Raw genomic sequence first — 144,179 nt, forward strand, 5'->3', positions numbered from 1 at the left:
GACGGGTAGCGACAGCGCACCGCGTGACACGGCACCAGTCTATGATGCACCTGAAAAACTGTTTCATTCACTTGCATTTTTTTTACTTAAAACTCTCGTGACTGCAGGAATTAATATTCTTGGTTCTTTCGGTTAAGTCACGTAGATAGAAAATAAAATTATTAAATAGAATAAAATTATAAATCCATGACGTTTCGCTTCTATTTTTTACAATTTTATTTTATTATTATATATTTTCTATCTACGTGGCTTTACCAAAAGAACAAAGAATATGAATTCCTGCAGTCACGAAAGTTTTAAGTCAAAATTTTACCGCCTCTACGGGGAGGGTTTCCACATAACCATTGGCTCTTTTAACAAACTCCGAGACAAGAAAGCTCATCTGATCGAGTCACTCACATTTCTGAAGAGATGCCACGACTCTAAGCTAATACCGACCTCATGCACACTGAATTCTGCTGCTGTCACATCTTTCAATGCCAAATGTATTTTGTTCAGAGCTAGCTTGGCCCTGATCTCTGAGAGAATTAGACTACTCCGCACTAAACTGGATCATGTAGACAAGACACTCTTGAAATCACACTTAATATTGACAGAACAAAATGTCTACATCTGATTGGGAACATGTAGATAACATGACTGCACCATCAGCCGCTACAATGTCAGCTGAATGTAAAGATAATCTGATTTACTAATTCAACCTCCTTTCCAAGAAGAAACCAGGTCCACACGTTAAAAAGTTAGACGTTGACAAGGTTGTTATCAATCTGAGTAATTGCCCAATTTTCGATGGTCTAAAGTCGATGTTGGCTAAAGGATTGAACTTTGCAGTCACCCTCAAACACATACCAGTGGATGACGTTATTGCTCAGGTCTATGTAGCCCTTAAGGGTTTGGGACACATCACTGCAGACGTGACAAGATCTGAAATCGCTGCAACCTTCAAAAGTGCTAAGATACCAGTCAGCAACATCAGTAAGGATGAGCATTTTGAGTTATCTCAATTGAAAAAGAGGGATGATATCGTCATCATCTCAGTCGACAAGGGCAATGCTACGGTCATCATGGACAAAACCGTGTACAATAACAAAATTCAGGACCTACTTAATGATGGTAGCAACAAAAAATAAAAAAATATCCCATCAACTGCCTCGTTACAAAAACGAACAGTATGATCACTGATTCAGCTTCATTAATTGAACAGACCAAACGGTTTTCCTTAACACCTTCTGCTGCTAGACCACCCAGATTATGTGGCTTACAAAAAATCCATAAAGGAGGTACACCCCTTCGTCCCATCCTCTCCACCATTGGCTCACCCACCTGCAGACTGGCCCGATATCTGTCTGAGACCTTGCAGCCATTCACTGGTAAGACCACCTCTTTTGTTCTTAACTCAGCTCACCTGATATCGTCAATTAAAGACATCTCACTGTCCCCAGGAGATTAGCTCGTTAGCTTTAATGTCGTTTCTTTGTTCACCAAAGCTCCTGTGCCCGATAGCATTGCAATAATTGAAGATTTGGTCCAACAAGGACTGAATGCTGATGTGCCAGCCCTGGTGAGACACTGCCTCACCAATACATACTTCACTTGGAATGGAACATTCTACAAACAAACTGAAGGCACCCCAATGGGTTCTCCCTTATCTCCAGCTGTAGCCAATTGTTTTCATGGAAAAATCTGAGACGGACGCCATCCAGGCATCCACTCTACGCCCGTCCTTGTGGAAGAGGTACGTGGATGACATATTTGTCATCTGGCCACATGGCCGACCGGCACTGAAACAATTCCTCAGTCACATCAATTCCATTCACCAAGCAATCAAATTCACCATGGAGGTAGAAAAGGATAGCATGCTACCCTTGGATTTCTTAATCAAAAAGAGACCAGATGGCTCAATGAGCCACTCTGTGTACAGGAAAGTAACCCATACTGACGCCTACCTAAAACCAGAAGAATTCCCTCATCAAAACGCTACACCATAGAGCTCAATGTATCTCCGACCATGAACACATGACCAGTGAACTCAAACATGTACACCAGACTCGTAAGGTGAATGGATATTCTGACTACACAATCTGCAAAGTCATCACCCCATCCTTGAGGAAGGAGCCATCTGAAGATCCAAAGAAAAAAACATCACCTTGCCTTACATAGCAGGGATAACCAAAAATATTTCCAAAATCTTGAATAAACACAAGATCCAGGTCCGATTTAACACAGTGCATAAAATTCGTGACCTGATCCCATCTGTGAAGGACAAGATTGCTGACATGCAATATCCCAAACTAAGCTGTATCTGCGGCAGCAGATACATTCAGGAAACTAAATGGCATGTCTCAGACCTTTTTAGGTGAACATAAGGCAGATCCGAAACATGGCAGGACCAATACTTCTGCCGTGGCTGATCATTACATTAATGCGGCTGGCTCACATGAAATTGATTTTTCTAAGATGATGGTACTTTGCAAGCCGACTGGCTATCAACAAAGATTCTTCACGAAGCCATCCATATATACAGACACAGACACAATTTCAACCGAGACGACGGTTTTAAACTCAGTAATCATTGGAAGGATGTCACCACTTTGGGTCATGACTTGATTTGTGTTTTCTTGTCAACCTCTACCGTCAGCAGTGTGGATGTGTGTAGCGAGGTGCAATGCCCCCCCCCCCCATCTCTACCCCCCTCTCTATCTCTACCCCCCTCTCTCCCCCTATCTCTACCCCCTTTCTCCCCCCCCCCCATTGTCTCCCCGCCCATGCTGTGTATGCACAGTTCTCCTCCTAACTCCCCCATTGTCTATGCTACCCACCCCCCTCTCTCCCCCTATCTCTACCCCCCATCTCTCCCCCTATCTCTACCCCCTTCCTCCCCCCCATTGTCTCCCTGCCCATGTTGTGTATGCACAGTCCTCCTCCCAACTCCCCCATTGTCTACTCCTACATTAGATCTGGCTGACTGGCTGCCCCGCCCATGCTGTTTACACTGCACAAGCTCTCCTCCGCCCAACACTCGTCCCCCGCTCACGCACTTTGGAAACCCTTATAAGCAGTTGCATTTGGAGGCTGGCCCTCTTTTCTCTCCGCCTGATGAAGACCGCTTGTGTTGCGATCGAAACGCCGTGGGTTTTTTTGCTTTTATTTTATTTTTAATTTAACTTTATTATTTATATTTTCTATCTAAGTGACTTTACCGAAGGAACCAAGAATATGTAATTTTTTCCTTTTGCTTTTGCCAGGGTATTAAAGCGGTGAAAAACGGGGGGTTGGTTCCACCAAGCTGTTCGCCCAGGAGCAAAAAGCAAACGACAACGACATGGACAACGGCAGCTCCCTCTTCCTCCTATCCACATTTGAGCTCCCGTCTGCCATACAGGTGCTCATATTCCTGCCCACGTACATGGCGGCTGTCCTCACCAACCTGCTGCTCATCGCCACCGTGGCTCTATGCGCAGAGCTGCACAAGCCCATGTACGTCTTCCTGTGCAACCTCGCAGTTGGCGACATCATCGGCTGCACAAGCTTTGTGCCCATGCAGCTGCACATCCTCCTGACGGGCGACAGGCACATCCCGTTCACATCGTGCATCATGCAGATGTTCTGGATCAACGTTTTCGTGAGCAACGAGTTCCTCACATTGGCCGTGATGGCGTTGGACCGCTACGTGGCCATCTGCTACCCACTGCGCTACCACGCCATCGTCACGATGAAGCGGTCCTTTGCCGTGCTGCTGCTCACGTGGACGATGTGTGTCGCCATTCAACTGGTCATCCATCTCCTCATCATGCGTCTGACAGTGTGGGTGCCCATTTGCCAACTGCAGGGTATGTTCTGTGACCACGGAGGTCTGCTCAAGCTCTCCGTCTCCAATACCCGTGTAAACGAAGTGTGCGGTCTGGCGGGTGTGGTGTTAACGGTGGTGGCGCCACTCTGCATGATGGCCTTCACCTACTGGGGCATCCTGCGGCAGTGCGTCAAGATGAGCTCGAAGGATTTCAACAGGAAGGCACTCTACACCCTCATAACGCACTTCTCGGTGCTCACCATCTGCTCTTTGGTGGTGTTCACCTTGGTGCTGGTCCCGCGCTTGGTCGGAGACTCGCGGAGCGCCTTTGTGAGGACCGTGACCTTGTCCGTTCAGTTCCCCGTCATTGTCGTGCCAATTGCAAACGTACTCATTTATTTCTTTCGGACCAAAGAATTGAGAAAAGCGTCCGTCAAATACTGTCAAAAGTTATTTCCCGGATCGGTCGCATGTTTCACGTCTCACAAGGTCTGCATCATTGAGGACTAAACACTGCCAACTGACAGCACGCATATACAAAACCAAAACTAAACTTTTTTTTATTTTACCTGGCAAAGCCCATTGGGCTATTTAACTATTTTTCAGAAGCGACCTGGCCATTATAAATGATAGCTCAACCAAGTGGCTTATCGTGTGGAAATGTATAATACCAGCCAAATACTCGAAACGCATGATGTTCATTTGAAATGTGGAGGGGAAAACCGGAGAACTCGGAGAAAAATCTATAAGACCACGGATAGAACATGCAAACAACTCCAAATATACAGACAATAGGATCGGGATAGAACCCACGGCCTCCTCTATACCAGGCGAGATAGTTGACATAACGCCAAATATCAAACGTAACGATATCAATTGAGTCATATGTTCGTATTATTTTGCGAGGGATGTAACGGAAGTATCAAAGTCTCGTCATCCACACGTTGATGGTAGTTGTATGCATGCGCGCATGTGTTTGTGTGTGCGTCAATGATGGAGGAGCGGTAGTGTAGCAGTTAGTGCGCTGCACTACGAACCTGGTGTCCCGAGTTCGCTCACGGCCAACACCAGTGAGGATTATCTGAACCGGTCCTGGACGTCCCCTAGGTCGAGTCAGCCTCAAATGAGTACCTAGTGCGATGTATAAACATTGCTACTAGGGAGACAAAGGCGGCCAGGCGTGGTGTTTACCACCCACCCCCTCGTTTTCCGTTCACGCTTTCATAGGGGCTTGCTAACAGCACTTGCCCCTACAGTCTGTTAAGGCTATACGGAGGGTCTTTGTCTTGTCTGTCAGTGACGTAGCCTCGGAGTGTAAATGGCCTGGCACAAGCACCGTGGTGACGTCACCCCCCCCCCCCCCCCATTCATGATGAACGGCGGCTTTTGTTGTTGTTTTTGTTGTCAATGACCTCATTAAACCACGGGTTTCTCATTTCTCCCCGTCAATTCTCCAGCATGGCTGACGCAATTATCTGTCATTGTGACGCACACGCGACAAGGCCGCAGTTCAGTTTCAGTTCAGTTCAGTTTATTTTGGTATAGCCCTGTGAGCCATCCGGCTCTTGAATCGGGTGCAACCACAACAAACAAAAAAACAAAAACACAAACAAGAAAACATCGTAAAGTAACTTTGTGACTGTGCAAACAGAAAATCCATGAAAAAACAGCAAAATATTCCTGAAAAAAGCACAATACACCAACGCTATGTGCAAAACATCCCAGTGGGATGCAAGTCAAAAAACAACAAAAACCACAAGAAAACTCAGATTAAGGCCATCAGTCTAACTCCGTACAACAACAAAACAAACATGTCCAAGCCAAAAAAACTTTTCGAAATCATCAAAAAATTAAGCCATAATTGCAACGTAACAGTGATCATAGGGACTGTGACCCCGGATTTTTTACAATAAACTACATAAATAACATGTAACACCAAATCCTAGAGCCATAGCTGGCTCCATGAGTTACTCCACAACAGAAGCATCAGTCGGAGTATACAATTTTTCAATGCACCTTTAAGATCAGCACGCTAAATCAAAATACAGATAATACTTTGCTGCGTCATCTGGAGCGAAAACATTTTATTTTAATTTACGCCAATGAATAGCAGTGGCAGCTAGGGGTGTACAACTCCTCTAGAGCAGTTTTGAGAGAAGACCTCATTGGTAGCGATTCAAGTTGCAGTTTATTGGCAATAGCATTCCAGACCCTGGGGGCATCAATAGCAAAGGCCCTTCCTCCAGTTTTTGTACGGCAATAGGGAATGTGAAGCTGGTAAATGAGCGAAGACCTGAGGCCAAATTTGTTCTTTGAAACAGAGAGGAGATCCAGCAGGTAGTCTGTGGATTTTTTTGTAAGTACATCGTGAATAAATAAGATCTGGTGCACAAGCCGTCGAACATTAAGAGATGTTAAGTTTGACCCAATGTAGAGATCGCAGTGGTGAGTCCTATATGGGCAGTTCAATGTAAATCTTAAGGCCGAGTGATAGATGCAATCAAGCTTCTTCAGTACAGTACTTGGGGCTGATTTATACATGACGTCACAGTAGTCAAGTAGAGGCAGTATGGTAGCTTTTATCAATTCCAAACGGAACATTGGGGGGAAGCAGTGCTTGTGTCGATACATATTTTTTTTTTACTTTTGTCTTTTTACCAAAATAATCAATGTGATCTTCAAAATTCAGTTTTGAATCCAGGATGACCCCAAGATACTTATAGATCTTGACTTGCTCTATTTGACAATTATTTAAGGAATGTCATTGGGGAAAAATAACTTCCTGCTTTAGTCCTGGTGAGAAGCATAGCACCTTGGTTTCAGAGGTATTCAGGACTAGTTTAAGAGCAACTAGCTGATGTTGCAGTTTGTTGAAATCACCCTGTAGCTTAGCAATCATGTCATCCGGAGAGCGGCCAGCAGTAATCAGTGTCGTGTCATCTGCAAAAAGATTTATCCTGGAATGATCCAGGTCAGTGCCCAAGTCAATGACATAAAGAGAGAACAAAAGGGGGCCGAGGATGGAACCCTATGGAACCCCTTTTGTTATCTTAACACTGTTTGACCTCCAACCATCTGTTAATACAGTTTGGGTGCGAGAAAAGAGGTAATTTTGTAACCGTTTTACTACGTTTTCGGAAAAACCGAGGCAACTTAGTTTACTAAGCAGGGTGTTGTGGTCTACTGTATCAAAAGCTTTGGACAGGTCTAGAAAAAGACAGGCACAGTACTGCTTATTAGCAAGGCTACTGTAAATGTGATTCAGAGAGACTAACGCAGCACATGTGGTGCTGTATTTTTTTCGGAACCCAGATTTTTTAGATGTAGTAGATTGTTGGTGGACGGGAAACTGCTAATTTGGTAGGTCAATAATTTTTCAAAAATTTTCATCAACGGGGACAAAATTGAAATAGGTCGGTAGTTATTTGGATCATCTTTAGGGCCCCCTTTGTGAAGTGGACGGACATAGGAATGTTTCCATTCTAGAGGAACTGATGCTTCTTTGATGGACAGGTTGAAAATATGGGCTATAGGTTTGTATATTAGGTGACCAACAGTTAGTAGAGCAAAGAGAGGAATCCTATCTGCTCTGGTAGAGGAGGACCCTTTGAGGTTGGACAGTTGTTTCAGAACATTACTTTCGTGGATTGGCTGGAAACTAAATTCGTTTAATGTTTGGATAGGGGTGTAGGAATTTGCATGAGCAGGGGTGACTCCCAATACATTATCAAAAAGATTACCAGCTTCAGAAAAAGGAAGGTTAAAATTGTCAACTATTTTTTTGGGATCTGAAAAATATTCCCCATTTCGGTTAAGCTCAACGAGCAGATTGTCTGTTTTGGATGCCTTTTCGATACATTTGATTGTTTTCCAGAAAATCCTGTCATTTCCATGTGATTCCAGGAGAGTGGAGGGAAAATTGGCATTTTTTGCATGCCGTATTTTTTTGACGCATCTATTCCTTAAAATCCTGTATTCTAGCCAGTCATTGACCAAATTACTTTTCTGAGCACATGCCCAAGCCTTGTCCCTAGTTTTTATGAGCTTTATAATCAAAGGATCAAACCATAGTGGGCGGTTGCCTTTAGTTTTAAATCTAACCAACGGAGCATGTTTGTTAAGAATTTGGAGAAACGTGTACCTGAAGGTCTCCCAAACCTTAGTCAGGTTGGGGATATCACAGACCTTGTCAATATCCGAGTGAAGCACATCATTAGTAAATGCCTTAGTGCTGAAGTGTCTCATAGAGTGCTTCTCAACCAATTTAGGGGGGGCTTTGGGTCTGGCTGATGATCTCACACCAAAAATGAAGGAGTGATCACTAAAGTTATTACCCAGAACACCAGTCAGTGTGAAATTGTGAGGGGCATTTGTCAACAGGACGTCAAGCAGAGATGACTGTCCCGGATTTTTTAGGTTGGGTCTTGTGGGGACATTTATTAATTGAAACAGGTTAAATTAATCTGTAAAATTTGTGGCCATGGCCGGCGGGTTTTGCCAATTCCAATTTAGATTACCCACTAAAACTATTTCACCTTTAGGGTGGCCCCCAAAAAGCTCTCTCAGTGCAGATGCAGCTTCAACATCCTTCCCACTAGGCGGTCTATAGCAGCACACTATCAATATCTGTTGATTATTTGGAAGAGTTATTCTGAGAGCCAAACCTTCAAAGCAACATTTTTTAAACAAGGAGTGAGCTAGTGAACATGCAATAGTATTACGAACATAGATGGAAATTCCACCTCCTTGAGATCCTCGGTCAAGCCGAAAAAGGTTGTAGTTGTCAATCGTAATCTGCAAGTCATTGACGGCAGGAGTGAGAAATGTTTGTTAGGCAAAAAATGTCCGGGTCAAGATTTGCCACTGCTAGTTTTAGTTGACTTAATTTAATCACAAGCCCTCTGATGTTGACATGTAGAACACCAACACCTTTCCTGCCAGAAAAATCTACAGAATTATACGAGTTATTTATATTTGAGCCAAGATGAAGCTCAATACCACCCAGAAATAAGAAAAGAATTAATAGTTTGCACAGGTATTTTCTGTGAAAGGATGAAGAGCAGTGAACCTTGGACGAATAGCAGTAGCTCGCAGATGGTGTTACTTTTAAGAGCAGAATGAAGTTTGGAAGGTGTGCTGGTGAAGTAATGGGACAAAGATAGGGTTTAAAACAGTGGTTCTTAACCTTGTTGGAGGTACCGAACCCCACCAGTTTCATATGCGCATTCACCGAACCCCTCTTTAGTGAAAAATAAAATGTGATTTTTTTCAAATTCAAGACATAGATATGTTTTTTACTGGTACACAAAATGAGCCGTGCATGAACATTACCTTGTTCAAAGAATAAAACCAACACAATGCATAAACTCACAACAAATTACATACCTGGAAATCAATGTGACTTCTGCTGTTGCCTTTGAGAGATCAGTTCAGATATGCGTGGCTTCACCTTGGCAAGTGCCACTCTCATGTCATTTTCACAGCAAAGTCTGTTCCTTTTCTTCGTTTTTATGTCCAGCATCCTCGAAAAGGATTGCTCACAAAGATATGTTGTAACAAATGGTATAAAAAAATCCAGGGCTTTCTTAGCAATAACTGGATACTTGTTCATTTGTCGACACCAAAATGTTGAGAGCGTTGTTGTTCTGAAGAGTTGCTGTTGAACCTGGCTCTGCTGAATTTCAATGATTTCGTCGAGGAATTCATCATTGACATCTGCTGTTTCAACAGCAAACGTGAACGGCTGTCTCACCCATGCTGGATATGACTCTCTTGTAGGGAAATATCCGTCGAGAGACTTTGCAAGCTCATCTAAGTGCGTGGCAATTGTTTGCTTCAGTTCCGTGGATACAGACATATCTCCGATTCCAGACACATCTTCGATCTTACTTGCACAGTCGTCCAGAAGCGGGAAGTTTGCAAAGTTATTGTTCTCTGTTCGTCGTTTCCATAACGGTAGCTTTTTTTGAAAAGCCTTCAGGTGTTCTTCCGCTTCCATGATATTGACTCCACCACCCTGCATCTGCTGATTGAGATGATTGAGAGCTGCGAATATATCAGCCATGTACGCTAAAATGAGAATGAACTCAGGATTTTTGAAGCAATCTGCATGGCAGTGTTGGTGCTCTTGCAAAAACAGGGCTAATTCCACACGCATGGCAAAAACACGATTCAGCACCTGTCCCCGGGATAACCACCGAATATTAGAATGGAGCAGAAGTACCTCAAATTCAGAGCCCATTTCTTTACACAGCTCACTGAAGATGCGGTGCCTCAGAGCACTTTTTCGCACATAGTTCACACATTCCACCACAGTTTTTAATACTTCTGCCATTTTTGGAGGTAAGGTTTTTGTTGCCAACGCATGCCTGTGCAGAATACAATGCGTCACAATGATGTGTGGTGCATCGGCCTTTACTAGCGCACCAAAACCAGACTTTCTTCCCAGCATGACTGGAGCTCCGTCCGTACAAACTGCAGAAACCATATCCCATGAAAGATTGTTGTCTCTGAAGAAGTCATCCACAAGCTTCTTCACATCGGCTGCCTTCGTTGTTGTTGTAAGAGGCTTACAAAATAAAAACTCTTCTTTTATCATGTCGTCTTTCACATAGCGTACAAAAACAGCAAGCTGGCTTAGATCAGAAACGTCTGTGGTTTCGTCGGGTTGAAGGCTGAATTTTGCCGGGCTTGAAATCAGATCCGCGACTACTTGAGCCAAGATGTCTTTACTCATGTCTTCTATTCTGTCACTGACAATGTCATTTGAAAGGGGAATTTGGGATAATTTACCTTCGGCCGCTGTTCCGAGTATCAGATTCGCCATCTTTAATGCAGCTGGTTTCACAAGTGTTTCACCAATGGTGTGTGGCTTGCCCTGCTTTGCGATCAGGTAAGCAACTTCGTACGATGCTGTCAGGATCGGTTTGTTAACAGGTACAAATCCAAGAGCAGGCAGAGTGGCCCTTTCATCGAATCTGGCTCTCTTCACCCTGAATTCAGCAAGTGTTGTGTTCTTGTATTCCCCGTCTCCATGCAGCTTCAAGAAGTGTTCCTTTAGTTTTGCCGGTGCAAGACTAGAGTTGCTCAACTTGGCGTTGCAAATCATGCAGATAGGACGCTCACTCCCATCACGTTCCGTGATACATGAGAATCCATGTTGTACATATTCGTCCGACCACTTTCTTCTTTTGCCCGACATAGTTAGTATGGATAAAATATTAATGAAATCACACGACGTACGACAACAACAGTCACACGTTGACTACTGAGTACGCACTAAATTCCCCGCAGTGCTGATTGGCCAAGCAGTGTAGCATGATCATCTGCAGCCAGTGATGGCCAAGCGGGCCGTGTGTGTCATCACAAATTTACACAATAATTCAAGTGTGTCCGGACCTCCGTGGCGGGGGCTCTGCCGAACCCCTGAGATCGACTCACCGAACCCCTGGGGTTCGATCGAACCCAGGTTAAGAACCACTGGTTTAAAAGGATACAATGATGGAGTGTAGAAGTGTCTATGAGCTGTTTCATTCGCAGGTGTAGTGGCAAATCGAGCAACAAGTATGGACGCAAAGTAACGAGGGTAGCCGTTTGTAGATTTGAGTGTGGCACTAGATATGGCCGGGAACGACAGTAGTATGATACACAGCAGGAGAATTGCCATCTTTAAGATAACAAAGATCCACAACAGTTAAACACACAAGTGAAAAACGTACAGGTAGGCCGAGCGCGAGTAATGTCTTGCCACACTCGTCGCACATGTACGGATTCTCGCCCGTGTGCTTGAGTTTGTGGTGGCGGTCAGCTCCAGGTCACGAAGTTGACTAGCCGTTCAAGTTTCTTGCTGTTTGTCAGCACACCTTGGTGCGTTGCTATTTCTCTACGCTTGCGTGCATGTGACCTAACACTCTTTTTTTTCAAGGAGCATCTTCACGAACAGGGCAATAACCTGATCAAGCAGGTGAAGGGTAAAAACCTCAAGGAGCGGGTTAAGACGGTCGAGGGCTTCCTGCAGAAGCTTCGGCTCCTTGATAACGGAGAGCGTTTTTGAGCAAACCAGGCAGCAGCAGATTAAGGCAGACCCAAGGAGCAGCAGCTCAGGCAGGCCCAGGGAGTAGCAGCTCAGGCAGGCCCAGGGAGCAGCTCAGGCAGGCCCAGGAAGCAGCAGCTTAGGCAGGCCCAGGAAGCAGCAACTCAGGCAGACCCGGGGAGCAACAACTCAGGCAGACCCAGGGAGCAGCAGCTCAGGTAGACACAGGGAGCAGCAGCTCAGGCAGACCCTGGGAGCAGCAGCTCAGGTAGACCCCGGGACCAGCTCAGCAGACCCGAGGAGCAGCAGCTCAAACATATACTGCGTCATGGGATTTCTATTCGCATGAATGACGCTCTATAAAAAAATACTGCATGTGATTGCCTCAGATCTTATGAGCTGTTTATTGAAGTCATAATGTCTTGTTCCTTCATATCCAAGTTGAGTGTAATCATGTTACCTTGTTGGTTTACCCCATGAAGGCCGAGAGCATATTATGTGCTATACGCCAACACAGTAGTGATTTGAGGAAGATCTCATCAGGCTTTCGAGAGCTTCCTGTCGTGGCGGCATGAGCCGGCAGTTGCAGGACTGCACCTTTACCTCTGCAACATTTATGAACAGCTATAAGCACGATAACATGACAGATAATTTATCCCCAAATTACATTTAACATAATTACTTATAGATTAAAGGGTGACTTATAATCTGCAATATGGATCTCGGTAAAAATTGTTAAGTTATGAGTAAACAAATTTAAAGTTTATACATTTAGGCCTACTAATCTGGTACTAGGCGAAGCCTGCGGCAAGATATTTGATCCTGAATGTTTTTAACATACTTATAGATTAAGAGGTGACTGATAATTTCCCATCGAAGGACCTCTGTACTGTAAAATTAAGTTATTAAATACCTTAGATGGGGAACTAAATTAAAGTTTAAATCTTTAGGCCTGAGGCCTAATAACCTATTAGACGAAGCCTGCGGCGTGAGAATTAATCCTCAAATGAGTTAAAAATGCAAGTACAGATATAGGGGTGACTGAAGATCTGCCATCTAACGATCTCTGTAATTGTTAAGTTATTAAACACCTTAGTCGAGTAACCAAATGAAAGTTTAAACCGTTAGATCTAAGGCTTGAGGCTTACTAACCTGTTTCTAGGCAAAGCCTGAATCCTCAATTACGTTTAATTATAGATTAAGAATGTTCCATGAGAACATTCATTGATTATTACCTTACACTCCCTCAGACACCCTCACAATCTTAGACAATCACATTCTCAGACACGCTCTGAGACCCACACACACTCAGACACCCTCACAACTCACACCAGCTCACGTGCGGGTCGCCATCGCTCTCAGCCTGGGGGCGTCTGCATGTCGCCGTGGTGGAAGATCTCTGACGCGGTGGGGGGGGAGGGGCAGCGTTTGGACGAGGGGTCACGACCCCTTGGGTGTCGAACTCACCCCTCGTCACGAACTCACCTCTCGTGATATTCCAAACGGAGATATATTTCCTGCATGGAAGAATCCGCAGCGGACTAAGTTATTTCCTCCACTCTCGATGCTAATCGTCGCTGACACAGGACATATATTATGTGTATGTGTGTGTGTCCGGGTTTGGCCCACTACACTACCGCTAGACTCCCGGGGGGAGCGGTAGTTGTTGCAGTTAGCGCGCTGCGCTACGAAACCAGCGAAAAGAGTTCGATTTCCACTCACGGCCAACACCAGTATCGATTATCTGACCCGGTCCTGGGCCTCCCCTAGGTCGACTTTGTCTCAAATTAGTACCTGGTGCGGTGTGTAAACATCGCCACTGGGGAGACAAAGGCGGCCGGGTGTGGTGTTGGCCACCCATCCCACCGTGTACCATGCCAGACTTCATAGGTGCTCACTAACAGCACTTGCCCCAACAGTATGTTAAGGCTATACGGGGGATCTTTGTCTTTGGTCTGTGAAAAAAGGTGGGAAGTCTTAAGTGGAGATCAAGAGTCTGGGTGTGATAGCAGTGACCACCAAGGCGCTCACCGCGAGTTCACCACCCAGTGAGTGTCTACGCATGAACTGAACTTAGAAATAAAGGCGGACGAATGGAATTCTCTGGAGGAGAGGCGACGCGCTCTCCCTCTTTCTCTCTCTCTTAACTCTCTCTCTTAACTCTTCCCCTCTCTCTCTTAACTCTCTCCCTCTCTCTCTCACACACATAGCGAGCGAGGGCCTCCTTGAGCAATTAACGCAGTTGTTCCTCCGCAGTCGTAGCAGACCCACTGTCGGCGAGCGGGGAATAAAAGCGCTCTATTAAAAGCTCCTTCAAGACAGCCGCCTTGCCGCTGCAGCCTCGTCCCAGTTGCACGGCGTTATTTTTAAAGGACGAATCCGCGAGGGGGTGGGGGGGACATCTTTAACTACGGACACGGCTATTGCGCAACCGCTCCCTTTTTCTTTCTCCCTCTCTCTCTCTTGCTCCACTTGCTCGCTCGCCCACCCCTCGTGGGTTCACGAAGCAGCGCCAGAGACGCGCGATGCCCGCACTGCCGTTACGCCCGACGATTCAAGTTCGAGCTCAGGCGATGGTGAATCGTGGAGGCGAAGCACTGAGATTGCTCGATCACGCCACTGCTGACGCAAGGCGCCTTCACTCGGCAACCTGCGGCTCTTTGGCTTCCCCCTTGCGGGCAATTTAACGTAAAGATAATTGATTAAATATGGCAGGGAATGGGTCACTATGCAATTTATTGGTGACAGCAAAATGTACAACAGTCAAACTGTTCTTAGCTCTTTCGGTAAAGTCACGTTGAAGGGAAACAATAACATAATAAAATATATATAAAACGTGACTGCAGTGATTCATATTCTTGGTTCTTTCGGTAAATTCACGTTGAAGAGAAATGGGTCTTGATTAGGTGTGTCCGTGGTGCTGAAGTGGAAGGTCTGTGCCTTTCACCTGAAGACGGCCGCTTGCGTTGTGGCCGAAACGTCGTGAGAATTTTATTGTGTTATTTTATTATATTATTCTCATTCTACGTGACTTTACCGAAAGAACCAAAGAAGAAGGGAAATGGGTCGTGGATGGGTATTCCAGCATGACAATGACCCAAAACACACGGCCAATGCAACAAAGGAGTGGCTCAAGAAGAAGCACATTAAGGTCCTGGAGTGGCCTAGCGTGACTTTACCGAAAGAACCAAGAATATGAATCACATATTTTGTTTATTGAAGTGAGAATGTGTTGTTGTCGTCGTCTGCTGTATACTTGCTCTGGAGGATACTCGCCCAACTCTTCCACGCTGACAATAGTCGTCTTGGGGAGCGGTGGCGTCACCCAGACTTTACCCCACCACGCGCAACCTGCCGACCGACCGCGGTGCAACCATTCCGTACAACGGGAGACGCTACACTGAAAAATCTGCACCGTTTATTCTCAACTGCCGCGACGGGAGATTGGTTACTCCCCCCCCCCCCCCCCCACTCCTACCCCCTCCCCCAAACTCCTGTGCACCACGGCGGCAGAGAGAAGCGGCTCTTTCATCCACGTTCACAACGGAGTGCCGCGCGCGTGGCTTCATACTGCACATGGGACGCATGCAGGCAGCACTCACACGCTACCGTTCAAACCGACTCGCTACGAGCACAATTACAAAGTCAAAGATCCCCTCGTATAGCCTGAACAGACCTTTGAAAGCAAGTGCTGTCAGTGAGTAGCACCTTCGAAGGCCGGAACGGTACACGAGGGGTTGGGTGGTGGGTGGGTGGCCAGCACCATGCCCGGCCGCCTTTGTCTCCCCCAGTGACGATGTTTACACACCATAACCAGGTACTAATTTGAGGCTGAGTCGACCTAGGGGAGGCCCAGGACCGGTTAAAATAATCGTCACTGGTGTTTTGCCTTGAGCGGGAATCGAACTCGGGTGGCACAGCGCGCTAACCGCTACACTACCCCTCCCCAGACAGCACTTCGGGACACGAACAAATACATACACACACACTCACACGCGTGCAGTGAGGGAAAAAAGTATTTGATCCCCTGCTGATTTTGTACGTGTTCCCACTGACAAAGAAATGATCAGTCTATAATTTTAATGGTAGGTTTATTTGAACAGTGAAAGACAGAATAACAACAACAAAATCCAGAAAAACGCATGTCAAAAATGTTATAAATCGATTTGCATTTTAATGAGGGAAAGAGGTATTTGACCCCTCTACAAAACATGACTTAGTACTTGGTGGCAAAACCCTTGTTGGCAATCACAGAGGTCAGACGTTTCTTGTAGTTGGCCACCAGGTTTGCACATTTCTCAGGAGGGATTTTGTCCCACTCTTCTTTGCAGATCTTCTCCAAGTCATTAAGGTTTCGAGGCTGACGTTTGGCAACTCGAACCTTCAGCTCCCTCCACAGATTTTCAATGGGATTAAGGTCTGGAGACTGGCTAGGCCACTCCAGGACCTTAATGTGCTTCTTCTTGAGCCACTCCTTTGTTGCATTGGCCGTGTGTTTTGGGTCATTGTCATGCTGGAATACCCATCCACGACCCATTTTCAATGCCCTGGCTGAGGAAAGGAGGTTCTCACCCAAGATTTGACGGTACATGGCCCCGTCCATCGTCCCTTTGATGCGGTGAAGTTGCCCTGTCCCCTTAGCAGAAAAAAACACCCCCAAAGCATGTTTCCACCTCCATGTTTGAGGGTGGGGATGGTGTTCTTGGGATCATAGGCAGCATTCTTCCTCCTCCAAACACAGCGAGTTGAGTTGATGCCAAAGAGCTCCATTTTCGTCTCATCTGACCACTTTCACCCAGTTGTCCTCTGAATCATTCAAATGTTCATTGGCAAACTTTAGACGGGCATGTATATGTGCTTTCTTGAGCAAGGGGACCTTGCGGGCGCTGCAGGATTTCAGTCCTTCACGGCGTAGTGTATTACCAATTGTTTTCTTGGTGACTATGATCCCAGCTGCCTTGAGATCATTGACAAGATCCTCCCGTGTAGTTTTGGGCTGATTCCTCAACGTTCTCATGATCATTTCAACTCCACGAGGTGGGATCTTGCATGGAGCCCCAGGCCGAGGAAGATTGACAGTTCTTTTGTGTTTCTTACATTTGCGAATAATTGCACCAACTGTTGTCACCTTCTCACCAAGCTGCTTGGCAATGGTTTTGTAGCCCATTCCAGCCTTGTGTCTACAATCTTGTCCCTGACATCCTTGGAGAGCTCTTTGGTCTTGGCCATGGTGGAGAGTTTGGAATCTGATTTATTGATTGCTTCTGTGGACAGGTGTTTTTTATACAGGTAACAAGCACTTTCGTTAAGAGTGTGCTCCTAATGTCAGCTCGTTACCTGTATAAAAGACACCTGGGAGCCAGAAATCATTCTGATTTAGAGGGGGTGAAATACTTATTTCCCTCATTAAAATGCAAATCAATTTATAACATGTTTGACGTGCGTTTTTCTGGATTTTGTTGTTGTTATTCTGTCTCTCACTATTCAAATAAACCTACCATTAAAATTATAGACTGATCATTTTTTTTTGTCAGTGGGCAAACGTACAAAATCAGCAGGGGATCAAATACTTTTTTTCCCTCACTGTATATCTGTACACGCACACAAAGTTGTTGCTCGCCAATTTGCGAGCAAGTGAGCAACCACTTTGTAGGAGAGTCAACGGCCGTCGACATATGTACGGATTGACCCCTGTCATAGGAATGTGGAATTTCCACAAGCGGCTCAGGGCTGTGAATGTGAGATGGAGCGCCGCCTCAATGCTGAATATGACCAGGAACTCACTTTCGCTCTGACCTGCTCGCCCTGTCGTGTTAATTAAATCGTAAACAAAGTAAACAAAAATGACCAAGTGATCTAACCATTGCGAAGTTACCCATCGTGTCAATGGGCGAACCCGCTCGTTCTCTACGCCCGCGGGAACGGGGGTTTCACAATGTGCGCGGTGATCCACAAACCCTGGCTGCCTCCATCCGCAGCGCTGGATAACCGCCCTCTGCCATCAGTGCTTTCTGACCTTCGCCGATTTGTCTCGACTTCGACCCAAGCCCCAGATGCTTTAACAACGCCAATGAGATGAAGCCACGTGGGGGGATGGGAATTCATCGGGGGGATTGTAAGTCACCCCGTGCCAACCGTCTCCGCCCCCCGTGCTCCGTTCACGACCACGCGCGCGCACCACAGCGGACCACACTGGTGGGTCCACGAGAGGTGTGGACATGACTGTGTGTGCGGGTACGTACTTTGAACCCATCGGAGGTGCGGGTGGGGAAGGATGAAGGATGGCTTGGGAGAAGCGTGCCCCGTGCCAAGCAGAACCGGAGCGCGGCATTTTGCCACCCAGGGGCAAAAGATGTCATCCGTGCCCACCACCCCCCGGAGTTTCCTCTTCGCCCCCCCCCCCCCCAAGGCACCGCCCTCTTCCCCCTCCACCGTCGGGGGAGGTGCTCCTGGGGGCAGCCGCCCCGCCCTTGCTGGCACGGCAGCCAGGGCCGGCGTTCACCCACCACCCACCTGGCTCACGCGTGACGCGCTCAGCACTCACCGCCACCACCCTTCTTATAAACGCGGTGGTGCCACGCCATGCCCACGGCGTCACGAGGGTTACAACCTAACGCCCGCCCGGTAAGAGAGCGCGCGCGCGCGCACACACCGGCTGACTCAGCGATTCCGTAGCCTCTGCACATATCGACCAATATAAAATAGATTTCTGTTTATATGATTGTGGTTATGGTTGTACTTTATTAATCCCTAATCTCTGCCATTACATACAATGAAACAAGAAAAGGTAAAAAATAAAAAAAACATATCAATGCAATACAGTGCACTATTAGACATTATTGTAACAAATAAATAAAAAGTCCATCATATGAGTTTGTGAATTTTTTTTAATATTTTAAGCAGGAAATTCGTTTTCACATTGAGATTTTTATCTGGGGGAGACCTCCAGACACCCTGGAAGATTTGGTCGCCCCCAATGTTGACTCAATGGCTACGGTCTTGATACCGACTACCCATGCAGTTACCCCAGAAGTCATGAATGGCTCTTCGCCGACATAGGTGGTGTCATCTCTGTTCGCCCCGAAAACCTCATTGTTTCCGGGCCACCTGCTGCTCCACAATGAAATCAGTTGCTCGAGAGCGATATACGACAGTGCTGATGCAGTTTCGCTGTAATTTCTTCAGAGTGGTTGTCAACTATTTTGAAATCCGGTTACATTTTTTTTATTCTCACGGTGTCGAGATGTTATCCGCCTCGCCTGGTATGCAGGAGGTCAGGGAATCGATCCCGAGCCTGACGCCTGCTGTATATTTGGAGTTTGTCTCTCTCTCCGAGTCGTCCGGTTTTTTCCTTCACATTTAGAAACATGCTTTTAGTTAATTTAGATTATATTATATAATGAGCCACTTGGTTGATCTATCAATTGTGGGTATGTCGCTTCTGAAAACATAGCTCAGTGGCCTTTACCTGGTAAGATACAAATGTGTATACTTGCTTACCTTTCCTATACTTTGCACTCCTATCGCGTTTTGTGTATTGTTGTTGTAAATTTATGACCCGCCACGACTGGACATCTGTAAAAAAAAATACATTCACAGCTCATCGGATTTCTCGAGTATAAACAAAGGTTATGATTTGTTCAAACTAAGTGCACTACAAAATGTAACGTGACGGTGTTTTTTTATGTTGCAGTCATTGGTGAAAGGGCTGAGTCCATGAACTCACGGCACTTGAGAAACACCCGGGGTTCGAACCTAGGTCCTCGATGATGCAGGCGCAGCGCTCTAACTCACTCGGTCAACTGACAGATTATGTATTTTTTTAATTCAAGGTAAAGTTGTACACGTTTCGCTTTGTTCAGGTTAAATTTTTGTATTCATTCCTAAAAAAAACATGTACATTTTTTACATCTATTTTTATATCTGTATGTTCGAATGCTGTATTTGATGTTACAAATAAACACCAGCTGTTGCTTTATGCAACAACATAGACATCGATGTTGTCGTATGGAGGAATAGCAGTGAGTAGCAATGCTTAAATGATTGATGGGTGAGTATTGACAACAATACACACACTGGTCACACTGCACAGGAAAGAATACAGGCAATGTATTAAAAAGTAGGAATAGGTTTTACCCTTTCTGGTAAAAAAAAACTGTTGTAGGATGTTCCAACACCAAATATATGCCTTTTGCAAAGAATCAAGTGGCTGCATTAACCACACACAATACTTGTGAAAATGCAAACCAAACATGGTCTGATAATATGTGCTGCATTTTTTAAAAACTGATTGACCGACACCAGAGACAGCATTCTTGATGGCCCAGTCTCACCAGTGTCTGACCAGAGAGCAACGCCAAAAGGCGAACAGTACAAAGACAATGCCACCATCAGAGCATTTATAGCTCGGGGTGAGCAGCTACATCATGAGATACCTTTTTTGCCAGTTATCAAAGTATGAAAAATAAGAATAGGTTTTGATTTGAAGCTTTCGTGACTGCAGGAATCCATACTCTTTGGTTCTTTGAGTAAAGTCACGTAGGTATAAAATAAAATAAATCACGACATTTCGGGCGCAACACAAGCGTCTGTCATCAGGTGGGAAAGCGTGGTCTGCTGCTGATGCAGACTGTTTTAAAAGGTTTGAAATGGGTGTAGCTCACGGGTTATAAAGAAGTGGCCGGGTCGAGTGATGTTAATGTGAGAAATTAGCATGTAACTGTAAAATAGGAGAGCGGCCTCCTCGACGAGGGCACGGAAGTGGCTATGTTCATGTGAGAGATTAGCATGTCAATGTAAAATAGAAGAGTGGTGCAATCCAAAGGCATGAGTGCAACCCAACGGGTGCAATCCAAAGGGCATGTGAGTATGAGAGTGCAATCAAAAGGACATGTGAGCATGAGAGTGCAATCCAAAGGCATGAGAGTGCAATGTAAAGGACATGTGAGCATGAGAGATCTGAGAGAGAGGCATAGAGAGAGAGACACACAGAGAGTCAAGTTTCAAGTTTCATTTATTAGGTATAGTCCTGTGAGCCATGCGGCTGTTAAGTCGGGTGCAACCGCAACAAACAAAATATGAATCTACATTGCAGAAAACTATTACAACACACCCAGACCAAAATAACGCTACAATAACATTGTAACAACAGTAATCATAGGAACTGTGATTTTAAATTCAACAATAAACGATATACATAACACGTACGACAAAACCTGCAGCCATAGCGGGCAGCACGACACTCCCAGTGTATGATGTGTGAGTGAGTCAGCAGCAGCGTGAGTGAGTGTATGATGTGTGAGTCAGCATATGATGATTGAGTCAGTATTAGGTTGAGTGAGTGTATGATGTGTGAGTCAGCACACGATGTGTTAGTCAGTGCATGATGAGTGAGTGAGTGTATGATGTGTGAGCGAGTCAGCGGCAGTGTGAGTGTATGATGTGCGAGTGAGCCAGCACACGATGAGTGAACCTGTGTATGATGAGTGAATGGGTCAATGGTTGTGCGAGTGTATGATGTGAGTGAGTAAGCACATGATGAGGGAGTCAGTGCATGATGTGTGAGTGAATCAGTGCATGGTATGAGTGAGTCAGTGTATGATGTATGAGAAAGTCAGTGTCGGCTCCCTCTGCTCGCGCCGTCGCCCCCCCCCCCCCCCGGCTCCGTCGCCCCCCTCCCCCCCCCGGCTCCGTCGCCCCCCCCCCCCAGCTCTGTCAGCCCCCCTTGGCTCCGTCACCCCCCCCCACCCCCCGGCTCCGTCGGCCCCCCCCTCCAGCCCCGTCGGCCCCCCCGGCTCCCCCGGCCCCGTCGGCTTCCCCGGCTCCGTCGGCCTTCTCGGCTCCATCGGCTCCCTCCGTTGGCTCCCTTGGCCCCCTCACAAATGGACCCGCCAGCCGCTACTGGGAGCGCGGCCCGGGAGCGCCCCGGGAGCACGCACGCCTCAGGCGGCCGTCTTGCTAAGCGTGAACACAACAGTTAACTCTTACATTATGCATAGGGTGGTGACCACCGACCTACTCTACCTAACACACACTTCTCTAACTATCAGATACTCTAGCGTGACCCAGGCAGGTGGGCTACTGGGAGGTCCGCTGACTGGAGGCTTGACTCTTCTTGGCGTCTTCACGATGCATCTTCATTCTTGATACGGGCAGTCGGAAATAACAGCTGACATAGGCAGGTAGGATGGAAACATCACAGTCAGTTAAGACTTTACCTGGTTAATAACGTCCTTCCACTGTTGCTCAGTTTGTACCCATCCTCTCGGTTGAAGCTGTGTCTGTTTATATATCTGGATGGCTTCATGAACAAATCTCTGAAGGTAGCCGGTAGGTTTGCAGAGTACCTCCATCTTGGAAAAATCAATTTCGTGTGAGCCCACAGCGTTAAAACAATGATCGGCAATGGCAGAGGAATTGGTTCTACCATGTTTCAGATCTTCCTTGTGCTCACGAACGCGGTCCGAGACATGTCGTTTCGTTTCCCCAATGTTTTGCTGCCGCAACCACAACTCAGTTTGTAGACACCAGGGTATTGCATGTCAGGAATCACATCCTTTACAGATTGGATTAAATCACGGATTTTGTGTACTGTGTTGAAACGAACCTGAATCTTTTTGGAAATAGTTTTGATAACACCTGCTATTTACGGTAAAGTGATGGTTTTGGCTGGATCCTGAGAAGGTTTTTTTCCGCATGGCTGGGGAGAAATCTTTGCGGATTGTACGGTCCGATTATCCATTCATCCTGAGGGATTGGTGTACGTGCTCCAACTCACTGGCTAGGTGGTGCTGGTCGGAGATGCAACGGACGCTATGGTGTAGTGTTTTGATGAGGGAATTCTTCTGGGCTGGATGGTGTTGGGAGTCAGGCATTAGATAGGCATCCGTGTGGGTGGCTTTCCTGTAGACCGAATGTCCCAACGAGCCATCAGGCCTCTTCTCAGTCAAAACATCCAGGAATGGTAGCTTGCCATCCTTTTCCACTTCCATGGTGAATTTGATAGACGGGTGTATGGAATTGATGTGGTTGAGAAATTGGTTCAGTGTTGGCAGGCCATGTGGCCAGATAACGAACGTGTCATCCACATATATCTTCCACAGGGAAGGACGTAGGGTGGATGTCTGGATTGCATCTGTCTCAAATTTCTTTGAAAACATTCGCTCCCACTGGCGATAAGGGAGAACCCATTGGGGTACCCTCATTTTGTTTGTAGAATGTACCATTCCAGGTGAAGTATGTGTTGGTAAGGCAGTGCCTTACCAAAGTTGGTACATCTGGATTCAGTCCTTGTTGGATTAAGTCTTCAATGATTGCAATGGTGTCAGATACAGGTACATTGATGAACAGGGAGACTACATCGAAACTGACAAGCAAATCATCTGGATACAGTGAGAAGTCCTTGATTAGAGAAACCAAGTGAGCTGAGTCAAGTACAGCTGAGATGGACTTCCTGTGAAAAGAAGCAGGGTCTCAGAAAGAAATCGGGCCAGTTTGTAGGTGGGTGAGTTAATGATGGAGACGATAGGATGGAGCGGGGTACCTACTTTGTGGAATTTTGGAAGGCCATATAATCTGGGTGGTCTAGCAGCCGAAGGTTTTAGGGAGCTCTGCTTGGACTGATCGATTAGAGAAGTCAATTTTGTGATGATATTGTTGGTTTTGTAGCTAGGCGGTTTGTGGGATCTCTGTTGATTTTGGTATAGCTGCCATCATTAAGAAGGTCCTGAATTTTGTTGTTGGAAGTGATTTTATCTATGATGACAGTGGCATTGCCCTTGTCGGCTGCGAGGATGACAATGTCATCTCTGTTTTTTTTATTTAGAGAGTTCAAAAAGCTCATCCTTGCTGATGTTGCTAATGGGTTTCATATCTTATTTGAGGATAGTAGCGATTTCAGATCTAGCAACGTCTGCCGGGATGTGTCCCAAGCTTTTGAGGGCTACGTCGATCTGGGCAATTATATCATCCACTGGGATGTGTTTAGGGGTGACTGCGAAATTCAACCCTTTGGCTAGTACCGATTTTAGGCTGTCGGAAATTGGGATGTTACTATGATTGATGACAATCTTGTTAATATCTAACTTTTTAATGTGTGGCTCTGGCTTCTTTTTTGGCAGGAGGTTGAATTTAGCGATCAAGTTAACTTTTCACTTGGTTGACATCATGCTAATCTCTCACATTGACATAGCCACTTCCTTGCCCTCGTCGAGGAGGCCGCTCTCCTATCTTACAGTTGCATGCTAATTTCTCACATTAACATCACTAGCCCCGGCCACTTCTTTATGACCCTTGGGCTACACCCATTTCAAACCTTTTAAAACAGTCTGCCTCAGCAGCAGACCATGCATTTCCACCTGATGACAGATGCTTGTGTTGCGCCCGAAACGTCGTGATTTATTTTATTTTATACCTACGTGACTTTACTGAAAGAACCCAAGAGTAAGAATAGGTGTAACCCTAGATACTTTTTGCAAGGAATCAAGTACGCATTAACCACATGTGCTTGTGGTGAATATTGAAACACATTTTCTGATAAACATATGCAATTTCTGATGTAGGCCAATCAGTTTCAAAGACAATGCATATATTTTCATTATGAGACCTCCTTTGTCAGTAACAAGATATAGGAATAGGTTTTACCCTTTTAACTGGCACAAAAACTGACACCATTATTCAAGGCATCATGTTTGCAATAACCACAACACAAGCAGTGGTTTTCTACAACGGCCCCTCCATGTGCCTCATCGCCTTCACCTACCTTAGGATCCTCACGGAGTGCAGAAAGAAACGGTCGAGCGAGTTCCGGAGCAAAGCTCTGCACACCTTCGTCACGAACTTCCTCGCCCTCTTTATGTTCTTTATGTCCGTGTTTGTGATCTTCCTCATCGCGCGCTTCACGAAGGACGACCGCAGCGTGCAGAAGCGCAACACCCCCTCCATAGAGGAGCTCGCCATCCTGGTGATGTCCGTGGCGAACGTACTGCGTGCGCACGGGCGAGCTCAGGAAGGCGATAGTCAAGGTGTTCTTCCTGAAGTTCTTCGCGTCAAGAAATGCCAAGGTTTCAATTGCTGCTGCTGCTGCTACTAATGCTGTTGTTGTTGCTGCTGCTGCTGCCGAAAAGTTGACCCAGGCATAAGTAAACTACTTCACCGTACCGTTCGGCGGTCTTTGCAGTGACAATGGCCGCACACGTGCACAGAGATAACGGTACGACAGAAACGACACCCTCAAGGATAATATGGGCGACAGTTATCGTCCATAGCAGGCGCAGCCGTGCAATTGGTTGCCCCATGCCACTGATGCTGGCAGAAAGAACTCCACCAGCGCGCCCTCCTAGAGGCTATCATTGTCTACTCTTGCACGCTACCCAGATGTCTTGATGGAGATCGGAGTACCTGCATTTTACTCCACCGTACGCGACCTGCCGACTGACTGGCTTACTCCGGCGTACCCATTTAGAATTATGGGTGGACACAGAGATGGGGGGTAGGGGTGGGAGGGGTGGTGGGGGGGGATTTGAGAAAATTGACACCATTGCTTCAACCCCCGTGCCGGGAGATGGAATCGAATTGGCGACCTCCGGATCGCAGGTCCAGTGGGCTGCCCGAGATACCTTGCAAGACTCCAACGATTGACCCTCGTCCCTTTTGTGGAAAACGACACTAACTTTTGAAGGTAAAATCGAGGACAACGGTCGACCTGCCTGAGCTTTTTTATTTGATGGTACCCACCAGTCCGACGCAACTGACATCGTTAGTAGCTTCAAGTTGCACGTCGCACCTGCAGGCCATATCTTCAGCAACACCTGGAAAACTCACCACACCCTCTCCGGTCTCCCCTATCTCCCCAAAAGCCACCACCGATGTTTCCATATTTGATCTTAAACCAATCTTTGCCTCGGACGTCGCTGCCGTGCTCACTCGATTAATAACCTCACGTCATCTTCCCCACAAGGGATAGTAGAGTCACGAGCCCAGAGTTTTCAGCCGCCCCCCCCCCCCTTCCGCCCTGTGCCCTCCCGCAATATTACCCGTCGGACATGCACTAGGTTCAATAAAAAAAACCCTCATCCTCAGATGGTGGCGACAATCTCCCTGACCTTGTCCTTCAACCCTCATTGCTTGAACACATCTCTCTATGTTGATTCTCTCAATCCATGAATCGTCAGTGCCCCCCGGGGAGCGGAAAACTTATTTTGATGTGCCCGCTTTCATAAAGGAGGTGCCGCTACATGACCCAAGTAACTGCCAGCCGATTTCGATCTTATTCACCCACCCTCCTCCAGAAATACAAATAACTGACTTTATCCAAAACAATCACCTACTGCATCCCAAGCGATTGGGGCCTTAAGCGATACGTTTAGCACAATCTTGGCAGTGAATAATAAACATCTCAACGATCGGGCCAGGAAAGACTTCGAGAGGAAGAGAGCGGCCAGGAGGAGGCGAAAGTGACAAGGTAAATAACGGACGTCGACTGCGTTCTTTCATTAGAACTCATTGAAAATAAATGTTACAAAAATGTCCTGTGTGCAGAGACTGTGGTTACTCAGAACAGATCATGGAACATGAAGCGACTCAATGACTTACGTAACCACTCATCTCGTCACACTATTATTCCGTGAAAATGGCTCGTGCTTTTTTTCTTAAGCGCCTATACGAAGGCGCTGTGTGAGTTACAGCAAGATAAGATGAGGATGCCCAATTCACGAATACGAAGGAGGGGGTCATCGCAGCGACGACGCTCCACTGCCGCCAACTTCGAAAGCGATCGCGTGGCTCACCGACCACCTCGACCCGCAAATCCACATCGGAGAGCCGTGCAAGCATGGCCGTGAAATAAAGGCGGCGGAGTCAAATAGTGGCACATCAAGTGCTGCCTACAAATACGGCCATTCGTTTTTAGATGTTTGGGTTAGGCCATGTGACGAAACTATCTGACCAGATTTGTGTCGTGAAGGCCCACCCCTACCACCACCCGACGCAGATAAACACGTTACGTTGTTGCGTGGTGTACAGGCGTTTGACGCGCTAGATAGTACTGCTTGAACTCAACCGACGAGTTGATGAAAAAAAACATTTGTTTACCTAATTTATTTCTCAATGTGTTTGCTGTGTCAAAATAAAACCTAACACTGAATCCAGTAATACCACGGGCAGGATCCTATTTGAGATGTGCAAAAAGTTTACTGGCACCGCCTCATCTTCCTCCTCTTGGTGCAGTCTTTTCTTGATGTGCGAGAGCGCGTCCCGCTGTTGCCTGATGCAGTTTTCCAGCACCTCCATGGTTTTCAGGGACAGGCTGAATATGAGCACCTGTACCGTGTGAGAGGCTTATAACGCCGAGAGGGAGAGCATGGAGCTTCGGTTCTCCATCGTCTACCTCGTCTGCACGGCTCTCTTCAAGTCACGGAAGAGCACTCTATTAAGAAAACAACTGATCCTCATCTCTGGCAGAGGCAGATACCTGATGCACAAGTGGAAAATTAAAAACTCTCCAGTATGCGACTGTGGTCATCTGCAACATCATACAAAATATATATATCTAGCATTCATGGACACGTATGTATGTATGTGTAGAGACAGTGCGTGGGTGGAGACAGTATGTGTGTGGAGACAATGCGGGTGCAAAGACAGTGCGTGGACTAGCGGTCACGAATGGAAATTACAGGGTGGATATATAATAGAGGGCGAGTTGTCACAAGGGGGAATCGCCAAAGAAGTTTGGTAACAGGCGAGAGAGTTCCAGAAAAGGGGCGTGGCCAAGGGCAGAGTGAGGGCCACGCCGGGGAGGAAAGGAGATGAGAGGGGCTGCCGTGGGATCAGGGTCGCCGCTGTCTTCGCGCTGTCGCTGTCTTCGCGTCGTCGCTATTGCGTGTCATCCCTGGCCCAAGTTATCTGCGTGAAGTGCCCTAATCAAAATAAAGAAAACCCTGATAATTGTTTTTTTACCCTTTTATCTGGCAACAAAACGGACACCTTTTTTTTTACAAGGAGTCATGTTTACATTGACCACAATACCTGCGGTCGGAACGCAAACAAAAAACAACAACTCTGATAATGTATGCACTGTCCTTGAAATTGATTGGTCCACACCCGAAACAGCTTTCTTCTGGTCCAACACCATGTGAGACGAGTTGTTTTTTGTTTGTGTTCCGACCGCAGGTATTGTGGTCAATGTAAACATGACTCCTTGCAAAAAAAAGGTGTCAGTTTTGTTGCCAGATAAAAGGGTAAAAAAGCAATTATCATATTTTGTTACTGGCAAATGAGGTTTCCAATGGTGTAAAGAAAACCCTCTACAGTTCGTGTTGTCCGAGAGTCATTACATATATATGTTGAACTTCTTTCACACCGTACGTAGCTAAGCGTGCCAATCGGAGGTGCCGTGCGAAGGACAACGAACCAAACGCCGCGTACGTAGACGATGCTGTGCGAGTTCTTGGGCAACTCTCACTGCCGCAATGTGGCAGTGAGAGAGGTTTGTGAGAAATCTTTTCAACTCAGCCGCCGGTGAGTTGGGCTGAAGCGACGGTGACAATCGGCGCTTGGTTCGTCGCTCGTTTACGCGTCAATAACTTGAACTTGTTTCGCTGCGTCGGGAGGCGGAGAGCCTTGACGACACACACCTGGTCAGGTCGTCGTCACGTTCCCTCGCCGATAATGATAAAAAAATGGTGAATCATAATATTGCCTGTGAATCCTGACTACGTCTTACTGTTGTTACTAAGCGTTTCTGGACTATTACATATCGGCTGGCTAGTTTGTATGTATGTATGTTATTAAATATATTTGTCATGTTGGCATGAGGACTGTGCAAATGTGTCTATTGATGCCCACCCAGCACTTCAGTTACAAATGTGTTAAATGCGTTTCTTGTTACAGTCCATGATGTTAATTAAGATAAATGTAAGAGGTAGTTTGTGTCTTGCTTGAATGTCTCTCCTAAAAGTAGTATGCTGTATATACCACGTACAGTATAACGGGCTCGTAAGCCGTGAGTTGGTTTTGAATCATCTTGTATTTGTAACAGCAGAAATACAGACCCAAAGTTGAAAAATATAAACGTCACCATCTTACATGAGGACCATCCTTTCCAGACAGCCTATTAATGACAATGATAATTCCCCTGAGCATTAGACTAAGGTGGATGATCCCATGATGATGATTCATCTTAGCAATATACTAAAGTGGATCAACACATGATGATGATTCATATTAGCAATAGACTAAGGTGGATCATCACATGATGATGATGATGATGATTCATCTTAGCAATAGACTAAGGTGGATCGTCACGTGATTATGATGATGATGATTCATCGTAGCTATAGATTAAGGTGTATCGTGACATGATGATGATGATTCATCTTAGCAATAGACTAAGGTGTATCGTGACATGATGATATTGATGATGATTCATCTTAGCAATAGACTAAGGTGTATCGTGACATGATGATGATGATGATTCATCTTAGCAATAGACTAAGGTGTATCGTGACATAATGATGATGATTCATCTTAGCAATAGACTAAGGTGTATCGTGACATGATGATGATGATTCATATTAGCAATAGATAAGGTGGATCATCACATGATGATGATGATGATGATGATTCATCTTAGCAATAGACTAAGGTGGATCGTCACGTGATTATGATGATGATGATGATTCATCGTAGCTATAGATTAAGGTGTATCGTGACATGATGATGATGATTCATCTTAGCAATAGACTAAGGTGTATCGTGACATGATGATGTTGATGATGATTCATCTTAGCAATAGACTAAGGTGTATCGTGACATGATGATGATGATTCATCTTAGCAATAGACTAAGGTGTATCGCGACATAATGATGATGATTCATCTTAGCAATAGACTAAGGTGTATCGTGACATGATGATGATGATTCATCTTAGCAATAGACTAAGGTGTATCGTGACATGATGATGATGATGATGATGATTCATCTTAGCAATAGACTAAGGTGTATCGTGACATAATGATGATGATTCATCTTAGCAATAGACTAAGGTGTATCGTGACATGATGATGATGATGATTCATCTTAGCAATAGACTAAGGTGTATCGTGACATGATGATGATGATGATGATGATTCATCTTAGCAATAGACTAGGGTGTATCGTGACATGATGATGTTGATGATGATTCATCTTAGCAATAGACTAAGGTGTATCGTGACATGATGATGATGTTTCATTTTAGCAATAGACTAAGGTGTATCGTGACATGACGATGATGATTCATCTCAGCAATGGACTAGGGTGTATCGTGACATGATGTTGATGATGATTCATCTTAGCAATAGACTAAGGTGTATCGTGACATGATGATGATTCATCTTAGCAATAGACTAAGGTGTATCGTGACATGATGATGATTCATCGTAGCAATAGACTAAGGTGTATCGTGACATGATGATGTTGATGATGATTCATCTTAGCAATAGACTAAGGTGTATCGTGACATGATGATGATGTTTCATTTTAGCAATAGACTAAGGTGTATCGTGACATGACGATGATGATGATTCATCTTAGCAATAGACTAAGGTGTATCGTGACATGATGATGATTCATCTTAGCAATAAACTAAGGTGTCTCGTGACATGATGATGATAATGATGATTCATCTTAGCAACAGACCAAGGTGTATCGTGACATGATGATGATTAATCTTAGCAATAGACTAAGGTGTATCGTGACATTATGATGATGATTCATCTTAGCAATAGACTAAGGTGTATCGTGACATGATGATGATGATGATGATAATGATGATTCATCTTAGCAATAGACTAAGGTGTATCGTGACATGATGATTCATCTTAGCAATAGACTAAGGTGTATCGTGACATGATGATGATGATTCATCTTAGCAATAGACTAAGGTGTATCGTGACATGATGATGATGATGATGATTCATCTTAGCAATAGACTAAGGTGTATCGTGACATGATGATGATGATTCATCTTAGCAATAGATTAAGGTGTATCGTGACATGATGATGATGATTCATCTTAGCAATAGACTAAGGTGTATCGTTACATGATGATGATGATTCATCTTAGCAATAGAATAAGGTGTATCGTGACATGATGATGATGATTCATCTTAGCAATAGACTAAGGTGTATCGTGACATGATGATGATGATAGACGACAGTTGTCTCTACAATACATGACCATTGACTGAATGCAGTGAGTGAAAGTGAAGTCACGGCATGACCCTCACATACAATCACAGACATAAACACGTAGATATATTTTCAATTTAGACGTGCACAATAAACTTTACACAAGTAAACAGGTGTGTGTGTGTGTTTAAGTTCATATATGTGTGTGGAGAGAGATGGTGTTACGGTTCGCGCGTTGCGCTATGAATCCGGCGACCCGAGTTCGATTCCCGCTCACGGCCAACACCGGTGACGATGATCTGATTCGCTCCTGGGCCACCCCGAGGTCGACGCAGCCTCAAATGAGTACCTGGTACGCCACTCGGGAGACAAAGGCGGCCGGGCGTGGTGGTGGCCACCCATCTCTCTTGTGCCGTGCTCGCTAACAGCACTTGCCTCAAAAAGTATGTTAAGGCTATACGGGTGATCTTTGTATATATATATTTGTTTGTATATAATGTCAGTGGTCAAAATGATCTGGTACACCACAGTTTGCCATACTGGCACTTGTCAGAACACCCAACTGTGCTAATCACATGTCCGATTAGCACTGTTGGCTACGTACGGTGCAAATTAAGTTCAACTTCCATACAGCGTGTAGCATACGAGCACTTCTCACAACGTTTAAAACCTAAAGCAATGCGAGTATTTATTTCAAGGATGGCGAATATTGGGGCTGCAAGTCGGATAGGTTCAGACCGGGACTAATACAGTTCCATGTCGACCAGGGATTCATATATGTATTTATGTTGAACTTCTTTCGCATCGTACGTAGACCACCGTGCTAATCGGAGATGCGAGTCAGTAATAGTTGCGGTGTACATAAGCTTCTAATGACTTGTGGTTCCGAAACATCGACAATTATTCTTTCTTGCGAACGATGTCAGCAGCAACATTTTAGCTACCTCGTCTGGTATACGAGGTCGTGGGCTCGATTCCGACCCTGGCGCCTGCTGTATTTTGAGTTTGCGGCATCTCTCTCTCCGTGGTTGTGTGGGTTTTTCTCCGGATCCTCCGGGTTTTCCCTCCACATTTAGAATCAAGATCAGGCGTTTCGAGTATTTGGCTGCTATACATTTCTATGTGATGAGCCACTTCGTTGAGCTATCATTTGTGGCCAGATCGCTTCTGAAAAAGAGCCATACAGGTCAGTGGGCCTTACCTGGTAAAATAAATAAAATTGTTTAGTTTCTTCAGGAGCGAGATGCAAATGTCCATGTCTGCTAGCTACGACGAGAGTTTTTCATGAGAGAGAGTTCGCGTCGTTGAGTGGCATGGAGCGACGCTTGCTTCCAATTACACTGAAAGACAATAGGCGGTTGGCGAATACACTAAGAACTTTACTCTTTTTTATTTCACAAGGTAATGCCCACACAGCTCTATTTCAGAAGCGACCTGGCCTTCACAAATGACAGCTCAACGAAGTGGCTCATCACGTGGACATTTAAAGCAACAGCCAAACACTCGAACCGCGTGATGTTGATTCTAAATGTGGAGGGAAATCCGGATGACCTGGGGAAAAATCTACGCGACCACGGGAAGGGATAGAGACACCGCAAACTTCACATATACAGCAGGTGTAAGGTTCGGGATCGAGCCCACCGCTAGATTTAATCTGGCCGCTGCCTTAATCATTGACGCTTAACGCCAGCGATGGGGCTCTCTCTCCCTAGTGGCGGACAACTGCCCGACTCCGCCGGTTGGGCGTTGTGTGTGGTCTCTGCCTTCGCCGCTGCTGTTCAATCGCCGTCGTTACCGCCACCTGCAGCCCGCCCGCCAGAGGTGTGGCGGGGATTTGGGGGTCAAATTTCCCACCTGGCCACCCAGCAGGGGTCGGGCGTGCTCGCGGTGTCGCAGGCCGGCAATGGATGACCAAAAGCACCGTTGTTCATGATGGCACGTGTATGCAGCATTTGCGACCAATGTTATGATTGATAATTATTAATATTTTTGGGTGCGGGGTGGGAGGGGTGGGCGGTCAGATCGCTTGAGTAAAATGTATTGTGTCATTGACCCTCCTCCACCCGACAAAGCCAATGGATAGACTTGTCACGTGGACTAACGTACAATTCAACCACCTGGTGATGCACGTTGTAACGACCCGTCATACCCAATTGTTAAATGTGTGTGTGTATTGGTCTCCAACAGCATCACGGTAGTGCTGCTGAAGCAGAATTATCTTTGGCTCGTTTGTTCATCACTTGACAACCTTATTCATTGTCCGTATCGGGTGGTAGAGGGTGTACGACACACATTTTACTTACACGATCTGACCCAACATATTTTTTTAATTAATAATGGCTGTACATGAATGTTAAAGGCTATGCGATTTTTACGTCCGCTAAGCCTCTAAAGTTTTAAGTTAAGCCTTCTATCTCTACCATGCTATCGTTATGCTATCTCCCTCGCCTGATATGCAGGAGGTTGTGGGTTCGATCCCGAACCTCACGGCTTAAGTCTATTTGGAGTTGGCATGTTCTCCCCATGGTCGCGAGGATTTTTCTCCGAGACCTCCGGTTATTCCCTCCACATTTAGAATCAACATCACGCGTTTAGATTATTTGACTGCGATAGACTTCCACGTGATAAGCCACTTCGTTGAACTTTCATTTGTGGCCAGGTCGCTTCTGAAAAAGAACCATACAGCTCAGTGGGCCTTACCTGGTAAAATAAAATAAAAATAGCTAGATATAGTGCACTGTAATGCATGAAAGTCATCTGGTCAACTTGTTCGTTAATTCCCCATGGAGTGTCCCATTAGGGGGTCTCAGGGGCCGTGCAGACTAACTGCGTGGGGCGGCGGGAGGCGGGAGGAGGGCACAGGGGATAGGCGGCAGTCTGAGGATGTCACCTCGCGGGTTTCTCTCCGCGAAAGTTGTTCCAGACGACCTCCCCGTGCCCCCCCCACCACCCTGCCGTCCCCCCCTCCACCAGCCTAGAGCTCCATCCTTCCAGTGCCAAGGGAGAACAAAAAACACGCACACGCATGGGCTTCCCACGCACACGCATGGGAAGAGGTTTTAATTTGCGATGAGGATATCGGGACCCGGCCCCACCAGCGGCTCTGCCGGGGAGGAGGCGGGTAACCTACGTCATCTACTCTCTATGGTCAGTCCCAAATAGCAACACAACTTTAGACTGCGGGTGATAATGGTGTTGCTACATTGACAGTGGACGAGCACGGTCAACAAACAACAACCAACAACAAGCAACAAAAACTCGACACGCTCGTCAACAACACTGCCTGAAAGAAAGAAAAAAGTTATCGGCGACGTTTCGGACAATGGCCCTTCTTCATAGCATAGACTTGTGCGCTGATGTTCTAAAGTTCATATTTGATCACCTTTAAGAGAGTTACCGTGCCCCCTCGCCCGTTACAGACCGACCGGCAGACGAACAGAAAAAGCGAAAGCACGAATAACTTTAACCTTCCTTCAAACGCATTGACAACATAGCAACGTAGCATGTAATGCAACTTTTCACATGTGAGCATTTTAACACATAGGCTTTCGCAATCAATATTATCCATCATAGAGGTTTTTTTTGGGGTTAGGTCGCGTAAATATAAATGTGTTGTTAAACCCGCCACCACCCGACACAACCAATTAGTAAGGTTTATCACGTAAACAAAACATGCCAATTCGTTACTTGTATAATTACTGGCGAAACGTCGTACTCGAATTTTAAATGTTGTGGGTTTACTCTCCAACATACCGTTGCTTTGTGCTGGTAACGAATTTGTATGTTTTGTTTACGTGACAAACATTACTAATTGGCTGTGTCGGGTGGTGGCGGGTTTAACGACACATTTTTATATTTACGCGATCTAACCCAAAAAACACCCTCTATTATGGAGGTGTGAGCATGCTTGCCGTGTGGTTCGTTGTTCACCACTGCAGGCCCACGGTCTGAGTCACACGACTGCTCTGTGTTAGCACCAAGTCAACGGGACGTGATCGTGACTCAAAAAACGATCGTACGCTACAACTCCATCGGAGCACCCAGCCTGTCCATGTAATGCCCGGGTGATGACCCCAACGCTGGCACGAACAGGTTACTCATAGGATCACCATGATGCTTTTCCACCAACTAACATAGTATTACGATTGAGTTGTATCATACATTATCTCACTTTACAAAGCACGGCTTGCTTTGCAGTAAAGCTGGACTTTACGATTAATTTATTAATTGCTTAATATACTCCGTTCAATACAAATAAACTCTGGACTGGGTTTTGAACACATTAGCAGAGTCAAGCTTGTTTGAACCGATGTATTTCACTGCCAGATGTTTAGAGGCAAGGACTCTCAATGACCCTGTTAGATTTGGGGTCTTTGGGGGATGTGCAAAAATACTTTACTTCTTTACGTGGAGGGACAGAAATGAGAAAAATGGTCAAACAAATGTCTGCTTATTAATTTGGTCAATTATATTCTCCACATCGACGCAAGGTATTATTTTGTGTTTTGATTATACATAGTTATAGTTACGGATACGCTCAGTGACTTTGTAGTTGCCGATTGTGTCAGTAGGAGAACTAAGCGTTAGAGTGATCCATGATGTGAACATAGAAGAAGACAATTCACTATTTGGAGGAGAGCAGTTTCAGTAGAATGGCTTTTCATTGAAACCAGACCATACTAAATTGTGGAGTACCGCGGAGGAAGAGGAGCTTGGAGAGATGGAGAGGCGTTCACGTTTTTTTCGAACGTTTACAAGACGAGGGGAGGTTTGAGACGGGAGTGGAATTTTCAGGGGCCCATTTTAGTTTTTATTTTGCAGAACGACATTGACAGCGACGGTCTCGAGAGCTGACAGAGTGCTGCTGGACAAACACGGGAGCATTGGTGAAACTGGTAATATTCGGCGCAACAGTGGGAAGGCAATGAGCGGTGAACTTGACGGGTAGAGGATCATCGAGTGGTGGAAGATGGAAAGCCTTGATCATGCGCGCCCCCCACTCTGCTCAGTGAGAAATCACGACCAACGTCATCATCAACCCGGCGACCGAACATCGATCAAACATCTCCCGGTCTCCAAGAGCAACAACTCAAACGGATCGCGAGGCGATCAACACAGAAGGTTGATGAATAAGGACTACCATGTCAGTCGAAAGACCTTCTAAAGTAAACTATAAACCAAACTGATTTTCATTGTACCAGGTAAGGCCCACTGAGTTATACAGTATAGCTGTTTTGCAGAAGCGACCTGGCAAATATACAGGTGTCAGGGTCGGGATCGAACTCACAACCTCCTGCATATCAGGCGAGGAAGATTACATAACGATAGCATGGTTAGAGACAAAAGGCTTAACTCAAAACTTTAGAGGCTTCGTGGACATCAATATTGCATCGCCTTTAACGTTCACGTACAGCCATTATTCATACCTGGCGAAGTCGTTAACATCTCGTCACCTTCACCTCGCATAAGGGGACACGCGCTGCGGTCTCAAAGTTCACAGCGCCGGCTGATCGCAGCGGTAATTGCGTTTTTTTTTGGCGGCTTCGTGGAAAGAGAGAGAGAAAAAAAAGGCAGAAATCTCCGGGTTTGTCTCGAGGTTATTTCAAGTCATTGCTGCTGCGTTGGCGAGAGGAATTGTGGTGGGGGCCGAGGGGCAACTCAGCAGGCCAGGGGGTGGGTGGGGGGCTCGGAGCAAGTCCACTCGTGCCCGAGCCCGCCTCGAAACCGGCCTTCCCCATCCACCCCACGCGTGGCGCCTCATTAGCGGAGAGACTGTCAAGGTGTGGGGGGGGGGGGCACTTCACGTGGGGTGGGGGGGGCGCTGAAGTAACCCCCCTGTGCCCAGGCTGACGCACGCGGTGCGCGTTTCCCCGCACGAACGCCCGGCGGCCCCCGCACACCGGGAGGAGTGAAGCGACAGTCGCTCCGGGCGGCTTGCGGCAACGAGACGGAGACGTTAGCGGACGCCCCCCCCCCCCCTAAAAAAAATATATCATCATTGTCATCGTCATCGCCAGTCTGTGTTGAGTTTTTTTCGTCTTCCGTGTTGCGCGTTGATTGAATTGCTCTCCACGCCGTGACAGTCATTGGAGGGGGGGGTTATTTGACCACCACTTATCCACGTTGGCCAAGTCCCGCATGGGTGACAATATGGACGTACATGTGGTGAATAAAAACGAGTTTCGAACCCCGCCTCTGCTTCATTGTCACTGAAAAAATGTTGCAGAGTCCCGGAACACTCTAAAATACGTGTGTGTGTGTGGTATCGTGTTTTCTCTAGTGGGGAGCGGTAAGTGTAGTAGATAACGCGTTGCGCAATGAACACGGCAAGCCGAATTCGATTACCGCTCATGGCCAACACCAGTGACGGAATATCTTAACCGGTCATGGGACCTCCCCAAGGTCGACTTAGCCTCAAATTAACACCTGGTGTGGTGTGTAAACATCGCCCCTAGGGAGACAAAGGCGGTCGGGCGTGGTGCTGGCCACCCACCCCCCTCGAGTGCCGTGCCGGCCTTCATAGGTGCTCGCTAACAGCACTTTCCCCAACAGTCTGTTAAGGCTACACGGGGGATCTTTGTCTCGTCTTTGTCTCTCCACATACAGCGCGCTCGCTCAGCATTGCCTAGAGTATAACCTCTCAATTTGATATTTTTACGCGTCTTAATTCATAAAGCATTGCGATGTCATCTTTAGTGGCGGAGAGTTCTTACTCAAAAAATGCATTGAATGAATGAACATGATTCCTGTTCATGACAGAGAGCATCCCTGTGGTGTTAGGCATTTGTGTAAGCGGGGTTCATCGCAGTTAGCAAATCTGCGGGTCCCAGGCTCATGCGCCCGGTTGGGTAAAGCGTGTTGTACTCCCACCTCTTCCAAGACGTCTGTCCAATGCGGAAAAGTAGACCAAATACACGCTCTGTCTGTCTGCCTGTCTCTCTCTCTCTCTCTGCAAGTGCTACGTTGTAACTCTCTCACTCGAGCGGAAGGCCCTTCCACCAACAGTGGCGCGAGTGAGGCATTGCAGGGCTGCTCCTTCGCCTTCTCGGGTACGCGCGGAGAGCCGTCGCTCGGGATGAGGACGGCCGCTCCCCCAACCCCCACCCAGCCTCCCTCTCCTCTCACTCTCTCGGTTGTTAACAACACAAAGGAGGCGCGCGGGTCGCGCTAAAAGTGGCATCGCACACTGCCGAGGAGGGACTTCTCCGCGTCCCCGAGGGATGCGAAACGCTCCATGAGCTCCCGAGAGTCGACCGGGAACACGCGGCCGTGGGGGGTAGCAGGAGGTGGCGAGGGGGGGGGACCCTCACCGCCGTGCCGAGTTGCGTGGCCGTCTGACGAGCGCCGGCAGCTTTGCGAGCCCGCGAGCTTTGCTTGCTGCTAATGAGGCGCTAACGAAATTAATTGGCCCGCAAACCTCCTCTTCCTCCCCCGCCCACGCGCAGGTAGCGGCCGAGCGGTGACGGGGGGGGGGGCATTGCCTGCCTGGTGCCCGGTCGCGCGTGAGAGGGAGGGTGAGGAGGGAGGCAGGGCAGGGTGGGGAGGGAGGGAGGCAGGGCAGGGTGGGGAGGGAGGGAGGCAGGGTGGCGAGGGAGGGAGGCAGGGCAGGGTGGGGAGGGAGGGAGGCAGGGTGGGGAGGGAGGCAGGGTGGGGATGGAGGCAAGGTAGGGAGGGAGGGCAGGGTGGGGAGGGGAGGAAGGGAGGGCAGGGAGGGAGGGGAGGAAGGAAGCAAAAGAGCATCGGGTCGGGGCAAGCTGAGCGGGCAACTGTCGCACGTGTAACGAGTCACAACACCGGCACGAACGGCGGCCACACTGGCAGCAACAATAGAAACCAACAACAACAACCACCATCAACAACAACCACCAACAACAACCACCAACAACAACAACCACTACCACCAACAACCACCACCACCACCAACAACAACCACCACCAACAACAACAACCACCAACAACAACAACAACCACCACCAACAACAACAACCACCACCAACAACAACAACCACCAACAACTCCAACAATTTGCTTCTGACCTCGCACTACTCCGCTTTGGACTTCTCACTGTTGTGCGGTTAGATCAAGGCAAAGGCGCAGCCCAGCAAATTCCGTCTCAAGCTCATGCTGGTGGAAGGATCTCCACTATAATTACATCTGGAGAGCTCCTCTCGAGGGTAGGCTTGGCCTACTCTTCCATGCTGGTCATATGTCTTGGAAAAAGAGGTTGTACCCACACTTCACCCCACCACACCCGATCTCCTTCCTGACCGACTAAGTGTCGTGCCACCACCATTTATACCGCTGGCGGCGAGGGAGCTTTAAGAAACTTCCTTCATTGGTTTAACTCCCGCGCCGGGAGATGCCTTACCAGTGTGCTGACCGCTACGCCCACGGCGGCATCGCTATAAGTGGAAGAAATCTTTGTCAATGAGCCACGATAGGTCGCGAGAACTGTCGCTGCAGGTGGCCTAAGCCTCCGTCAGCCATTAGCACGGTTGGCTACGTATGGTGCGAAAGAATTTCAACATACATGCATGCGGCCATTGATAACCTTCAACCACAGGTTTTTTTTTCTGATGGTTGAACATAATTGGTTTATTGATTTTATTAAGGACTGCCACGGTGGCGAGATGTTAACTTCCTCGCCTGGTACGCAGGAGGTCGTGTGTTCGATCATGACCCTGACGCCTGCTGCTGTATATTTGGAGTTTGCGTGTCTCTCTCGCCGTGATCGTGTGGATTGTTTTACTCCGGGTCCTCCGGTTTTTCCCTGCACATTTAGAATAAACGTGCGTTTAGAGTATTTGACTACTATACATTTACACGTGATAAGCCCACTTCGTTGAGATATCATTTGTGGCCAGGTTGCTTCTGAAAAATCATTAAAAGCTCAGTGGGCTTTACCTGGTAAAATAAAAAAATAGGTTCGGTTTATTTTATTTTTAGTGATGTGCTTATCTTTCCTATACTTTGCTGCTATCGTTTTTTTGTATTGTTTGTTGTAACTTTCTGACCCCGTGCCCCTACTGGATATCTTTGGAAAAAAGAGCGTCATAGCTCATCGGATTTCTCCAAGATAAATAAATATTATGATTCTCATGGCCATCACGCGAAGCATTAGAACAAACATTTTAAGCACGGCTGTCAAAATACAAAGTGATTTCCTGCTCAATTTCAGCACTTGGGCGGTGCTCATTTACCATTTACAGCCATGCGCAAGTGGTGGAAATTCCACATTTATATGGCAGGGGACAACCTTTGTTAACTTGCCCGCGAAGTGTTTACTCACAGTGTCGACCCCGGAGGGATGATTGGCTGAACTCGTAGCCAAATTGATGTGAGCTCTCGAGGTGCAACCCAGGGAACGTTCGCTGCCTCGAGTTAGACACCGAGAGAGGGTGCGTTGTCCTTTGGCTGCATTGATGGGGCATTGTTTAATTATTCTCATCGGGTGAATACATATTTTTTTTCATCACGAAATAATACCGTGCAAAATGCCTATTCTGTACGATTCTGTTAAATTGTGTACATACACACACTTACGCCAGACTCGTAGTGTTAAGGGGGGCTGGAGGTGGGGGGTGGGATGACCCCCTTTCTAAATTATTGTTAAAAACTGACCACAACTGAGCGATGGGCGTCGCATGAACGTCCGATTATCACGGTTGGCTACGTTACGGTGCGAAAGAAGTTAAACATACACACACACGCAGCCTCCTCTTCTCAGATGACCTCCTATCTCGGGGGGGGGGGGGGGGTGAGAGCCAGATCAGAATGCACGAAGGACAAACGGAGATCGCATCGTTACCCATTCCGTTTAGCGTTCTATTATTTGGTCAAAGTTAACACTGCTTGTTCTGTGCCCTCCCTCCTCCCATAGGTGCTGTATTGACCCCTCCCCGCTTCTTTAAACAAGCTCATGCTGATTTACACAGACCTGCACAAGCCCCTGCACATCTTCTTGTGCAGTTTGGTGGTGACGGACGTGATCGGCAGCACGGCGTGCATGCCCAAACAGATGAACACCCTCCTGACAGGTGACAGGCAGATCCTAGCGCTTGCCCTGCATGATTTGCATGTTCTAGAAATTGTATAAATTGTAAATAAAGCATTAAAGCTTTCGTGACTGCATAAAATTACTCATTGTTTTTTTCGGTAAAGTCACGTATGTATAAATACAATAAAATTATATTAAAACTAAACAATCATGACTCTTCGATCACAACACAAGCGATCTTCATCAGGTGTCAAGAACAAATCATGGAGGTAAATACAACAAAAAGATGAGAGACGAGAATTCAACAAACCTGAAAAACATTATGTGAAGCACAGCCAGTCAGGCCAACAACACAGTTAGACACTTCCTGGCGGACCACGAATTTCAGAAGTGTTAAATTTCGTGTTCAACCTCTGGATTGCACATACCAGCATAGACAGAATGAAAAAATACGAGGTACACGGTCAGTAGAAATATATATACAAGTCCACCAAGAAGTTAGGAGGGAGGAAAGACGGAAAGAGAAGCCAGGAGGGAGAGATGAACAGAAACTTTAAATAGGAAAAAAGGGATTGGGGGGGAGGGAGCCAGAGAGAGAGAGAGTGGTAAACAAGTGCATCGTGCACATACGCGGGGGGGGGGGGGGGGGGGTGGGAACAGGCTTGGGGTGCACATTTAGGACAAAATTGCAACGGTAATTTCCCCGTAGAAGTGTGTTGATAAAGTATTAAAGCTTTCGTGACTGCATAAAATTACTCATTGGTATATATTGGGTTTTTTTTATTAAATATCACAATCACAGCCATTCCTGACGGTACAGCGAACCCGGGCAACCGCCCCGGGCCCCGTGCTTTGGGGGAGGGGAGAGCTTCGACGACGTCACGGTGGTGTCAGATGTAATACTTCCGGTTTAGTTTGAAGGCTTTGGGGGGCCCACACGGTCGAGTTTGCCTCGGGCCCCGCACTCCAACTATGGATGATCCTGAACTTGTACAATCGCACACAGAGGTCGGTTTAACACGTAGGCTTTTGCGACTAATATCATCCATGATACAAGTGTTTTGGGTTAGATCGCGTAAATATATAAATGTGTGGACTTCTCCACAAATCTGGCTGTCACCTGATGAAGCTAGTTGTAATTACTAGCGAGACGTAGTACTCAGACTGCAAATGTTGTGGCCTGGCTCTCCAACACACCGGTTTGTGCTGTACTAGTGACGAATTGGCACGTTCTGTTTACGTGACAACCCTTACTAGTTGGCTGTGTCGGGTGGTGGTGGGTTTAGCGACACATTTATATATTTACGCGAAGTAACCAAGAAAACCTCTGTATTATGAACAATCACACACCTTGATCACAATCCTAGCAAATCACCCCCAGAACCCATTCGCTCTACCCCCCCGCCCCCGTCCACCGCCGAGAGTCAGGGGTACGGCCAGAGAGGCGACGCTCGACTGTGCCACCGCACAAGATGTCAGCTGCATAAAACAACACTCTTTAATTCAAAATTCCCTGAACTCCTATTGAAATGTGTGTTTGCTCAGAGCGATATTCACTTAAGGTGTTTTATAGTTACTGCCCAGGTATTTGGATTACCATTTGTCCTGGACATGGCACCTGTGTTCAGGTAGCAGACATTGATTTGTACCCAGATCTGGAACTGGGACTGTGTTGAACTTTATCACTGCGACTTGCGCAGTGTTTATGGTCCCAGGCTGAATTATAAATACGTTCCGGTTTGACCTGTGGCAAAGGTGGCAACCTGGACCAGGCCTGCAGAAGACCACTTTGGCACATCAGAACAGAGGAGACGCTTTCGCTGTTCATGCCACTCGCCATCACGGCCGCGGCTCACAAACATTCACAATATCAAGACGGCAACAATAAAACAACGCTGAGCACAGAAATTCAGAGGAGTCATACAATAAAGAGATTGAAAACGTATTTCTTTAGAAGAGTTTTTGTGTGTGTGTATAGTTTGCTGTCCTTCCCCCGCACCCTCCGACTAGCACGGTTGGCTACGTACGGTGCGAAAGAAGTTCAACATATATACATACCAAGGCCGTGGCCATGGAGTCAACATTGGGGGGGACCAAATCTTCCAGGGGGTCTGGGATCCCCCCCCCCCCCCGAGAAAAAAATCTAAATTTGAAAACGAATTTCCTGCCATTTCCTGCCTAGAATTTTTTTTTTTTCACTAACACATAGGATGGACTTTTTCTTTATTTTATTACAATAATATATAATAGTGTATTGTATTACAGTACATTGATCTTTTTTTTTCTTTTTTTACCGTTTCTTGTTTCATTTTATGTGATGGCAGAGATTAGAGATGAATAAAGTACAACCATAGCCACAATCAGATAAACAGAAATCTATATTTTTGCAATATATTGGGGGGACATTTTGAGCATATTTGAATGTTGGGGGGGGGGGATGTGTCCCCCCCCCCCAATATATATCATAATTACGGCCTTGATACATACATACATACAAACATACGAATAATAGCCCCCTTCTTCAACACACGGGTAGCCTACGTTGTCGATCCGCGCACCGAGATCGCTTTGCTAACGAACGGGGAGCTTCTCGCGATCACCTGGATGTCATTAGGGCGTCGTTAAGTGACGGCCGCGTGCCCTAAGCCCCATCTCTAATTGAAGTCGCAGGCGCACGCGAAGCTCGTGACACGAGGCAAGGGCATCCCCAGAAGGGCTTGGAGGTCATTACTGGTCACGTGGGCTTGCAGGCTCATCATATAAATGATGGGCAATCTGCGCGCGTGGCGTTTGAGGGAAAGGTGGCAGGGTTCGGCTCTGCTCTAAGAGTGAGTGAGTAACGCATATATTTCTCAGCTGAATAATAGATCGTCATTGTACTGTTTTGTATTATTTTTAACACGGCTCTTATGTTTTGATTTAAAACTTTCGTGACTGCAGGAATTCATACTCTTTGGTTCTTTCGGTTGTCTTCTATCTACGTCACTTTAGCGAAAGAACCAAATAATACGTCGATTGTGCCTTCAGCAATGGTGCCGCTTGTTCAAATAAATCAACCGCGATTCATATCGTACATGAATGCCCAACACTTTGAATGTATAAAATACGAGACATTTATTTTGAAACAGCAACGTAATGAACCCGATGCAATGCAATGCATAACTAATATATTCTTATATACAACATTATCATTTAAACCAATGATTAAAATTAAAGAATAAGACATCAAAAGTCTGTGCCTACCTGGCGTCGTATAGTCACACTCTAATGCAGCTGCACTGAAGTGGTGGGTCTTGACTTGAGTTAGAATCTCTGCAAACTATCTGCTTCTCTGACGTTTATGGGGCGATTGTTTTTATAACGTTGGAGCGACCTCGCTTGACGTTTCATGCCTATTTGCCTTGGTGCCTTGCAAATGTGACTTTAGAGATTTAAAAAAAAATAGGCTAATAGTAAGTGTAAGTGCACTGCAATGGACTAATTGTGTGTGCATATATACAGAGTGCTTAAATTATTTTTTTTAACACTTATATGGAACTATCGTTTTTAATTGAAAAAGAACGGATAATACACTGTAACATGATAACAACTGTATGTTAATCGCTTCAAAAAGTCAGAGAGTCTCCATTTGTTCGCTATCATTGTCAACATATGTCTGTAATCTTCTCCATGTGGTCTCCAGAGCCAGGAGGCAGCGCATTTCTCGTGGTGTTGTTGCGAATTCTCAGAAGTGTTCTCGTTTTTTTAAAGCACCCTGTATATATAAAAATAGGGTTCTGTATGACGGAGAGATGCATCACGTCGTTTCTCTTTGCCTGAAACTTGCGTGCAGGCCACGAACGTGATGGAGAACAGCAGCAGCGTCGTCTACCTCGCCACGTTCCAAGCTCCGTACCTTGTCAAAGTTGTCATCTTCAGCCTGTGCGTGCCGCTCTTTCTTATCACGGTTGTGGGCAACCTGCTGGTGCTCGTGACGGTGGCCGCGTCCCGGAACCTGCACAAGCCCATGCACATTTTCCTGTGCAACCTGGTCGTGAGCGATGCCATCGGCTGCACGAGCAGCGTGCCCAAACAGCTGCACGTCATCTTGACGGGAGACACCCAGATCTTTTACTCATCTTGCATCGTGCAGATGTTCTGGATCCACTTTTTTTCAATTAGCGAAATATTCACGCTTACAGCCATGGCTTATGACCGCTACCTGGCCGTTTGCTGCCCGCTGCGCTATCACGCGATCATCACCAACAGACGCGCGGTCATAGCCACAATTGTCATCTGCACGCTGGCGGCGGTTATTGCAGGCAGCCAGACCATTCTCATCATCCCACTGAAATTGAAGGACAAAGATCGAGAGGTCGATGGCATTCACTGCGATAACATGGGCATACTCAAGCTGTCCGCGTCCGACACGCGCATAAATGAGTCATACGGCTCGGCATTGATCGTTGTTGATGTAGTGGCTTTGGGCATCATCGGGTACACTTACTTTAAGATAATTGTCGAATGCAAAAAATCTCGGTTGAATCAGGCCAGAAATAAATCTATAGAAACTCTAATCACCCACTTCCTGGCTCTGTCGATATTTTTCGTGGCAATATTCGTGGCGATCCTGGTGCCGCGGTTCATAAAAAAGACGGAAGATTCCGCGTCCAGAAACATAAAGTCTGCGTCACAGCTCGCCGTGTTTGTGGTGCCGATCGCCAACGTGACAATCTACCTCTTCAGAACAAAAGCGCTAAAGAAAGCGATCGTGTTTCACTGCCACAGGTTAATGCTCGTATTTCACCTGCGGTTGCACAAAGTTCAAGCTGTAGAATAATAAATCTGAATACTTATATAAGCGAGCCGCTATATAGAAAAAAACGATTGCTGGGACTGTGGTTAGGAGTGGCTTAACCATGCTTGCCACTGAGCATTCTCACGTAAATACACCTAGTAATTTTTCAACGTTTTAACATTCAAAGTGTATGCTTCCGAACAATGAACGCCTCTGCGATCCGTGTGCTGTTGGGTTGTGCCGCGTGTCGTTCGGCATGACTCACAGCACGTGGCGCGAAACGTCGGACATTGTTCCCAACAACACGCAGCACAACCCAAAAAAGCACATTTCGGAGAGCCGTACAGCGCAACCACAAAGGCAGCACAACCAACGCACGCAGCCCTGACACTCATCACCTTGGCACATCTTGACAATAATTATGTTCTCATGTGTGGTGACACCTTTCTCAAGTACCGTCTATGCCTGGTCAACTTTGTCCTGAAGAAGTTGCTCTCTCTCTCTCTTGCCATGAGTAGTTCGAATCAGTGCAGCCTGCATGTCCAGGTGTTTCAAGACAAATAAAAGCGATACATTTAAATTACATGCTTGAACAGTTTGCAATGTTTCTTCCACGCCTGGTATGCAGGAGGCAGTGAGTTCGATCCCGACCCTGACGTCAATATATTTGGAGTTTGCATGTTCTTCACGTGGTCGCGTGGATCTCTCTCTGGGTCGTCCGGTTTTCCCTGCACATTTAGAATAAACACAACGCGTTCAGAGTATTTGGCTGCTATACATTTCCACATGATACGCCACTTAGTCGAGCTATCATTTGTGGCCAGGTTGCTTCTCAAAAAGAGCTACATAGCTCGGTGCTCCTTACCTGGTAAAATATAAAGTTTAGTTTAAAGCACGTGTGAATTCATGCAAAGAATGTAAAATAATCAAAATAACAAAGGGCCTCAATTGGCGCAAGTGGCTTAACGGATATAAATTAATCGCCTCCTAGTCCTGAGCACGCAGCTCACAGCTCACGTTGCAATCTCCGCTCGACTGACGACACCCCAACGTTGCGGAGCAGCGAAGCACAGACATCGACACGTGACCTCCCATTGCACCTGGTGACTGACGGTCACGTGGCTCCCAAGACGCCTATAAATGTCCAGCAGGTGCCACGCTCATCACTGCTCCCAGCAATTGAAGGCAAGGTGAGTGCGTGTTGTGGTATGCCTGCCGTGAGATCGCGTGAATCTTTCACACGTAATTCACGTGTCTGTCTTTGCTTTATTAAGTGTCTGATAATTCAAGAATAAGAAAAGTTTAGTCTTTAAATCCGTTACAATAGTCGTTTTTTTGTATGCATTTACGTATACAATTAAAACTATGTCGCACCTCTGATTAGCACGGTTGACTACGTACGGTGCGAATTAAATTAAACGTACATACATACGTGTCCAAGAATGGTAAATATATATGTTGTATGGTCTGTTCTGGATGACCACAGTCGCATACTGGAGCGTTTTAAATTTTCCACTTCAGTTTTTTTTTAAAAAATATTTATTTTGGTATAACCCTGTGAGCCATTCGGCTCTTGAATCGGGAGCAACCACAACAAACAAACAAACAAAAACACGAACAAGAAAACATCTGAAAGTAACTTTGTGACTGTGCAAACAAAAAATCCATGAAAAAACAGCAAAATATTCCTGAAAAAAGCACCGTACACCAACGCTGTGTGCAAAACATCCCAGTGGGATGCAAGTCAAAAAACAATAAAAACCACAAGAAAACTTAGATTAAGGCCATCAGTCTAACTCCGTACTACAACAAAACAAACATGTCCAAATCAAAAAACTTTTCGAAATCATCAAAAAATTAAGCCATAATTGCAACGTAACAGTGATCATAGGGACTGTGACCGGATTTATTACAATAAACTACATAAATAACATGTAACACCAAATCCTAGACCATAGCTGGCTCCATGAGTTACTCCACAACAACGGAAGCATCAGTGGCGTATCAAATTTTTCAATGCACCTTTAAGATCAGCACGCTAAATCAAAATACAGATAATACTTTGCTGCGTCATCTGGAGCGAATACATTTTATTTTATTTTACGCCAATGAATAGCAGTGGCAGCTAGTGGTGCACAACTCCTCTAGAGCAGTTTTGAGAGAAGATCTCATTGGTAGCGATTCAAGTTGCAGTTTATTGGCAATAGCATTACAGACCCTGGGGACATCAATAGCAAAGGCCCTTCCTCCAGTTTTTGTACGGCAATAGGGAATGTGAAGCTGGTAAATGAGCAAAGACCTGAGGCCAAATTTGTTCTTTGAAACAGAGAGGAGATCCAGCAGGTAGTCTGCGGATTTTTTGTAAGTACATCGTGAATAAATAAGATCTGGTGCACAAGCCGTCGAACATTAAGTTTGACCCAATGTAGAGATCACAATGGTGAGTCCTATATGGGCAGTTCAATGTAAATCATAAGGCCGAGTGATAGATGGAATCAAGCTTCTTAGTACAGTACTTGGGGCTGATTTATACACGATGTCACAGCAGTCAAGTAGAGGCAGTATGGTAGCTTTTATCAATTCCAAACGGAACATTGGGGGGAAGCAGTGCTTGTGTCGATACAGAAAACCAATTGATATTTTTGTCTTTTTACCAATATAATCAATGTGATCTTCAAAATTCAGTTTTGAATCCAGGATGACCCCAAGATACTTATAGATCTTGACTTGCTCTATTTGATAATTATTTAAGGAATGTAATTGGGGAAAAATAACTTCCTGCTTTAGTCCTGGTGAGATGCATAGCACCTTGGTTTTGGAGGTATTCAGGACTAGTTTAAGAGCAACTAGCTGATGTTGTAGTTTGTTTAATCACCCTGTAGACCCTGTAGCTTAGCAATCACGTCATCCGGAGAGCGGCCAGCAGTAGTCAGTATTGTGTCATCTGCAAAAAGATTTACCCTGGAATGATCCAGGTCAGTGCCCAAGTCATTGACATAAAGAGAGAACAAAAGGGGGCCCAGGATGGAACCCTGTGGAACCCCTTTTGTTATCTTAACACTGTTTGACCTCCAACCATCTGAATACAGTTTGGGTGCGAGAAAAGAGGTAATTTTATAACGATTGTACTGCGTTTTCGGAAAAACCGAGGCAACTTAGTTTACTAAGCAGGGTGTTGTTGTCTACTGTATCAAAAGCTTTGGACAGGTCTAGAAAAAGACAGGCACAGTACTGCTTATTATCAAAGCTATTGTAAATGTGATTCAGATAGTCTAATGCAGCAGATGTGGTGCTGTATTTTTTTTCGGAACCCAGATTGTTTTAGATGTAGTAAATTCTTGGTGGACAGGAAACTGCTAATTTGGTAGGTCAATAATTTTTCAAAAATTTTCATCAACGGGGACAAAGTTGAGATAGGTCGGTAGTTATTTGGATCCACTTTAGGGCCCCTTTTGTGAAGTGGACGGACATAGGAATGTTTCCATTCTAGAGGAACTGATGCTTATTTGATGGACAGGTTGAAAATATGGGCAATAGGTTTGTATATTAGGTCACCAACAGTTAGTAGAGCAAAGACGGGAATACTATCTGCTCCGGTTTCCGCCTCTGTCAGAGATGAGGATCAGTTGTTTTCTTAAGAGAGTGCTATTCCGTGACTTGAAGAGAGCCGTGCGGACGAGGTAGACGATGGAGAATTGAAGATCCATGCTCTCCCTCTCGGCGTTAGAGAAGCCTCTCACACGGTACAGATGCTCATATTCAGCTTGTGCCTATTCATAGGAATAGCCAACGTGCTGGTGATCGTTACGGAGGTCACGGGTTCGATCTCGACGCCTGTATATTTGAAGTTTGCATGTCTCTCTCCCGTGGTCGCGTGGATTTTTCTTCGGGTCCTCCGGCTGTTTTCCCCCACATTCACAATCAACATGCGTTTAGAGGATTCGGCTGCTGCACATTTTCATGTGACGAGTCACTTTGTTGAGCTATCATTTGCGGCCAGGTCACTTCTTGAAAAAGAGTTATTGTAAAAATTCGGTCACAGTCCCTGTGATCACTGTTACGTTGCAATTATGGCTATATTTTTTGGTAATTTCGAAAAGTTTTTTGGTTTGGACATGTTTGTTTTGTTGTAGTACGGAGTTAGACTGATGGTCTTAATCTAAGTTTTCTTGTGGTTGTTGTTGTTTGACTTGTATCCCACTGGGATTTTTTGCACACAGCGTTGGTGTACGGTGCTTTTTTCAGGAAAATTTTGCTGTTTTTTTTCATGGATTTTCTGTTTGCACAGTCACATAGTCACTTTAAGATGTTTTTCTTGTTAGTGTTTTTTTTGTTTGTTTTGGTTGCACCCGATTCAAGAGCCGAATGGCTCACAGGGCTATACCAAAAAAAACTACACACAGCTCATTGAGCATTACCTGGTAAAATAGAAAGTTAAATTAATGTTTGTATCATTGTTGGCACAGCTTCCCCGCGACACTTTATTTCACCTTGAAATGACCATGCCATATCAATTATGCTTAACATTTCAGAAGATCACAATGTAACGATTGTTGCGCTTATCGTCAGCATGTAGCCTGCCATTCTGCTCATTGATAAATGCAATGGCACAATCCAGTCACTATTTTATAAAAAAAAATCGTGTTTGTCCTGTCCGTCATGTGTATTCTTTGTTTCGCAAATTCTCTGTCGTGCGTTGCCTTGCTCTACTTTATGCAAACCATTTAGATTAGAGGAATCATTTACATGTAATTTGCGTAACCCTGGATATCATCATCGATACACGCCATGACCAATCCACTTCTGAAGGAAGATTTCCCCATGCAAGACTTCGTCATCTCTCGTGATCCTTCAATGTAAGAATCTACCCAGCATTAGTGCACGAGATAATTCCATCGCTCCATCTCCTCCGTGGAAGTTCTTCCGGGCGAGTTCTCTCCCTTGGCTGCGACTCGACTGTGGCCGTCATCCCGTCTGCAGGACGTGTCCTGCCCAAGTCTACTTTTCTTGACAATCAGACAATAGGAGATTGTTCATGTTTCCATTATTGCACAAATGTTGTCCTTCCCCCGCACTTCCGATTAGCACGGTTGGCTACGTATGGTGCGAAATAGGTTCAACATGCATAAGAGTATAATGGTTTACTTGATTAATCAATAACATAATACCTTCGTCCTAGTCATCTGCAGTTTGCGTTCATGAAAAGCCGCATTATCAGCAAATCGAATTCATGTTTACTTCTACTCACCACCTGGTGTCCATCTCTAATAAAATTAATTCGTCCAACATCAGACACTCTTAACCATAATTAATATCCAGAGACATGCCTCGTTGTGGAGGCTGTGAGTAGACCACTGAGAGGCAAATATAATTTTCTAATATTTTTGTTGTTGTTGGGCCTCGCATTGACACGGTAGATCAGCCACTTTTGTCACTCTGCTCCTCGGTCATCTTGTTGTGTTAGGATGCTCAAACACCAAATAGAAACATTTTTCAAGGAATCAAGTTTGCATTCATCACACATACTTGTGGAAAAACATGCAAACATACTCTGATAATATATGCATCGTCTTTGAAAATGATTGGCGTACACCAGAGACGGCAGCCTTTATGGAATTGTCTCACCAGTGTTAGACCAGAGAACGCCAAAAGGCGAACAAGTACAAAGACAATGCAAGTATCAGAACACTTATAGCTGGGGTCGAACAGTTATTTCTATGGGACCTTTTTTACCAGTCTCGAAAGTGATGAAAAATAATATATTTTACTCTTTCGTGTATTTTGCGCACAACTTTATCTCACTCTGAATCTCCGGACGCGAGCTTAATCCTGGGTGTCCCTGACCTCCACTGTACGGCTGTGGCATTGCAAGCAAGGTGTCAAGTCTCCCTTTGCGGCCACATTGAGTCCACTGGACTGTCCACAAGTCATCCCCACATCGGATGTGTTAATGAGAACACTCTCCATCTTAATTGAAATATTGTTCGGGCCGAAAACAGAACTAAATACAATTTAAAAGAACGTGCAAAATGTGTAAAAAAAACAATAATCATTCGGCCTTGCAAAAAAACATCAGAAGATCCTGAATAAGTGCACCGGTCCACATCACTGCTGCCTGTCACACTTATCTTTGTAGTGGGTTCGAATTAGGTGCACACACGACTCCTTGGGAGGCAACGCTGATTTATTAGAACGGTAAGTAATATAACACTGCACATAAGGTGGTGACCACCAACCTACTCTAGCTAACACATACTTCTCAAATACTCTAGCGTGACCCAGCCAGGTGGGCTACTGCCAGGTCCGCTGACTGGAGGCTTGACTCTTCTTGGCGTCTTCACGATGCATCTTCGTTCTTGATACGGGCAGCCTCGAACCTCGTGAGGAGGCTGCTTATATGAGCCTCGGTGTGCCCGGGCCCCACCCCGGCCACGCCTCCCTTCGAGAACCCTCTCGAAGCCCCCCTGCTGTCCACGTGCCCTCCGAGGTGCCCCCTAGGCCCCCAGTCACGTGTCCAGCCGGGGTCACAGAGTGTCATGGCCTCACACCACCCTCGTGGCCTCCCGGAGCCCAGAACCGGCCCTGACGTCATTCCCGCCTCCAGCCGGGATGACGTCATGCGTGTGTGTAGACCCGCGTGGTCATGACGCTCCCCCGCATAGTGACGTCACGCTTGTGCGTGTGTACACAGTAGTGATTCTACAATCACTACATCTTGATGGTGACCTAAGACAAGAGGGACCAAAATGCAATTCTTCAGGGAATGCTGGTGAGTTATTTTTTTTTTTGCAAAATGCACAAACTGCAGTTATTTTTACACCGCGGCCATCTGTCCGCTGATCATTCAGCGCTGTTATCTGCAACATTGTGGATTGTAACAAGCATTGAGATGCAGATAACCAGATAATAGCACGAGTTGTGTGTTCGTAAAACTCCACAGACAATAGAAGTCTCAGATCGGAAGGGGTGCAGATAAGACGGTTTCGAAATATGCATGCTATAGCTTTTTAAACGTATGTTTTGCTTTTAAATCTTATCATATTACAATTATAATTTTATTTAGTATTTCCTGACACCGGTAATGAAAATGCTGATGGCAAGGATGCACAGTCCAGCGTCAATTTGCGGCTGGATGAAGGCCTCCCCCACGTACCATATCGGCCATTGTGTTTTTTATTGACCATACTTCACCACGGTTTGCGAAGGCTGGGTGCACCACATGTAGTAGGGTCCAACAACAATGCACATCACCGGGGTTCCGAGTTCAGACGACCAAAATCACGTAAATCTAACAAGCACGAAGCACGCTCGCGTTGCCCCGCGAAAGCGAACTTGAAAGCCGCTTCGAAGACACGGGCGGCGCCACATGGCGTTGCTATGCGTCATCGCGCCACCAGCCAATTGGATGCACCGGGGGGTTTGGCGCCAATTTCCACGGTCGCTGCTCCTTCTGCTGCTCCTTCAGCGGCTCCACTTCTCGTGAGGGAGAGAGGTGGGGTGGACAACGGGTGAGGTGAACAACTGGTGATGTAGACAACTGGTGATGTAGACAACGGGTGAGGTGGACAACGGGTGAGGTGGACAACGGGTGAGGTGGACAACGGGTGAGGTCAACTGGTGATGTAGACAACGTGTAAGGTGGACAACGTGTGAGGTGGACAACGTGTAAGGTGGACAACGTGTGAGGTGGACAACGGGTGAGGTGGACAACGGGTGGTGGACAACGGGTGAGGTGGACAACGGGTGAGGTGGACAACGGGTGAGGTGGACAACGGGTGATGTAGACAACGGGTGAGGTGGACAACGGGTGGTGGACAACGGGTGAGGTGGACAACGGGTGAGGTGGACAACGGGTGAGGTGGACAACGGGTGATGTAGACAACGGGTGAGGTAGACAACGTGTGAGGTGGACAACGGGTGAGGTGTACAACGGGTGATATAGACAACGGGTGATGTGGACAACGGGTGAGGTGGACAACGTGTGAGGTGGACAACGGGTGAGGTGGACAACGGGTGAAGTGGACAACGGGTGAGGTGGACAACGGGTGAGGTGGACAACGGGATGTAAACTGGTGAGGTGGACACTGGACGCCCTCGTTTACGATGCGGGAGGCGTCCACCACGGTGGACACGAACCCCGAGTAGAGCAGGAGCAGCAGCGTGGCAGTGGCGAGCACGGTTATTGATCGTGATTGAACAGCTTATTACATCATCATAAATGGTATTGAACGTGTGAGAAAGGTTGACATATTTGGAACTAAACCTTAACGTTATAGTAGTTTATTATACCGTAGGAAATAGTCATTAACAACTACTCAAACCGCAATCATACATTGCAAAAAAGTGCGCCGACACGACTCCACACGTATACACTGTACTGTATTTTATTTTTAAACGAACTATGCGTATTTGAAAACTGTTTATAACAATAAACTAGATGCATATTGCAGATTTTTAAAAAATATATATGTTTAGTGTTTGACTTTACGCGGACAACTTCTGTCTTTTGTGATGCCGCCGCCACGGAGCCGATCGGCGGGTGGCCCACCTGCGATCTCGCCGCCCCGAGCGACGAGGCCGACATTGCTCCACCCCACCACCTCCCCACCCCCCCCACCGGAACACACACGCACGCACTCCCCCCACCATTAGAGCGCGTGGGAAGACACCCTGGCCGACAGGTTTTCACCCAGAAGCCCTCGTAAAGGGATAATCTTCACGGTTTCCTGCGGCCAGGGAATTGGACGGTCTCCTCCGACGCTAACACACACCGTGGCGCCGTGACTTGAGTAGAAATGACATGTTCACGGCGGGGCTGCCCCGCCACCGCGGTTAGTACGCACCTCACGCACACGGGTCGGCAGGGCAGGTAGGGAGGAGGGCAGAGCCACGAGTGGCGGGAAAGCAGGGTCGCCCTCTGGCTGGATGGTCGCTGAGCAGGTAAATGTAGATGCGGACGTCGCTGAAAGCAACGGCCCGGGGGATGCTGGGATACAGATGGGCCTACCGATTGGCGGGTGATCCCAGCGAGCTGATTGGCCCGCGAGTCGGCACCAGGTAGCCCCTTTGATGTAGAAAGAATAAAGCGGGTCAGGGCGAAGAAAAAAGGGTCTCTGGCTACTCGAGTCAACCCCAGGCCCGTCAACTCCCGAGTCCAGCCGCGCGAACGTCCGTGGGACGTATCGACGCGCCGCGAGGACCAGCTGGCAGTGACGACGAACCGTGAGTAAGGGAGGGAGAGAAAGAGGGAGTTGGGACTTAGCTTAAGAAGAACAGGTAGAGTATAGTGCCGACTATCGAGAGATAGATTGGTCCTGCCCCGCCGATCCCGACTGACTCGGTTAAATAAGAGCTCGCCGACCCGGTGGAATAAATCGTCGGCGATTACATAACGGACTGGTGTGGTTTTTGCGAGGGTGTGGAAAGAGAGTGGAAGCGTGGGTGCGCTCGCTGTTCGCGGTGGTCGCCGCGTGTGTGGAGCGGCGCCACGTGAGGTGTGGGCGCTACAAACCGTCGGCGGTGGACTTCCCCGTTGCGAGCGGATACTCATCTCGCACGCATGCCCATCGCATAGCCCTTTAAACCCGTTTAACCCAATCCCCCCAATCGCCGGAGTGGGTACGAACGACGTCGCTTACCCTCCGACCTCTAACCCCCGGTTACCCGCGTGTGATTGGTGCGTGGGACTGCGCGGGCAGGGAGCGTCGCGTTCGGGTGCCGGCGAAGTGCTAGCGGGCCCCAGGGCGGTCGAGGGCGATGCCTCACCGGCAGGAAACCCAGACTCGGGGGGGGACAGCACAGGGGGGGAACAGGAGCACGGCGACCTTTCCCCGCCCGGTGAGGAGTGCAGCGGCGGCAGCTCCCACACTAGTGGGGAGTCTGGGAGCGTCGGTACTTCGCGGACAGGGTCGCAGGCAGGAGAGATCCCGGGGCCGGCGACCCTAACAATTTGGTGTCAGAAGCGGTACGAACCCCCGCGTTACCCCACGCGAAAATAAGGCATATATCCACTGGCCGGAGTACACCTTCCTGGAAAGCATTTGCCCGCAACGTCCTAGGGGCTAAGGAAATTAATGGGTGGACGGACGCGCAGACGCTACGTCAACTTAATATGAATCTGGATGGGCGGGCAGCCAATTTTGTGGAAGCCCTACCCGCAAGCGCGCAGACACAGCTAGAGGAGCTGATGCGCCGACTTGATCTGCGTTTCGGTACGCGCGATGAGGAGGAGGCAAAAGCGGCCTTAGAGGCACGCCGTCGCCAACCCGGCGAGGACCTGCGCGATTATGCCGAGGATGTGCGTGAGCTAACAAAGATCGCACGCCCGAGGTACACCACGGAAGCGATTGAGGAGCTGGCCGCAGAGAAAATCCAGCGATACTTAACGCGCACGGCGTGGTGGCAGCCAGACGTGAACTCTACGCGCCTCCCCTTTGATGCCCTTGTCGAGCGCGCGCGCGCGCAAATGTGAAATAATTTCTAGCGAACGCGCACAGCTCCGAGGACTGGGATGGGAGCGCACCATCGCAAGTCTGTCCACCGAGGAGGAAGAGGAGGAACAGGAGCTCGCCAGGACGGTAGGGGGTCGGGAAAGGGAGCCTCCGGTATCCCGCGAGACCACCCCGGGATGGGTAGCGGGGATACAGGCGGGCATCGGGGGGATCGACAACAAGGTAACCCAAGTGGACAACAAGGTAACCCAAGTACGGGCACATATGACTACGCTGCAGACTACGGTAGAGACGGTTCAGACCGAGTTGGGAGGGCTGGCCGGGAGGGTAGCCCGACTAGAGGCGGAGTCTGGGCATCGGCGTACGGGAGGGGAAAGAGGGAGCGGGCAGGGAGGCTCCTACGGGGCTACCGCCCTTCCCCGAGCATGTTACCTGTGCGACCAGCGAGGGCATCTGGTGAGGGACTGTCCCCAGATCGCCCGCGCTAGAAAGGCACCAGGGTTAAAACGCCAACGCCCCTTAGAGAATGGACCACCTAGGGGTGCAATCAATGAGGTCCCGAAACAAAACGGCAATAATAATAATGGTGAGCGAGTGACCCCCACACAGGTTCCAACTACAACAACCAAGGACGCGGTGAGGACGGGCGACTGGCTGTGGGAGCTGGTAGCAGGAATCACGGGGGCCACGTCACTGGTGGAAGGACAGGTGAACAGACAGCGCACCCGGATCCTACTGGACACGGGGGCCGTAGCCTCGCTCGTGAGCGCCGCGCACTGCAGCGTGCTCGGGGTTGACGTGAGCCGCCTGCAGGCCCCGGATCGCGCGCTGCACACAGCGAGCGGAGCCGGGATGGGGTTGCTGGGAAGGATCTCCCTCGAGGTCCGTCTCGGAAACCAGGTGTGCACCCAGGAATTCTACGTCTCGAGCGTGTTATGCCACGAGTGTATTGCAGGTACGGACCTCCTGGAAAAGCTGGGGCTCAACGTGCAGCCCCGCCAGCGATGCGCCACCGCGGAGGGCAGCGGGGAGCGGATCCCGTTCCTGGGACCCGAGCCGAATCGCCCTCGCTTCACACCCGTGGCCGCTACGCTGGTGTCGGCCGTCACCATCGGGCCGCTCGCCGAGATGCTGGTGCCAGTGGCAACCCCCTCCGCCGACCCCACACACCGACCATCGGGCGAGGTAATGCTAACTCCTCACCCGGAGTTGGCAGCGCGGTACGGAGTCGTCGGGTCAGCCACGCTGGTAAACGCAGATGGGGGCCGACTGTTCATGCGGGTGTTTAACCCCCACGGCACCCCAGCAATACTACGACGGCGCACCACAGTAGCCACCGTGCACCCCCTACACGCGCGCCACTCCAGCGACTCGGTATTCGCACTCTGGGCGGAGGACCCCGGTCGCCCCGAGGACCACCAGGACCTGGCCTGGCGAGTCGGCCCGACTCCCCACGCCGAGGTCGTCCCCCTTCTTGACGCGGTACACGTACCTTGGGCAGATTTCCCCAAGGGAGAGGCCGATCAGCTACGCAGGTTACTGCGGGAGTACGCCGACGTGTTCAGCGAACACAATTCAGACGTGGGTCGCACAGATCTCGTTAAGCACCAAATCGACACCGGGGCCGCCCGACCCATAAAGCTCCCCGCGTACCGCGTGGGCGCACCCGAACGCGCCCAGATCAAAGAGGCGGTCAGGGATATGCTCCGTGATAACATAATTCAGCCCTCGGCGAGCCCCTGGTCTGCCCCGGTGGTACTAGTAACGAAAAAGGACGGGTCAACCCGTTTTTGCGTCGATTACCGCAAACTAAACGCAGTCACCCTCGGCGACGCCTTTCCCATACCGCGTATCGACGACACCTTTGACAGCCTCGCCGGAGCGCGGTATTTTTCCACCCTCGATCTCGCGTCCGGGTACTGGCAGGTGGAGATGACGGAAGAGGATCGGCCAAAAACCGCATTCACCACCCCGATGGGACTATTCGAGTTTCGAGTACTCCCGTTTGGGCTCACCAACGCGCCCGCGACGTTCCAGCGGCTGATGGAGTTGGTGATGCGGGGCTTGCAGTGGGAGCAATGCCTGATTTACCTGGATGATGTGATCGTGTTCAGTAGATCTCTGTCTGAGCACTGGTCCAGGTTACGGGAGGTGTTCCAGCGACTGCGAGCGGCTCATCTCAAGCTCAAGCCGCGTAAGTGTTACATTGCACAGCGCGAGGTGGGGTACCTCGGACATCGCGTCAGCGAGGCGGGGGTGCGCACTGATCCGGACAAGGTACGCGCCGTAGTGGATTGGCCACAGCCAAGAAACCTGACGGAGATAAGATCATTTTTGGGGCTCGCCACCTATTATCGTCGATTTGTAAAGGGATTCAGCGAGATTGCACGCCCCCTCACCCAACTCACTTCCCCCAAGAACCCCTATCAGTGGACGGAGGCCTGCCAGACGGCCTTCACCACCCTCAAAGACCACCTCACACACACCCCCACACTGGCTTTCCCCGATTTTACCACCGACTTTATTTTGGACACCGACGCCTGCAGCAGCGGGCTGGGTGCGGTGTTGTCGCAGGTGCAGGAAGGGATGGAACGGGTGATTGCGTACGCCAGCCGGACCCTGAGCGGGGCCGAGCTGAACTACTGTGTGACCCGTCAGGAATTGTACGCGGTGATCTTCGTGTGTAAACAGTTTCGGCCGTATTTGTACGGCAGGAAATGTCGGGTGCGCATGGACCATTATGCTTTGCAGTTCCTCCTCACCTTCAAGGAACCGCGGGGGCAGATGGCCCGATGGCTGGCGCAGCTGCAGGAGTACAACCTGCAGATCGAGTACCGGGCGGGGCGGACGCATGCAAACGCGGACGCATTATCACGGCGACCCGCGGTGTGTGCTGAGACGAGGGCGGAGGAAGCCTGCCCGTGCTTCACGGGGGGACGTTGCCGACAGGCAACGGTTCCCCCGGGAACCCGCTGAACCTAACCCCCCCCCGGTGAGAGAGAGTGCGGTATGCGCCACAGAGACCCCCACGGGTGGAGGCGCGGACCCAGTCGACCGCTCGGCGAGCGCAGGGCCCACGACTTGGGACCCAGCGGACCACCCCGCCCCGATCGGACGGATCCAGGAGGACGTCGGCTGCGCCTTCCCGGGCCTGAACGACGAGCAGCTGAGGCAGTCCCAGCAGCGGGATCCGGATCTGGCGGCGGTGGAAGCAGCCCTGCGGGAGGAGAAAAGCACCCTACCAGGGCCCTGGAGCGGTTTGTATGCCCGGTTGTGTGTGCAGAATGGGGTGGTACGGGAGTTAACCGAGGCCGGCCAGCCGGGGTGCATCTGTGTTCCCGCCCAGGTGCGACCCCAGCTGCTACGGCTGGTACACGACCACCCGCTCGGGGGCCATGACGGGGAACGGCGCACTCGGGAGACTCTGCGTCGCCAGTATCTCTGGCCCAAATTGACTCAAGATGTGGCCGCCTGGGTACAGGGCTGCCGTGCTTGTCAGCAGTGCGGACCGAAACCGGCACGATACCAGGTACCCCTAAGGCCGTTCCGCGTCAGTCGGACGAACCAGCTGGTCGGCATCGATCTCCAGGGGCCATTCCCACGATCCTACCGGGCAACCGCTATATCCTCGTAGCGGTGGAATACTTCACCCGCTACCCCGTGGCGGTGGCCATCCCCGATAAAACGGCCTTGGTAGTGGCCCGGGCGTTCGTGGAGCACTATGTACTTAAGCACGGGATCCCGGAGCGAGTCCTTACCGACCAGGGTAGCGAGTTCGAGGCCGAGTAGTTTCAGGCGCTGTGCCGGGAGTTCGGAATCCAGAAAGACCGGACCACGGCGTACCACCCCCAGGCGAACGGTATAGTTGAGCGTATGAATCAAACTCTGGCCGGAAAGCTCAAGCGTATGGCGGCCGCAAACCAACGGGATTGGGACGAACACCTCCCCTACGCCCTGTTCGCCTACGCCACCACGGTGCATACATCGACGGGACAAACCCCATTCCTAATGATGTTTGGTCGTGAGTCTCGTCTACCCGCAGACTTGCTGTTCGGCATTCCTCCACCCCAAACGGAGGAAGGGAGTCGCCCCGTGGAGCATCTGATGGAGACTCTACGAGGGGCCCGGGACCGGGCCTACCCGCAAGGGGAGGCCGCGCATCGGCGACAGGAGCAGAGCACCCGACCCCGCGTGGAGCCCCCCCTTTTCTTGACAGGCACCAAGGTGTGGCTACACACCCCTCGCGTCGGGGCCGGACAGCTGGGGAAGCTGACCACCTACTGGCGGGGACCCTGGACCGTGGTACGGCAGATCTCTCCCTGGACGGTATTAATCCAGGGTGGAGAGAGGGGCCGAGAAACGGTGGTTAACGTCCGCCGCTTAAAACCATGGAGGGCAGCCCCGGCGGGGGAGAACCTCGCCGCCCGAGTTCCGCGAAATCCCGGTGCCCCTGCGCCACCCGTGCTCGGAGGCCTCGCGCACTACATGGGCCCCGCCGGGCCCCCAGCCCCGAGGCGTCCCGGCCCCGCCAGAGGACGGCGGGGACGCCGCCCCTTAAACCCCGCTGCCGCGGAGTTTGTTCCCCAGCCCCCAGGTGCCGAGGGACAGGAGGAGCCACTGGAGTGGAGAAGGAGACCGCCGCAGGAAACCCCGAGGACGGAGCCACTTCCCCCGAGGCCAGCCACGAGATCCGGGCGGATCCCCCGGACCCCGCAGCGCTACCTCGTGGGCATGGCCCAGGCGAGGTGCTCCAGTCAATCTGGGACGGGGACTGGCACCTCGGGGGGCTATGTGATGCCGCCGCCACGGAGCCGATCGGCGGGTGGCCCACCTGCGATCTCGCCGCCCCGAGCGACGAGGCCGACATTGCTCCACCCCACCACCTCCCCACCCCCCCCACCGGAACACACACGCACGCACTCCCCCCACCATTAGAGCGCGTGGGAAGACACCCTGGCCGACAGGTTTTCACCCAGAAGCCCTCGTAAAGGGATAATCTTCACGGTTTCCTGCGGCCAGGAAATTGGACGGTCTCCTCCGACGCTAACACACACCGTGGCGCCGTGACTTGAGTAGAAGTGACATGTTCACGGCGGGGCTGCCCCGCCACCGCGGTTAGTATGCACCTCATGCACACGGGTCGGCAGGGCAGGTAGGGAGGAGGGCAGAGCCACGAGCGGCGGGAAAGCAGGGTCGGCCTCTGGCTGGATGGCCGCTGAGCAGGTAAATTTAGATGCGGACATCGCTGAAAGCAACGGCCCGGGGGATGCTGGGATACAGATGGGCCTACCGATTGGCGGGTGATCCCAGCGAGCTGATTGGCCCGCGAGTCGGCACCAGGTAGCCCCTTTGATGTAGAAAGAATAAAGCGGGTCAGGGCGAAGGAAAAAGGGTCTCTGGCTACTCGAGTCAACCCCAGGCCCGTCAACTCCCGAGTCCAGCCGCGCGAACGTCCGTGGGACGTATCGACGCGCCGCGAGGACCAGCCGGCAGTGACGACGAACCGTGAATAAGGGAGGGAAAGAAAGAGGGAGTTGGGACTTAGCTTAAGAAGAAAACCGGAGAGGGTAAAGGGGAGAAGGACAGGTAGAGTATAGTGCCGACTATCGAGAGATAGATTGGTCCTGCCCCGCCGATCCCGACTGACTCGGTTAAATAAGGGCTCGCCGACCCGGTGGAATAAATCGTCGGCGATTACATAACGGACTGGTGTGGTTTTTGCGAGGGTGTGGAAAGAGAGTGGAAGCGTGGGTGCGCTCGCTGTTCGCGGTGGTCGCCGCGTGTGTGGAGAGCGCCGTGTGAGGTGTGGGCGCTACAAACCGTCGGCGGCGGACTCCCCCGTTGCGAGCGGATACCCATCTCGCACGCATGCCCATCGCATAGCCCTTTAAACCCGTTTAACCCAATCCCCCCAATCGCCGGAGTGGGTACGAACGACGTCGCTTACCCTCCGACCTATAACCCCCGGTTACCCGCGTGTGATTGGTGCGTGGGACTGCGCGGGCGGGGAGCGTCGCGTTCGGGTGCCGGCGAAGCGCTAGCGGGCCCCAGGGCGGTCGAGGGCGATGCCTCACCGGCAGGAAACCCGGACTCGGGGGGGGACAGCACAGGGGGGGAACAGGAGCGCGGCAACCTTTCCCCGCCCGGTGAGGAGTGCAGCGGCGGCAGCTCCCACACTAGTGGGGAGTCTGGGAGCGTCAGTACTTCGCGGACAGGGTCGCAGGCAGGAGAGATCCCGGGGGCCGGCGACCCTAACACTTTCTTCAAACACCGCTTTATTTACATTATTCAACATGTCCTCCACGCTCCACAGTATCCTGGTGACTACGGCTCGCTCGCCGTGCTCCGCCCGTCTCGCTCACCGCCTTTGTCTCCCCACTATCACTTCACTTCTCCGCACACAGCAAGTCTCCGTTCAGCAACTCCGCACACAGCGTCTTCGCTCCGCTATCGCTACGCTCACTCCACTGCTAACTACTTCGTCTTGCTTCAGGTCCGCTATCGCCATGTTCACTCCACTGCTAACTACTTCAACTTGCTTCAGCTCCACTATCGCCATGCTCACTCCACTGCTAACTACTTCGTCTTGCTTCAGCTCCGCTAACGCTATTCCAAACTCCGTTTCTCACTCTGTCTCCAACTCTGTTCCGAACTCTGTTTCTACTCTGTTTCCACACTCTGTTTCTAGACTCTGCTTCTACTCCGTTCTTAACTCTGCGTCTTCATCGTCCAGCTCCCAACTCCAACCAACCTCTGTCTCTGTGTCTCCCCCAATTTATCCCCATTCTCATTATCGCTAATTAATTGGCCTGCATGCCTCTGTACGCTTCGCGTCCTCAAACACCTGTCCTTCTCCATACATCCCGACGCCTCCTCGCCCTTGACAACAGCCACAGCCAATCACCGCCGTTGCTGATCCTCTGTTTTAATTGGCTCAACCGTTACCTCATCATCCCACCCTTTGCACCTGGCTGTCCTAAGACGACCCACACTGTTTACACCTTCTCCACAGGCTGACCCCAGATAAACCCACACTGTCCGTGTGATCATGCAATCGCGCAGTTTCCACAACACACCTTCATACTCCACTACATATGTATTGAAATACACTTCACATTGAGTTCGAGGCTCAATTTGCCTCAGTAATTTCTTTAGTTTGCAATGATTTTTAGCATTAAACGTCGTACAATTCAGAGTTGAGCTACACGAAACGCAACAATATTATCCTTGACCTTGGCCGTTCGGGTAAAACGCTTTGACGGTCCTGCAAGTCAAAATTCAAGGGCTGCAATTATCTCTTCCCGAGTCTTAATTAATCGACTCAACAAAAGCGACCAAGCTGCACTCCCAGGAGGGCACAATTAATTATAGCCACGCTGATGAATGCGGGTCACAGAGACGGTATTCTCATTTATACCGGCATAGGCCAGAGATTCATCATTGAAATTACAGCAATTAATGCAGTAATCCATTGAAATTACAGCAGTTCATAGGTTAACTGCTGTAGATTCAAACTGATGGGTGGCACACATATGAAAGTCTTCTTGGTTCTTTCGGTAAAGTCACGTATTTTATTTTATTATGTTTTGTTTTTATTATTTTATTATTTCCCTTCTACGTGACTTTACCGAAAGAACCAAGAAGATGAATCCCTGTGGTCACGAAAGCTTTAAATCGAAACATATGAAAGTGTTGTGTATAATATATCTAAATCTGTTTATTTTGTTTGTAATGGGTTAACTGCTGATTTAACTGCCGTTACCCCACGGGTTGAAATTACAGCAGTTAATGGGTTAACCCATGGGTTGAAATGACAGCGGTTAAATGGGTTAACCCAGGGGTTAAAATTCCGACATGTGCCCACCGGGATGAGCGTTATTGACCCATCTTCATAAGCGTGGAATTTACCCATTTCCCAAAGTAGTCTCGAGCCCAGATGAACTTAGAATATGAATTGTGCACTTTAGATTAGAAGCAATTTAAAATAACTAAATATTAAAAATGCTTCACACTCATTATTTTTAATAATATATGATCAAATTATGGGTGGCACACATATGAAAGTTGTGTGTCTAATATGTTTAAATCCGTTTATTTTGTTTGTATATTAATGCACGTATGCATACGGGGGGCTTTTAATATATAATGCATACATAGGGTACTTAAGTAATGAATCTCTAGGGCAATATCATCCCCCATTAAGAAGGCACATGGACTAATTAGGGCATATGGACTCATTAGCATGCATGCAAGCGCTCAAATTGATGCACAGGGGGCAATATAAATGAATGATGGAATACTAAGTGACAAATATTTTATTCTGTTACGGGAGGCTTGCGTACTTGATACCCACAGTAAAAGACAGTACTTGTGAACTGACTATACAGTCCCTGTATATAAAGCCACGCTATATAAAAGTCGGAGTTATATACTCCTTCAAACACTAACAAAATTAATGTATTCAATTCCATTATACACCATTTTAAAATGTGTGCCATATATATAATATTTCGGGTTTTTTTAATAGGTTTAAGCATTTTCGATAATTAGTTAATTTAAAATATAACTCAAAACATGACCCAATTGCTTCTAATGGAATCACCCCCAACCCGAAGTCTACATATCACATTATGAGCTAATCTTGACTCAAAAAGACTCCTCAGGGCAATGGGTAAATCCGCAGGGCGCTGCAGCACGCATCAGCCAGCCCGGAACCTCCCATCGCACCTGAAGGCTCACGGTCACGTGGTCCCCAAAACGCATATAAATCAGCAGATTCCACGAGCATCACTGATCTACCCTCAGTCCAAGCAACTGAAACCTGGGTGAGTTCGCTTACATTTTTTTGTGCCATTGCACATCATTGTTATTTTAATATTCGTGAGCATGTGTTCTGTTGTCACCTCAACAGGGACTTTGTGATAAGGTGTCGGGCTGTAGACGCGGGAGCCCAAGGAACGCAATTATGGACAACAAAAGCTCCGTGCTCTACCTCGCCACATTTGAAGCCCCGTACCCTGTGCAGGTGCTCATACTCAGCCTGTGCCTTACGATGTACCTAACTATAACTGCCGCCAATCTGCTGGTGCTCGTGACGGTGGCGGTGTCCACAGACTTACACAAGCCCATGCACATATTTCTGTGCAATCTTGTGATTGGCGACATCATTGGCAGCACAAGTGGCGTGCCCAAGCAACTACAGGTCCTCCTGACGAGCAACAGAGAGATCCTGTACGTGTCATGTGTCGCACAGATGTTCACACTTCACATATTCGCCATGAATGAGATTTTTACATTGGCTATGATGTCTGTTGATCGCTACCTGGCTATCTGCTACCCATTGCACTACCATACCAAGGTTACATTAAAGCGATCCATTTTCCTGTCATTACTGTCTTGGCTGATTGCAATAGTTGCAGTCGGCGTTCAAGTGATCCTCATTCTTCAAGTTAAATTGAAGGAAAACTACAGACAAATCCAGGGCATATTTTGTGACAATATGGGAATTTCGAAGTTAGCCATCGATGACACAAGCAAAGTAGAATCTTACGGAATATCAATGATTGCGATGTACATTATCTCTCCTTTCTGTGTCATTGCGTACACCTACATTCGGATTCTTGTTGAGTGCAAGAATTCGAGCTCCTCCGAGTTCAGGGGCAAAGCCCTGCACACATTCGGCACGCATTTCATGGCGCTCGCCGTCTTTTTCACGTCCGTTTTTTCGGACATCCTTTTGCCGCGCTTTGTGAAGGATGTGGACAGCGAGGGAGCGAGAAACTTCAGATCCGCCGCTCAATTGGTGTTCTTGCTCAGCCCGGTTGCGAACGTGCTCATTTACTGCCTCCGCACGACTGAGCTGAGACTCACAATTAGTACGCACTTCAAGAAGATCTTGCGTAAGGTGCATTTATGTCCAGAAATGAAAGTTCACGTTTTAGGTCGCGGTTGAATGATGCTTTAACACAAAAGCACAAACGTAAAATGTTCATGTAGGGAGTGCAAACTTGTATTAGGTTACTAAGTGCACATTTTCTGAAACATTATACTCCATGGTACCTAGCTTTCACGTTTTAGCTAACCTATGAAAGTAATTTTTGTCTGTCTGTCCATCTGTCTGCCTGTGTGTGGCCGACACTTGCGAGCGATTTGGCTCTTGAACCGTGGGGTTTATGTTTAAAAAAAAGTACCCAGGTAGCACGCCATAAGCCCCGTGTTGAGCCAGCGCTATTCCGATTTCGCGTCCGTCACCTTTAAAGAAGTTTAGCAATTTAGTGCTATTTTTATTAATTTATTACGTTGCGCTTCTGAGCGCGCGTCAAAGCACGCATCTGCGCATGTGCGCCCCTACCAAGTCACACGCGTTCGGTGGGGGGGAAGGGGGGAATTCTCATTCGTGTGGACACTGTGCAAGGTAACACAAAGATTTACAGCTCCCTTCAAACATTTATTACCATGACTGTTTACGCATATTTTTAATGGCAGGGATTAAGCAATGTTTGATGATAGTTACTCTACATCATTAGATCTCCTTTGACAGTACCAAAATATAATATAAGTTTTCCCCTTTTTTCTGGCAACTAAGCTGAAAGCTTTTACAAGGATTCATGTCTGCATTAACCACAATACTTGCAGTCAAATGCAAACAAAAAACACTATGATAATATATGCATTGTCCTTGAAACTGATTGGTCCACACCAAGGAACGGCTTTCTTTTGAGGCTCAACCAAATTGGTGCTCGACCAGAGGACGCCAAAAGCCGTACAGCTCAAAGACAATGCACTATCACCACCAATTGGGTCGAGGCTAAAAAGAAAGCCGTCCCTTGGTGTGGACCAATCAGTTTCAAGGGCAACGCATATATTATCATAGTGTGTTTTTTTGTTTGCATTTGACTGCAAGTATTGTGGTTAATGCAGACATGAATCCTTGTTAAAAGGTTTAAGTTTTGTTTGCCAGAAAAAAGAGGAAAACCCCTATAACTATAATAATACATCTAAGTAACACAATTTTTCTCCCTGAGTACTTAGTGCTGCTTTGAAATTGTTATATACAAAATGGCTATTATTTCCCCACAAACTTTGCTGTAGCGACCACATCTTTACGTGAGAGAATGACACTTATGCACACGCTTTCGCTTTAAAAATACGTAAATTTCTAAATATCACGAAAGCTTCAAATCAAGATCAGTGTCCTGCTCACAAAAAACAAGTTCGATTGAAAGAAACGCCTTTTTCTGTACTCGAGACATCAGCAGCCATGTAATATCACTTACTGCACAGGGGAAAACCAATAAATAGACTGATTGCTATTACGTCTTCATTCTAGCATATTTACACTTGCCCCCTCAGTACGGGGATTGAGCAGTGACATGTCCATTACGCTTAATTGGTGCGCATCTGGTCATAGTTACAGGTAGGCTAAGTTGATTTATTATTCGTTGACTTTCATTTATTTGCCGCTTTTGCTCGCGGCAAATGTTTGCACAAAAATGGTGGAAGACCATCGTCGTCGCTCTTAATTCCTTATTAGACACGCATGCATTTCCCCTTTTCCTTGCTTATTTCCCTAAAGTCACGTAGATAGAAAACTATTATTTAAAAACTTCGTTAGTAAATCTAAAAGTAATAATGTGTGTGTGCACGTCGATATGTGTGCGTTGTGTGTGTGTAAGTCGGTATGTGTGTAAGTTGATGTGTGTGTATCCGTCGCTATGTGTGTGCGTGTGTAAGTTGATGTGTGTGTGTGAGTCTATGTAAGTGTGTGTGTGTGTGTAAGGTGTTAGTCGATGTATGTGGGTGGATGTATGTGTGTATGTAAGTCGATGTGTATGTGTGAGTCGATGTATGTATATGCGTGTGAGTCGATGTGTGCGTGTGTAAGTCGGTGTGTGTGGGTGAGTCCATGTGTGTGTGTGTGTAGGTCGATGTGTGTATGTGAGTCGCTGTGTGTGTGTGTCGATGTCTGTGTGTAAGTCGATGTGTGTGTGTGAGTCGATGTGTGCAGGTCCATGTGTGTGTGTCGATGTGTGTGTGTGGGTCAATGTCTTTGTGTGTCTTTAAGTTACCATAATTATACTGGTAGGAACGAAGTTGTAAACTGAGTGTACCAGCCTGCAATAGATTAATGTGTCCGTCTGTCCCCTTTCAATACTTTAACGAAGTGATCAATACTTTAACGAAGTGAAATCTCGTGCTGTTGGGTGTAAAAAAAAATCCAATGTTCCTACCAGCCCACCCTGCAGGGACCTGTTGATTCATGACAGCAATACATTGTTACTTAGAATGAACGATATTGCCCTATTAGGTAATAGTAATATTTAAAGGATCAATTTCCATGCCCAATAACAAACACAGTTGAAGCCAATGACTTTATCATGTTGAATGTGCCAATTCTCGTTATATCTCAGAAACTAAGCTGGGTTTGTGCTGGATGGTGCTTTGTGGGTGGGTAACCACCTTGCACGAAGCTCGTGTTGTAGGCTGTTGTAAAATCCAGGGTTGTACTGCATTCCTCTGGTCCAATGTCTATTCTCCAAATCCACAAACAGGTATATTGTAAGTAGAGGGCTGTGCAGAAAAAAATAGTGTACTGCACTTCTATGCTCAAATGTCTATGCTCCTCTCCACCAATCTACACTGACCACCAAGTTTCATTTATTAGGTATAGCCCTGTGAGCCATGCAGCTCTTAAGTCGGGTGCAACCGCAACAAACAAAATTTGAACACAGAACATCCCAAAGCGACAACGCGTAACAGAAACATCCTGGAATAAATCAGCAAATATTCCACGCAAAAAAAACGTATTAAGACGCTTTGTGCAAAAATCAATGTGGTGCAAGCCAACAACCATAAGACAATTTAGATTAACCATATGTTTTCGAATCACTAAAATAAAGCTATAAAAACAATGTAACAACAGTCATCATAGGAACTGTGATTTCAAATTTAACAATAAACGATATACATAACACGTACAACAAAAAACTGCAGCCATAGCTGGCAGCACGGCACTCCCAGTGTATGATGTGTGAGTGAGTCAGTAGTAGCTTGAGTGAGTGTATGATGTGTGAGTCAGCGCACGATGAGTGAGTCAGTGTATAATGTGCGAGTGAGCCAGAACACGATGAGTGAACCTGTGTATGATGAGTGAATGGGTCAGTGGTTGTGCGAGTGTATGATGAGTGAGTGAGTAAGCGCATGATGAGCGAGTCAGTGTATGATGTGTGAGAAAGTCAGTGCATGGTGCGAGTGAGTCAGTGTATGATGTGTGAGAAAGTCAGTGTCGGCTCCATCTGCTCTCTCCGTCGCCCCCCTCAGCTCCGGCTCCGCCCCCCCCCCGGCTCCGTCGCCCCCCCCCCAGCTCCGTCGCCCCCCCCTTCTCCGTCGCCCCTCCCCCAGCTCCGTCGCCCCCCCCGGCTCTGTCGGCCCCCCCCTGGCTCCGTCACCCCCCCCTCTCCGTCGCCCCCCCCCCCCCAGCTCCGTCGCCCCCCCCCGGCTCCGTCGGCCCCCCTCAGCTCCGTCGCCCCTTCCCGACTCCATCAGCCCCCCGCTGGCTTTGTCGCCACCCCCCCCCGGCTCCGTCGGCCCTCCCCCCAGCTCTGTCGGCCCTCCCCCCTCCCGGCTCCTTCGCCCCCCTCCCCCCCCGGCTCCGTCGCCCCCCCCCCGCCCCCCTCGGCTCCGTCGGCCTCCTCGGCTCCATCGGCTCCCTCCGTCGGCTCCCTCGGCCCCCTCACAAATGACCCCACCAGCCGCTGCTGGGACGCGGCCCGGGAGTGCCCCGGGAGCGCGCACGCCTCAGGCGGCCATCTTGCTACACCTGGTGAAGTGTGATGGGCTGTGTGTCACTGGCGCGACCACCGTTGCGGTGGTTCTCTTGCGTTGACGCGCTTGCCTCTCACAGGCAGCACCACAGCTTGTGTTACACATAGACATGACATTAACTTGCTAATCCCTCTAATCTCTCTGCCTAATCGCTACCATCAACATAGTGCTAATTTCCCAATAACACTGCTGTTGTGCGCATATGCACGGACGATACTCTTATGCGGCGATGGAAGCTCATTTCATGCTAATCTCTCCCTCCCTAATCTCCCCCATGAATACAACTGACGTGCTTGCGTGCGGGGATGTAATTCCTTTCCAGCTCAGACCCCGCCTGTTTGCTCTTCGCCACATATATAACATCTTGTTATAACAACTCTTTGGCTGTGTTCTTCCTGGTTCAGCAGTTCCACTGCTGGATTATTTTTTACGCCTGAGGATGACCGCTTGTGTTGCGATCAAAACGTCGTGATATATTTTATTTTATTTTTCTACCTATGTGACTTTACCAAAATAACCAAAGAGTATGGTGAAGTATGGTCAAACCATACAGCCTAGGGGAATCCTCAGGTGTGAATTGCCAATTGGCTGTACACACATCATGAAGTAGAAATTTCGTACGTTGCTTAATATTAATAAAACTCGTTTCTTCATACACACATGAATCATTTCCATACACGACAATCGCCTTCCGAGTTGGACGCTCTTTCTAGGTTGTGCTTTCATGACTAAACACAGTACTATTCGTTCTTAAATGCAATTGCATTAGATAGTAAAATAACGTTAAACATTGCAATATATAAACAAATGGTACGAAAAAAGCTATGCATTCATCAAATTAATGTGCCTTTTCCAATTCTCTGTTGATTTTGAAATAATACATAAAAACAAGATACGTTGCAATGGAAATCAGTGGGCAGCAATATCAGCAGCTTGTATTTCTGTTGAAGTGGCATTTGGCTGCAGTAGGGTAATCGAGATACATGTACACAGCATACACTGTGTGCATTACAGGTTGTGGTAACACTCGTGCCTCACAGCTAGAAGGACAAGGGGTTCGATTCGCAACTCAGGCACCTTACTGTGTACAGTCTGTGTGTTCTGCCCCTGTTCTGCACTGGGTTGCCCTGGGTTCTCCGGTTTCGTAGCAAAAAAAAAACACCAACTCCAACTGGTATCGGCCAAACATTCAAACGTTAAAAGCAAAACCATTACATGAAAATTACGAAATTGGCATGCAGGTAGCAACATCGTCCCCGATTGCAAAATCTTCTCAGGATTCTCCGAAAAAGGAGTATTGAGACTCAGTGAGGGTATCCCGGGTAAACGAGCAGATTAGCAATGAAAATAAATGTTGTGGGCCCGGAGGAAGCACCCAGACATTGTCCTCATTAAGCGTGGGGATAGCGACCATGGCCAGACACAGCACGGGCAGACGGCAGCCCCTTGAGACCCTGGGACCGGCTGTCTGTATCTCATCCCAATCCTCAATCCTGGCGAGTCAAATTTGTACAAGAGTCAACTAAAGAAGCTCGTCCAGCACCACCGCTGGAAGATATTATTCTTGCAGAATTCGTGACAATATATCTATAAATGTAATGTTTAATTTTCTATGTAATTGTTGATCCTCTCTCATTGCACTCACTGTAATGCACGCGTGCACGCTGTGTCTATGCATCTCGGTTACCCTGCTGTAGTCGAAACGTCTCCGCAGATTAAATACACGAGCTGCTGCCGTGCGCATTATATGATGGGTCAGCTGGGAATGAGACTGTCCGACTTTGACTGGACAATGTGCACCATGATTTGTAACTTGATTTTAACGGTGATAAAAAAAAACAAATAAACGTGTAAATGACCACATCACCGAGTCCCTTGTCGATATTCTGAAAAGGTGTGTACATTTTAGGGGGGAGGGGAATCTAAAGAATAAACAGGAAACCTGAAGTGTTATAATTAACCGGAGCAATTGAGCGTCTCCAAATACTCATTATTGCCATAGGCACAATATAACCACATTTATATATTGCTAACCCTGCATATTTAGAATTGTCGAAACCTGTGGTGAATTGAATAGTGATTTCCCAAGCAGCCTCGAGAAAGGGTCACTGGATTTTGTTAAACCATTCTTTCCCCACGTATAGATATACGGTACGCCCAGGTGTTAAAGTGAAGCCACTTTGTGTCTCAAGTTTAGCCACGTTTTAGAAGCTGGTTGCCTTTGTTATTTTCAGTACGTTGAAATGGCCAACCTGATTTTAGCACGATCTATATAAAACAATGTACACTGCATTAAAACGTCTTCACGGTCCACATGTGGATCGTACAGTTATGTTGTGAGTCTCCTAACCTATCAGAACTCTAATATAAGCATGTAAGTGGTGTATAGAGCACTGGGTCATGATTTCCTAAGGTCAGATGGGTACCACTTTAGACCCCACCCATACCTTTATACACTCATAGGCGGATACGTCACTTGGTACACTGAGAGGTGTGAGAACGTGTGCACAATGAGCTTGGATATTTGAATTCTCAACGATAGCCATCGAATAATCAAAGTAACACAAATCACACATCTCGGTTCCATAGCATAACTTTGAAGTTGCTAAAGCTAAAATAACGCGGTTTGAAGATAATTGCGTGGATGGCCCTCGAGGCCCAGTTAATTTTTGCACATGGTGGAGCCTGAGAAGGGCCTTGTCAATTGTGCGTGCGACGAAGCCTCCGCATCAGGCATAGATTGCCACGCACATGATCAGGCCTGAGCGTGGACCTAGACGGTCACGCATGTGGTTGACCCCGAGTTGAGCCCAGGGGGTCATGCACATGGCGGAGCCTAATTAGGCTTGGTGATGCACTGCATGTGAATAAAACGCGTCCCTGTGCTAGGATTCATTTTTTTGTTTACTTTTTTAAAGGTATGTCAAAACAGGACACTTAATTCTTTACTCAACTAAGTTTATTTCAAAGAATTCTGTTATGGATTTTTTTTATGGCCAAATGGTAACCAGGTTTCAGGACTTGCAAAAAATAACAGCACATTTCTTATTTGATCCTATAATTGCATGTTTATTACGTAAGAATATAAATTTGGTCGTTCATGCACAATTGCATCTCACAACGCTGTACAAAGAGAAAAGTAATAAAAGAAAATACTTATGTTCACAAGACATATAGCACACCCAAACTAAGGTGAATTCATTTGTATGTATGTTGAACTTATTTTGCACCGTACATAGCTAACCGTGCCAATCGGATGCACGATTCGGCCAAAGGGACTTAATTTGTAGAATATTGAGCGGGAGTGCATTCCACACCGTGTGGGATCTGCAGATGTGAAGGCACGCCCAAACCACTGTCTTTCATTTCAATTCTAGGTATAATGAGCAAGCAGCTCCATACTGGATGAGCGAAGTATCCTCCCTGGATGGAGTTTAGGCTGCAATGAGTTGAGATAGATAGGTCGGGGCAAGTCCATTCAAATATTTTGTACACCATCAGTGCAATCTTAAATTTGATTGGGAAAACAGATGGGGAGTCAATGAAGGGAACAATAAATCTGGGTGATGTGTTCACGTTTGCGGGTGCACGTTTGCACACATACAGCAGCATTTTGAACAAACTAAATCCATAGAATAAGAGATTTCAGAACCCGGTGTAGAGAATGGGAATATTGTATCATGTAGTGCTCTCTTATAAATAACTGGGGAAATTTACAAAATAGACATATTATCCTTGTTACCAATGACCAAATCTAAAGTGTTGCCCTTTAAATGTGTAAGAGACACAACAGATTGAATTAAGCCTAAAGATTCAAGTTTGATACATGAGAAACGGCTGTGTGATCTGAAGGATCATTAAGTTCAAAATAAAAATCACATGTGATAGAGCAGAAGACATGCGAATAGATGACACTAAGTCTGAAAAATCAGACAGAAAGCTGGCATTTGATAATGGACAATAAACCACAAAACGAGAAGATAGTTCAAGTGGTGAAAATTTTAACTCGACCTGGCAATAAACGCCACACCACCTCTTCGACTCGCAGAACGAGCACATTCAATGCAATGGTAACCTGGAGGAATTTAATCATGTAAATGAGCGAGATCTGATGAGGAATGCCAATTTTCTGTAAGGCATAAACGTATTAGTTCCGTTTTGAAGAAAATCATATATGATTAGTGACTTGTTAGTCAAGGACATAATATTTAAGAGGCCTCATATTAGTGAGATGGATACTGTTTGAGAGTGTATAGGCGTGATGGGAATTCGATGTTTTGACGACAAAGGATTCTGCGAGGTGGTAGATGGTGGCGGATAGCAGAAACCAACTGTATATGAGGGAGTGTGCCCTTTTGCCGGACAAGCCAAAAGAGCGGGAGGATTTCCTATGCATTGCTGATGGTCGAGGGAAACCTCGGTGTTTACCGGACCTCCACATTTATCACTAGACGTCAGGAGCCTTCGGTGGGCACCAAGGCGTGGTCCAAACAGTACAAACTGACATTGAGTGTGCTGGTATTGTGGACGACACCATGCTTAGAACCACTGTGTCAGGTGGTTTGTGCGGAATCCCATTCTCATTGCAGAGAATCTGTAGCCATGAATATTGCGAAACAAGAACCAGAGGTTGTAAGCTCCACAGGATGGAGGCTGAGTATATATAAACATTGGAAACCAAACAATCTGATGATGGAACATTGGAGTCGTCCTCAACAGCAAGTAACAACGCAGAAGACAAGCATTGGTCGTAATTATATTAATATTTCATAGCGAAGATGTTACTGCAGTAGTTGAAAATGTGAAATTATTGTAGTTGGAGTAATTGTTTAAATAATCATAGTCGATGAGTAAAATAGTAGTTTATGTTGATGATGTAGAATTTATAGATGTATAATGAAAGTAGATACAATAGCTGGAGCTGTTGTTGTAGTTATTGGAATTGTTTCAGTATATATAAGATAACTGTAGTATTGTTGCAGTACTTGAATTATAGTGTTCGTAGTTATGGGAAAAAATGGGAATTCGAACAGTTGTCCAGAATTTTTGCTGGAGATATAAACAAAAAATAGTTGCTTGAAATTTAATATCACCCCACTCGAGGGGGAATCAAAACATCTTACAATTTCAAAGATAAAATCGGGTACACATTTGGAATGCTAAAATACACTCAAGAGAAAGCAATGAGGACCTAGTGTGTTTTGCATTCCCACTTCAACAAACGGAGGCTCGGGAGGTCACCGGACCACGACCCGCAAGGCATTACAAATTCCGAGTGGCACTGGAGAAGGCCCGGCCACCCCATGTCAGGTGTAGGATCCGTGGCTTGGAGTGGGCCCTGCTCTGAAGATCGCGGCACATATACCCCAGTCGCATAGGGAACTAATCGGTCCCGCTGGTACGTAGGTCCAGAGCTGTATATGTCAACATATCCAGCTTATATTTGATACGAAAGCTTACTGGAAGCCAGTGCATATCATGGAGAGTGGGATTAATGTGCTCGAAGCGGGCTGCGAGCCGCCGCATTCTGCACAAGCTAAAGCTTCTGCACGAGGACGCGTGGAAGCTCTGCATCGACAGAGGTCATTGCCATAGTCAAGAATTGTCGACACAAAGCCATGGGTAATTGGTTTGAGGTAGAGCTAATAGGAGATGGCGCAAACCAAGGCGTTGGTGAATCTACAAAAATCCAGATGTGAACACAGCAACCATCACCTACCTCCACACGCATGTTCAGACTGTAGTCAAATCAAACCCCCTAGGTTACATACTTCGGGCAAGATGTGAAGCCGGACCGCGTTAATAATCAGAAGTTCGACCTCACCCCTGGCCCAACGTGAATCTAGGATCAGAGACCACAATTATTACCTCTGTCTTGTTAGGATTTAACTTTAGGCAGTGCTGCTCCGGCCAAACAGCTAACCTTGAACAGACGATGCAGAGAGACACGACTCAGGTGTGTGGGTAAATGAGGCATAGATCTGCGTGTCATCAGCACATTGATGTCAGCGCAGGCCACGCCTCCGGATGATGATCCCCTGCAGGTGAACTTAACTCGTTGAAAAGCAGTGTTAACGACTGACCCCATGGGCACCCTTCGTGGCCTACCTGAATTTGACAAAAACAAAGGCGATCCACTTCCAGGCTGATCCGCCAATTGCTGCCAGGGCCTGTAGGCGGTGTAGCAGAACTTCAAGATCAAGGGAAAGATTTAAAAAAAAAGTTATTTGTATCTTATTCTTTCGTATGCCATGTAAGCAGCAATTTGTATATATGTCATAGCTGAATTGTATGGTCCTTCAACCAATCCAAGGCCACGGTAGATGCTGTACGGATTGTATAGATGATGTCATAGTTGAATGTTAAGGTCCTTCAACCAGTCCAAGGCGGCAGTAGATGCTGTACAGATTTATAGATTACGTCATAGTTGAATGTTAAGGCCCTTCAACCAGTCCAAGGCGGCAGTAGATGCTGTACGGATTGCAGCGATACCTCCAGTGTGTGCGTGGAATGGCGCACTCGTCGGTGATGCGTTTGATGGTTTGGGCTTTACTAGTCACAGATTGGTGAATCTTTGATTTTCCATATATGGAACACTTTGTACAAACGTACAATCTCTCGTGCTGCGTCCGAGCGCGGCTCAGTGAGGTCCACAACCGTCATGAGAGAGAGAATCCCGGCATCTTCACAGCCCACCCTTCAGACCATCGTGATTTGTATGAGATACGGAATCTGGTTATATTCACAAATTAGCTTCCCTCTTTAAAAAAAACATGCTTGGGAATTACAGGGTTAAATCCATGGAAACTGTTGGTCATGGCTTCTGGGTGAAAACACGTTTAGGTCCACTGAAATAGATCACGGTGCTTCGTGTATTGTCTACCACTGCAATAAACCGGAGTTTATGGGGCTGATATGAAGCCCTCAAGAGTCTCAATTAGGCGACCCAAACATCGCGACTAAGCCACACTCTCAGGAGAAGGCAGACAAGGCCGCACTCGCGGATATGGGTCATGGATATGGTCACTCCCTGGCGGGTGATGCATGTCGTCATTGAAATTACAGCCGTTTTAATTAACGAACCTGTGGAGCATATGCAATATGGACTAATGAAGCACACATGCAAAAGCTCAAATTAATACGCAGGGGAGGGCGGGCAAAAGTAATGAATGATGGAATGTTAAGTGACAACTACTGTATTTTCTTCCGTTACAGAGGCTTACATACTTGGTGCCCACAGTAAAACACAGTGCCTGTGAATTGACTTTACAATGTATAAAAAGAGACTATACATAATAAATACTGAGTTATACATCCTTTAATATAAGGACAAAATAAACTTATTCTGTTAAATTATACACATAATTATTATATATGTGCCATATAGAGCACTATTATGGCTTCTTAAAATACTTTGTAAAGAATTAAGTTGAAACTTTTTAAAAATAACTAAAACATCACCCAATTGCTTCTAATGCTGGTCACCCCCCAACCCGAGGTGTACATATCACATTACGAGCTAACATTCACTCAAAAAGACTCCTCAGGGCAATGGGTAAATCCGCAGGGTGCTGCAGCACGCACCAGGCAGCGCGGAACCTCCCATCGCGCCTGAAGGCTCACGGTCACGTGGTCCCCAAAACGCATATAAATCAGCAGATTCCACGAGCATCACTGATCTGCTCTCAGTTCAAGCAACTGAAAGCAAGGTGAGTGATATCATATTTTTTGTGCCATTCTTCATCACTGTTGTTTATATCATTGGTGAGCATTTTTACACGTTTTCACGAGTCATATATATTTATTAATTCATCTTTTGTGACCTCAAAAATACTTAAATGATAATTACGTCTCGTGTTGTAGATGCAGTAGCAGAAGCAAGGCATTGATGGAGAACAGAAGCTCCGTGCTCTACCTCGCCACATTTGAGGCCCCGTACCCTGTGCAGGTGCTCATATTCAGCCTGTGCCTTGCGATGTACCTAACTATAATTGCAGCCAACATGCTGGTGATTTTGATGGTGGCAGTGTCCACAGACTTACACAAGCCCATGCACATATTTCTGTGCAATCTTGCGATTGGCGACATCATTGGCAGCACAAGTGGCTTTCCCAAACAGCTGCACATCCTCCTGACGGGCAACAGAGAGATCCTGTACGTGTCATGTGTCGCACAGATGTTCACAGATCACATATTCATCCTAAATGAGGTGTTTACATTGGCTGTTATGTCTGTTGATCGCTACCTGGCCATCTGCTACCCATTGCACTACCACACCAAGGTTACTGCAAAGAGATCCATTTTCACGGCATTACTATCCTGGCTGATTGCAATGGGTACAGTCAGCGTTCAAGTGATCATCATCCTTCAAGTTAAATTGAAGGAAAATGACAGACAAATCCAAGGTATAGCATGCGACAATATGGGAATATCAAAGTTAGCCGTCGGTGACGCGAGCAAAGTAGAATCTTACGGAATATCAATTATCGTGATGTGCATTGGCGTTCCTCTCTGTGTCATTGCGTACACCTACGTTCGGATTATTGTCGTGTGCAAGCGCTCGAGTTCCTCCGAGTTCAGGACAAAGGCTCTGTACACATTTGGCACGCATTTCATGGCACTTGCCATCCTTTTCACGTCCATATTTCTAAACGTCCTCGTGCCGCGCTTTGTGAAGGATGAGAACAATGAAGGCACGCGAAACCTGAGATCCGTCATCCAGTTGGTGTTCTTTCTCATCCCCGCTGCGAACGTGCTCATTTACTGCGTGCGCATGAGTGAGCTGAGGATCGCAATTGATAAGCGCTTCAAGAAGATCTCGCGTAAGATGCATTTCTGTCCGACGATGAAAGTTCATGTTTTCGGTCGCGGTTGAATGATGTCTCAGGCCAAGTACAGAAGTCCCAATTTTTGTTCACGTAGCGAGTACAAACTTGTATTAGCACTACCGAGTGCACATTTGATGGCACAACGTACACCATGGTACCTAGGTGTTACATTTTATAGCATACGAATTTGTGCTTGCTGTGCAGTTAAAAGTATCCACTGCTGAGTAAGAGACCTTCATATCCGTGAAGCTGGATATAACATGTTGACTTAAAGCTTTCGTGACTGCAGGAATTCATACTCTTTGGGTCCGTCGGTAAAGTCACGTAGATATATTTTTTTTAATCACGACGTTTCGATCGCAACACAAGCAATCGTCTTCAGGTGAAAAAATACAGCAGGCGGACTGCTGAAGACGATTGCTTGTGTTGCGATCGAAACGTCGTGAGTTTTATTATTATTTTTCTATCTACGTGATTTACCGAAAGACCCAAACAGTATGGCTTAAACATATTTAATTACAGCAATTAAATTGTTACGTAGCGTTAATGGTAATGCATTCATCAGGTAATAAATGGTAATATTTCCAGGACCACTTTCCTTGCTCAACGACGTAAACGAAATGAAGCCCCTGACCAAATCACGCGCAATGTGCCCATTCTGGTCATGTCTCAGAAGCTCGGCCGGGTTGAGCTGGATGGTGCTTGGGTGGGCAAACCCGCCTTGCATATATGAAACTCGTGTTGTAGAATGTTGTGGAGGTACACTGTGAACAGAGGGCAGTCCAGAAAAAAACATTGTTGTACTGCACTTCTATGCTCGCCTTTCCACCAATTGACACTGACCACCAGGCTGGCAACGTATGGTGCGAAAGAAGTACAATGTACACGGGTACAGGGGTCGACAACATGCTGCTCTTTAAGGGCTGCTGCTTCGAGACGTTATTTAAGGACCACCGTCTCGTATTAACATGCAGTGCGGCTCTTGAATTAGTTTTTTTTTCTTCCGAATTAGAAAAAAAAATGTATCTTGTTATTTTGTTTTGCTTAGTGGGTTCCTCAGCCAGCAGTGGATTGACAAATGGGCTGTACATACACCATAATGCATACATTTGGTACATTGCTGAATTTTATTCAATTCATTAAAACTATTTCTCCATACAAACATGAGTCCTTTTCTTACATGAGGATCTCCTTGTGAGTTTAATGTTACGTATACGTTGTTTCCATCGTTGAACACAGCTCAGACAGTCCTTGACTTACAAACACCCGTACTTACGAATCCAGCTTCCATGAAATAGAAAATATATAATTGACTTAAAACGCGAACTCGCACATGCAAACTGAACCGTGGAACAATTTTATTCAGACGAGTGATCACCCGCAAGATGTGATGAGTCGGCCTCGAGTTGGAAGTGAGCGTTTTTGTGGGTGTGTGCACACGTTTGTGTGTGTGCGAACACGTTTGTGTGTGTGCGCGCGCACGTTTGTGTGTGTCTGCGCGCACACGTTTGTGTGTGCGTGCGAGCGCACGTTTGTGTGTGTGTGTGCGTGCACACGTTTGTGTGTGTGCGTGCGCGCACATGTTTGTGTGTGCGTGCGCGCACGCACGTGTGTGTGTGCGTGCACGCGCGCACGTTAGCGTGTGTGCGTGCGCGCTCACGCACGTGTGTGTGCGTGCGCGCACGTTAGCGTGTGTGCGTGCGCGCACACGTTTGTGTGTGTGCGTGCACGCGCGCACGTTAGCGTGTGTGCGTGCGCGCTCACGCACGTGTGTGTGCGTGCGCGCACGTTAGCGTGTGTGCGTGCGCGCGCACGTTAGTGTGTGTGCGTGTGTGGTGGGCTACGAAAGCGGCGATCCGAGTTTGAGTCTTGGTCACGGCCAACCCCAGTGACGATTATCTGAACCGGTGCTGAACCTATCTAGTTGGACTCAGCCTCAAATGAGTACCTAGTACGGTGTGTAAACTGCCTCTGGGGAGACAAAGGCAGTCGGGCGTGGCGTTGGCCACTTACCCCCTCATATGCCGTTTCGGCCCTCATAGGCACTGCTCGCTAACAGCACTTGAGCCAAGTTTGTTAAGGCCACACGGGAGATCGTTGTCGTTGGGGTGTGTGTGTCTTTGTGTGCGTGCGTGCATGCACGCGTGCTCGCACGCGTGCTCTCGTCTGTGTGTCTGTGTGTGCGTGTGTGCAATTGTGGCAACTCATTGCCCACCTTCTGACAAGCAAGCTAGCATCAGCACTCAAGATAAGTGAAACAAAATCTGTTTATGTTACTTTATTTTGTTTTACGTGCAATACAGTATTTTTTTTACAGCGTTACATGCAAATGAAGCAATCGCCGGGACCCCGGGTTCCCATCACTTCCCCGGGGTGGGAAAAACCGCGTGGCTACACGAGTCTTGTCTCCTTACCGACAACAAAACTAGCGTCAATCGATTGGCCTCGTCGAGAGCTACTCGGGGCGCTAAGTTTCGTAAAAAGTTGAAAAATTACATAAACACGTTAAATTCACTGCCTGGGGGGCGGCGGTACTCGCCTTGGCAAAGAAGCTGAGGATCGACGGCTGACCGGAGCGCGGCGACTGCGGCGGACGCCCCCCGGGGCTTGCGTTTGGACGGTGGGGTGGCGCCCGTCCTGTTGATCGCTGTCTGCTGCTGCTGGCGCTTGTTGGCGCGAGTCTGGGCGGGTGGCGCGTTGCTGTCGGGATCACGAGTGGGCGGACTGAAAAATAATAATTATTGACCTGATTTTTGCGGGACCCCGGGGTCCCGCCAAATGATTCAAATGTACAATATGTATTCTTAATTATGAGCTTAACAATGCTTCCCTTTTTGTTGAATCATAACATATTTCATAACACCGACCGTGTGGGCATTTAAATACCGTGCATCGTTGTGTTCCGACTTATGATCCGTTCGTCTTACGAACGGATCTCAGGAACGAATTGTGTTCGTAAGACGAGGACTGCCTGCACCGTGCGTTATTAAGTGCAGTTGCATTAAATATCATAGCTACCACGGACGGGTGAAGTGGCGTTCAGTGGTCGCGTTCTGGTCCATACCATTTCACACAGGACAAGGTGGACTGCATTATTTTAATTTATTTCCAATTAATGTAAGTTCAGTCGCGATTATATATTTTGTCTGTTTTGTTAATTGCAAATGAAATATACGTAGGGTCATTATTTCATGATGAATTAGAATAAAATGTTTCACTGTGATTTGTTCATTGCTAATGAAAGATACGTAGGGTCATTATTTCATGATTAATTTGAATCAAATGGGTTTGTTTCACTGTGTTTTGTTCATTGCAAATGAAACATACGTAGGGTAATTATTTCATGATGAATTAGAATGAAATGGGTATGTTTCACTGTGTTTTGTTCATGATGAATTAGAATAAAATGTTTCACTGTGTTTTGTTCATGATGAATTAGAATAAAATGGGTATGTATCACTGTGTTTTGTTCATGATGAATCAGAATACAATGGGTATGTTTCACTGTTTTGTTCATGATGAATTAGAATACAATGGGTATGTTTCACTGTGTTTTCATGATTAATTAGAATACAATGGGTATGTATCACTGTGTTTTGTTCATGATGAATTAGAATACAATGGGTATGTATCACTGTGTTTTGTTCATGATGAATTAGAATACAATGGGTATGTATCACTGTGTTTTGTTCATGATGAATTAGAATACAATGGGTATGTTTCACTGTGTTTTATTCATGATGAATAAGAGTAAAATGTTTCACTGTTTTTTGTGCATGATGAATTAGAATACAATGGGTATGTTTCACTATGTTTTGTTCATGATGTATTAGAATAAAATGTTTCACTGTGTTTTGTTCATGATTAATTAGAATAAAATGTTTCACTGTTTTGTTCATGATGAATTAGAATAAAATGTTTCACTGTTTTGTTCATGATGAATTAGAATAAAATGTTTCACTGTTTTGTTCATGATGAATTAGAATAAAATGTTTCACTGTGTTTTGTTCATGATGAATTAGAATAAAATGTTTCACTGTGTTTTGTTCATGATGAATTAGAATACAATGGGTATGTTTCACTGTGTTTTCATGATTAATTAGAATTCAATGGGTATGTTTCACTGTGTTTTGTTCATGATTAATTAGAATACAATGGGTACGTTTCACTGTGTTTTGTTCATGATGAATTAGAATACAATGGATATTTTTCACTGTGTTTTGTTCATGATGAATTAGAATACAATGGGTATGTTTCACTGTGTTTTGTTCATGATGAATTAGAATACAATGGATATGTTTCACTGTGTTTTATTCATCATTAATTAGAATACAATGTTTCACTGTTTTGTTCTGCGAGCCACCACAACAGCTCTTGCGAGCCACCAGTGGAGTCGCGACCCGCAGTTTGAGAACCGCTGCATTACAGTGTCTGCAGTGGGTAACACTCATTCCTCACAGCAAGGAGTGTCTAGGTTAAATTCCCGACTCGGGCACCTTTCTGTGTGCAGTCGGTAAGTCCCCCCCCCCCTGTTCTGCGTGGGTTTTCCAAGAGTTCTCCGGTTTCCTAGCAACAAAAAACACAAACTGCAACTGGTATCGGACAAACATCTAAATGTAAAAAGCAAAACAATGCATGCAAATAACCAAATTGGCATGAACACAGAAACATTGTCCCGACTGTGAAAGCTTGTCAGGATTCTCCTAAAAAGGAGTCTTGAGACCTAGTGAGGCTATCTCGGGTAAACGAGCAGATTAACAATAAAAAATCGATGTATTGAGCCCAGAGGAAGCACTCAGACACTGCCCCCATTAAGCGTGGGGGTGGTGGTCAAACACAGCACGGGGAGACGGCAGCCCCTTGAGACCCTGGGACAGGCTGTCTGTGTCTCATCCAAATCCCTGATCATCGTGAGTCAAGTTTGGACAAGAGGCAACTGAAGAGGTTTGTCCAGCACCACCGCTGGAAAATATTAATCATGCAGAACTCTTGTAATAAAATGTCGATTTTTTTAAATGTTTAATCTTCTATGTAATTGTCGAGCCCCAAGTGTACACTGTGTCTATGCATCTCGGTTGCCCTGCTGTCGTCAAAACGTCTCCGCAGTTTAAATACACTAACTGCTGCCGTCCGTGTTGTATGATTGGTCAGCTGGGAATGAGACTGCCAACACTTTTGACTCATCAATGTGCACCATGGTTTGTAAATTCATTTTAACACCATCATGAACAAAAATAAACATGTAATGACCACATCACTGCGTTCTTTGTCGATATTCTGGAGAGGTTCGTACATTTTGGAGGGAGGGGGGACAGGGAATAAACAGGAAAATCCTAGGTGTCATAACTTATCGGGGCCACTAAATATCTCCAAACATCAAATTGATGTCATATTTTTACTGGAAAAATCTACATTTATGTATTGTTAACCTTGTATATTTGGAATTGTTGAGTCCTCAACAGGTGAACTCAATGCCGTGATTTCCCAAGCAACCTCGAGAAAAAGACTCTGTATGTTCTTCAACTGTTCTGGCCTCGCATATCAATGTGCCCAGGTGTTCAAGTTAAGCTGCTTTGTGTATCAAGTTTGGCCTTGTTTTGACAGCCGCTTGCCCGTGTTCAGGTGTTGAGGTTAATTACAGCCCATAAACCAACGTTTTTAGGCTGTTATTAACCCCTCCCTCCGAGTCTTCATTAAGCGACCCACATCATGGCAAGTTACCTCCTCCCCTAGCTCACCTCATCAGCCCCTCCCCCTACATCAAATCCACGATGACTTCGCTTTCATCATTTTCCCGGCAAATTCTATGCAGAACTCTCTTCCACCATCTCTAAGGCTCATCCTCACTTCCTCTCCCCTCGACCCCATTCCTGCTTCCCGTCTCTCCCGACTACTTCTCCCCTATCGAGTGCCCCTGTTTAATTACTTCTCCTCTGGTTTCTTTCCCGTTGTATATAATCCAGCCATTATTGTTCCCCTCCGCAAAAAAAATCTTCTCTCGATACTTCTGGCAATTTCTCCAAACTCTTAGAACTCCTGGTACATTCTCGTCTTACCCACTACATCTCCTCTAACTCCATCCACCGTCAATTCCAATCTGGTTTTCGTCCCTTTCATCAACTGAAATGTCCCTTATTTCAGTTCAGAATCACCTGGCTCACTCTGCTCGTGCTGGTCTCTCTTCCATTCCGATACTCCGCGATCTGTCCTCAGCTTTTGACACGGTTGATCATCCTCCTCTTCTCTCTACTCGCTCTTCTCTTGGCATTTCCGATGCGCCACTTTCCTGGCTAAAGTTGTGTCTCTCTCTCTGCGCACCTCTGCGGTCTCATTCAATCATTGCCACTTCGCCCCCCCAGGCCCCTTCACTGTTGGTGTTCCCCAAAGGTCAGTTCACGGTCCCCTACGTTTCTCTCTCTATATTTCAGCACTCGAATCTCTCCTTACTTCGATTAACTTTTCCCATCATTTCTTCACGGATGACATCGTCATTTACTTCTCCTTTCCATTCCTTTTCCCCATGACCTCGCTTCCAGCGTCTCATCCTGCCTGGTCTCCATCCAATCCTGGATGTCACGTCACTTTCTGTCCATTAACCCTTCCAACACCCAAATTGTTTTTTTCCCTGCCTCCCGTTCCCCTACTCCCTGTCCCACCATATCTTTCCCTCCGTTATCTATTTCCCTTGTTTCTTCAGCCCGCAACCTTGGTGTTATCTTTAACTTCCCTGCCACCACCCGCACTTGCCGGTTTCACTTGTTCATTCACAAAATCCGACCACTTATTTCAACCTCCGCTGTATAAGTCCTCATACATTCCGCTACCTTAACTCGTCTGAACTGCTGTCACTCTTTTATAACTTGGTCTTCCCTTTTACGCCACCCCCCCGCCTTCAACAAATCAAGAAACCCCTCTGCACGTATCATATTCAGCCTTCTCTACAATTCTAATACCTCGACTTTCATCGCTCAACTGCATTGGCTCCCCGTTTATCATTGTAGCCTGTTCAAATTCTTCATGATCTTGCCACCACCTTATCTTGCCACTCTTGCATCCTCCGTCCCTTCTCGCCCTCTACATTATCAACCTTTGCCGTCTCTCTCTCTGTTCCTTCTCATCTTTGCGCTCAATCACGCGTTCGCTCTTTCTCTCCTCTTGCCCACCCTTCGCTTCAACAAACTCCCCCCTCCACATTAAGCAGTCACATTCGCTAATCAATTTCTGCTCCTTCCTCAAAACTCACTTTCTTTCCCTAGCTCATCACACAGCCCCTTAACCCGCTTCTTCTAACGACTACGGTTCCTTCTTCATAATCTCTCTTCCTGGCCCCCACTCATTCCCCATCCATCCAAGCCATTCATCATCATTTGCTCCCGTATTTTTTTACTTCATTCACGCATCACTATTACTCATCATCGATTGTATTCACCTCATCTTCACCAGTACATGTGCAGCGCATTGGTCAGTGTGCTATATAAATTAGGTTGAGAAAAGATAAGCGACGCTCTCAGGAGAGGCCAGGCTCGTGAAGATGGGTCACTAGAACGGTGATCCCCACGGGCACAGCCCGAAATGTCGGCGTTGACATTACGGCAGTTAATGGGTTAATTAGTGAGCCTGTTGAGCAATAACATCCCCCACTAGGAAGGCGTATGGACTAATTAGTATACAGGTAAGACCTCAAATTGATACCCAGGGGTAATAGTAATAAATGATGGAATTCTAAGTGACATCTCATTTTATTATGTTATGGAGAATTGCATCCTTGATTCCTCCAGTAAAACTACATAGTAAATGTGAATTGACTATCCAGTACCAGTATTTAACCCCACTAAACATAATAAACAAAGAGTTGTACATGTATTAATACACAAACAAAATCAACTTATACTGTTAGATTATACGAAGTATTTTTTTTTACATGTGAGCCATATCCTGTATAACTCGCTTCTTAAAACATTTTTTAAAAATAAGTTGAAGCATTTTAAAAACAATTATAAATGTAAAAATAAATACTGGAAACATTACCTAATTGCTTCTAATGCCGTGACCTCCCAACCCAAAGTGTACACGTTACATTACGAGCTCATCTGGACTCAAAAGGACTCCTCAGGGCAATGGGTAAATCCGCAGGGCGCTGCAGCACGCACCAGGCACCTCCCATCGCGCCTGAAGGCTCACGGTCACGTGGTCCCAAAAACGCATATAAATCAGCAGATTCCACGAGCATCACTGATCTGCTCTCAGTTCAAGCAACCGAAAACAAGGTGAGTTCTGTTACGTTGTTTTGCCATTGTTCATCATTGTTATTGTACATATTATGAGTGTGCATTTGTAAAAAGAAAATCAAGAGGCTTTGAAAATGTAAACAATTCACATTTTGTGACATCAACAGGGACTGCGTGATAAGGTGTCGGGCTGTAGACGCAGGAGCCCAAGGAACGCAATTATGGACAACAGAAGCTCCGTCCTCCACCTCGCCACATTTGAAGCCCCGTACCCTGTGCTGGTGCTCATATTCAGCCTGTGCCTTGCGATGTACCTAACTATGACCGCAGCCAATCTGCTGGTGCTTTTGATGGTGGCAGTGTCCACAGACTTGCACAAGCCCATGCACATATTTCTGTGCAATCTTGCAATTGGCGACATCATTATCAGCACAGGTGGCTTGCCCAAGCAGCTGCAGGTCCTCCTGACGGGCAACAGAGAGATCCTGTACGTGTCATGTGTCGCACAGATGTTCACAATTCACATATCTGCCCTGAATGAGATTTTTACATTGGCTATGATGTCTGTTGATCGCTACCTGGCCATCTGCTACCCATTGCAGTACCACACCAAGGTTACTGCAAAGAGATCTATTTTACTGTCATTACTGTCCTGGCTGATTGGAATCGTATCAGTCAGCATTCAAATTATCCTTCTCCTTTCACTTCAACTAAGCGAAAAAAACAGGCAAATCCAGGGCATAGTTTGTGATAATATGGGAATATTTAAGTTAGCCGTTGGTGACACGAGCCAAATGGATGCGTACTTGACGTCAAAGGTCGTCGTATTCGTTGTCTCTCCTTTCTGTGTAATTGTGTACACCTACGTTCGGATTCTTGTCGAGTGCAAGAACTCGAGCTCCTCCGAGTTCAGGGGCAAAGCCCTGCACACATTCGGCACGCATTTCATGGCGCTCGCCGTCTTTTTCACGGCGCTTTTCTTGGACATCCTTTTGCTGCGCTTTGTGAAGGATGTGGACAGCGAGGGCGCGAGAAACTTGAGATCCGCCGCTCAGTTGGTGTTCTTGCTCAGCCCGCTTGCGAACGTGCTCATTTACTGCCTCCGCACGACTGAGCTGAGACTCACAATTAGTAAGCACTTCAAGAAGATCTCGCGTAAGGTGCATTTCTGTCCAAAAATCAAAGTTCACGGTTTAGGTTGTGGTTTGAATTATGCTTAACAGAAAAGTCAAATCTTCATGCAAGGGATACAAACGTTCATTTCGTCTACTTAATGTACAATTTATGTACGCTATGGTTCCTCGGTATCACGTTTTATAACAAGGCGTTGTTTTGGTTGTGCAGTTATATACAGGTCTCCATTGCTGAACGGATAACTCTATATTCAATGAGCTGGATATATCCAATGATGAAGTTATAAATAAAATTATTCATTACATCAATGTTACTTCGAGGTAATGATTTTGCTTTCTTCAGGTAATATGGAAATATTTAGTTTGGAATTAATTTCCTGCTTAATGACATCAAAACAATTAAGCCCTATTACCAAATCACTCGGAATATTCTTATTATCATCTCAGACCCTGTGCCTGGCTTAGCCTGGATAGTTCTTGGGTTTGCAACCATCTTGTACGAAACTCAAATTTGTCGGCTGTTGTGGAGGTACATTGTCATTAGAGGGCAGTGCAGCGAAAACCATTGTCCTGCACTCCGATGTTCCAATGTCTGTTTAAAACGTAGGATTTCGTGACCACTATATCTATAATACAGGTATTTTATGGGTTAGATCACGTAAATATATAAATGTGTCCTTAAACCCGCCACCACCCGACACAGCCAATTAGTAAGCTTTGGCAGGTAAACAGAACGTGCCAATTCGTTCCGAGTACAGCACATTTCTGTGTTGGAGAGCCAAGCCACAACATTTACAATCTGAGTACGACGTTTCGCCAGTAATTACAACTAGCTTCATCAGGCAATAGTCAGATTTGTGAAGCCCACCTGTTTCGTTCTTTAAAAAGAGGCCTAGATGTGATTCTAACACTGCCTGCTACCAACCACCAACCCACACTAACCAGCCTGGTCAAGCATGGTCAACCCATTCAACGTAAGGGTCTCTCAGCCAGCAGTGGGTTGGCAAGCATAAATATATTCAGGAGACCCTTGAATATCGCGGGGAGTTACGTTCTTGGAAACTGCGGCGAAAGCCAAAACCGCGATATGCAAGACGGAAGCCTTACCGAAATAATGGGGTTAGGTACACGGTGACCAAAAACAGACATCACAATTGAAATAAATACTGTGCTCTATGCCATATAAATTTAATAATGGAAATAAATATGTAAAAACTCTATTGAAAAACATTCCTAGACAATAACCAGGTGTATAAATACTGTACCTACCGATGATGATTATCCAAAGCCGGTGTGTTTGTCCGCGAGTGGACAGCGGTGGTGCCGCAGTTAGCGCTATGCTCCGCTACGACTCTAGACGACCCGAGTTCGATTCCCGCTCACGCCGAACACCGGTGACGATTATCTGAACCGGTCCCGGGCCTCCCCTAGGTCGACTTAGCCTCAAATGAGTACCCGGTAGGGATGAACGATTAATCGATTTCAAATCTAAATCACAATTTGAAACTGCGATTAACAAATTGCAAAGGCTGCGATTTTTTGCGATTTGAAAAGTCCTATTACTTTCTTATTGGAATTGTTTAATTTGTTATTGTTATAACTTTATTTATTTAACTTAACAATTGTTACTCTTTGTTTTTTTCGGTAAAGTAATTTATTTTATTTGACCTACGTGACTTTACCGAAAAAACCAGAGTATGAATCCTTGCAGTCACGAAAGCTTCAAATCTAGAATTAACAATTGTTCTATGTTTGATTGTTCTATTTCAATTAAAACATTTTAATAAATACATGTTGGAAGTAAATCATATGTTTAAAGTTGTCACAGTTGCATTAGAATGTATAGAGCAGTTCATATTTTGATGGTATCATGTGGTAATGCTCCATCACATGCTTGAAATCTATTACACAGTGAATATTGAACTGAAGCTTGACTTAATAAAAAAAATCTCAAATAAAATCGCAATCGCAATATCTGTCAGAAAAATCTCAATTAGATATTTTCCCCAAAGCGTTCAGCTCTAGTATCCTGTGCTATGTGTAAACATCTCCCCAGCGGGGAGACAAAGGCGGTCGGGCGTGGTGCTGGCCACCCACCCCCTCGTGTGCCGTGCCGGCCTTCATTCGGTGCTCCTCGTTAACAGCACTTGCCCCAGCGGTCTGTTAAGTCTACACGGGGGATCTTTGTCTCCATTTCCCTTCCCCAATCCCCCTCCCTCATTTCCTTCCCCCACCCCCAATTATTCCCCCATCCATTGCCCCCCCACCCCCCATACCCCTATCCCCCCCGCCCATGTCCCCCCCCCCACCACCTATTCCCCTCCACCCCATGCCCCCCCCCCCGCCATTCCCCACACCGCTCTCCACCTCGTTCCCCACCCCATTGCTTCCTCATCCCCGACCCCCAACAATCCCCGCCCCCATCCATTCCCTCCCCCTCCCCATCTATCCCCTCCCCCCGACACGATGCCAGGACACAATGACCGACTCTGATGAATCTTTTTTTTGCCGTTCCATAAAAAGGTACAGTGCCACTGCTATTGGCTAAACATCCGAATGTAAAAAAAAAACATTATATGCAAATGGCTAAGCTGGCATGGACCTGACAACACCGTCCCCGACTGCGATAGCTTGTCAGGATTCTCCTAAAATGGTGCATTGAGACGAGGTGAGTCCATCGCGGAGTAAACGACGTTAACGATAAAAAAAATTGTGGACCCAGAGGATGCACCCAGACATTGTCCTCATTAAGCGTGGGGATGGCGACCATGGCCAGACACAGTACGGGCAGACGGCAGTCCCTTGAGACCCTAGGACCGGCTGTCCGTGTCTCATCCCAATCCCCAATCCTGGCGAGTCAAGTTTGGACAAGGGACAACTGAAGAGGCTCGTCCAGCACCACCGTCGGTATATATTATTCTTCCAAAACTCGTTAGAAAATATCAAAATTACTTGTTTTATTCTCTATGTATTTGTTTAACCTCTCTCATTGCAATGTAGTGCACATGCAGCCGGTGAGAGCTTCCCTGTAATGACTCGCACGTATAATTGTGTACTCTGCTACGTGTTGCTGTAATTGCTACGGAGAGCGAGGTGTGTTTTTTTTTCTCATTAGTATAGGCAATGACGATCAGAGAAAGGACCCCGAGCAGTAGGTGCACAGCAGGCCACGTCCAGCAGTGTGTAGACTATTCTGAGAACGGGGCACACAACCAGTTCAGATTTGGGGTGAACTGCGTGCTGGTGGGATTACATGAGCTCTAATAAAATATTAAATGTAACTTAAATTAATATAACTTCAATGGTAATCGACTGACAGGAAATCGGCTATGTTAAATGACTGTTTATTGAGTTATTGGTGGTGATAAAAAAAATATTCACAAGACTTCGATATTAAAATGTATTTCAATGTATAAAATGCTCAATTGGGGCTGGAATATGATTGACACTGATGTTCAATCCCATCAACAGAGGGACTGAGCTGAGGTGTTGTGTGACGTGGGGGGGGGGGGTGATCGGGGTGTAACTGGTCATAATTGCAAGTTGTAAGCTGTACACTTATTATCAGTGCCCTATCTTATCACAGACCAATTCAGACCTTAATGGTCACCCCGTGCCCCTTTCAATCTCAACGTTCATCCGACAAAGTCCCATCACAAGGGATAAACACAAACAAATATATTTTTGTGCCCCTATTGAAACGGCTGTACGCCGTATGGACCTGGAAACGTTATTTCTCTGTACAAGAATACGGGGTAAATAGTATGGGTTGGCTGCTATGTTACAGTGGATTGTTTGCCTTTTTATTTTTTTGCCAGGGAAATTTAATACGATAGCGTCGCCCTAGTGGTGACAGCTATTTATTTTCACTAATTTTGGTAAATCCCAATCGAATCAATAGACGTAACGGAGTTGAAAGATGATTATAGTGTTTTAGTGATAGTCATGATTTCAAGTTGTGAGCTCTACACTTTCTGAGTTCCGATGTTATTGTTTGACTTTTTTTTTTGCGCGGGATATAACTTGGTTATTTTTACCAATTCAACTCGATTCTATAGACGTCACGGAGTTGAGAGATGATTAGAGTGTTTTAGTGATGGATTTTTTTGTGATAATTGATCACATTTGATGTTATTTTGATGTTCATTGGGAATGCACACGATGGCTCATGGGATGCGCAAAATATGTGTTTTGGCAGAGGTTACATTCCCGATTGGGATATAAGATATATTAATTGTTTATATGTTCATTGTCAGTAAAATGTGATTTTCCTAATCGACATATTCATGTATTTAGATTTTTAAAAGATGCTTTCTTATTAATTATATAAGTACGCAATGTTTCGTTTATGCAGTATTATCAGACGTTTGATGTTAACTATTAAAATGTTTATTGTTAAATGTTTGTTAAATAATGTACGTCAAATGTTCAAAGATATGATAAGCGGTTGTTGTCATCATTGAGATTTGGGTGGGTTCCGTGCTGAGGGACAGAGCTGAGATTTTGTGTGACGTGGAAGGTGATAGGTTGTGTCTGGTCACGATTGCGGATACGCAAATACCCATCGGAAGAACATTTATAAATAAAGGGCCGTCCATAAATGACGTCACGCACCTGGGGGGGGGGGGGTCAGACATTTCTGACGATGTGTGAGGAGGGGGGGAGGTTGAGGAATGTTACGTCACATCAAAATGCGCAACTTTAAATAAATATAGACAACACGTTCTACTTAATTAAATAGACTTTTTAATAAATGTTTTCTCCAAGAACATCAGAGTGCAGCGCCACATTAAATACGCACTACAATGACAATAGTTTAAAGCGATTTGAAGCATGTTTTTTTGGGGGGAGGGGTGAGAGCTTTGTGACGTCATATTCGAGGGGGTCTGACTTTTTGTGACGCCGTGTGACGAGGGGGGGCGGGTCAAAAATCGCGTGACGTCATTTATAGACAGTCCATTAAGCGTAGTTGCCATTTAACAAAGTTGTGGTGCTCATCTGTTGTGGAGTCGCCCACTTCTCGTGAGGACGGAACACAACGCAGAGCGTCATCTCATCGTCTAGCCGACCTGCCTCCCTCGTTACGATTCACGGGAGGAGAGGGACAGGGTGGTGCTGGGTAGACACACGTGCATGCTGTGTCAATTCATTTCGATTGCCCTGCTGTAATCAAAACCTCTCCACGCCCTGCGTGTTGTATTGACAGCTCGGAAAGGGACTACCAACACACTCTTCAACTTATCAATGTGCATCATGATTTGTAGATAAATGTGAACACCATCGTGAACAAAAATAAACATATAATGAGCACATCACTGAGTTCCTTGTCGATATTCTGGGAAGGTTCGTACATTTTGGAGACAGGGGGGGACAGGGAATGAACAGGAAAATCTGAAATGCCATAACTTACCAGCGCAACTAAATTTCTCTGAAAATTCTAATTGATGTCATGATTTAACTGAATATATCTACATTTAGGTATTGTTACCTCTGTATATTTGAGTGATTCCCCAAGCAACTGTTCTGGCCTCACATCGATGTGCCCAGGTGTTCAAGTTGAAACCGCTGTGTATATCGAGTTTGGCAATATTTTGACAGCCGGTTGCCCGTATTATGTTTAGTATATTGAAAAGACCAAGCTGACTTAACATAATAGATACTTAGTTAAGTACAATATTAAACCGTGTTCAGGTGTTGAGGTTCATTTCATTACAGCCCATAAACCAATGATTTAGGCTGTAATGAAACCCTCCGAGTCTTCATGAAGTGACCCAACATCACGACTAGCTACACTTTCAGGAGAGAGCAGACAGTTAAGAGCCAGGCTCGTGAAGATAGGTCACAGATACGCGGATTCCCACAGGTACAGCCCGGAAAGTCATAATTGACATTACAGTAGTTAATGGGTTCATTAATGAGCCCGTTGAGCAATAACATCCCCACTAAGCAGGCATATGGACTAATTAGAATGCAAGATCTCAAATTGATACCCAGGGGCAATAGTAATGGATGATTGATTCTCAGTGACATCTCATTTTATTATGTTATGGAGGTTTGCATAATTGGTGCCAACAGTAAAACACTGCCTATTAATGCACTCTATATATAAAGCCACCATACATAATAAATTCTAAGTTATGCATGCATTAAGACACTATATATTGAAAAAAAATAACGAATTCGCTGACATTATATACACCATTTTATATTTATGCCATATACAACACGATGACTTTTAAAAATATTTTTTTTCAAAACTTTAGGTTGAAGCATTTAAAATGTATATAGTGATTTAAAAAAAATAACTGGAAACATGACCCAAATGCTTCTAATGCAGTCACCTCCCAACCCGAAGTGTATATATCACATTACGAGCTAATCCTCAGGGCAATGGGTAAATCCGCAGGGCGCTGCAGCACACACCAGGCAGCCGAGAACCTCCCATCGCGCCTTAAGGCTCACGGTCACGTGGTCCCCAAAACGCATATAAATCAGCAGATTCCACGAGCATCACTGATCTGTTCTCAGTTCAAGCAACGAAAACAAGGTGAGTTCTCTTCTATTTTTGAGCCATTGTTCGTCAGTTATTGTTAATATTATTAGTGAGCATTTGTACGCATTTTCACAAACTGTTTTTATTTGATAATTGTTTTTTCCCCTTTTATATGGCAACAAAACAGGTGTTAAGTTGTTAAAACACCAAACTGAAACCTATTACAAGGAATAATGTCTGCATTAACCACAATACTCTTTGTGCTGTACGCCAAAAGGCGTACAGCACAAAGACATTGCACCATCAGAGTAATGAGAGCTTGGGGCGAGCAGCTACATCATGGGACCTCCTTTGCCAGTACCAAAATATAAAAGGTTTCAGTTTGGTGTTTAAACAACTTAACACCTGTTTTGTTGCCAGAAAAAAGGCGGAAAAACCTATTCTCATGTTTTGTTACTGGAAAAGGAAGTCCTATGATGTTTTTATTTAACAATGTTTTGTAACTTCAACAGGTACTGCGTGATAAGGTCTCAGGCTATAGACGCAGGAGCACAAGGAACGCAATTATGGAGAACAGAAGCTCCGTGCTCCACCTCGCCACATTTGAAGCCCCGTACCCTGTGGAGGTGCTCATATTCAGCCTGTGCCTTGCGATGTATCTAACTATAACTGCAGCCAATCTGATGGTGCTCGTGACGGTGGCAGTATCCACAGACTTACACAAGCCCATGCACATATTTCTGTGCAATCTCGCAATTGGCGACATCATTATCAGCACAGGTGGCTTGCCCAAGCAGCTGCAGGTCCTCCTGACGGGCAACAGAGAGATCCTGTACGTGTCATGTGTCGCACAGATGTTCACAATTCACATATCTGCCCTGAATGAGATTTTTACATTGGCTATTATGTCTGTTGATCGCTACGTGGCCATCTGCTACCCATTGCACTACCACACCAAGATTACTGCAAAGAGATCCATTTTTACGGCATTACTATCCTGGCTGATGGCAGCGGTTGCAGTCAGCATTCTAGTCATCCTTCAATTTTCACTGCAATTAAGCGAAAAAAACAGGCAAATCCAGGGCATAGTTTGTGATAATATGGGATTATTAAAGTTGGCTGTCGGTGACACGAGCAAAATGGATGTTGTCTCATCGTCAATGGTTGCAACGTTTGTTGTATTTCCTCTCTGTGTGGTTGCTTACACCTACGTTCGGATTTTTATTGAGTGCAATAATTCGAGCTCTGCGTTCAGGAGCAAAGCCCTGCACACATTCGGCACGCATTTCATGGCACTCGCTGTGTTTTTCACGTCAGTTTTTTTAGACATTCTTCTGCCGCGCTTTGTGAAGGATGCCGACAGCGAGGGCGTCAACTTGAGATGCGCCGCTCAGTTGGTGTTCTTGCTCAGCCCGATTGCGAACGTGCTCATTTACTGCCTACGCACCCTTGAGCTGAGGCTCGCAATTAATACGCAATTCAACAAGATATTGAGAAAGGTGCATTTCTGTCCAACAATCAAAGTGAATGTATCAGATCGTGGTTGAATGATGCTCTCCCATACAGCTGCAGAAACAATGAATGAATTTGTAATTTCCAGGCTAGACTACTGCAATTCTCTGTTATTCGGTCATCCTTTGCCTCTGATCCTATGTGTTCAGTATGTTCAAAACACAGCTCCAAGAGTACTCACTCATACTCGGAAGCGTCATAATTTTACACCCATTTTACAATCCCTGTGCAACTACCTATCCAGTCCAGAATCACCTTGAAGATCGCACTCGCAGATTTCAAATTTCTTCACGGGCTAGCCCCTGCCTATCGTTCCCCTCCGATTTTCAGTTTACTCCCCTCCCCGGGTTCTCTGTCTTCTCTAGGTCTGCTCTCTACCTCCCACTTCACATCCCACAAATCAACTCTATATGATTAAAATTTGAACCGAAGGTAATTTTATTCATCAAGGCATACGCGAGAAAAAAAGTAAATCTCTTTTTGGACTGATTGATATAAATTCGTCGTTACATTTTGGCACTCCACCACCCCTCCTGTGAAGGTTTCCTGGCTTAGTTGGGAAGTTGGGATTGTGTTAAGAATCAATGTCCTGCTCAATTTTATTGAAAAGAGAAGCGCATGACCTAATCGTACAGAATGTTGTGCTGGATGGTGCTTTGGTGGCTGACCACCATGCGTAAACTCGTGTTTGTAGGCTGTTGTAAAATCCAGGGTTGTGTTGCACTCCTATGCTCCCATCTCCAAATCCACCACCACGCAACTGACCAGCCTGGTGAAGTATGGTGAACCCATTCAATATAGCGGTCTCTCGGCTAGCAGTCGATTGACAAATTGGCTGCACATACACCGTAAGTCATACATATATTGCTCTCAGAGGGAATTCTAATCCCACCAACCCAGATTGTCCCCACACACACCCATACCTACTGTATTTGCCCACCACTACCTGTTGATTAAAGGTAATAAAAGCTTAGAATCAAATGCGTGGGGCAGGTAGCATATCTTTAGTGATGGCGGCCACAGGCCAACTAGGAAAGCATAAATGTGGTGCATTGCTTCAGTTTACTGTAGTTAAGTGAAAAAATATCTCTACACAAACACAGGAGTCATTTGCGTACATGAACATCGCATCGTGAGTTTGATTATACGTCCAAGTTGTGCTTCCATCACTAAAAACAGAGTACTATTCGTTCTTAAAAATGCAATTGCATTATATAACAAAATAGCATAATAATGCATTAACAAAGGGCACGAATTAGCTTAGCGTGAACGAAATGTGCCCTTTCCAATTGTGTTCGTCTGCAAATAATAAACAAACGTTTAAATGGCAATCAGTGGGCGACGCGCGCAGCAGCTTGTATTTCAATTGAGGTGGCATTTGGTTGCAGCAGGGTCAATCAAGGTACCTGAACACATCATGGATGTGTGCGCTACAGCGTCTGTCGTGTAAACACTCGTGCCCCACAGCAAGAAGGTCCTGAGTTGGATTCCCAACTCAAGCGTGGAGTTTGTTCTCCCCCCTGTTCTGGACGGGGTTTATTTTCTGAGCTCTCCAGTATTCCAGCTCAACAAAAAAAACACTCCTGCAACTTGGTTTCGGCCAAACATTCTGATGAAAAAAATTCACCCGCAAATTACTCCATTGGCATGAACGTGAAACGACTCAAACGACAAACTTTTATCACCACACAGTAACAAATACTGGGTCCGGACTTCACGCTTAGTTTTGAAGCTCGTGTCTTCCTTCTAACGTCCCGTCCCCTTGTGCTATGGCCCTTTAATATCTTTTGAGCAACCTTTCTCGAATGTTCCCTCACTGCCCCCCCCGTAGCCAATCCCCTGTCCTCCTACTCTAACGGATCCCAACCGTCGCCTCTGGGTTCCACTCTGTTTCCCGCCTATTCTCATTCAACAATTTCCTCCAGTCACTTCAAATGCCCTGCCTCCCGACTAATCACTGTGGAGGCCTTTTTCCGCTAATCGGAGACCTTGGTCTATTTTTGAATAACCGTAAGGCTGTACATTGGCTTGCGGGTGAGTGTTTTTTCATTCATTTCGGTCATTACAAACGTAACAACATCGTCCCTTACTGCGATAGTTTTTGTCAGGATTCTCCTAAGGAGTATTGAGACTCGGTGAGGCCATCCCTGGTAAACGAGCAGATTAACAATACAAATTTTAATGTGTTGGACCCAGAGGAAGCACCCAGACATTGTCCTCATTAAGCGTGGGGATAGCGACCATGGCCAGACACAGTACGGGCAGAGACGGTAGCCCCTTGAGACCCTGGGACCGGCTGTCTGTGTCTCATCCCAATCCGCAATCCTGGCGAGTCAAGTTTGGACAAGGGACAACTGAAGAGGCTCGTCCAGCACCACCGTCGGTATATATTATTCTTCCAAAACTCTTTACAAATATCAAAATTACTTGTTTTATTCTCTATGTATTTGTTTAGCCTCTCTCATTGCAATGCAATGCACATGTAGCCGGTGAGAGCTTCCCTGTAATGAATCGCACGTATAATTGTGTACTCTGCTACGTGTTGCTGCAATTTCTACGGAGAGCGAGGTGTGGTTTTTTTTCTCATTAGTATAGGCAATGACGATCAGAGAAAGGACTCCAAGCCGTAGCTGCACAGCAGGCCACGTCCAGCAGTGTGTAGACTATTCTGAGAACGGGGCGCACAACCAGTTCAGATTTGGGGTGAACTGCGTGCTGGTGAGATTACATGAGCTCTGATAAAATAACAAACGTAACTTAAATTAATATAACTTCAATGTTAATCGACAGACAGGAACTCGCCTATGTTAATTGACTGTTTATTGAGTCATTGGTGGTGATAAAGATATTCACAAGACTTCGATATTAAAATGCATTTAAATGTTTAAAATGCTCAATTGGGGCTGGAATATGATTAACACTGGTGCTTAATCCCATCCACAGAGGGACTGAGCTGAGGTGTTGTGTGACGTGGGGGGGGGGGTGATCGGGGTGTATCTGGTCATGATTGCAAGTTGTGATCTGTACACGTATTTAGAGTTACAACATACATGTTAACCCCTTATCAGTGCCCTATCTTATCACAGACCAATTCAGATTTTATTGGTCACCCCGTGCCCTTATACATCTCAACATTCATTCTACAGTCCAAACACAAACAAATAGACAAAAACATTCCTACACCACATCACGCACACGCTACCAGCTGGATCTGAGATGGGAAGTTTATTGTTTTTCACACACACACGGTTATTCTGTCATTGTGATTCTGATGCGTACCTGTTAATCCCTTAACAGTGCCTAGTTTATTACAGACTGGATTGGTCACCCCGTGCCCTTATACATCTACAAAGTCCCATCACAAAGGAGAAACACAAACCAATAGACAAATAAACGTAGTTTTTTTCCCCGCATTGAAACGGCTGTACACCGTATGGATCTGAAAACTATATTTCTCTGTACAAGAATACGGGTAAACCGTATAAGTTGTCTGCTATGTTACAGTGTATTGTTTGCCTTCTATATTTTTTGCGCGGGAAATTTAATACGATAGCGTCGCCCTCGTGGTGACAGCTATTTATATTCACGGGTGTCAATAACTCACTTATTTTGGTAAATCCAAATCGAATCAATAGACGTAACGGAGTTGAAAGATTATTATAGTGTTTTAATGATGGTCATGATTGCAAGTTGTGAGCTGTACACTTCCTGAGAGTTACAGTGGTATTGTTTGACGGTTTTTTTGCGCGGGGTATAACTTGTTTATTTTTACCAATCCAACTCGATTCTATAGACGTCACGGAGCTGACAGATGATTGGAGCAATAAAGTATTAAAGCTTTCGTGACTGCATAAAATTTCTCATTGTTTTTTTCGGCAAAGTCACGTATGCAGAAATACAATAAAATTATATTGAAACAAAAAACAATCACGAAGTTTCGATCACAACGCAAGCGATCTTCATCAGGTGTCAAGAACAAATCACAGAGGAAAATACAACAAAAAGATGAGAGACGAGAATTCAACAAACCTGAAAAAACATTACGTGAAGCACATCCAGTCAGGCAAACAACACACTTCCTGGCGGACCACGAATTTCAGAAGAGTGTTAAATTTCGTGTTCAACCTTTGGATTGCACATACCAGCATAGATAGAATGAAAAATACGAGGTACACGGTCAGTAGAAATACATATACAAGTCCACCAAGAGGTAAGGAGGGAGGAAAGATGGACAGGGAGGCAGATAGAGAGGGGGGGGCGGAGGGATGAACAGAAGCTTAAATAGGAAATACGGTTGGAGGGGGGAAGGGGCCAGAGCGAGAGCGGCAGCTCAAACACGCACATCTTACACATACAAAACGGCAGCTCAAAAAAGGACCGCCTCCTGTAAATACAAAAAGGCAGCTCAAAAAAAGACCACCTCTTGTAAATACAAAACGGCAGCTCAAAAAAGGGCACATCTTACACGTAATTACAACGGTAACTTCCCCGTAGAAGTGTGATAATAAAGTATTAAAGCTTTCGTGACTGCATAAAATTACTCATTGGTTTTTTCGGTAAAGTCACGTATGTAGAAATACAAAAAAATTATATTAAAACTAAAACAATCATGACGTTTCGATCACAATGCAAGCGATCTTCATCAGGTGTCAAGAACAAATCACGGAGGTAAATACAACAAAAAGATGAGAGACGAGAATTCAACAAACCTGAAAAAACATTATGTGAAGCACATCCAGTCAGGCAAACAACACAGTTAGACACTTCCTGGCAGACCACGAATTTCAGAAGAGTGTTAAATTTCGTGTTCAACCTTTGGATTGCACATACCAGCATAGATAGAATGAAAAATACGAGGTACACGGTCAGTAGAAATACATATCTGCCTCCCTGTCCGTCTTTCCTCCCTCCTTACCTCTTGGTGGACTTGTATATGTATTTCTACTGACCATTTACCTCGTATTTTTCATTCTATCTATGCTGGTATGTGCAATCCAAAGGTTGAACACGAAATTTAACACTCTTCTGAAATTCGTGGCCCGCCAGGAAGTGTCTAACAGTGTTGTTTGCCTGACTGGATGTGCTTCACATAATGTTTTTTCAGGTTTGTTGAATTCTCGTTTCTCATCTTTTTGTTGTATTTACCTCCGTGATTTGTTCTTGACACCTGATGAAGATCGCTTGCGTTGTGATCGAAACGTCGTGATTGTTTTTTGTTTTAATATAATTTTATTGTATTTCTACATACGTGACTTTACCGAAAAAAACCAATGAGTAATTTTATGCAGTCACGAAAGCTTCAATACTTTATTATCACACTTCTACGGGGAAGTTACCGTCGTAATTAAGTGTAAGATGTGGCCTTTTTTGACCTGCCGTTTTGTATTTACAAGAGGTGGTCATTTTTGAGCTGCTGTTTTGTATTTACAAGAGGTGGTCCTTTTTTGAGCTGCCGTTTTGTATGTGTAAGATGTGCGTGTTTGAGCTGCTGCTCTTGCTCTGGCCCCTCCCCCCCTCCAACCGTATTTCCTATTTAAGCTTCTGTTCATCCCTCCCCCCCCCGCCCCCTCTCTATCTGCCTCCCTGTCCATCTTTCCTCCCTCCTTACCTCTTGGTGGACTTGTATATGTATTTCTACTGACCGTGTACCTCGTATTTTTCATTCTATCTATGCTGGTATGTGCAATACAAAGGTTGAACACGAAATTTAACACTCTTCTGAAATTCGTGGTCCGCCAGGAAGTGTCTGTGTTGTTTGCCTGACTGGATGTGCTTCACGTAATGTTTTTTTCAGGTTTGTTGAATTCTCGTCTCTCATCTTTTTGTTGTATTTACCTCCGTGATTTGTTCTTGACACCTGATGAAGATCGCTTGCGTTGTGATCGCAACGTCGTGATTGTTTTTTGTTTTAATAAAATTTAATTGTATTTCTACATACGTGACTTTACCGAAAAAAACAATGAGATGATTGGTGTGTTTTAATGATTAAAATTTGTTTTGTGATAATTGATAACAAGTGATGTGATTTTGTTGTTCATTGGGAATGCACACGATGGCCGACTTAGAACTTAAATGTAACATTAAGCTCACAGGGTGCGCAAAATGTGTTTTGGCAGAGTTTATGTTTATTGTCAGTTAAACATGATTTCCATAATTTACACATTCATATAATTAGATAGAAAAAAATGCTTTATTATACATATATATAAACACCAAGCTCTGACATTCTGTCACTCAGTGACTGTGATTAACGCGGCACGGATTGAAGTGCGTCACGTGACCGCAAGCAAGCAGCCAACCAGAGGTGCGCCCCTCCCAATTATGTCCGTCCCCGGATTGGTTGAAGTGTGTCACGTGACCCCGAGCAACAGACGGGTGAGTGAGAGTGAGGAGACGGGTGACAGTGAGGAGACGGCTGAGTGAGAGTGTGGAGACGGGTGAGAGTGAGGCAGAGCCGTGCTCCGTCCACGGCTACCCTGAGGGACCCCCGTGCTCTCCACTGCTGACTTGAGGGAGAGCCGCGCTGTCTCCACTGCTGCCCTGAGGGAAAGCCGTGCTCTGTCCACTGCTGCCCTGAGGGAGAGCCGCGCTATCTCCACTGCTGCCCTGAGGGAGAGCCGCGCTCTCTCCACTGCTGCCCTGGGACAGAGCCATGCTCGGTCCGCTGCTGATGAAATTTTTCTCGTTAAATGTTTGTTAAATAATGTACGTCAAATGTTCAAAGATATGATACGCGGTTGTTATCATCATTGAGATTTGGGTGGACTCCGTGCTGAGGGACAGAGCTGAGGTTTTGTGTGACGTGGAAGGTGATAGGTTGTGTCTGGTCACGATTGCGAATATGCAAATACCCCTTGGAAGAACATTAATAAATAAAGGGCCGTCCATAAATGACGTCACGCACCTGGGGGTGGGGGGGGGGGTCAGACATTTGTGACGGGGTGTGACGAGGGGGGGAGGTTGAGGAATGTGACGTCACATCAAAATGCGCAACTTTAAATAAATATAGACAACACGTTCTACTTAGTTAAATAGACTTTTTAATAAATGTTTTCTCCTACAACATCAGAGTGCAGCGCCACATTAAATACGCACTACAATGACAATAGTTTAAAGCGATTTGAAGCATGTTTTTGGGGGGGGAGGGGTGAGAGCTTTGTGACGTCATATTCGAGGGGGGTCTGACTTTTGTGACGCCGTGTGACGAGGAAGGGGGGGTCAAAAATCGTCCAAAATCGCGTGACGCTATTTATGGACGGCCCCTGACAAAGCTGTGGTGCTCATCTGTTGTGGAATCGCCCACTTCTCGGGAGAACGGAACACAACGCAGAGTATCATCCCATCGTCTCCGAACTTTCATTTTTGCTGGTAAATTTAGCCGACCTGTCTCCCTCGTTACGATTCACGGGAGGAGAGGGACAGGGCGGTGCTGGGTAGACACACGTGCATGCTGTGTCAATTCATTTCGATTGCCCTGCTGTAATCAAAACCTCTCCACGCCCTGCGTGTTGTATTGACAGCTCGGAAAGGGACTACCAACACACTCTTCAACTTATCAATGTGCATCATGATTTGTAGATAAATGTGAACACCATCGTGAACAAAAATAAACATATAATGAGCACATCACTGAGTTCCTTGTCGATATTCTGGCAAGGTTCGTACATTTTGGAGACAGGGGGGGACAGGGAATAAACAGGAAAATCCGAAATGCCATAACTTACCAGCGCAACTAAATATCTCTGAAAATTCTAATTGATGTCATGATTTAACTGGATATATCTACATTTAGGTATTGTTAACTCTGTATATTTGGCATTGTTGAGACCTCAACAGATGAACGGAAGGGAGTGATTTCCCAAGCAACTGTTCTGGCCTCACATATCGATGTGCCCAGGTGTTCAAGTGAAACTGCTTTTTGTATCGAGTTTTGCAATGTTTTGACAGCCGGTTGCCCGTGTTATCTCTAGTACATTGAAAAGACCAAGCTGACTTAACATAATAGACTAGGTTGTTAGGGGGCTCACCCGGCCCCCTCGGCTCCATCGGCTCCCTCCATCGGCTCCCTCGGCTCCCCCGGCCCCCTCACAAACGGCCCCGCCAGCCGCTGCTGGGAGCGCACCCCGGGAGCGCGAGCCTCAGGCGGCCATCAGAGGAGAGCACGGGGCTCCCTCAGGGCAGCAGTGGTCGTAGCACGGCCCTGCCTCAGGGCAGCAGCGGAGAGAGCGCGGCTCTGCCTCAGGGCAGCAGTGGACAGAGCACGGCTCTACCTCACTCTCACTCACCCATCTCCTCACTCTCACTCACCCGTCTCCTCACTCTCACTCACCCGTCTCCTCACTCTCACTCACCCATCTCCTCACTGTCACCCGTCTCCTCACTCTCACTCAACCGTCTCCTCACTGTCATTCACCCGTCTCATCACTGTCACTCACCTATCTCCTCACTGTCACTCACCCGTATCCTCACTGTCACTCAGTCGTCTCCTCACTCTCACTCACCCGTCTGTTGCTCGCGGTCACGTGACGCACTTCAACCAATCCGGAAGCGTACATGTTTGGGAGGGGCACACCTCTGGTTGGCTGCTTGCTCGTGGTCACGTGACGCACTTCAACCAATCCGTGCCGCGTTAATCACAGTCACAGAGTGATAGAATGACAGAGCTGGTTGTTTATATATGTACTAGCGGGAAGTACCCGGCGTTGCCCAGGCGAAAAATATATTTCAAAACTTCTCTTAAAAACCTTACATATACAGTACATACACAGACACTAAGGTATTGTGAAAGCCTGGTGGGCCGTTTGTCCATTTCTGCACAAACAAAATTATAAGAAGCTTGCACAAGTCCACAAAGTTATAGAAAGTGGGGGTAAATAGTTGATCTAAAAGGTTTCCAAAAATTGTGGACCCCCCCCCCCTCAAAAAATATCTTTACCCCCTCGTAGGTATATATACCTACAAACCTACATACAACAGAGTAAGTAGTATCTATTGACTCTATAGTTGTATCTACTGACTGTACAGTAGTATCTACTGAGCCAGTAGTAGCTACTGACTGTATAGTAGTATTTACTGACTGTAGTAACTACTGACCGTAGTAGTATTTACTGGGCCTACAGTAGTATCTACCGACTTTATAGTAGTGTAGTGGATTAATATGCGCATACAGGGTGGATGGTAAAGACGCGTGAGTTATGGACAGTGGGGTCATGTCGGGCCGGGCAGGTGCGGCAACGGGGACGGTAAAAGGGAAACGGCCCAATTAAGTTGGTACGCGATATATGGCTGTGATTGGCCAGGTGTTGTTGTCAGGGCCAGAGTGACGCCGAAGTGTCTGGAGATGGGGGGTGATAGCGACAGGTGCGAGGGACACGAGGCGTCGTGAGCACGCCGCCTAATTAATTGGTAGTTGATGGGAACGGGGATATATTCGGGGGACGGGACAGCGGAGTTGAGTTGTCGCTGGGACTGGAACGAAGCAGGTCGGGGAGAGACGGAGAGAAGACATAAGAGACAGAACAGGCTAGCAGTGGAACAGAGATAAGGAGCGACAGAAAGAGAGACAAGACAGAGACAAGGCGGAGACAAGGAGAGACAGAGAGAGAGACAGAGACGATATAGAGACAGAGAGAGATATAGACAAGACAGAGACAAGGAGAGACAGGGAGAGATACAGAGTAGGACAGAGACAGAGTGAGACAGAGACAGAGCGAAATAGATACGGAGTGGGACAGACACAGAGTGAGACAGAGACAGAGTGAGAGAGAGATATAGAGTGGGACGGAGACAGAGTGAGACAGAGGCAGATCGAGAGTGAGATGCAGAGTGAGACAGTGACTGAGTGAGACAAAGACAGAGTGAGACGGAGAGACAGAGTGAGACAGCGACGGAGTGAGACAGCGATGGAGAGAGACAGAGACAGCGACGGAGAGAGACAGACGACGCGGAGAGACAGTGAGAGATAGGGAAGGGAGCGGAGCGAGCAAGACAAGCAGAGCGCGGCGAGTGAGCTGCGGCGAGCAGAGAAATGATAAAGTCACAGGCGTAATGTGTAGAGTTGTAATAAAAGTGGTGTCGGAGAAAATAAGTTGTCCGTGTGAAGTCGACCACTACATTTGGTGTCAGGAGTGACTACGGAACCACCCCGACATGTCAAAGAAATCGGCTAAGAGAAAGAACGTGCTGACGACAGCAACGACATAGACGTGATTCCCGCGTCAGGGCAAGAGGGTGCCGCTCCCCCGGCGGACCTGGGCGACCAGGTATCTGTGGGGTGGGAGGACGGACTAAGCGGGGCCGAGACCCTGGGGCCGGCTCATGAATGGTGGGCCCTCATGACCCAGTGGGAGGCCAGGCTGGCGACGCTGATGGAGGCATTCGACCGCTTCATGGCGACAGAACGGGCGTTGCTGATGGTGCCAAGCCAGCCCTCGCCTGATCCCGTGCCGCCAGGAAACGCCGACGACGGATCCACATCTCCCGCGGCACTGCAAGCAGAGCCGGGCGCCGATGGGGCGCCGGGCGCCGGGGTCACCACCCCCGGGTTCGAGACGGCGGCTTCACGTCCAACACTTCGAGGCCAAGGTTGGCGATTGGACGGTCTTCACGCGACGTTTACGAGCGGCATATCAATCACTCGACTAGATGGAGAGTGACGCGCTGTGGACCCTGCCGACTGCCCTCGATGACGAATCGCTGGCGACGTTCTACGGGATTCCTGCCGACGATCGGGCATCGCTGGCGGCGGCATTCGCAGTGATGCAGGCCGTGTATGAGCCGTGTTTGGTCGCCAAACATAAATTTCAGCAAAGGAAGCGGGATGACACAGAATCTCCCCTCGCGTTCCGCAGCGCGCTGTTGGCCCTCGCCTACCCGGCGATGGACCAGGCGGCCCTAGACTCTCTGGCCCAGGAGACGCTATTGCTGATGGCGAAGGAGCTACGAGTAGTCCTTTCGTTACCCGACAGCAACAACGACGACGACATGTCATCTTTACAGATCGCCAGAAACATCGAAACCAACCTGGACCTCCGCGACGAACCACCGGTGGCGGGGGCACAGCTTCCGATGATGAGTGCCAACGTGTCCGGGTGCGCGGTGGAGCTGGAGGAGCCACGGCCGGCTGCAGCGGCGGCCGGATTGCCGCTTACGAGCCTGCCCCGCCACCCCACGATGTACGGAGGTGGCGCGCAGCGGATGTGCTACGAGTGCGGACGGTGAGGACATCTCGCCCGTGACTGCTGGCGACGCAGGGGCGCTTTTCCAAGGGTGCCGAGCGACTGCAACCAGGGATTTCCCTCGCTCCGAGATTCACAGGCAAGTTGTGATACATTCAATACACGGCCGTTTCCCCCACATCACCCATCCGCGCCGCCTCACCTTGTAACCACTCATTCGTACGGCTCGCATGGCAATGTTGTATGGGGCGCGTTGGTACATCACGTTTTGGGTGCCGCGCCGGGCTCGTCGGACGTGATGGTGCTTGTTCAAGGGGTGATGGTCAGGGTCATTGTCGATACCGGGGTTTCGGCGACCCTCATCTCCTTACAAACTTTTAGCTCGTTTGCCAACCTCACCCCAGGCCTTGGAACCGGTTGACGGGCCATGTATAGCGGCAAATGGGGTTAGCCTCGGGATTTTGGGCCGCATGCTCGCAACAATCCAGATCAGGGAGGTGTGCATGACAGGGTATATTTTGGTTTCCACGGCCTTGGCGGTACCGTGTTTGCTGGGTACGGATTTTTTGCAGAGGATGCCGCTCAAGATCTCCATAGAGAAGGGTTGTTTGGAATTGCCGTCTGGGAAATGTCATAAATTTTTGGGAACCCCGTCTAAATTCACAGCGGCAAACGCCGTGGTGCAGGCCGTGGTTAGTCGCATAGTGCGTGTTCTGCCTGCCACGCAGATGCTCGTGCTGCTGCGTTTCAAAAAGGGCTTGCCTTTAGATAATCCGGCGGGGGGAATATTGCTGACACCTTCCAACGCTGTGTCACGGACGCCCTCCTTGGTCGGGGCTTTGACGATGGTGCCGGCAAATTGTGACCCATTTATGCAGATTGTCAATGCGGGGCACGAGCCCATTGTCATTCAAGAAGGTACCACGCTAGCGCATGCGATGGCAGCGCTGAGTTCGGACATGGAGGTGTGCTTGGCAACGAGTGGTGGGGATGCATTGCCGCCGAGCGACGAAGAACCGGACTGGTTGTGGGATTTGTATATTCAGAACCACGATCTGACGCCTGAGCAGCGGCCGCGTCTCCACGAGCTGCTTTTGGAGTTTAGGGATGTTTTCAGTTCGGGAAAATATGTTGGTTGTACGTCCCTGTTGCGGCATCACATAGAGACAAGGGATGCACCCCCGATTCGCCTAAATTCCCATTGCATGAGTCCGCTGGAAAAAGATTTTATTAGGCAAACCGTGGATGAAATGTTGGAACAGGAGATCGTTTCTCCTTCCAGCCCATGGGGGGCTCCCATCGTACTGATTAAGAAACGCGACGGGTCCCTGCGATTTTGCGTCGACTATCGCAAACTCAATAAGATGTCCGTTGCGAATGCGTACCCGCTTCCACGCATTGATGATTCGTTAGATGCCCTGTCCAGCGCAAAATTTTACTCGACCCTCGACCTCTTGTCGGGCTTTTGGCAATTGCCCCTGGACGAGGAGTCTAAGCCGAAAACTGCCTTCCGAACACCACAGGGATTGTTCCATTTTAACATGCTTCCGATGGGGCTCCACTCCGCGCCGGCCACCTTCCAACGTCTGATGGAACTCGTGTTGTCCGGATTGCAGTGGGAATCGTGCTCGGTACACAAAAAATATGCCTCCATTTTTAGACTCAATGTCTTCCAAGATTTTCGTGTAGGCTTCTCTTTGTACATCCATCAGCTTTGGTTCATTTCCCTCAATAAATTTAAGAAGCTCTAAACCATCATAGGATATTTCACATAGGATCTCTTGGGCAAGGGCATGCAGATTGTCCCTGGAGGGTGTTGGTAGTCCAAAAGACGAGGTCTTTTCCACCAATGGAGTGAAGTTTGTCTTCAAGGAGGATGAGTGCCTGGTTAAAGATGACATCAGAAAATTTCACCGCAAGGTTGGGATTTTCTTGTTGAGCTCTGTGGAGGATGTCCTCACTCATGCCTTCTTTGTATTTTTCCCAGAGTCCCATGGGGTTAGATGGGCTGCAAACTTGAAAAAATATGCAGAAGAGCAATCTGAGTTGAGAAGGGGACTGACTAACAGAAGCCTCTGTCATAGCTTCATCAAGATGCTGATCATCCACAAGAATTCCACGACGATTGCAAGCTTCCCTAATGTTTCACGAACAACTCCTTCCACTGTTTTGAGGTCATGCGAAGATTTTGGCCCTTTCACAACATGGAGAAGCATTCGCAGAAAGTAGCACTCCTGATTGTTGGGATGAACTGTGTAGACTCTTCCCAAGGCATCAGATTCACCGTCACCAGCACGTCGCTTCCATTTTTTTTAGCAGTCCATGTGATTCCGGACATACAGTACCCTGGCGTCTACAAACTAAGTTGCCTCTGTGGTAGTAGTTACATTGGAGAAATCAAACGAGCACTCCCTTTAAGAGTGTGCTCCTAATCTCAGCTCGTTACCTGTATAAAAGACACCTGGGAGCCAGAAATCTTTCTGATTGAGAGGGGGTCAAATACTTATTTCCCTCATTAAAATGCAAATCAATTTATAACATTTTTTACATGAGTTTTTCTGGATTTTTTTTATTGTTATTCTGTCTCTCACTGTTCAAATAAACCTACCATTAAAATTATAGACTGATAATTTATTTGTCAGTGGGCAAACGTACAAAATCAGCAGGGGATCAAATATTTTTTTCCCTCACTGTATATATACAACACCCACCACAAGAACAGCAACCTCACCACAAGTTGGGGCATTGAACCTCCGTGCATGCTCCCCACTTGGGACCTTGGATGCACTGATTACAACCTGATAATCATTAGAGGTGACTTGTTGTGCTGCATGTTTGGACCAACAAATTCTTGGTTGAGCATCCCTTGGAGGGAGAGGACATTTCTAGTCTGGCACCAGGAACATTGCTGCATCGCTGGTTGCCTTGCTGACCTTCATCTCCCATGAAGTATATCTGAAGAAACTTTGGCTCTTCGCCAGTCAATGGCTGAATGGATCTGATTCGATGATAGACATGGCCTTGAACTTTGAAAGTGGGCATAAATCCTGGCTCCACTATCTCCTTAGTCGCACAAAAAGAAGTCATTTGAATGCAGGAATTGTACTTCCTGATGTTGGTCAGAAAGTGTTTAGGCTCAAGGGTATGACCAGATACCAAGGATTTGAGTGGCTTGGGGGGCGTCTGCCCAAGGCAAAGTTTGACTTTTTCATCACTGCAGCACATTCCCTTGGATTCTTCTTTCAACTTTTTAGCACCACATTCTGCGCAAGTAATTGACATACAGCCTAATATCACCATGGATTGATAATCGATCTCTGGTTGGTAAATAAAAGCTGCTCTGTTCCAGTCTGGGTTATTTCTTATTATTCTCAATGCAGCAGCATGACGGACTTGCCTCTGGCGCACCATTTTATGATGTTGTGGTTCCTCAGCCCATGCTACTGCGGAGACTGTGCGTTCCCTGGCTTGTCAAGATGCACGATGTTCAGGGTTTTCTTCAACCTGTGCTTCTGCGGTGACTGTGCTGCCCCTGGCTTGTCGAGATGTGCGTTATTTAGGGTTTTCTTCAACCCGTGCTGCTGCGGAGACTGTGCGGTCCCTGGCTTGTCGAGATGCACGTTGTTCAGGGCTTTCTTCAACCCGTGCTGCTGCAGTGCATGTGTGGATTCTGGTTTGTCGAGACGTACACTGTCCAGGATTGACCTCAGCTTGGGTTGCTGCAGTGGCTGTGCAGTCAGTTGCTTGTTTTTGTGCATGCTGCTCTTCAGTTTCCTCAGCCTGTGCTACTGAGGTTACTTCGTTGTTTATTTGAGAACGTTGCTGCTCCTGCAGTGTTTGTTTTGCATGGTACATCGCCACTCTCTTTGTTTTTTTTGGAGAGGCTTGATTTTTTTCTTTTTGGCATTTTTGTCGCGAAGGAAAACCTCACTCCCGTCACCACTCAGCAGGCTTGTTAGCGTAATCGGCCTGGCCTATCTCTCTCCTCCTGTGATTTTTACTTCCAAGTGTTCTTCAGAGGAGAATTCGTGCATCTTTGAATATGAGCAGATGCGCACCAATCAAAGGCAATTCACATCACCGCACTGCTCAACCACTGGACGGGATAGAGTGCAAATACATTGGTACCTCGGAGATCGAACGCCCCAGAACTCGAACAATTCGGTGATCAAACAAAATTTTCGACCATTTTTTGCCCTGGACATCGAACAAAAATTCAGAGGTCGAACAACTGGAAAGCACCTGTTTAGGCCGAGACGCGTAGCCAGGGCAACCGAGACAAAGGTGAATGACCCAGTTTACACGTAGCTCTCGCCCAGTGCAGACCCGCAAAACATCGTTCCGTTAACTTTTTCATTAATTTCATTTATTTTAGTGTTTTTTCGTGTTTATCTGTACACAATGGCTCCTAAAAAGGTTAGTAGCAGTAATAAGCCAAAAAGAAGGTTTCGAGAACCACGATAGAACTAAGAAAAGAGATCATTGAAAAGGCAGAAAGAGGTGTCCGCGTGACCGACATCTCCAAAGAGTATGGTATACCGAAATCGACAATCTGCACGATTTTGAAAAATAAAGAAGCCATGAAAGAAGCTAATGTAGCAAAAGGAGTGTCATCTCTATCTAAACAAAGAAGTAAGACCATCGAGGAAGTTGAGAAATTGTTATTAATTTGGATAAACGAAAAACAGTTGGCGGGTGATAGCGTTTCAGAGGCCACTATATGTGAAAAGGTAAAGCAAATACATTCAGACCTCATTAAAAACACCCCAGGAACAAATGATGATGCAGATTCTAGTGACTTTTTTAAGGCTAGCCGAGGCTGGCTTGATACATTTAAAAAGAGATGTGGCATTCATAGTGTTGTAAGGCATGGGGAGGCTGCCAGTTCAGACCAAGCAGCTGCTGAGAAATATATTGTGGAATTTAAACGCTTCGTTGATGTGAACAGCTTTATTCCTCAACAAGTTTTCAACTGCGACGAAACTGGGCTCTTTTGGAAGAAAATTCCAAGAAGGACTTACATCACCCAGGAAGAGAAGGCCTTGGCTGGGCATAAACCTATGAAAGATAGGCTAACTCTGTTGCTGTGTGGGAATGCAAGCAGGGACTTTAAGGTGAAGCCCCTACTTGTTTACCATTCCGAAAACCCCAGGGTTTTCAAGAAGAACAACGTGATGAATGACAAGTTACACGTGATGTGGAGGACCAACAATAACACCTGGGTAACTAGGCAGTTCTTCATTGAGTGGGTACATAAAGAGTTTGGGCCTAGTGTGAGAAAATACCTCAAGGAGAAACAGTTGCCACTTAAGGCCCTCCTCGTCATGGACAATGCCCCTGCTCACCCTCCCGGCTTGGAGGAAGAGTTGTCAGGGGAGTTTTCCTTTATCACTGTAAAGTTCCTGCCCCCCAAACGACTCCTCTCATCTAGCCGATGGACCAACAGGTAATTTCTAACTTTAAAAAACTCTACACGAAAGCCCTTTTTCAAAGGTGTTTTGAGGTCACCTCTGATACACAGTTAACACTTAAAGAGTTCTGGAAGAACCACTTTAACATTTTCCACGCTCTAAATCTCATTGACAAAGCCTGGATGGAAGTGTCTTCCAGGACAATGAACTCTGCCTGGAGGAAGTTGTGGCCAGACTGTGTAGCAGAGAGGGACTTTGAAGGCTTTGAACCTGAGCCTGAGACTGAGCCTGTGGTCGAGAATATTGTTTATTTAGGCAAGTCCATGAGCTTGGAAGTTGATGATGAAGATGTTGAGGAATTGGTGAAGGACCATGACACAGCACTGACGACAGAGGAACTCCAACACCTTCACGATGAGCAGCAACAGATAGCAATAGAGGACATGTCTTCAGAGGAGGAGGGAAGGGATCCTGCCCCTAGTTCACAGATAAAGGAAATAATGGCAAAATGGGCTGAGTTACACGATTTTGTAGAAAAATATCATCCAGATAAGGCAGTAGCCAGCAGAGCAGGCGATTTTTATAATGATAATTCTGTGAGCTATTTCAGAAACATCTTAAAACAGAGGCAGAAACAATCCTCTCTTGATCAGTTTTTAGTAAAAAGGCCCTCAAGTGAATCACAGTGCTAGAAAAAAGGCAAAGAGAAGAAAGAACCCCAGAAGGGCAGTTACCCAACGTGTTTATGGAGGGGGACTCCCCTTCCAAGCAACACTGACACCTCCTCCTCCCCTCCTCACCACCTTCCACTCAAGCAATCCACTCTCCTTACTACACGTAAAGTGAAGTTCAATGTTCATTTATTCCAGGGGTGGAGTCAGGGGGGGTGACAGGGGTGACATTCTGCGTGTAAGTGTACGACACTCGGTCTGGCGGACTCCATGCAACTGCATTGTCAGAGTGTGTCGCCAACCGATGGCGTCGAGTTCAACAGCCTGACTCTAATCATTATTGAAATTAAAATTTGTTGAATGTCACCCCGGCCTGAAATCCTGGCTCCGCCCCTGATTTATTCTATAAATTATAGCTGTGTTTCTTGTTTTTTTTTATGCTTTTATGTACTGTACTGTATTTTAATATTGTAAACTTTGTGTAAAAATGGCCCATAATAGCATCCTTGGGTGGGGAACCAATTAATGCTATTTCCATTCATGCTTATGGGGAAAATTGATTCGGTGTTCGACAATTCGGTGTTCGAACACGGTTTTGGAACGAATTAAGTTCGATCTCCGAGGTACCACTGTATTCTAGAACCATGACGGAAACAATGTCTTAAATGATAAAAATCGTGTTTAAATATCAACCTCTTAACTCTGAATATATTGACTATCCTAAAAATTCATCAGAAAAATAACATTGCTTAATCCCTGTCAGTTAATATAAAAATAGCAATAATATAAATAAAAAGGTAATACATATTCTTAGCTCTTTCGGTAAAGTCACGTTGAAGGGAAACAATACAATAATATATATATAACAATAAAAATTCTCACGACGTTTCGACCATAAGACAAACGGTCGTCATCAGGTGTGTCGGTTTCCATTAATTTATTTATTTTAAAACGGTGTATTAAATTAATGCAAACCGACACACCTGATGACGACCGTTTGTGTTATGGTCGAAACGTCGTGAGAATTTGTATTGTTTTATATATTTATTATTTTATTGTTTTCCTTCAACGTGACTTTACCGAAAGAGCTAAGAATATGAATTACTGCAGTCACGAAAGCTTTAAATAAAAAAGGTAATAGTTAACTATGTTTTAAAGAAGTTGTAAATCTGTGTGTTGCCTGTCGTGTCCACCCGAATTCTCAATAATGATAAGACCTGCTAATCAGATGTAATACACATTCAACATATGACATCTGAAAGATGTAAAATAAAACCTACGTCTTAAATATGTAACATTTAGTAAAACTATATTCTAGAAACATGTATAGTATTTTCAAAACACTCTATAAAAGTCAAGCACTGATAACAATGCACAAGTGAAGTAACATATTAGCATACAATATTGTTAAAGTAACATATTTGGCAATGAATGATAATTTACATAAATATATAGAAGTAATCTTTTTTATATCTGAATGAAAAGAAACTGTTCCACAAATACAAAATTAATTGTGCTCTCTCTATCAGCTCAATGTTGAAATTAAAGCTGCAGGACGTCCATTTAGTAATGGTTAATTTAGCAAACAATATAACAAAATAAAGCACTAAATGTAATCAACTATCATAAAAAACCGTAATATTTTACTATCTAACCTATAAAAAATAAATAAGCCTGAACCAAGCAAACCCAACAAGTTAAATGCAATTGTTAATAAAAAATAAAATAATGTTAAATATATTTTAGCCACCATTTTGTTTAATAAATTTGCCACGAGCAAAAGGATGAAATAAGAAAAATCAAATTCATCAATAAATACATTTTCTTACCTGTAAATATGTGTAAATGCACAGCAATCAAACGGAATGCACATCACCTAACGGCTCAATTCCTGTATTGACGGGATTGAGTGGAAGTGTTAATATTAGAGAAAAATGTCCGATTAACAATATTAAACAAATTAGAAAAATAGTGTATAAAATATATCAAACTCTTAACTGTGAATATATTTACAATCATGAAATCTAGTTTAATCCCTAGCAGTGAATATAAAATAACAGAAAAAACGATTTATTAAACTTAAACATTTATGTGTTTTAAGGGAGCTGTAAATCTGTCTCACCTACACAGTGTCCAACGGAATGTCAAAAATGTTAACACTTGCGTATCATATGCAAAGCACAGTAAACACATAACATCTGAAAGATTTTACATTAAATAAAAAATGTCCGAAAGATGAAACATTTAACCAAACTATGTAATAGTATTTATGTAGAGCATTTAATACTAAATGCTAGTCAGCCACTGTGATAATACTGTAGAACGAAAAGAATAAAATATTGCAAGATATTATAATCCAAGAATTGTAATATACCATCAATTAGGCAAATAACAAAAATGACCATAAAAATATGAAGCAAATATTATTTCTTATATGTGAATGTAATGCAAACAATCTCTACCAAAAAACCTCATATTATTGTGCTCGCTCCTACAGCTCAATGTTAAATTAAAAGCTGCAGTACAGCAAATTTGCAATGGTTGATTTTTCCGACAATATAAGAAAATGAAATACCAAATGTAATCAACTATAAAAAAGTAGTATTTATTTAGCACAATATCATTAAAATCACCATCACAGTACTACATATAAGTAATTAGCGTGACCTTAGCAAACCAAACAAATTAAATCCATAAAAAAGCATCAAGAATAAATCTACAATATAGACTACCAGTACGCTCACCTTACTTAATAAGCAGCCAACAGTCCACAGTTTAGACTTCCAGTACACTCACCTTAATAACCAGGCAACAGTCCACATTATAGACTACCAGTACATTAACTCTGATAAAGAAGCAGGCTGCAGTCGACATAAGTGGATATTTAGTAGTTTAATCTTTGTGGATTATTAGTAAGAATTAATTGTTAACTCGCATTTCTTTTCTATTATAAATTTGCAATTTACGTGACTTGAGCGAAAGTACCATAGAAAAAGTAAAAGCCACTCGTAAAAAAGTAGGTTAATGAGGTTGTTGCCACCATTTAGTTTTTAAAATTTGCCGCGAACAAAAGGGTTACATTTAAAAAAGTAAACTCGTAATAAATTAACTGAGCTTACCTGTAACTATGAACAGATGCACAGCGATAAAAGCGAATTAACAGAACCTCACTGCTCAAGTCCCGTACTGAGGGGACAAGTGTTAATATAGTATAACGAAGGCGAAATATAATTATTTTAAAAGAGAAATAGTTAAATAGAAAATTATCGCCAATGGGGAGACAAAGGCGGTCGGGCGTGGTGTTGGCCACCTACCCCCTCGTGTACCGTACCCGTCACACACACATGGACTGACACACATACATGGACTGACACACACACATGGACTGACACACACACATGGACTGACACACACATGGACTGACACACACACATGGACTGACACACACATGGACTGACACACACACATGGACTGACACACACATGGACTGACACACACACATGGACTGACACACACATGGACTGACACACACACACGGACTGACACACATACATGGACTGACACACACATGGACTGACACACACATGGACTGACACACACACATGGACTGACACACACATGGACTGACACACACACACGGACTGACACACACACATGGACTGACACACACACACGGACTGACACACACATGGACTGACACACACACATGGACTGACACACACACATGGACTGACACACACATGGACTGACACACACACATGGACTGACACACATACATGGACTGACACACACATGGACTGACACACACACATGGACTGACACACACACATGGACTCACACACACACATGGACTGACACACATACATGGACTGACACACACATGGACTGACACACACATGGACTGACACACACACATGGACTGACACACACACATGGACTGACACACACATGGACTGACACACACATGGACTGACACACACACATGGACTCACACACACACATGGACTGACACACATACATGGACTGACACACACATGGACTGACACACACATGGACTGACACACACACACACATGGACTGACACATACATGGACTGACACACACACATGGACTGACACACACATGGACTGACACACACACATGGACTGACACACACATGGACTGACACACACACATGGACTGACACACACATGGACTGACACACACACATGGACTGACACACACACATGGACTGACACACATACATGGACTCACACACACATGGACGAACAAGCGCACACACTTGGATGTACACACATTAAAACATTTCTTAAAACAAACCAAATTTATTGTTATGTTTCTATATACGTGACTTTACCGAAAGAGGCAAATAATAAATAAAAGCAACCCGTTTTCTAAATAATAAAATAAGTACGATAAGAATGTGCCGCCATTTTGTTTTTTTAATTAGCCGCGAGCGAAAGTGGAAAAAAATCTACAAGCTAATAATAATAAATAAACTTATGTGACCTGTAACTATGTCCAGATGCACACAAATTAACCCGAATAAACACAATCTCACTGACCAACCCCCGCACAGAGGGGGAGAGTGTGAATAAGCTGGAGCGAAAGCATAACCTGATTTATTTATTTAAATAATAACAAAGTCTAAAAAGATCAAATTTTGTAACGTTAATAAACACTGTGTAACAAAAAAGTTATGATTTATTTAGTCCCTGGGTAGTAAGTGTTACTCTCTATATGCTTATGCCTCAAGAGTACAAAAAAGGCTATAATTCCCCTCAAACTTAGCTTTTATGACAAGGACAGTGATTTAGAAATGTAGCTATTTTCAATGACAAAACGTGGTGTGCATTTGTGTCATTCCTTCACATAAAGTCCTGGTCACAAAAGAAAACTGTGTGGGGAAAATATAAAACGATAAAATTCTCACGACGTTTCTACTGCAACACAAGCAATAATCATCAGGTGTGAAAACCACAGCAAGAAAATTTGAAAAAAAGTAGCGTTTTTTGTTTAACATTAGCACCACGGAGAGCGATTTGACAGTTTGTTCAGATGGACGAGTCCATCTATGTTCGGAAAAGAGGAGGGGGGGAGACGAAAATAATGGATGCGGTCTGAAAGCCACCGTAAGCGTGAACAATCAATTAAGATCCGAAATGTTTTATCAAATCCTTCCAATTATTGCTAAGCCAGAATCCATCTTCTCTGTTGGAATTGTCTCTGTCTTTGTATATGTGGATAGCCTCATGAACGCATCTCTCATGGTAGCCAGATGGCTTGTAGAGAACCTCTGTCTTGGAGAAGTCAATGTCATGTGAGCCTACTGAATAATAATAGTGATCTGCCATGGCCGAGGTGTTGGTCCTACCGTGTTTTAGGTCTGCTTTGTGTTCACAGATGCGGTCCGAGACATGTTGTTTGGTTTCTCCAATGTAACTACTACCACAGAGGCAACTTAGTTTGCAGATGCCAGGATACTCTATGTCCGGAATCACATCTTTTACAGACGGAACCAGACCATAATATCCATCTATGTTTTAACGGAGCTGTCAATATGCGTGACTCACTTTGTAGCTTGTCCACAGGAATGAGAATCCAACCTCCTCCGGCGGCGTGTGTGCATTGCCAGGGGCAACCCTCGGTCAGCGTTTCGTGCATGCGCAAATATGTGCTGTGTCGCGCGCTGAACGGCGCGAGGAAATAATTAAGTAATAATGAATATCATTCATTCGTTAATTAAACTACTTTAAAGTTGATGGATGGGAAAACAGAATAGCCTATTCCCACCGCGGGGCTCGGAGTGTGCCGCCCGGCAATTTTTTTTCGACATGAACCCCACCGTCCGAGAGTCAAATCCCTCGCAAGCGAGCGTACGCAGACAGAGGGACAGAGGGACAGATAGACGGACAGACAAAGAATGACATTTATAGGTGTAGAGGAGTAGTTGCGGACATGACGTCACGCTCGCCTCCGGAGGCGATGGCGTCACGGGAAGTGACGTCATACGCGCCTGGGGGCAGGATGTTGTCATGTCCCACAGGGATATATATAAGTGTGAGAGCCCGTGACGTAAAGGGGGTCATAGTTGGAGTCAAGGGTCGGAGTAGGGTGGAACGGGGAGCCAGGGGCAAGGGGGTAGGACTAGGGGAGAGCACAGAGCCAGGGCTGGAAGTGGCTGTGCTCCTCGGTCGGCCGTGTTGGATTAACCCACGGCCGGCGCAGAGGAGGCAGCACAGGGCAGCCGGCTGTGTCGGGAAGTAGTGGGTCCTAGCCCGGGACCCCTAACCCCTGGGAAGTTGTTCCCCCCGTGTGTATTGTGAACACTATAATAAACTTACGGCGAAAGCCCTTAACCCTTCACGTCGTCTCCGAGTGCGTCCTGGGAACTTCTTTACAACTGGTGTCAGAGTGCCTGCGCTGCCGCCGCCATGTCGAAATCGGGCGTGCGGCTCAAGAACCTTCCGCCGCTACGAGAAGAGGACGAAGACGGCATGGAAGAGGCTCCAGCAGCGACCCCGGAGTCCGGGGCCCCGGTGACGGCCCTCGGGGAGGAGACCCAGATGGAGCGGGAGGAGACGGGGGATGGCGGTGCCAGCGTGCCGCCGCCGGGGGCGGAGAGCGCCCTCGCGGGGCAGCTGCAGCTGATCCTCCAGTCCCTTACGCTGCTTCACGCTGCTATTTATGAGAGGGGAACGCCGCCCAGCCCACGCTTGGAAGGGGAGCGGCGGATTCCCACCATTCTCCCTCCCGCCACTTTTGATTCTGGCGCCATTTTCCCAACGGGTGCGCCGTGGGAGATAGCCGCCATTTTGGCTGTGACGTGGCCAGCGGCGGCCATGTTGGCTGGGGCACCGCAAGCGGCCGCCATTCCGGCTGCGACGCCGCAAGTGGCGGCCATTGTTGCTGCGACACCGCAAGTCGGCGCCATGGACGCCGCGACACCGCACTTCTTCGCTGGTGCAGCCGGGGTCCCGCTGCACGCCGCGCCTGTGGGGCCAGCCGCCGGCGACGACGCGGCTCCACATCACGCTGTGCCCACCCGGGGGGCCCCAGGTACATCCGCCGGGGCCGTCCTCGCCGCGCCGCTGGGGTGGGCAGCGGCCGTCGCTGCTGCTCCGCACATCGCTGCGCCGCCGGAGCTCACCGCGGGTGCCGCTGTGGCCCCGCACATCGCCGCGCCGCCGGAGCTTGCCGCGGATGCCGCCGCGGCTCCGCACTTCTCCGTGTCGCCGGAGGCCGCCGCTGCCGTGACTCCGCACCTCGCCACGCAGGCGGGGTGGGCCGCGGGAGCCACGGCGCAGCCACCCGTCGCTGCATCGCCGGTATGACCTACGAGTGCCGCAACGACGCCGCACCTTGCTGTGTCTTCGGGGTGGCCCACAGGGGCCGCAACTCAGCTGCACCTCGCCGCATCTCCGGTGTGGCCTACGGGGCCACAACGCAGCCGTCCCTTGCCGCGTCTTCGGTGTGGCCTATGCGGGCCGCAACGCCGTCACATCACGCCGTGTCCGCAGGGTGGCCCGCGGGGGCCGAGGGGTCTCCACACCTAGCCGCGCCGTGTGGCCATGGGCTGCACCGGTTGCCCCACGTCGCACCGTTCGTCGCGAAGGGGGGCGACTGGTTGGCCTTCCAGGACCAGTTCAACGCGGCGTACATGTCCGTCGACTGGCCCATGGAGGAGGCTTTGCGGGCCCTGCCGACCTGCTTGGATGAGAGGGCGCTGCAGGCCTTTAAGTCGATCCCGCTGGCCGATAAGGCTCCGCTTCCGGCGGCGTACATTCAGATGGCCAATGTATTCAAGCCGCCGTCAAGTGCGCGGCTGAAGTTATCTCTGCGGCAATGGGAGAGGGGGAATCGCCGTTGGCCTTCCGCTGCTCGCTCCTGGCCCTGGCACATGCCGCGTACCCCGACGTGGTGGGCAGGCCGCTGGACTCGATGGCCCTGGAGAGGATGTTCGACCTGGCACGGGAGTTGGGGATCGCGTTGGGGAGAACATTCAGGCGCACCTCTCCCTCCGCCAACAGCCCCGGATGGCGGCGTGCGCGGGGGCCCCGGCACCGGAAGGGGGAGCCGCCTCTCAGGATATGGACCCCCCCGCAGCTCTGGCGACGCATGATAGTCGCGGGAGAGGGGCGGGTGGCCGCCATCCGGAGCAGCGGGGGTGGCCGGGACCTTCCCGTCGGCGGGACACTGCCACAATGGCCTGCTTCCGCTGTGGCCAGCAGGGCCACATTGAGCTGGGCTGCCAGAATGCCCCGGGAGCCTTCAGCAAGCCGGGCCCTGGACCCCAGGCAAGTCGCGACGCATCACCCACACGGCCGCTTCCCTCACCTCATGCATCTAGCCAGGCTAGGGCCCATCATCATGTCATTGTCCCGGTGAGGTCGGGTGCACCGTTGTTGTAACCCGTTGGGTGGCCCAAACAAATTCGCCATTGGGTCGCGCTTGTGCACCGAATGGTGGCGGCGGCAGCCGGCTCCTCAGCGGTGGCGGGATGCGTGCAAGGGATGCAAGTTCGCCTCTTGGTGGATACGGGGGTGTCTGCAACCATTATTTCGGAGGCCATATTCGAGCTGCTACCCCGCAGCATGGGTCCGTTAAGGCCAGTTCGCGGGGCTTGTGTCGCAGCGAACAGTGGCAGTTTGGGCATCTTGGGCCACATTATAGCGTCGGTTCGGGTTGAGGAGATTGAGTTGGCCGGGCCTATTTTGGTCTCTTGGGGACCGAATTCTTGTCTAGAATGCCCATTCAAATTCTTGTTGATCAGGGCTGTGTAGAAATGCCATCAGGAAGGCGGTTGCATTTCCTGCAATCGCCTACCGTTCTGTTGCCCTTGGTCGCTAGTGTGCGGGCCCTGAATAAGGTGGCGGTGACCGTGCCGCCGGCCTCGCAAATCTTGCTACCCCTTAGGTTGCTCAGACCGCTCAAGATGGGCTCCATGGAGATGGGTATTCTCCTGTCTTCGTCGAGTTATTTCTCAAGGACGAAGGGGTTGGTGGGCGCCTTGACAGCCGTGTCGGGGGGCCAGGACCCATGTCGGTCGTAGTCTTGGCCGGCGCCGTCCTAGCACATGCGACCCCGGTTCCTCCACCTGAGGGCGCTGCCCCGGATGGCGGGATCGTGGCGGGCATAATGCACGCGGGGGATTCTGACGCATCGTGGATCGCCACGTTGCGCAACGAGAATAACTCGTTGTCCCCCGAGGAACGTCAGCGACTCCGCGAACTCATCGAGAGGTTCACCGATGTGTTTAGCCAAAGTAAATTCGATCTAGGACGCACTACACTTTTGGAACACCACATAGATACGGGCGACTCGGCCCCTATTCGCCTGAATTCCCACCGCTTTAGCCCGGTGGAAAAAGAGCATGTCCGCTCAGCTGTCGATGAGATGTTGGCAGCGGACATTATCTCCCCATCCACTAGCCCTTGGGGTGCCCCCATTGTGCTAGTCATGAAATGGGACGGGAGTTTCCGGTTCTGCGTCAATTTCCGTAAATTGAACAAGATCTTGGTGGCTGACGCGTATCTATTGCCTCGCATGGACGATTCCCTGGACGTTCTCTTGGATGCGCGGTTCTTTTCGACTCTAGATTTGCTCTCCGGCTTCTGGCAGTTGCCACTGGACGAGACCTCTAGACCAAAGATAGCGTTCCGCATGCCCCAGGGGTTGTTCGAATTCAATCGGCTGCCTATGGGTCTTCATTCGGCCCGCCACCTTCCAGTGTCTCATGTAGATGATCTTGGCGGGGCTGCAGTGGGAGTTTTGTTTAATCTACTTGGACGACGTTATTGTTTTTGGCTGTACGTTTTACGAGCACTTGCAGCATCTTGAGTCGGTGTTTGTCAAAGTGCGTGCTGCGGGCTTAAAATTTAAACCCCAGAAATGCCATTTGCTACAACCATCGGTGAAGTATTTGAGACACATTGTGAGTGCGTCAGGTGTCGCCACGGACCCGGAGAAAACGGCTTGTGTCCGGACGTGGCCGACTCCCACATCTGTCGTGGAGGTGCGTAGCTTCGTCGGCTTCGCATAGTACTATCGTCGGTTTGTCCGTGATTTTGTGACAATTGCGAAGCCGCTGCACGCGCTTTCCGCCAGAGGCCAAAGATTCCACTGGGGCGCGGAGGAGAGGCTGCTTTTGTGGCGCTTCGCATGGCCTTGGCGGATGTGCCGCCCTTGGGGTACCCGGATTTTTCAAAACCCTTCCTTCTCGACACTGACACCAGTGACATGGGCATTGGGGCGGTCCTGGCTCAGGTGGTCGACGGGGTTGAAAGGGTGGTGGTCTATGGAAGTCGCGTTCTGTCCGCGACAGAACAGCGATATTGTGTGACCCGGAGGGAGCTGTTGGCCATAGTTTTTTTTGTCCAACTGTATAGGCCCTACTTGTACGGCAGATGGTTTACCGTCCGAACCGACCATGCGGCCCTGCAATATTTGCTGAGGATTAGTCAGCCCTTGGGTCAGCTGTCCCGTCTGGCTCGAGGTGCTCCAGGATTACTCCTTTGACATAATCCACAGTAAGGGGGCACAGCATGGAAATGCGGACGGTTTATCCTGATTGCCGGCAGGCGGTGGATGTGCTTGCGCCCTGGGCTCTAGCCATTGCAAGGCCCCAGGGGACGCCGCGGCCCAGTTGGTCGCGTTGGCCGAGGCAGCCACCCCATCAGATGCGGCGGTGCCCGCGGATTTCGGCCTGGGACTCACCCGGGAGGTATAGTCCAGCTTGCAGATGGAGGATTCCTGTCTGCTGAAGCTACGACACTGCGTTGGGCGTAAGGCCCGGAGCTCAGCTTCGTCGGCGGCCCCGGCAATCGCTGTGCATGACGGACTCCTCATGCATTGGGATGCCCAATTGGAACGCTATTGCGTGGTTGTGCCCACTAGCCTGCGTGGTAAATTAACCCGAGCCATTCACGAGAAGCTTATGCACCTTGGCTACCACAAGACCTTATTGACCCTTAAGCGGGACTATTATTGGCCGGGTGTAGAGGGTGACGTGGCACTGTTTTTAAAGGGGTGCCACGACTGCGTGCGAAGAAAGGCCCCAGTTGTCCAGGACCGGGCCCCGCTGCAGTCCATCTGGGTTTCTCGCATTAATGAGCTCATGGCGCTCGACATTTTGGGCCCATTCCCTGCATCCCAACGGGGCCATAAATACCTCTTGGTGTGCGTTGAGTACCTGACACGTTGGCCTGTGGCGTGGCCTTTGGTTGATCAGTCGGCCTCCTCTATCACCGAGGCGTTCGTCCAGGGGTACATGTTGAACAAGGGCACGCCAGAACAATTGTTAACTGACCAGGGGCGGAATTTCTCGACTAGGTTGCTCAAGGAGGTGTGTGACCTCCTTGGCACCAAGAAAATCCGCATCTCGCCCTACCACCCCCAATCGTACGGGATGGTAGAGCGCTTGAACCGCACTCTCACGTCCATGCTGTGCCACCACGTGAACACGTCCCAGTCAGAATGAGACCTGTTCATCCCGGAGGTCCTGGCGGCGTATCAATTGGCCCCTCATGCCTCAACGGGATTTTCGCCTTTTTATTTGATGTACGGTAGGGAGCCGGAGCCCCCAGTGCACGTTCAGATGGACGTCGGGTCATCCAGGAAGGGGTCGGCGGTGCCGGTTCCTTTGAAGGCCGCGCTTGACCGGCTGCGCGAGACACGGCAAGCCGCTGCCGAAAATTCTGCCAGCTGGCAGGCAGCTAATGAGTGGTTGCCCAAACACCAGGCAACAGGCCTCCCGTGGGTAGCGGGCCAAAAAGCGTGGCTGCATTGTCCCCAGGTCCCCGTTGGCACATCTGCTAAATTGCATCGCCCTTGGCAGGGCCCCGTTGAGGTTGGTTCAGTCGCCGGCGGTGGATCGTGTACTCGTCCCGGCTCAAACGTTATGTTCCATCTACCCTGGGGGATCCACCCCCAACTCCTGAGTGGCCGGCGGGTGATGCGTCCAGTGTGCCTGTCCGGCCTGGTCCTGTTGACGGAGGCGATGTCCGCCCTGTGTGTGTGCCCCCAGGGCCCTCCCAAGTAGCACCGACGAAGACCCCTCGGACACCGGAGGCCACAGCGGTGGGCCTGTTGCCCACTGACGGACCACCTGCATGGGTGGTGGACGCCACATGGGGAAGCGGGCCGGAAGCGCATACCCGCTCGAGGGGGATGCGACTTTGATGGCCGTTCATCGGGCCCCAGCCCCGGCGCCCGTTCGGCGCCGCCGGGCGGCTGAGGCCTGCGGACTCTATTTTTGTTGTTGTTGTTCTTGTTGTGCCTGTGGCGCTGTGCTGCCCTAACGTTGGGTTCCATTCTAGCAGCCGGTTTTGCCTTTAGGCACAGGCATTTGGTTCAATGGTTCAGCACACGGTCCGGGAGGGGGCCCGCTTTCGTCATGGTTGCAGCCGGGTTGGCTGTTTCTTTTCACGGGGGGGGGGGGGTAATGTAGAGGAGTAGTTGCGGACATGACATCACCCTCGCCTCCGGAGGCGATGGCATCACAGGAAGTGACGTCATACGCGCCTGGGGGCGGGATGTCGTCATGTCCTGCAGGGATATATAAGTGAGAGCCCGTGACGTAAATGGGGTCGTAGTTGGAGTCAAGGGTTGGAGTAGGGTGGAATGGGGAGCCAGGGGCAAGGGGGTAGGACTGGGGGAGAGCACAGCGCCAGGGCTGGAAGTGGCTGTGCTCCTCGGTCGGCCGTGTTGGATGAAGCCATGGCCGGTGCAGAGGAGGCAGCACAGGGCAGCCGGCTGTGTCGGGAAGTAGTGGGACCTAGCCCGGAACCCCTAACCCCTGGGAAGTTGTTCCCCCCGTGTAAATTGTGAACACTATAATAAACTTACGGCAAAAGCCCTTAACCCTTCACGTCGTCTCCGAGTGCGTCCTGGAAACTTCTGTACAATATTAAAACGTCATTAGGTGTTGAGGTTAATTACAGCCCATAAACCAATGATTTAGGCTGTAATGAAACCCTCCAAGTCTTCATGAAGTGACCCTTCATCACAACTAGCTACACTTTCAGGAGAGAGCAGACAGTTAACAGCCAGGCTCGTGAAGATAGGTCACAGATACGCGGATTTCCACAGGTACAGCCCAGAAAGTCATAATTGACATAACAGTAGTTAATGGGTTCATTAATGAGCCCGTTGAGCAATAACATCCCCACTAGGAAGGCATATGACTAATTAGAATACAAGATCTCAAATTGATACCCAGGGGCAATAGTAATGGATGATGGAATTCTACGTGACATCTCATTTTATTCTGTTATGGAGGCTTGCATACTTGGTGCCCATAGTACAACACTGCCTATATCTATATATAAAGCCACCATACATAATACATTCTAAGTTATACATGCATTAACACACTATATAAAAAGATTAACGAATTCGCTGACATTATATACACTACTATGAGACCTCCTTTGCCAGTAGCAAGATATAGTAATAGGTTTTTACCCTTTTATCTGGCACCAAAATTGACACCTTTATACAAGGGATCATGTTTGCAATAACCACAACACAAGCCGTCAAAATGCAAACAAAAGAGACAACTCTGATAATGATATGCACTGCCCTTGAAATTGATTGGTCCACACCCGAGACGGCTTTTCTTAGAGCCTAGTCTCCACTGGTGTTGGCGTAATCTGGTCCAACACCAGTGGAGACTAGGCTCTAAGAAAAGCCGTCTCGGGTGTGGACCAATCTAATTTCAATGACAGTGCATATCATTATGAGAGTTGTCTCTTTTTGTTTGCATTTTGACTGCTTGTGTTGTGGTTATTGCAAACATGATCCCTTGTATAAAGGTGTCGGTTTTGGTGCCAGATAAAAGGGTAAAAACCTATTACTATTATATGCACCATTTTTATAATTGTGCCATGAACAACACGATGACTTTTAAAAAATATACTTTTTTTCAAAAATTTAGGTTGAAGCATTTAAAAATGTATGCAGTGATTTTAAAAAATAACTGACCCAATTGCTTATAATGCGGTCACCTCCCAACCCGAAGAGTACATATCACATTACGAGCTAATCTTAACTCAAAAGACTCCTCAGGGCAATGGGTAAATCCGCAGGGCGCTGCAGCACGCACCAGGCAGCCGAGAACCTCCCATCGCGCCTGAAGGCTCACGGTCACGTGGTCCCCAAAACGCATATAAATCAGCAGATTCCACGAGCATCACAGATCTGCTCTCAGTTCAAGCAACGAAAACAAGGTGAGTTATCTTCTATTTTTGAGCCATTGTTCGTCAGTTATTCATATTATTAGTGAGCATTTTGACGCATTTTCACAAACTGTTTTTATTTTAGAATAGGTTTTCCCCTTTTATCTGGCAACAAAATAGGTGTTAAGTTGTTAAAACACTAAACTGAAACCTATTACAAGGAATCTGGTCTGCATTAACCACAATACTCGTGGTCAAAATGCCAAAAACATAATCTGATAATATAAGCATTGTCTTTGGTCCACACCAGAAACCGCTTTCTTTTGAGCCTCGTCTCAAATGGTGTTCGACCAAAGGACGCCAAAAGGCGTACAGCACAAAGACAATGCACCATCAGAGTAATGAGAGCTAGGGGCGAGCATCTACATCATGGGACCTTTGCCAGTACCCAAAATATAAAAGGTTTCAGTTTGGTGTTTTAACAACTTAACACCTAATAATAGGGTTTTTCCCCTTTTTTCTGGCAACAAAACTGAAACCTTTTTATAAGGATTCATGTCTGCATTAACCACAATACCTGCAGTCAAAATGCAAACAAAAAACATACTATGATAATATATGCATTGTCCTTGAAACTGATTGGTCCACACCAAGGCACGGCTTTCTTTTCAGCCTTGACCCAATTGGTGCTCGACCAGATGACGTAGAAAAAAGGAGAAAACCCCGATTATTACATTTTGGTACTGGCAAAGGAGGTCTAATGATGAAACTTAACACCTGTTTTGTTGCCAGATAAAAAGCGGAAAACCCTATTCTCATATTTTGGTACTGGAAAAGGAGGTACCATGATGTTTTTATTTAACGATGTTTTGTGACTTCAACAGGGACTGCGTGATAAGGTCTTGGGCTGTTGACGCAGGAGCCCAAGGAACGCAACTATGGAGAACAGAAGCTCCGTGCTCCACCTCGCCACATTTGAAGCCCCGTACCCTGTGCAGGTGCTCATATTCAGCCTGTGCCTTTCCATGTACCTAACGATAACTGCCGCCAATCTGATGGTGCTCGTAACGGTGGCAGTATCCACAGACTTACACAAGCCCATGCACATTTTTCTGTGCAATCTCGCAATTGGCGACATCATTATCAGCACAGGTGGCTTGCCCAAGCAGCTGCAAGTTCTCCTGACAGGCGATAGAGAGATCCTGTACGTGTCATGTGTCGCACAGATGTTCACACTTCACATATCTGGCAAGAATGAGATTTTGACATTGGCTATGATGTCTGTTGATCGCTACCTGGCCATCTGCTACCCATTGCACTACCACACCAAGGTTACTGCAAAGAGATCCATTTTCACGGCATTACTGTCCTGGCTGATTGCAATCGTTACAGTCAGTATTATAGTCATCCTTCTCCTTTCACTTCAACTAAGCGAAAAAAACAGGCAAATCCAGGGCATAGTTTGTGATAATATGGGATTATTAAAGTTGGCTGTCGGTGACACGAGTAAAATGGATGTTGTCTCATCGTCAATGGTTGCAACGTTGGTTGTATTTCCTCTCTGTGTGGTTGCGTACACCTACGTTCGGATTTTTATTGAGTGCAAGAATTCGAGCTCTGCGTTCAGGAGCAAAGCCCTGCACACATTCGGCACGCATTTCATGGCACTCGCTGTGTTTTTCACGTCAGTTCTTTTTGACATCCTTTTGCCGCGCTTTGTGAAGGATGCCGACAGCGAGGGCGTCAACTTCAGATGCGCCGCTCAGTTGGTGTTCTTGCTCAGCCCGATTGCGAACGTGCTCATTTACTGCCTACGCACCCTTGAGCTGAGGCTTGCAATTAATACGCAATTCAACAAGATATTGAGAAAGGTGCATTTCTGTCCAACAATCAAAGTTAATGTATCAGATCGTGGTTGAATGATGCTTAACACAAAGCAGAGTATAGGCTATACCTCGGTTAACACAAGAGATATGCAGTTTTAATCAATCTGATTTAAATCCACTTTCCACCCTATCTTCGTGTTTTACTGCAGTTTCTGACTAGCTCGCAGCGAATTTTCTTTAATTTAATACATATAAAACTGAAGTTCTGTTAGTTGATAAAAAAAACCCATCAATTACCTCACATCATCAACCTACTGTACATCGTCATATTTGTCAACAGGCACGAAATCTGGGTTTCATTTTTGACTCCAACATCTAATCTTCTTCCCACATTTCCTCCATGTGCAAGACCGCTTACTTTCATCTTCGCAATATTTCTCGTATCCACAACTGTCTCTCCCATACAGCTGCAGAAACAATGAATGAATTTGTAATTTCCAGGCTAGACTACTGCAATTCTCTGTTATTCTGTCTTTCTTTGTCTCTGATCCTACGTGTTCAGTATGTTCAAAACACAGCTCCAAGAGTACTCACTCATACCCGGAAGCGTCATCATTTTACACCCATTTTACGATCCCTGTGCAGGCTACATATCCAGTCCAGAATCACCTTGAAGATCGCACTCGCAGATTTCAAATTTCTTCACGGGCTAGCCCCTGCCTATCGTTCCCCTCCGATTTTCAGTTTACTCCCCTCCCCGGATTCTCTGTCTTCTCTAGGTCTGCTCTCTACCTCCCACTTCACATCCCACAAATCAACTCTATATGATTAAAATTTGAACTGAAGGTAATTTTATTCATCCAGACATACACGAGAAAAAAAGGTAATCACTTTTTGGACTGATTGATATGAATTCGTCGTTACATTTTGGCACTCCACCGCCCCTCCTGTGAAGGTTTCCTGGCTTTGTTGGGAAGTTGGGATTGTGGTCTGGGATGTTGACCTATTGGACTCATTTCCTTGTTTTGATAACTTCTTTCTTGTTTGTAGGTTTTTTATTTTGGTGCCATTTATTAATTTGTTTATTCATTTTCGATTTTGCTTGGTCGTTAGGGGTTTCAATTGCTTGGTTTGTACATGTGTGTGTGTGCATATGTTGGGCTTCTTTCGCGCCGTGTGTAGCCAACCGTGTACATGGGATTTGTTCCGTATATATAATGAACTAGTGGGAAGTACCCGGCGTTGCCTGGGTCTACAAAATATTTAAAATCTACTCTTAAAAATCTAACAGCAGTGCATACTGACTGTGGTGGTACCTGCTATGATTACAGCAGTGCATACCGACTGTGGTGGTACCTGCTATCACTACAGTAGTACATGCTGACTTTAAAGCAGTATTTATCTACTCTATAGCACAAAGTACTAACCTGACAGAGTGGCGTGGTGAGGCCTCGTCCCGTGCAGAGCGTCCGGCCTCGCCTAGATTGTCCAGCCGGCCGAGGTGGCACCTTGGCAGGCTGGGGCTGGGATGCTAGCCCTGACCACCCCCCCCACAGCCACGATCTCCCCGGCCGTTCTGGAGTAATATATACGGCCTATAGTGGTAGCATCTACAGACTGTATAGTAGTAACTGCACGCATCGGGGTGGGGGAGACATCACACAGTGAAGAATTTACCTGAGCGTTTAGTGTATTTTAATAGCATTTTTAACGTGAAAGAAAATGTCCCCTTCAGTCCCACTGAAGGCGTGTGAGCTGGTACGGTCGTGCACGCATCATAAATAAATAAAAGCAAGCACAAAAAAATTGCACTAAATCGCGAAATAAACTAATTAAAAGTTGACGGTTGTGAAACAGGATTAGCGCTTGCTCACGGCGGGGCTTACGGCATGGTACCTGGCAATTTTTATTTAACGTAAACCCCACCGTTGGAGAGCCAAATCCAAGCGTGCGAACACAAACAAACCCACACACAAACCCCGCCACAAACCCACAGACAAATTTTTACTTTGATATATATAGAAGATGTACAGCATTGTGGGATTATGTTGACATGACACTTTATACAATTTTAATATTATAAGTCATGAAGTAGATGCGTTCCATGATATCACTCCGTTTTTAGAAAGGTAGATATAACATGGGAGGCACAGGGATGCGCTCCAGAACTTCAGACAAGGGGGGTACAATAGGAAAACATTTCTGCACAGTAGCCTTCACTTTGTCTGCTTGGTTTAAAATGGTCTTTAAGGTGAACTACACTAACCCTAACGAACGCGCCACTTCACTTTTCATCTCTCTTGTCTCTACCCTCCTATGATGTGCATTTCCATTTCCAATAGATGGATTTAAGCTGCACTTCTTGCCCAGTAAGGCCACTAGATGCTCGCTCACCGCATCGTGCGCTTTCAGATGCACTTCTATAGCCGTCTGAAACGCTCTTCCTTCCGAAATTAGGAAGACACTGGAGCTAAGCACTTTCAAAATCTAGATTGAAAACTAAATTCTTTAGAACTGCTTGTTGTGTTGAGCTTCTTGTCTTTCCTCCCACCACCGATTAGCACCATTGGCTGCGTACAGTGGTGCGAAAGAATGTCAACATACATAATGGAGGTAGTAAAATCACTATATCACTGAAAAAAGACACGATAACATTTTACCAGCACCAGGTGCTCGAGCAAATGGCAGGCGGGAGAAGGGAAGATTGTGCCCAGTGAGGGAGACTCGCGAAGGTCTTCACTGATTGACTGCTGTTTACTTACAGCAAAACAAACCCCACTGGGTCGCGTTCACAATTATACTCTTGACTAGATTTGCATAATTTCTGAAGATGTGTTTTTGTTGTTGAAACAATATGGGGGAGAAGCGGCCCTCCACGGCCGACTTCGTTATGAAGGAGCTTCGTTCCCAGAGGATTCGTTAAAAGAGGTATTACTGTGGCTAACTCCTCATGCAATGAGTACAAACTTTAATTCGGCTACACAGTGTTCATTTCATGAAATACTGTCCACCATGGTACTTGCCACGTTTTATAACTTAAGGATTTATGTAGGCTGTGTGGTTATATACATGTCTCCAATGCTGAGTGGAGACCTTTATAGCCAATCAAACTATATATTCAATACAAATGCATATAAAATATTTTATTCTTGCAAAAAGTTAATGATATTGTCTTATTCGGGTAATAATGAAATATTTTGTGAAGAATCAATGTCCTGCTCAATTTCATGGAAAAGAGAAGCGCATGACCTAATCGTGCGGAATGTTGTGCTGGATGGTGCTTGGGTGGCTGACCACTATGCATAAAACTCGTGTTTGTAGGCTGTTATAAAATCCAGCGTTGTGCTGCACTCCTATGCTCCCATCTCCAAATCCACCAACACGCAACTGACCAGCCTGGTGAAGTATGGTGAACCCATTCAGTATAGCGGTCTCTCGGCTAGCAGTCGATTGACAAATTGGCTGCACATACACCGTAAGTCATACATATATTGCTCTCAGAGGGAATTCTAATCCCACCAACCCAGATTATCCCCACACACCCCCATACCTACTGTATCCGCCCACCACTACCTGTTGATTTAAGGTAATAAAAGCTTAGAATCAAATGCGTGGGGCAGGTAGCATATCTTTAGTGATGGCGGCCACAGGCCAACTAGGAAAGCATAAATGTGGTGCATTGCTTCATTTTACTGTATTTAAGTGAAAAAAATATATCTACACAAACACAGGAGTCATTTGCATACATGAACATCGCATCGTGAGTTTGATTATACGTCCAAGTTGTGCTTCCATCACTAAAAACAGAGTACTATTCGTTCTTAAAAATGCAATTGCATTAGATAACAAAATAGCATTATAATGCATTAACAAAGGGCACGAATTAGCTTCACGTGAACGCAATGTGCTCTTTCCAATTGTGTTCGTCTGGACATAATAAACAAACGTTTTAATGGCAATCAGTGGGCGACGCGCACAGCAGCTTGTATTTCAATTGAGGTGGCATTTGGTTGCAGCAGGGTCAATCAAGGTACCTGAACACATCATGGATGTGTGCGCTACAGCGTCTGCCGTGGTAACACTCGTGCCCGACAGCAAGAAGGTCCTGAGTTGGATTCCCAACTCAAGCGTGGAGTTTGTTCTCCGCACTGTTCTGCACGGGGTTTGTTTTCTGAGTTCTCCAGTTTTCCAGCTCAACAAAAAAAGCACTCCTGCAATTTGGTTTCGGCCAAACATTCCGATGAAAAAATTAATCCGCAAATTACTCCATTGGCATGAACGTGAAATGGCTCAAACGACAAACTTTTATCAACACAGTAACAAATACTTGGTCCGGGCTTCATGCTTGGTCTTGAAGCTCGTGCCTTCCTTCTAACGTCCCCTTCCCTTGTGCTCTGGTCCTTTAATATCTTCTGAGCAACCTTTCTCGAATGTTCCCTCAATGTCCCACCCCCCCCCCCCACCCCGTAGCCAATCCCCTGTCCTCCTACTCTAACGGATCCCAACCGTCGCCCCGTCGCCTCTGGGTTCCGCTCTGTTTCCCGACTATTCTCATTCAGCAATTTCCTCCAGTCACTTAAAATGCCCTGCCTCCCGACCAATCACTATGGAGGCCTCCTTCCGCTTATCGGAGACCTTCGTCTATTTTTGAATAACCGTAAGGCTGCACATTGGCTTGCGGGTGAGTGTTTGTTCATTAATTTCGGTCAATACAAACGTAACAACATCGTCCCCTACTGCGATAGTTTTTGTTATTTGTTAGGATTCTCCCATGAAGGCGTATTGAGACTCGGTGAGGCCATCCTGGGTAAACGAGCACATTAGCAATGAATAAAAATGTGTTGGACCCAGAGGAAGCACCCGGACATTGTCCTCATTAAGCGTGGGGATAGCGACCATGGCCAGACACAGTACGGGCAGAGACGGTAGCCCCTTGAGACCCTGGGACCGGCTGTCTGTGTCTCATCCCAATCCCCATTCCTGGCGAGTCAAGTTTGGACAAGAGACAACTGAAGAGGCTCGTCCAGCACCACCCCTGCAAGATATTATTAATGCTTGTAGAAGTCTTGACACAATAGCCATATCTCTATAATGTTGTATTTGCTCTAATTGATGATCCTCTCTCATTACACCCACTGCAATGCACACGTATGCGCTGTTACCATGTATCTCGGTTACCCTGCTGTAGGCGAAACGTCTCTGTATATTAAATATACTAGCTATTGCCATGCGCATTGTATGATGGGTCAGCTGGGAATGGAACTACCAGCAACACTCAATATGCACCATAATTTGTAAATCAATTTTAACTCGATCATGAACAAAAAATAAACGTAATGACCACATGACCGAGTCCGGTGTCGATGTTCTCAGGGGCCTTGGTATATATTGGAGGGTGGGAGGTGACAACAGAATAAACAGGAAAATCCAAGGTGTTTATGACGACGAACTCGGGCAATTGAACAACTACAAAGACTCACACTGATCTTCTTCGTATATATAAAAGTCTCCACGTGCGCGCTTGCGGGGGATTTGGCTCTCAAACGGTGGGGTTCAAGTCCAAAAAAAATTGCCGGGTGGCACGCCCCGAGCCCCCTGCTTGGTATAGGCTATTCCGTTTTCCCAGCCGTCAACTTTAAATTAGTTTAATTAGCGATTTAGTGCCATTCTTATTTTAATTATTTACTGACTGCACGAGCTCGACCGTACCAACTGATGCCAATTGCGTGGGGGGGGGGGGCGGACCCTGCCAAGTGGTGCACGTTCAGTCGAGCTCACGGCCACACCACGGCACTCTGTCACGTGAGTACTTTGTGCTATAGTCACTAAATATACTGATATACAGTCAGCATATACTCCTCTAGAGTCTATAAATACTTCTTTGGTTTTTTCGGTAAAGTCACGTAGAATGAGAATAAAATAATGAAATAACACAATAAAATTCTCACGACGTTTCGGCCACAATGCAAGCGGCCGTCTGCAGGTGAAAGGTACAGAACTGTCGGAACGACAGAGCTTCAATGAACGATGTTAAGATTCGTAGCGACTTTTAAGCTGGTTGGGAGAAGTGAGACACCTTGACAAAGGGGTTTACATATCAAATAGCTGAGGGATTAGCTTGTGACTGGTCGCGGAAATGGCTATGTTAAAGTCAAAACCTACACATCCACAGAGGCAACTAGTAATTTAGCATTGAAATAGCGAAGGGATTAGCTTGTGACTGGTCACAGGAATGGCTATGTTAAAGTCAAAACCTACACATTCACAGAGGCAACTAGTAATTTAGCATTGAAATAGCTAAGGGATTAGCTTGTGCAAATAGCTAAGGGATTAGCTTGTGACTGGTCACGGAAATGGCTATGTTAAAGTCAAAACCTACACATCCACAGAGGCAACTAGTAATTTAGCATTGAAATAGCTAAGGGATTAGTTTGTGACTGGTCACAGAAATAGATGTTAAAGTCAAAGCCTACACATCCACAGAGGCACCTCGTACATGGACGCCAAAGGGGGCTGCAACAATTCAACTGTCATACAGTAAAGCGATGTGAAAAACCTAATTCTAAATTACATCAATATAATAAATGTACTCAATATATTCTTCAATAGGCTGAGCTATTGACATTAACTGGGTATACACTACACTATATAATGAATATCATATAGTAAACCAATAAAAAAACTAAAATATAAACTACCTCAATGTTATATCACAATGTTATATGGTGAAAAAACGGGTGGATTCTTACCTTCCACTTCAGAACCACGGACAGCTACGTTCAGACGGACGAGTCCATCCATGGTTGGAGCGGAGGAGGAAGGAGGGGAGAAACAGCTGCGAGGCGCTGTTATACTCCGTGTAATAAACCATACCATTAACCGTGGTGTGAGGGGTATTAAGAGTCAGTGCCAGCGAAAGAGCTGCGGTCTGAAGGTCCTCGTAAAATACAATTAATTAAGAACCAAAATGGCTTAAAACATCTTTCCAATGGTTACTTAGCCAGAATCCATCTTCTCGGTTGAAATTGTCTCTGTGTTTGTATATGTGGATGGCCTCATGAACGAATCCCTCAATGTAGCCGGTTGGTTTGCAAAGAACCTCTGTCTTGGAGAAGTCAATGTCATGTGAACCCACTGAATTATAACAGTGATCTGCCACGGCAGAGGAGTTCGTTCTACCGTGTTTCAAGTCTGCTTTATGTTCGCGGATGCGGTCCGAGATATGTCGTTTGGTTTCTCCAATGAAGCTACTACCACAGAGGCACTTTAGTTTATAAACGCCCGGGTACTGTATGTCTGGAACAGCATCTTTTACAGATGGAACCAGATCGTGGATGTTATGTACTGTGTTGAATCGGACCTGGATCTTGTGTTTATTCAGGATTTTGGAGATCTTTTTAGTGACCCCTGTAATGTAGGGTAAGGTGATGGTTTTGAGTGGCTCCACAAGAGGATCCTTCTTCCTGACTGGAGTGATGGCTTTGCGGATTGTATAGTCGGAGCAACCATTAGCTCTGAGAGCCTGGTGTACGTGCTTGAGTTCACTGGTAATGTGTCCCTGATCGGAAATGCATTGGGCTCTATGGTATAGAGTCTTGATGAGTGAGTTCTTCTGGGATGGATGGTGGTGGGAATCTGGTTTCAAGTAAGCATCTGTATGGGTAGCTTTCCTGTAGACAGAGTGGCTCATTGAACCATCATGTCTCCTTTTAATTAAGACATCCAAAAAGGATAGTTTGCCATCTTTTTCGACCCCAATGGTAAATCTGATGGCTGGGTGTATGGAATTGATGTGGTCGCGGAATTGGTCTAGAGCAGGCTGGCCATGTGGCCAGATGACAAAAAGTGTCATCCACGTACCTCTTCCATAAGGTCGGGCGTAGAGTGACAGTCTGGATGGCGTCAGTTTCGAATTTTTCCATGAATACGTTGGCTACAACCGGAGATAGGGGGGAGCCCATTGGGGTGCCCTCAGTTTGTTTGTAGAAAGTTCCATTCCAGGTGAAGTATGTGTTGGTTAAGCAATGTCTCACCAGGAGGGTACATCAGTGTGCAGTCCTTGATGAACCAGGTCTTCAATGATAGCGATGGTGTCAGGTACTGGAACTTTGGTGAACAAGGACACCACATCAAAACTGACAAGCAGGTCGTCTGGGGACAGGGAAATGCCTTTGATTGTCGATATCAGGTGAGTGGAATTTAGTACCGCAGAGGTGGTTTTTCCAGTGAAAGGTCGTAATATATCAGCAAGAAAACGTGCCAGTTTATAGGTGAGCGAGTTGATAGTAGAGACGATGGGACGAAGGGGTGTATCTTCTTTGTGTATCTTTGGGAGGCCATATAATCTTGGTGGTCTGGCAGCAGAGGGTTTCAACGAGAACTGTTTGGTCTGATCAATTAATGCTGTTGAATCAGCTATTTCAATGCTAAATTACTAGTTGCCTCTGTGGATGTGTAGGTTTTGACTTTAACATAGCCATTTCCGTGACCAGTCACAAGCTAATCCCTTAGCTATTTGCACAAGCTAATCCCTTAGCTATTTCAATGCTAAATTACTAGTTGCCTCTGTGGATGTGTAGGTTTTGACTTTAACATAGCCATTTCCGTGACCAGTCACAAGCTAATCCCTCAGCTATTGATATGTAAACCCCTTTATCAAGGTGCCTCACTTCTCCCAACCAGCTTAAAAGTCGCTACGAATCTTAACATCGTTCATTGAAGCTCTGTCGTCCCGACAGTTCTGTACCTTTCACCTGAAGACGGCCGCTTGCATTGTGGCCGAAACGTCGTGAGAATTTTATTGTGTTATTTTATTATTTTATTCTCATTCTACGTGAATTTACCGAAAGAACCAAAGAAGATGAATCCTTGCAGTCACGAAAGCTTCAAATCGAAATCTATAAATACTGCTATAGAGTCAGCATGTACTACTGTAGAGTCCATAAATACTGCTATATAGTCAGCATCTACTACTGTACCGTCGATTAATACTGCTATAGAGTCAGCATGTACTACTGTAGAGTCTATAAATACTGTTATAGAGTCAACATGTACTACTGTAGAGTCGATATCTACTGCTATAGAGTCAGCATGTACTACTGTACAGTCCATTAATACTGCTATGGAGTCAGCATGTACTACTGTACAGTCCATAAATACTGCTATACAGTAAGCATGTACTACTGTACAGTCGACATATACTGCTATAGAGTCAGCATGTACTACTCTACTCATAGCAGGTACCACCACTGTCGCTTGCCCTGCTGTACTCATAGCTTACACCACAGTATACATGCACTGCTGCAGGGAAAGCAGGTACCACCACTGTATGCACTGTTGTAATCATACCAGCTACCACAACAGTATGCATGCACTGCTGCAGGGAAAGCAGGTACCACCACAATATGCACTGCTGTAATCATACCAGGTACCAGCACATTCAGTATGCACTGCTGCTATTAAACCATGTACCACCACAGTATGCACTGCTGTTATCATAACAGCTACCACCACAGTTAGTATGCACTGCTTTTGTAATAGCCGCTACCACCACTGTCAGTATCCACTGCCTTTGTGATAGCAGGTTCCACCACAGTCACTAGGCACTGCTGTAGTGATACCACAAACCACCACAGTCGGTTTGCACTGCTGTACTTCAAGCAGGTACCACCACAGGCCGTGTGCACTGCTGTAGTGAAAGCAGGTACCACCACAGTCGGTATGCACTGCTGTAGTCATAGTGCATACCGTCGTGGTGTGTGTGCGTAAGTCCACGTATGTGTGTGCATAAGTCAATGTGTGTGCGTGGTGTGTGTGTGTAGAAAACTACTCTTTTTTAATTAAGTTACTTCTTTCACAGTAATAATGCCTGCGTCTAAGTCCATGTGTGTGTGTGGGTCGATGTGCATGTCTGCGGCCATGTGTGTGTGTGAGTCAATGTGTGTGTGTCTGTACGTACATGTGTGTGTGTGTGCGTACGTCCATGTGTGTGCGTACGTCCATGTGTGTGTCTCAGTCTATGTTTGTGTGCCTCTATGTGCGTGTGTCAGTCCATGTATGTTTGTGTGGGAGTCTATGTGTGTCAGTCGATGTGTGTATGGCAATGTGTCTATGTATGACAGTCCATGTGTGTGTGTGCGTCGATATGTATGTGTGTGTGTAAGTTCATGTCTGTGTGTGTGAGTCTATGTGTGAGTCGATGTGTGGCTGTCAGTCGATGTGTGTGCGTGGGTCCATGTGTGTGTGTCTGTAAGTCCATATGTGTGTGTGTAGGTCAATGTGTGTGTAAGTCTATGTATGTATGTGTGTGTGTCACTCGATGTGTGTGTGTAAGTCAATGTGTGTGTGTGACTTGATATGTGTGTGTGTGTGTCAATCCATGTGCATGTGTGTTCATCGCTGTATGTGCGTGGCTCCATGTTAGGCAGCGTTAGTCCATTTCGTTGCGTGCCTGTAGGTCCATGTGTGCGTGTTAGTCCATATGTGTGCTTTATGCACTTGCTCAGGGCCTATGATATCATCATTAGGCCTGGGCTCTGGGTTGCTCCTCGTACTTTTCCAGTCCCTGACCCTCTGCTCTCAATCCTTAAGGACCTTCATGATTTTTCGATTTAAAGCTTTCGTGACTGCAAGGATTCATCTTCTTTGGTTCTTTCGGTATAGTCACGTAGAATGAGAATAAAATAATACATTGATAAAATAAAATAACACAATAATATTCTCACGACGTTTCGGCCACAACACAAGCGGCCTTCATCAGGTGAAGGGACGAGACTGTCTGGAGGACAGCGCTGGAGTGAAAAAGCCACGCTCAGATCACGACCTTTAAGCTGTGTGACGTTGCACTCAAGGTGCTTGAGTCACATCTCTGCAGACGGAGCAAGATCTGAAATCGCTGCAACCCTCAAAAACGCTAAGTTGCCACCCAGCAACATCAGCAAAGACGAACGTTTTGAATTATCTCAATTAAAAAAGAGAGATGATATTGTCGTCCTCTCAGCCGACAAGGGCAATGCCACTGTCATCATGGACAAAACAGAATATAACAACAAAATTCAAGAACTACTCAACGATGGCAGCTATACAAAAATAAAAAGAGATCCCACCAACAGCCTGGTTACCAAAACGAACAAAATCATCTCTGATTCAACAGCATTAATTGATGAGACCAAACAGTTCTCATTGAAACCCTTTGCTGCCAGACCACCAAGATTATATGGCCTTCCAAAGATACACAAAGAAGATACACCCCTTCGTCCCATCGTCTCTACTATCAACTCCCCCACCTATAAACTGGCACGTTTTCTACAAACTGGCACGTTTTCTACAAACAAACTGAGGGCACCCCAATGGGCTCCCCCCTATCTCCGGTTGTAGCTAACATATTCATGGAAAAATTTGAAACTGACGCCATCCAGACTGCCACTCTACGCCCGACCTTATGGAAGAGGTACGTGGATGACACCTTTGTCATCTGGCCACATGGCCAGCCTGCTCTAGACCAATTCCGCGACCACATCAATTCCATACACCCAGCCATCAGATTTACCATGGAGGTCAAAAAGATGGCAAACTACCCTTTTTGGATGTCTTAATTAAAAGGAGACATGATGGTTCAATGAGCCACTCTGTCTACAGGAAAGCTACCCATACAATGCATTTCCGACCAGGAACACATTACCAGTGAACTCAAGCACGTACACCAGGCTCTCAGGGCTAATGGTTACTCCGACTACACAATCCGCAAAGCCATCACTCCAGTCATGAAGAAGGATCCTCTTGTGGAGCCACTCAAAACCATCACCTTACCCTACATTGCAGGGGTCACTAAAAAGATCTCCAAAATCCTGAATAAACACAAGATCCAGGTCCGATTCAACACAGTACATAAAATCCGTGATCTAGTTCCATCTGTAAAAGATGCTGTTCCAGACATACAGTACCCGGGCGTTTACAAACTAAAGTGCCTCTGTGGTAGTAGCTACATTGGAGAAACCAAACGACATATCTCGGACCGCATCCGCGAACATAAAGCAGACTTGAAAAACGGTAGAACGAACTCCTCTGCCGTGGCAGATCACTGTTATAATTCAGTGGGCTCACATGATATTGACTTCTCCAAGACGGAGGTTCTTTGCAAACCAACCGGCTACCATGAGAGATTCGTTCATGAGGCCATTCACATATACAAGCACAGAGACAATTTCAACCGAGAAGATGGATTCTGGCTTAGTAACCATTGCAAAGATGTTTTAAACCATTTCCGTTCTTAATTAATTGTATTTTACGATGACCTTCAGACCGCAGCTCTTTCGCTGGCATTGACTCTTAATACCTCTCACACCACGGTTAATGGTATGGTTTACAACATGGAGTATAACAGCGCCTCGCAGCTGTCTCTCTCCCCCTCCTCTGTTCCGACCATGGATGAACTCGTCCGTTTGAACGGGACCCGTAGCTATCCGTGTTGCTAAAGTTGAGGGTAAGAATCCACCCATTTTTACGCCATATAGCATTGTGATATATAACGACTTATTGTTGGTAGCTTAGCTGATTGAAGAATATAGAGTTTATTGATAACATTGAGGTAATTTATATTTTAGTTTTTTATTGGTTCACTACGTAGTATTCATTATATATTGTATTGTATACCCAGTTACTGTGAATAGCTCAGATGTGTAGGCCTTGACTTCAACATAGCCATTTCTGTGACCAGTCACAAGCTAATCACTCAGTTATTTCAATGCTAAATTCGCCTAGTTATTTCAATGCTAAATTCTCCTGTTTGATTTGTACTAGGTGCCTCGGTGAATGTATATGCTCTGACTTTAACATAGGTATTTCTGTGACCAGTTACAAGCTAATCACTCAGCTATTTCAATGCTAAATTCTATGCTAATTCCTTTGTCAAGGGGTGCCTCTGCGGATGTGTATACTTTAACTTAGCTATTTCAATGCTAAATTCTATGCTAATTCCTTTGTCAAGGGGTGCCTTTGTGGATGTGTATGCTTTAACTTTAACATAGCCATTTCTGTGACCAGTCACAAGCTAATCACTCAGCCATTTCAAAGCTAAATTATATGCGAATTCCTTTGTCAAGGCGCTTTGTTTATTCTCACACAGCTTAAAGGTCGTGATCTGAGCGTGGCTTTTTCACTCCAGCGCTGTCCTCCAGACAGTCTCGTCCCTTCACCTGATGAAGGCCGCTTGTGTTGTGGCCGAAACGTCGTGAGAATATTATTGAGTCATTTTATTTTATCAATTTATTATTTTATTCTCATTCACCTGATGAAGGCCGCTTGTGTTGTGGCCGAAACGTCGTGAGAATATTATTGAGTCATTTTATTTTATCAATTTATTATTTTATTCTCATTCTACGTGACTTTACCAAAAGAACCAAAGAAGACCTTCATGATGGTGGCTTTTTCACTCCAGTGCTGTCCTCCAGACAGTCTCGTCCCTTCACCTGATGAAGGCCGCTTGTGTTGTGGCCGAAACGTCGTGAGAATATTATTGAGTCATTTTATTTTATCAATTTATTATTTTATTCTCATTCTACGTGACTTTACCAAAAGAACCAAAGAAGACCTTCATGATGGTGAGCGGCCCCACATCAAACTACGTGACCGTGAATCAAAGCCACTCCCTGTACATCTTGTGGTGCGACAGGGATGTCCACTGCCTCCCACATTCTTTTACATATATTTGGACCACGTACTTCGTTAAGCCTTCAATGCCTCTACCCGAAGAATTCACATCTGGTACAGATACAATGGGAGGCTCATCGATGCCTGGGTGCGGTCAATCGATGGCTCCCTATTGGTCAACCACATTATGTATGCCGATGATCTGGTAATTAATGCTCACTCAGAAGAGGAGTTGGACGCGCTGCTGTACTCATGACCAGCTGCGGTTTAACACCAGAGGTCTCACTCTGAATCAGTTGAGCGGCATTATCTTTTCACCTGGTCTCTCGCTCTGCACGAAGCTCCACGTCGTCTCGCCCACGGTCATTCCCTCCCTTCTCTACACTTGCAAAACTTGGACCCCCCTAATGCAACATTTTCGCCGGTTACAAACATTTAGGCTGGCCTGCCTACGATCCATCCTGGGTTTAACCAGGCTGGATTGTGTGATGAGCTCACAAATACTTGAAAGATCTGGACAAAGTCCCATTGGTGACCTCCTACGCCAGGCAAGGCTGCGTTGGCTTGGCCATGTAGCCTGCATGGCCAGACAAGGCTGCATTGGCTGGGCCATGTAGCCTGCATGCCCAGCCACCACATGCCTAAACACCTTTTGTTCCGCCGGATCGAGGTCTCTAAAAGGGTGCGGCACAGGCTAGAGAAGAGATGGAGTGATGTGCTACAGGACGATGTGCAGCTGAGTGGACTTGTCGATGACTGCTACCAGCGGTGTCAAGGTCGGTATCTGTGGAGGAGCCTCGTGAAGGACGCTACAGGCCAGTTGGAGGCAGTCGGCCTCCAACAACAACGGAGGGCGGAGGAGCGACGCTCACAAGAACGAGCGGTGCACCGTGCCGCTAAAATACAGCAAGTTAGCAGGGTACAGGGCACAGGTGGTGCATCTGCCAGTCATCTCAGTCGACCTGTGCTATCTGGGTCTGCCCCGTGACCTCCTGCCAGCAGGTGTTCGACACTTCACGTGGCCTCACGTTGCACATA

General features: G+C 46.8%; 7 protein-coding genes across 7 annotated transcripts; all 7 read left to right on the top strand.

The window, feature by feature from the left end:
* Positions 1-2,905: 2,905 nt before the first annotated feature.
* On the top strand, positions 2,906-5,137 carry LOC116954586 (olfactory receptor 1500-like). The gene has a single exon (XM_032975228.2). It carries the CDS (start codon positions 3,323-3,325, stop codon positions 4,298-4,300), a length of 978 nt encoding a protein of 325 aa, XP_032831119.2. The 5' UTR covers positions 2,906-3,322; the 3' UTR covers positions 4,301-5,137.
* Positions 5,138-43,785: 38,648 nt separating this feature from the next.
* LOC116954551 (olfactory receptor 51E1-like) lies at positions 43,786-47,271 on the top strand. Its single transcript, XM_032975144.2, has 2 exons — positions 43,786-43,814; positions 44,819-47,271. The coding sequence occupies exon 2, from the start codon at positions 44,831-44,833 to the stop codon at positions 45,803-45,805; it is 975 nt and encodes a 324-aa protein (XP_032831035.2). The 5' UTR covers positions 43,786-43,814; positions 44,819-44,830; the 3' UTR covers positions 45,806-47,271.
* A 17,730-nt stretch (positions 47,272-65,001) lies between these two features.
* LOC116954550 (olfactory receptor 1E16-like) lies at positions 65,002-69,166 on the top strand. Its single transcript, XM_032975143.2, has 2 exons — positions 65,002-65,039; positions 65,126-69,166. Exon 2 carries the CDS (start codon positions 65,180-65,182, stop codon positions 66,164-66,166), a length of 987 nt encoding a protein of 328 aa, XP_032831034.1. The 5' UTR covers positions 65,002-65,039; positions 65,126-65,179; the 3' UTR covers positions 66,167-69,166.
* Positions 69,167-77,610: 8,444 nt separating this feature from the next.
* LOC116954610 (olfactory receptor 2D2-like) lies at positions 77,611-80,453 on the top strand. Its single transcript, XM_032975269.2, has 2 exons — positions 77,611-77,747; positions 77,902-80,453. The coding sequence occupies exon 2, from the start codon at positions 77,927-77,929 to the stop codon at positions 78,911-78,913; it is 987 nt and encodes a 328-aa protein (XP_032831160.2). The 5' UTR covers positions 77,611-77,747; positions 77,902-77,926; the 3' UTR covers positions 78,914-80,453.
* Positions 80,454-86,959: 6,506 nt separating this feature from the next.
* LOC116954628 (olfactory receptor 10G9-like) lies at positions 86,960-90,453 on the top strand. Its single transcript, XM_076052274.1, has one exon. It carries the CDS (start codon positions 87,316-87,318, stop codon positions 88,312-88,314), a length of 999 nt encoding a protein of 332 aa, XP_075908389.1. The 5' UTR covers positions 86,960-87,315; the 3' UTR covers positions 88,315-90,453.
* A 220-nt stretch (positions 90,454-90,673) lies between these two features.
* On the top strand, positions 90,674-103,858 carry LOC116954587 (olfactory receptor 1500-like). The gene is made up of 2 exons (XM_032975229.2): positions 90,674-94,774; positions 95,233-103,858. The coding sequence occupies exon 2, from the start codon at positions 95,287-95,289 to the stop codon at positions 96,265-96,267; it is 981 nt and encodes a 326-aa protein (XP_032831120.1). The 5' UTR covers positions 90,674-94,774; positions 95,233-95,286; the 3' UTR covers positions 96,268-103,858.
* Positions 103,859-127,927: 24,069 nt separating this feature from the next.
* On the top strand, positions 127,928-129,587 carry LOC116954557 (olfactory receptor 4C3D-like). The gene has a single exon (XM_032975152.2). The coding sequence runs from the start codon at positions 128,607-128,609 to the stop codon at positions 129,585-129,587; it is 981 nt and encodes a 326-aa protein (XP_032831043.2). The 5' UTR covers positions 127,928-128,606.
* Positions 129,588-144,179: the final 14,592 nt, after the last annotated feature.

This window comes from Petromyzon marinus, chromosome 55, assembly GCF_048934315.1.
Source record: "Petromyzon marinus isolate PM22_M1 ecotype Great Lakes invasive population chromosome 55, UKy_Petmar_22M1.pri1.0, whole genome shotgun sequence".
Classification (NCBI taxonomy): Eukaryota; Metazoa; Chordata; class Hyperoartia; order Petromyzontiformes; family Petromyzontidae; genus Petromyzon; species Petromyzon marinus.

Coding starts and splice junctions, on each gene's coding strand:
- LOC116954586 (XM_032975228.2), top strand. CDS start 3,323: ATGGACAACGGCAGCTCCCTCTTCCTCCTATCCACATTTGAGCTCCCG.
- LOC116954551 (XM_032975144.2), top strand. CDS start 44,831: ATGGAGAACAGCAGCAGCGTCGTCTACCTCGCCACGTTCCAAGCTCCG.
- LOC116954550 (XM_032975143.2), top strand. CDS start 65,180: ATGGACAACAAAAGCTCCGTGCTCTACCTCGCCACATTTGAAGCCCCG.
- LOC116954610 (XM_032975269.2), top strand. CDS start 77,927: ATGGAGAACAGAAGCTCCGTGCTCTACCTCGCCACATTTGAGGCCCCG.
- LOC116954628 (XM_076052274.1), top strand. CDS start 87,316: ATGGACAACAGAAGCTCCGTCCTCCACCTCGCCACATTTGAAGCCCCG.
- LOC116954587 (XM_032975229.2), top strand. CDS start 95,287: ATGGAGAACAGAAGCTCCGTGCTCCACCTCGCCACATTTGAAGCCCCG.
- LOC116954557 (XM_032975152.2), top strand. CDS start 128,607: ATGGAGAACAGAAGCTCCGTGCTCCACCTCGCCACATTTGAAGCCCCG.